This window comes from Poecile atricapillus, chromosome 1, assembly GCF_030490865.1.
Source record: "Poecile atricapillus isolate bPoeAtr1 chromosome 1, bPoeAtr1.hap1, whole genome shotgun sequence".
Classification (NCBI taxonomy): Eukaryota; Metazoa; Chordata; class Aves; order Passeriformes; family Paridae; genus Poecile; species Poecile atricapillus.
In genome coordinates, this window is record NC_081249.1 from 8,454,580 (window position 1) to 8,592,101 (window position 137,522).

The 137,522-nt window shown below is 44.2% G+C and overlaps 1 protein-coding gene across 1 annotated transcript; it reads right to left on the minus strand.

Annotated features, from left to right (window-relative positions):
* Window positions 1-11,307: 11,307 nt before the first annotated feature.
* Window positions 11,308-92,977, minus strand: TSPAN7 (tetraspanin 7). Its single transcript, XM_058856463.1, has 8 exons — window positions 92,839-92,977; window positions 28,751-28,939; window positions 26,515-26,589; window positions 24,968-25,063; window positions 23,063-23,218; window positions 18,910-18,993; window positions 12,788-12,860; window positions 11,308-12,444 (listed from the first exon to the last, which is right to left on the minus strand). The coding sequence occupies exons 1-7, from the start codon at window positions 92,917-92,919 to the stop codon at window positions 12,792-12,794; spliced, it is 750 nt and encodes a 249-aa protein (XP_058712446.1). The 5' UTR covers window positions 92,920-92,977; the 3' UTR covers window positions 11,308-12,444; window positions 12,788-12,791.
* Window positions 92,978-137,522: the final 44,545 nt, after the last annotated feature.

Genomic DNA, 137,522 nt, shown 5'->3' on the forward strand with positions numbered 1-137,522 from the left:
TGTGCCAAGGTGGGGAATTGTATTATTAAGTTCTAATATTCAGTGTTCTGATCCCATGCACAAAGACAATCTATTAACTGATCAGACAGTCTTCTCCCAAGCACCTGGGCTGTATGAAAGTTCAGGCTCTGCCACAAGAGCCCTGAACAAGCCCTGGCTACATGGTGTGAGGGGCAGAGCCCTGCCTGGGAGAGGCTGGAACTGTTCTGGGCTTCAGGTGCTGGTGAACAAACTTGTTTAACAGAAGAATATCTCAATCCTCAGTTTTGCACCTGTGATCCTATATATAAAGACAAATCCTTTTTAACCTTGTGGGTTTGATGCAGAAATCTTCATATCAATTTCTCCTGATGATCAGTGTGTCTAATTGTGCATTTCAGCAGTACCTCGTTTACACCTGGACTCATTAGTAAGAGCTGGTTTACAGGAACAGCCACTGCTGGAGAGACAGGGGTCCTCTCTTCCTTCATTTATCCCCCTGGGCCCTGACTAAAAGCACTCCTGAGATGAAGGGAGTGGACCCACAAATAACTGATATCCAGCATGACTTGTTTTGCCCCAGTGCAGCTGCCAGATCAATCAGCAGAAACCAAACTGGGACCAGTTTCAGGTGACTGCCCTTTGTTTGCCATGGATTTTTCCGAGCTGTCTCCGTGAGAGGCTGATGAGGGCTGCTGGCTCCGGGGGCTGCCGGGGGTGCCACCGCGCACCCTAACCGTGGGTTGAGCTGCCGCCGTCCCACAAAGACACCAGAACTACTTTGATTCAGGTGAAACGGCAAGTACAACTGTGAGGCTTGAAAGGGAAGCGCCAGAAAGCAGAACACAAGCTCCTGCTTGTCATTTAGCAGAGACAAACACGAGCGCCACCAAAACAACAGCATTATCAGATTAGCGAGCGGCTGCAACGCGACAGGAGCGGATCTGCAAAGGCAGGGAATCTGTCAGCTGTCATTGCAACACCACCACGAGTGCCACAAGACATTAAGAGGGAATGAAGAGAGGTGGTGTAACAGGTGTCATTGCAATAGTGCTGAAAGGGACGCTGTCACAGCTTGCAGACCTGAAATGTGACCTCTCGATCTCCTGCGTGGGTGTGCGGGAGGTGCAATATTATATTGCACTGAGGGCTCCTCTGCCTTATGGCTCCACGGTGACGTCCAAGGATGCAACAACCCAGAGCTTGTGAAACCCAGCACTGGCCTGGTTTACAGTCCAGAATAAGCAGAGGACTGTTTAGAGTGGGAATACCTCAAACAAAGTGTCTGGTACAGACCGCTGCAGTAAGGTACCAAATCTCTGCTGCCTTAGAGAGCTGTGTCCCAGAGATCAGCTTTAAAAGCACTCAGACACTTTTAACTTGTCCTTCCCTTGCCACATTCTCTTCCTTCCCATAAGGCAAAATATGTATTCAATTTCAATCAGAGTATAAGTTATACAGGTATATTATACAAGGATGATGATGATAATGATGATGATGATAAATGGCATAATAGCTGTCTTTTTTACACTTACACAGATGTGAGTACCACCACATGCTTACATTATAGAAAATACTCAGTATATGAACTATCACCTAAGCACAGTTTATCTGATCATATTTTTACTCTGAAGGGTAATTGGTAAAAATAGTGAACATTGGTAAATGGGAAAGTTTTTATAGGGTTTTTCATGGGATTTTCTGCTCAATAACCTGCATAAACCAGAGAAGGTATGGTTCAGATGAAAGGCTGGTTCATCATGCCCACCTTCCACTTTCAAGATGGTACAGGCCAGTTCATTAGGCTGCCACTAGTACATTCAGTTTATTATTTAAATCCATCAGCCATGGGTTGTTGAGCTGTCTTGAGACTGCCTTAGCTGCAGAGATGTGCACCCTCACTGGTACCTTCCCCAGGTGGCACAGACACACACCTTCCTCAAGAAATCAAAACGTTGCAAACGTTAATTGGTGGAGAAATTACAAAAAGCTTGGTCCTGGAACACAGTACTGAAAATTGCACTGTCAGTACCAACATGGGACTGGACTTACAGATCTGGGAAATGCAGTTCTTGTAGACCTTGGCAGCTCTGGGCTGTGTCCTCCACAGCATGGCTTGGGTTCAGTCAGGTGCACTGGACTGACTGCAGCATGGCAGCAAGGCCAGGCCAGTCCCTATCTGCACCCATGGTATTTTGGGGGATGAGTTCTCCATGTCTTTTGTGTGCTGGGACCCCATAACACCACCTGGTGAAACTGTGCTCTCCACCAGCCAGGGGAGGGATCCAAACTCCTGTGAGAGGGGTGATATGAGCCCTCCCTGGGCAGTTTTCAGCTGTTTCCTGGTGTGCTGGTGCCAGGGTGAGCACCGCAGGCGGAGCGAATTGTGGGAATTGCACCTGCACTTGCACAGTCACCCTTTGGAGGGATGCAGCCCCACCATGAGATAAATGAGGCTCTAGGGATGGAAAGGCCTCCTGTCTCACCTCCTAAATATGCCCTTCTTAGGCAGCAGGAATCATGGAATTATAGAACCACAGAGTCACAGAAAGTTCAGGGTTGGAGGGGACCATAAAGATCATCTAGTTCAACCCCCCTGCAATGTGCATCTCCAAATAGATGAGGTTGCTCAGAGCCCCACTCCATGTAATGCCTTGTTGTAATCCATGTCTTAAAAGCAGCTTATTTTTTTTTTCCCCAGAGAGATGACAGAGTTTGCTGTGACTTTTTGGGCACCTGTGCACACAGCATGGCTTGTTTGACCACAAGCAGAGGACTAGCATGGCCTCGAAAAACGTATCCTACTTATTAAAAAAGAAAGTCCAATTATTCTCAAATACAAGACACTGGTTGGCAAGAGAGAATTAGGAAGGCTGAGGAACAGTCACAGCCATAGATTTTCCAGTTTGGAAATAAGTCAGTGACAAGCACAACAGCTCATTTGTCCCCCAGGTAGAATTTGCCTCCTGACTGTTGTAACTGTGCAGGGTGTCCAGCATTTGAAACCCTCCTGGGATAGTGTAATGGGTTTACCCAGCTGGCAACTGAGTACCAAACAACCACTCACTCACTCCCTCACTCCCCACCCAGCCCAGGGGGATGGAGAGGAGAATCGGGAAAGAAAAGTAAAACTCAACTGTGGGTCTAGATGGATTTTAAATATAAAGTAATTTTATGAAATACTAAAAAAGTAAGTAAAATATTAAAAAAAATAAAAATGATACTACTATTAATAATAATTGTGATTAGAAGGAAAGGCAGAGAGAGAGAAAACCCAAGAAAAACAAGGCATAAGCAATACAAAGTCCTTGACTTAGTATAAGTACTACTTAGCAAAAACTAAAAACACCAGTCTGTTTATCCATGTTATTCTCATCCTAAATCCAGAACACAGACTTGTGCCAGCTACTGTAGAGAAAATTATTTCAGCTGAAGCCAGGACAGACAGGCAGCTAAGTGCAACCCCCAATGCAGAATAAAATGCAAATAAAAGAGAAAATCTATCCACGTCCTCCTTCTGTCAGCCTTTGCTCTTGACCCACTGCTGTGCACAGCTGTCCTTCCAAAGCCCAGCAAAGCCATCCAGACAGGGAACCAGGGGGAAAAGAAGGTGCTGGGTGTGTGAGCCCAGGATGGTGGCAGTGTCCTGGGCAGGACAAGGATTCCCCTGCAGGCTGGAGGGGCTGAGAGCCCTGGCCCAGGGGCTGGTGCAGCACAGCCTGCAGGTAACAGCCACCCAGGCTTCACATTTGCTGTGGGGTGGGATCCTTAGTGCTGCATTAGTGGGAGTTTTGTGGGGCAGGACATCTCTAGGGAGGGCTGGTGAGCACCTCTCACTTCAGCCAGTGCAAATGTGAAGCGGGTCACAGCACACAAAACACACTCAGCCTGTAACTCCCCCTGCTTCTGAGCTTGTAGCTGCCTTTATGTCCCAGAGTCTGACCTGTCCTGGCTGCAGATACAAGCAGCTGGTATTTCCTGGCACTGTTGCTGTGATGGCATTAAAGGATAATTCCCTTTTTCAAGCTTCAACTATTTCTGAAAAAACTTCCCTTCCTGGTATTGCAGGAAAATGGTAGAGGGAAAATACAGACTCCAGTGCTGTACGAATCCACAGGAGACCTAGCCCTGGTCTTCCTTGGTTCTCTAGTAAGATCAAGTCAAGTCTTCATCTCTTTTGTTTGTTGAAAAAAATGAAAAAAGCAACCCAAAAAAGGGACAAATCTCTAAAAAGTGAAAACTGCAAATACAGTCGCATTAATTTAAAATATCATTATATTACCAAAACACGTAATCCTTGGCCCCAGAAACTTGAAATGTAGCAGTTAAGTGATTCCTAGTTCATGTTTCAAAGCTAATTACAGCTTGGTGAAGTTCTGGAAGCTTCTGCATTGGAAAAAATCAAGTTTTTCCCCCTTGCAAAACTTTCCCTAGAGGTCTGCCAACCCTTCCAGCAATAACAGAGAATAAAACTCCAGTGAGTATTAAACTGAGGGACCTTTTATTTCTCCTCTTTATGTTAAAATCATGACACAGCATGGGAATCAGCCTTCCCAGGGAGCCCCATGCTCTGTGGGAGCATTCCCTTAATCCCCACAACTCCACAGCCCAGGCAGCTTTTCCTTTGGGCCAGCAGCTGAACAGTCCCACTTCCCATCCCATAAAGAGCTGGTGAGACAGGCACTGAAGGGCTGATGTAGGGATTGCTGCCCTGCTAAGGGTACCTCAGAGGATGGTTATGGTTCCACACGAAAAAAATATTTTCCCTCGTGTACTTTATTTTTGAAGTGAAGTAATTACATCAAAACAAATGTGTGCTCAAAGAAGCTTACAGCTGTGAAATTAGGCACCCATAATCTATGAAATGCCAAAATTGAGATTGCCTAAAGCAAGTCTAATGCAGCTCTGTGCTCATTGCACTGATCCCAACAGCCTCCACACTGCTTAATAATCTTCTCTTTTTTCTTTTTTTTTTTTTTCCTCATGGAATATTCCAAGCTGGAAGGGATGTACAAGGATCGTCGAGTTCTCTGCCCTTGTTTGTTCTTACCCTGACACCCCCAGCCTTGGCTCCTTGGCATGGCTGAATTCCCTTGACATATCCAGGGAGACGGCGCTGCAGGCAGCCCCACACTGCAAGATCCCAATTCCTGCTCCCTGAGGGGCTCTTCTCTCTGCATGGAGCAGCAGCTGAGATGTGCCCACTATGGAGGTGATTGGCAGAACTGCCTGTTCCAGCCTGGGCTGGCTCCAGAGCCAGCTGCCACCTCTGACCCCAGTGTCATACATTGTCCCAGGGGCTGTGGCACCGTCTCTGAGCTGTCCTCATACCCACCGTGGGACGGATTGCATTGCTTCCCATCAGAGCACGGGGATAGCTGGACAGGAGGAGAGGCTGGAGGCATCTGTTTGCTCTGGAGTGAGAATGGGCTACCTAGAAAATAAGTGTGAAACAGCACAGGGAGGTGTGGGCAAGGAGGATTTTTCCAGCAGCATGCAAATGTGCTGTTGGCCTCCTTAATTAGAGCTCCCATTACTGACTGTCTTCCCATAGGGAAAAGCCCTGGGGGCAAGCTCCCCAGCGTCATCCTGGACCACTTCTTCCTGATTTGACAGCCCAGCTTGGAGGGGAGCTGTTCACCTGAATCCTCAGGTTTGTAAATGTAACAGGGATGGTTTTATAGCCTGGCAGTCAGCAGTGGCAGCTGGGGCTCCCACCAGATCGGGGCTGAGCAAGGGCTGCAGAGGGGAGCAGCCCAAGGAAGTTCCCAGAGCAGGGGAGCTGTTGGTTCATCTCTTTAGTCTGTGAGGGCTTTCTTCTGACAGACAGCCCTGCCCGTGCTGTGCTCACCATCCTGAGCAGAACCAGGTGTCTGTGATGGGCTGCCAGAGCAGGAGAGCCACTGAACGGAGAAGTCAATGTGATATTTGCATCTGCACTAACACATACCTGACCAGACAATGGCAGCAATCAAACAGGAGCATGGGGGAAGGGGTGCTGCCACCAGCTGCTCATTCTCTGTAGCACCAAAGGCTGCAGGGACACATCACCCTCTGCCCTTTGGCTGCCAAACACCTCCAGACCATAAAATCAGCACCTCCAGACACCCACACAGACGAGTCCTGCTCCACCCTGCCAGGCTCTACAGGCACCATCAACATAAGGCTGTGGCCAGCACTGCTGCATCTCCTTTGGCTTCCTCAGCTTTGACCCGGGGAAATGAGACCCTGCTTTTTGCTCCACCACCTTTATGAGTAAGAAGCCGAGTCTACAGCACCAATCCAAGCAAATTATTAATGACCTTTCATTTTTATGCAGCCAGCTCCAGTGCTCACTAGAGCAGGCTTGCCTCCTGTTTGTGACTGTCCTGCTGCCTCTGTTGTCAAACAACGTTGTTTTATAACAACATTCGTGTTGAAGTGGATTATTATCGGGTTGACTACCCCTTGGGGTGTAATGAAAAGCATTCATTAATGCTCAGGGCAGGAGGGCTAATTACTTCTTTATAAAAAATCCGTGCTAATTGCCAATAACTATTTTATTGAATGGGTCTCATAGAGATAATTTTGATTGTGTTTTGATTTCCCTCTCATACTGTAATGTTTATTGCACAGTCCAAAGAAGCTGGGAACAGCCAGGTTATCCAGATGAGCATGGGGGGGGAACCCCACCTTTTCAAAGACCAGTGGACCATGCTATGCTCAGTTCAGTGCTCGAGCCTGCTGTGGTGCTGGCCAGGCTTTTCTGGGTCTTGTACCTTCCTGCTTCCACCAAGCAGGTGGAGACGTGTTTTCTGTACACCCCCAAGGCACAGCACTGATTCTGGCAGAGCAGAGGGAATGCACAAGGCTCAGGCAGGTTCCCTACAGAGCTGAATTCCACCTGGCCTGCAGGAACAAGGCAATCCCTGGCCCTGCAGGCACCAGGACTGCACAAAGGAAAAAGGAGCAGCACACAGCCATAACCCAAGGGGTCAATGCACCCCTTCCTGTACTTGGGAAGACTCATTCACCTGATCTTTGGATCACACTGCACTGTAAGATGAAGAAAATTCCAGATAACCATTTGTTTGCTTTTATTTACAAATAACAGCAGGGCTGAAGGTACCAAAAAATCGACACAAGCACAGACCAAGTCCTTTGAGTTGTATTGAGGAAGCAATAACTTACAAACACCACATTAAAAGCAAATCCCACAGAAATCCAGTCAGCCTGTGGGAGGCAGAGTAGGAAACTACCAGGGTCCAAACACTCCTGCAAAGCCTCAGGAGGTGCCTGGGTTGATGCTGGCTGTGAATTTCAGTGGATGTGTGCTGCAGTAGTTTCTAGCTGTCTGACACCTACAGACTCCCACAAAAGGCTGCTCTCACCACCCAGGGGATGCAAGAGGTGTCCTGGCAGGCAACAGTCCCCTCCAGACCTGGCCTCAGACCCCATGGCTGCAGACCTGAGCTGCTGAGCCTACTTACCTTGGAGCTACTCTCCAATGCACCATCAGATTGAACTACTGCCCATTTCCAACCCTGGAGACATTTCCTTTTCCTCTTTTATCTTCTCCTGTCCCAACCCCAGCAGTTCTACAGGGCATCAGTCTTCTCTCACATCATACTTTCTGGTTCTTTGCTCAAGAAGATAAAGCACACAAACCATGCCCTTCAAACACAAGCCAGAAAGCTGTCCTTCCCCCTGGAAATCACAGCTTTAAAAATAAAACAAGTTTTTTAACTTGATTGAACGATCTCCATTTTAAGAACAGACAGGGCTTTCAGAAATGACTTTTCTCAGTGCCCTGAGAGGTTTTGAGAGGGCTGGATTAACAAAAGTTGGCCACTTGGCACTTTCTGAAAGCATTCTGGAAATACCTCCAGGGGTTGCCTGGAATCTACTGCTTCTGCAAGTCTTGGCCAAGTATGGTGAATAAAAAATAGCATTCAGGTGATTTAGTAGTTGCTTTGGGAATGTTTGGAGTTGCACTGTTGTGTCGTGTACCAAGGACAGAATCACAGAACTACAGAATGGTTTGGGTTGGAAATAACCTTAAAGACCATCTTGTTCCATGCCCCCCTTGGAGGAGGCTGCACAAGGCTCCATCCAACCCAGCCTGGATATTCTGTCTGTAAATTACACTCCCCAGTTCCTGATCACACTGGAGGACCACAACCTACATTAAGGCCTTGGTGTCACCTACAGACAGCTCCAAAAAAACCCCACACTGCATCTACCAGGGAGCAGAACAGACTCCTGAGCTTGAGCACTTGCTGCCTCAGCACAGCTTGCTTTTAATGAGCTTGCACATACCAAATATCTCCAGCCATGCTGGACAAAACTGAAATGACTTTTGAATAAAATGTTTCCTGGTTGCAACAGGAACAGGTGCAATGACAAGAAAAAGGCAAAACCAACAGCTTTTTACTTCAAAATTGCTCCAAGCTGGTAGAAACAGCTTGCAGAAAGCTGACCATACTTTACACATTTGGAGGGCAAAACATTTTTACTTACAAAATAGGGGAAGTGTCACTTCTATGTCAAATCATGAGGATTTTTATTTTTGTGATACAGGCTCATAGTCAAGCAGGCCTCACTCAGCCCTGGTAGAAGTCTGACATCCTGATCAACCCCTCCCCTCCAGTGGAATGCCAGGTGTTTTATGCAGGGGGCTTGGCTGGCAGCAAATTAATTTTCTAGTTTCAAAATTATCTTCAACAGTAATGAGCCATTAAATGAAGGGAAGAAACACAGAAGACAAAATCATCTTGGGGGCTGCACTGGGTCCTCCAAGGAGCAGCAGCCTGAAATCCTGTAAGCAAAGCCAGTCTCTTCTGCAGCGATGCTTGCCCCAGGATGGCAGCAGCAGCAGGGCCTCCAAGAGCTGCCACAGTTTGCTGACACTGTGAAACATCAGCAACATACTGTCCCCTCAGCAGGGCTCAGGGCTGTCCCCCGCAGCAGAAACCAGCTCCAGCAGGCAGCTCAGGACAGCACACACATCAGCTGAGGCTGCTGGTCCACCTTATAGCCAAACCAAGCTGGCAGCTCATTGGGACCAAAGCAAGGTGGTGCCCCTTCTTTCTTCCTGCCAGAGTTCCACTTCATCTGATCATGATCATTCATCACGATTTTGTGGTGGATTTGGCAGTGCTGGGGTTGCACTGATCTTAGAGGTGTTTTCCATCCTATGTGATTCTATGATGCCCCACTCTCCTCGACCCCCAGCCATGCCCCATTCCTCCCACCCCTCCTGGGGCTGCCCCATCATCTGCTTTCACTGCCCACCCTTCTCTGGCCCATTTGGTTCAGTAATTGCACAGAACAGTTTGCTCAGATGAGGCAGCCAGAGCCAGCCCAGCGCTGCAGGAGCCCGATTCCTCTGCTGCTCATTCAGTTCATACCGGAGGGAGCAGAGGGACCGCAGCCCCGGGGCAAAGATCTCTGGATCCTGCGGCAGCTTCACCTCTGGATGGAAAATCCTGGACATTTGCTGACACTGACCCCGTTCTCTGCAGCTCCAGCTTTGTTCCCTCCATCACCTACCCCACCTCTCCCTCCGGGAGGGAGCTCGGGGATGGATGCTCCACGCAGGGCAGGGATGGATGCCGCGGTGCCAGGCAGCGCAGCCCGGGTGGTCCCAGCCCGAGCCACGGGGATTTCACCAGGGAAGCCCCTGGCAGTCCCTCCACCAGCCAGATCCTCTTCAGGGAAGCTGCCAGGAGCCCAATTAACACACCTACCCCATAAAAGCAGGAGCGGTGCTGAGCTGAGGGAAACAATCGACCACGCACTGAAGGGCTTTGCTGAATGGACTTAATTCAGCGCTTACGCCTTACAGCTGAGCCCAGCTCGGCTTTCCTGAATGGGGACAGGCACGTTTGGGGGCCTGCTGACCTGTCACCCAACATCAGCGTCTTCAAAAGGAACAGCTCTTGGCACAAACAGCTCTTTCTTTCGGGAAAATGAAAAGAAGGAAAAAAAAAAAAAAGAAAAAGAAAAAAGAAGTAAAGAAAACCAAGGAGAGGCTGGTGCTTTTGTACTCCGGAAGGTCACTGGTGGCTCCTCAGTGGAGGCGGTGGCAGCCTCACCCACCTCCCTCCCCTCCTGGGGCAAGGGGAGACCTGCCTGGGAGTGAATAGGGAGGGAAACTGGGGCAGCTGGTGGGCCAGTTCTTTCTGGTACGGAAAAGCATCGCTCTGTGAACATCCTGTGCCTACAGGAGAAGGGCATCGCTCCAGCACCGCGTAGCCCCAGCAACCGAGCGAGTGGCTGTGACTGTTCTTAAGCTCTCAGAAGAGACTCAGAAGGGCTTTAGCTGCAAATGTGAGTGCTGTGACCTGCCGAGAGGCTTTGTCCCCAGTACTGTCCTGCTTGGCTGCCCAGCACAGACACAGGAGCTGTACAGGCATCTCCACCTTTAAGGATGCCTCGCTCCCTCATGGCAGATGTTCTATTGAGGGCAGATTTAAATTTAGGGACCAGATTCCTCTTCTATTTGCAAAGGTCTTTTTCTCTTTAGTGCTCTGGAAGTGCTCTCTGAATAAAGCTAAAGAGGATGCTACTGGGATTTTTAAGATAGGCTGGCAGGTTTCTGCCCGTGTGGCTGTGAAGCCTTTTAGAGTGCACTGACCACGCCAGCAGCACCCAAAGTTTCACCAGGATCTGATGCTGGAGGCACCAGGCAGGGCAGCCCCCCAGGCAGGGGCTCACAGGGGCACCGATGGACAGACAGACAGACAGACAGAGGAAGGACTGGGACTCCAACAGCAGCACAGCTCCCACAGCCAGAAGGCTCCAGGACTCCTCAAGTCTCCCTCTCTGTCCACACTGGCAAGCTTGGCCCAAAATTCCCAGGTTTAACCTTCCATGGGTTTTCTGTCAGATCTGTGATGTTGCAGTTACTCAAGTGAGGAAGAGATAACTGCCTGCCTTTCCATGAGCCACCCCCTCAACCCCAAAGCTCTCTTCTCTCCTTTCTCACCAAAATCAAGAAAGAAATGCTTAATGCCAAAATCACTCACAGCACTAAGGGGGGTACAATGAAACACTGCAGATTTTTAATAATTAGAAGAAGAAAAATTGCAAAGCAGAGGATATGCATTTGTCATGTGGTGAAACCAGCTGTAGAAGGAGATTGAAAACAATTCCAGTTCTTTCTCCTTTTTTTTTTTTTTTTTCCTTTTCCAGGGTAGTAACTTTTTTCTTTTACAAGCAAGTTAGTTGTTAAAAAAAGCATAAAGACATGTCGTGCCAAGCTGTGCCCAGGTGTTTCACATTCACTTCCTCCCCTCCCAAAAAAACTTTTCCTATACTAAAGAATGAGAAGGAAACAGCTAGAAATCTGTAATGGTTCCATTTATTAATACGTATATCACAAATACTCACAATATCAATGCATTCTCGTTGGCATGCTAGACAGAGGCATTATTAAAAAAGTCCTATTTTTTTTAAAAAGGTTTTAAACTTTTGCTTTCCCCCAAAAATATTTCATATGCCTGGTATTTTTTTATGATTTTTTTTTTTTGTGTGTCTGTGTGTGTGTGTGTGTTTTTATTTAGGTTTGATTCAACAATGTATTTGGTGGCTGCAACCTCAATGCAAAAAGAAAGAGAAAAAAAAAAAAGAAAGAACAGGAAAAAAGTATGAAGGCCGCAGTACAGCACAGTTCAATTAGTTCATAGCTAGGTAATAAAAATAAAGGGAGCAAAAATTTCTGCCTTCACAGTAAGCAACAACACAGCTTAATAACAGTATTACACAGGATCAGGTTCCGAGGCAAAATGCACTAGACAAAGCCTACCGGGATACGCACTAGGCATACAACACTGAGTAAGAATCAAAGATGTAGAAGAACATCAGGAATAACAGTTCCCTTCAAGCACAACATTTTAACATCATTTTCAAGTATCTTTATGTTATGTTACCGATTCCTTTGTTTTTGGGGAAAGGGGGACAGGCGCAGGGCAAGGGGGGAAAGGATGGAAACCTTAGTAAAGCAATAAACAAAACAAGAAATTAAGATAAAACCAAAAGAATATATATTTCATATACCGGTTTATATGAACGTGTGCAACACTTATTAACCATGGTGAAAGGCTAATTATGCCCTCCAGTCACTACATGCACAGCCCGATCAATGCTGTTAATGAGTTACCTTTGTTAACTTACGATGCAACTACTGCGTGACCAAGAACATACAGACGGTGCCGTCCTGCGCCGAGCCGCGGCGATGGGCGCTGGCTCCGGAGGCCGAGGGGACCCGGCCACTCTCGGTGGCACCGTGGAACTTCACAGGATGGGACACTACGCATGGGACAGTTCGGGAGGTGGGGTGCAGTGTGCGCGCACACGGGCTTGCTCGTGGGGGTGTGCGTGCGTGCGAGAGACAGTGTGTGCTAGAACATTCATGTCAGTCTTTCTCCGATTCTGCAGCTCCTGGTCTTCACACAGGCTCTGGACTTCACACTTCTTGAAAGACTGGAGAGCAGGGAGGATAGGAAACAAAAACAAACAACAAACCAACGAGTGGGTTGCTCTGGTTGCTAACAGTATGAACAGCAGGTGCTCTGCTCTCTCTTTCCAAGAAAACTGAAATGACAAAATTCAACACTGCATTTCCCTCCCCTTTAATTCTTTCCCCACCACACACAAAATCGGGGTGAAAATCCCAAAGCAAAGAAGGCTTAATGGGAAGGCTTAACTCTTAATGAACAGGCCCAGAATGTAAAAGCTGCCTGCTGTCTCCAGCAGAAGCAGCACAGCCACAACACCACAGCAAGGCTTTCACAGTCTGACCACCTGGGAAAGGGGAAAAGCTCACCTTGTTACACCATCTCATACTGGTTAGCAGTAATAAACCGGGACAGACAGCATGCCAGCAGCATCCCGATCAACTGTTCCAGACAAGACAGAGACAGAATAGAATTTAAGTTAAATTTCATCAGTGCAGAGCATTGGTAAACATGTACTTCATGTTCTGGAGTTATTATGTACAACATATTTATGCCCTATTTTAAGGACTTCTCTAATTAGAAAAACAGCATCAAAATCTATCATCTTTCTTGTCAGATCTTCCTCTTGATTTTTATCATTTATTTGACAGGCAGCATGCCTTTCTGGTATTTTTCAATCCCATTGCCAATGTCTGGCCAAGCCAGATGTGGATGAATAAACTGCTGGGGGTATCAGCATGTTACAGGCTGTATTTCACTTGCTCCACCTGGATTCCTCACCACCACCCATCAGCCCTGAGAGCTGCTGCCTTTAACTTCTTTATCACTGTGCCAGGGAAAAGCTTCCTGATGTCCCAGAATAGTTGTGCTTCCTTTACAAGTGATGCTGCACTGTAGAAATGAGCGCTGTAAATCTGGAAATGACTTTTTAAGAAGTCATTCACTATTCCCTTGGCTGTCACTCAGATTATTGAAAACAGATCCCACGCTTCCACTCATCAATAAGCACTCAGTCTTTTCAGTGTTTTTTCTACTGCAGTTTCTTAGTGCTTCTTGCATGTGCCAACAGCGTTATTATGCTGTAAATAATTCAACTTTGCTTATTGGGGTTGGTCAATTAATGAACTCCTCAGCACATCCAGAGCATGCCTAGGTATGACTGGCTGGCTGCTCATCCAATCTGACTCCTCCTCTTTCACTCCTCAGGACTGCATGTGCCTCCCCCTAGACCAGGCAGTGCTCCCTGTTAACACAATCATCATCAAAATACACATCTTCTCTACCAGGCAATTGCTTAATTTGGGCTGGCACCAGCCCAGAGCAAGGCCAAGCCAGGGTAACTCAAATCTGGATAAACTGTTTCCTAAACTTCTCTAAGATGTCACAGTCCTTGTCAGACCACGCTTCTTTTGCCAGAAATTTGCTCAGTTTCCTGTTTCAGTGTCCACCAGAGCTGTTCTGGGAATTTCAAAAGGGCACAGAGTCACATTTAATAGCAGGTTGAACCTGACTGTTCCTCACGTGCACCCCCTGATTTTGGCACCCAGGATGACACTGCCTTGGTTTATTACTAGATGTGGGGCACTGGTACCACCTCCTGACCAACCTCTAACAAAAAAACAAAGCTACCAGGGTCCAGGGGCTGTGTTTTTAGTTGCCAAGACAATATGTGCCTGGTGAAAACCCTCCTTGGCTCTGAAAAATCTCACTTGATACCAAGAAGACATTTTAGCCTTTTCTGCTCATCACTGGGAGGATGACTTAATGAATTGCTGAAGGTGCTGCTGAAAACCAACTACATTCTGCAGGTTACACGACACTCCTGTAGCTGCACTCATGCACAGTTTCCTTAGCTCAGTTCAATTTTGGAGAATGAGATTTCTGTTTTGGCCAGTGCTATGTATTTCTCCATGCTCTGACAGGCTGAACAGAGTGAGTGGCTCTGAGTGGCCCTGTCCCACCTCCTTCACTGTCACTTTTTCTTTTTTTTGGTGACTTTCAGTCTTTCTTCACCTTTCTTTGCTTGACTCAAAAGTTACTTCTCTGCCTTACTGCATTTTTCAGTAAGATGAACTTTGCAGTGTATTTAGTCCAAATTCTTTCCCCTAAGCAAATTCCATCCCAAACCCAAATCAATTCCTCTCTACAATGGCCAAGAATATATGTACATTGAAGTTGTTTATTTTTCTCCATCACAAGCACCCAGATTACAGCCACTGTTCTTCTCCACCACAATCTGCTGCTTCTATCAGGTTTATAAGGAGAAAGATGCTGTAGCCTCTACAAATAGGAAATCACAGGCTTTTCTTTCCCCCTTCAACTGGAGCAGACCTCCCCAGATACCTCTAATTAGGGATTCTTCTTTTCTGTGCAGGCTGTAACTCTAATAATCAATGGGTCTAAACTTTGTAGCATCTGCAGCCATGTAATGGTGTTTTGTTTTACTCAGCTCACTCCTAAGACAAATGGCAGGTTACTCATGAATGTATCTTCATGATCTTTGGCCCACTTACTGATTCTTGGCTCTGACCTTAGGCTGGTTTAGGCATTTAAGTGGTTATAGTATCATAAGGTTTAACTCTGTATTTCAAAAATAATGGCATGCATATCAAGCCATTGCACACACCTTTTATTCAGCATTTCTAAGTATTACCAGGATATAGCAGAACTGTAATAAATATTCTAGAAATAATTTGAATGCATATAAAAACATGTTTTTCGATGTGTTGACTTCCACCTTTAACCACAAGAACACTGTTCCTCCTCTAGCCAAAAAGAGGCAATATTGTAGTGAGTTACTGATTTTTCTTCACGGTGCCCTTTCATTACAGGCATAACTACAGTCCTCTGCATTTAAGTCTAGAGGCTCCCAGACTGTGCAGCACAAATCAGCACTCTCCTCCCTGCCTTGCTGTCTGCATTTGTTCCACCACTTGCCTCCTCTGCTCTTCAGGCAGGAGGAAGCTCCTTGTCCTATTGTGCACCAGGTCCCCGCAGCTCCTTTGAAAAGCCAGCAGAATTGGTGTTAAAGGATTCCCACAAAGAAGCTGCTGCTGGGAGCTGCATTCATTTCCCCACACTCCCATTGCCTCTCAAATGCCCCGTCTCAACTTTTATCCACTTAGTCATTTATTTGATTTTTACTGTCTTGATTTTTGAGTGCTAAGATGTCAGACTTGGTTCTGCATTTGTCTTCTCTCTTACTTTTTTCCCTTTCTTCCCTTTTTACCTATGATTATCTTGGTCTTCTGAGCTATTGTATAGAAATAGAGAATTTTCCATACCCTGGTCTTGCCACAGGAAACCTGAAAATGCTGACAAATTCTTTGCTTTAGACATCTGGGAAACCCACACCCCTCAGCTGTATCATCCTTTTGTCCATAGGTCATTCCAGCAAGCAGAATCAAGTGAATTTCTCATGGTTTCTAGGGGCAATCTCAGGCACATCTTAGTTCTGACCATTGAAAACCATCCACAGCATATTTTGTAGCAGTCTTATCCCTGCTACACATAATAACTGGCTTTTTAATACACTTATTCTGTAGGAGTTACCACTGACTGGAAGCTGTTCTGCATGACATATTTATTACACCTTATTATACTGAAGAGAAAGAAACTGAACAGCAATTTGAATTTCCATTTTATTTTGGGCCTTGGTATCATCACCATTTTTCATTCTTTGGGAGAATTTCTATAAATAGAAATGCGTTGAACTAATTTGGAATTCATCAGCACACCAGGTACGCCAAAACTGGGGGGGTTTAATCCATCAGGAATCATTTTTTTAGCTCAACACCTTGGCATATTCTCAAAACGCAAATCTCCAAACGTGCAGGTTCTCTGGCTCTATTTTAAAAGAGAGAATTTTCTATGTCACATGCTGCTTGTTTGAGTCAGCCTCCTGTGCCGTGCCCCTGTCACAGGTCCTGCCTCCACACTGGATCCACCCTGGTCAATCTTTGGAATAACCCAGACTCAGAGCAGGTTTCAGGTCACACATTGGATGCTGCTGTGGATCCTGTTCCCTAAGCCCCGAGCAAGGCACGTTCAGGCAGAGCTACCCACGTTAATGCTGACAGTAAAGAGGTGGATCTTGTACCATGGCTGCCTGGGAATTTATCTTAGAATGATGAGACCTGTCCATGCCCAACAACTGGTTTGGAGCATGTGGAGAGCACCTGATTTTCAGTCCTTCAGCACAAAGGGAATAATGTGGCCTGAACCTTGCACTTTGTCTCCCCTACTCACAACCCATAAAGCCCTCCAGACAGTGTCTCTTGCATTCCTTAAGCCAATGCCTGCACTGTAGTTTTATCTGGGCACAGTTCTCCATCATCTATGCAGTTTGCATAATTTTTTTCTCTGTTGGGCACAACACAGCAATCATTTTTCTGCTCTGAAGAGCACCTGCTAAACAGAAATTATTCCAGCTGGAAGTCAACACTGGCATCCAAGTCCAAAAACAATCAAATTTTATTTTATTGCTATTATTTCAAACCTGAGGAGCAGAGCAGACAAGGTCAGCAACACAGTGTTTTTTATAAAAAATCTCTGGTGGAGAGGTCTGTGCCAGGCCTGTAAGATTTGCAATGCCATTACATCAACTTTCGCTATTTCTGGGCACCAGCACATTCCCCATGCTAGTCAACACCTAACAAATCACGTGAAGGAAAGACCCTTGAGCATGCTTTACTGCAGAAGAGCAACATGATTTAATTTGTCTTTTATTTAGATTAAACCTATTCTCAATAGGAGCACTGAAAGCTCGCCTACAGCTGGAGCCCTGCCCAGCATTAGTGCCAGCCACATTAACCTGAAATCAATTTGTAAACACTGTCCCTGATTGGGCCCAGCAAAACAGATCAGGCAGTAAATTACAAGTGGCCACCTTCTATCCCTCACAGCCTGGGAGAGCTGCATTTTTCTCCTCTGCAGCCTCTCTCTTCCCTTTTTCACGTGTCTGCTAATGCCCCGAGCAGCTGGGTATGTCCTCGCAGTGCCAGAGCCCAGGGACTGTGCTGGGGAGTGACATTCCCAGCTGGCAGCAGGGCTCACCGTGCCACCAGCAGTGTGAGATGCCAGCACCACATCAGAACACACCTCGTTTTTCCCCTCAGTCACAGAGGCCAAGTGTCCTGCAGCCTGCCATGAAACACCCCTTAAAGGCTTTCAGGCACTATTGGTCCTGACTTCTCCCCCCAGCAGCATATTTTACAATTCTACTTGTCTCATTTTTCTTTTGGATAGCTTTACATGAGGCACTTAAAAAGATGCTTTACAGCCTTCTGGCTCTCTAGAACCCAAACTGAAACCTGAGCTTGGAGTCCTATAGCAGTAATCAAGCCATAATCGAGGCTGCAGAAGAGTATCCATGCTGTCACCATTCAGCAAGAATTAGAATAGCCTATTAAAGAACAACTGACCTCCCCTCAGCCATGCCCAAACAACTCCAGATTGTTCACCTTTTCTGGATCCCAAAAACCTGACATGCAGCACATGCTCTGGGCAGCTGCTGCTGTGATGAACCAACGTTTCCACCCACACCGAACCACGGGCTCCTCACATCCAACACCTTGGCTGCAGGGCATCAGGCTTCCAGATGTGCCCAAGGCAGGGCATTCAGCCAGCCTGAGCCCAGACAGCTTCAGGGCTCCCTTAGGCTGTGTGTATGCTGATGGAGAGGATGTGGGGGCCAGTTTCCACATGGCTTGGGCACAGTTTTGAATTGTGCATGCTTCCCTCTCTCTCATTTTTGCAAGTTTCCAGTAGAGTCCTTGCTGTCACACATGATGTGATTGGTATAAAGGAGCATCTTGTTGAAAGATGCAGGTGTTTTCCTGCCCCTTCTTGATCAGAACAACCTGGCCAGACCTACACTTTCCCCAGCTCCTGTCTATATAAATGCAGTTTGAATATCATGGAGCAGAAAACCCCTTCTCAGGTCTCCTCACTCTTGTGCCACACTCCTTTTGGTGCAGACAAGGAGTTGGTTTAACAATCTGATTTTGGTGGACTTAACATTTCTCAAAGTTCAGTGTTAAAGGGAAAATAAATAAAATTGGTCACAAAGTGTCCCCTCCAGGCCGCAGGTCCAGGAAGGGGAGGCATGAGGGTGCACTCATTTGAATTCTTGAGTCCCTTAAGAACAAATAAGAGTACTTAGAAGATAGAAGCCTACCCAAACAATGGATAATCTATTTGTCTTAGCTGTTTATGCTCCATTTAAGCCAATGTTTTATTGGGTTGACCTCTATTTGACCCAGTGGAGGGACAATTTGTTTTCCTTGAGCTAGTCATTAGCTCAACCGTAACTGATATTCCCAAGGAGAAACTTCATTTAAGCTGAAAAAAAGAAAATCAATGAACAGATGACCTCAGGACTAATGAGCATGCTGAGTTCAGTCCCTTTCCATAATCCTTCCCTCCTTGAAGTCCAGGTAAAGAAAGAGGCGAAAAGAAAAGGGGGGAAGGAGAGTGTTTGTGCACTTACCTGTGAGAATGCAATCCCAAAAGCCACTCCAGCTATGATTCCCATATTTGTCTCCATAAAACTGGTCACCAAGTCATAACAGCCCTGGAAAACAAACATCATCATTCCTTGTACTGACCTTCCCTGCCATGAATGCATACACACAAATTTCTCATTTAGAATGAACTCTGGCTAGACAACATTTCTGCTGTAATTTCCAACAGTGTCACCTGTTTTTTAAAATAGCAATTCTGAGTGAATGATGTGGAGTTGTGGCAAAACCATTTCCTTTTAGAAACAAATGCATTTCACTGCTTTTAAAATCTAAATGTGATGTTGCATTCATTTTTATGGGTCTTTTTAAAGAAAGTCAGTTAAAAAACAATATAGCTTTGACCTGGAACCAAACTGGTAACAATACACCAATGTTATAATACAATACAGATGTCAAAAATGAATAAATGATGCTGATTTCCTAATAGTCTAGATATTTAATAAAGTGTCCCTTAAGGCATTCTGCTTGCCTTTACCCATCAAAGGACACCAGGCAAGGCACTGAACAGCATGTAACTTTAAACCATGTAACAAAGTTATCAAGGGCTTTGCATGAATTTTCTTAGTTTGCCCTTGGATATAAAATTCTCTGTCCTGCTCCCCAAAGCAAATTTCCTCTTTGCTGTCTTGCTTTCTCAGGCCTCAATTCACAGCTCAGACTGGGGCCAGAGAATTCATGTGCAATATCTGACCTTCTCTTGGATAGACTTTTTTGAGAGGTTCCCCCTCAGTACAGTGTTTGAAATTATCTCTCAGTTTGCGGTGCCTGAATTAATCTAAACAAGTGACTTGATACGTGAAGAAAAGAAGAAAGATGGCATCTCCTTTTTCTTTCATTATTAACCCATTTGTCCCCACAATCCAAAGTCACTGCTCAGCCCCTTTTGCCACCTTCCTCAAATGACCAACACCCCGGCTTAAGGCCAGTCCTGAGGAGTTTTATGCATTTTAACTTTATCCAACTTATCCAATAACTTTACCCAATTTATCAGAAACTGGAAAACTCAGAAATAACAGTGAGTTGCCTTTCCCAGTTTGGACTCCTGTCCCAGAAGAAAGAAGTACATCACCTATATCCACACTCCCCTCACTCTGCAAGCACTGTAGGAAACCCTTTATGACTTCAGAGCATCAGGTGCTTGTAAAAAATAAAAGTGAGGACAATGTTCTGTATTACAGAAAGGCCATTTATTAAATAAATTGTACCATTTCTATAACTGCTTTTATAACATCACAAGACATTTAATCCTGAGAATAATGAAAACCTAATAGCACAGCTGGTCCTGATTAATTTCTGAAATGTTTATGTGTACATACTAACTATCTTTTACCACAGTGGACACTAAGTCTGATTCAGGCTTGCTTATTTAACCCATCAAGCAATTATAGGTTGCATATTTTACATGTTATGCAATGAGATTAGATTTCTCAGCAGTATTTTCATTCTGCCTGACATGGCTTAATGCTCTCCCAGCTTTTCTGAAATCTGTTCTGCTGAAGAACCTTCAAGAGATGCAACACCAAAGCACAGTGGTAATTTGAGGGGGACAGAAGATCCTGTCAACAAAACATGCAATGGCAGAGTTTTGATCACCCTCCTCACCTGAAGACTCTGTTTTCCCAAGCCACAATAATCTGTTTACTGAAGTACATTGTTTACTTATGGCTAAATAGCTCAGTCCTTGCTGTGCTGGACTGGCAGCACAAGCAGCACCCACGAGCTGCACTACAGGACAGAAGTGTGTGAAGCACTCTGAGCACCTCTGGGTGCTAATCCTGAGATCCAGAGCTCAGAAGGGACAGTTAACAAAGGATCTGATCTTTCCTGACTCCATGCATCTGTTCCTTTCTTAAGATTTTAGAGAGAATCAGTTCTTGAAGTTTCTTGGTAAAGAACTGTGATTAAAAGCACTAGATGAACATTAATTAGCTAATCCTAATGACAGCTCTTAAAGTTAGGTATTAGTGTGGTCAGAGATGAAGAAACAGAGAGCCTAAATAATTAACCTAAGGTCACTAAGCAAGTTAGGGTCAGAATTGGCAAAGAAAATCCAGGAATGCTGTCTTTTAGTCCTGTAATTATATAATTAGTTTAATCCTCTTTGGTTAATTCACTATTAGTCCTCAGAAACTGCTAGTAATTTGATTAACTCATAGAGAACTTGTCTTACTGATAGCTTTGCAAGATCCACCAAAAGATGTAATCCAAATATACTTGTCCACAGGCATGGTGAGAAGATTCTTCCACAATACATGGCAATAAATATTTTTCTTTTTCTCCAACACACAGAGAGCAAAGGGCCTGTTTCCAAGACCAGCAGGGGCCTTGGGTCAGAGGCAATGATGTTTGCTGCCTATCTGAAGTGAAAGGATAGGGCCAAACAAGATTGTCTCCTTGCTTTTTATTCTCATGTGCCCATCAGAAGCATCTCACTTTGCTCAAAGGTCCGGGACAACTCCAAGATTGCTGAACAGAAATCTGTAACTTTTGGTTTTCAATGGCTACATCAGAAAATAACACAAAACCACATGAACTTCCAAAAATCAAAATTTCCTCTAGGTAATTAAATCAAGTAATTATCTTCAACTATTTCCTGAGGAATCAGCAGTCCTTTTCTGTCAGGTGATTTGTGCATTTGACAGGAGAGCAAGAGGCAAGAATGGCTGGAAAGGTGTTACTAGCCCTGGACTAGCACACACTGACCCCTCAGCTGCTTCCTACAATTCAGCAGGCATCCTGTGCCACGAGGAACTCAGAAGTGGACAGGGAGTGTGTCCTGGCACCTGGGGCAAACAGCAGATCAGTGCTGGCACTGCAAATGGTACCTAAATGGTTATGCAGCAAGGAAAGGTTCAGAGTGCATGGCTGTCCTGAACTGCAAAGCTGGGACCTGCTGGTGGAACACCAGTCACACCAGAGCTTTCCTGCTGAAGAGGAGCAGAAGCAGGGGCTCAGGGAGGGCTGCCCAGGAGGCACCATGCCTGCTGTGGGTGCTGGCTGTACTGCACGTGCCCTACATCCACCCTGTCCTGCCTCTCACCTTCCTTCCACTTCTCCAAAAACACCAAATTAGTGCAAACTCACAAAGAGCAACTGAACAGAGTGGCTCATCCTCTATACTCATGCAAGATTGCTCTGCTGGTGGTGACTGAGTTACTCAACCAATGGACACCACCAACACTCCACACATCTGCAACAAGTGGCTCTCATTAAACCATTGCAAAAAAGAGAATGGCTTAGTGGAAAATAATCCTCTAGTATCCCTTTTACAATACATGTCAGAAAACATTGTCTACTTGAATGGTTTTCAAAGATGTTTCAGGCTGTAATCAGCCACCAGTCCAACCTTCTGAGTCACAGGTGACTGAGGTGAAAAAGAGAAGAGACAGAGGTATTTCTGTATTTTCCCTGTCATCTACTCAGGACTTCTACCTATTTTTTTAAACAGATCTCTGAAAATAACAACAGAAAAGAAAATAATCCTTAAGTCTGACTAAGCTGTGCTGCAGCTTAGAATGGTGATTTAGCCACAATATCATTCCTCTTACCAGCAAACTGTTCCCTCTCTTGCAAATACCAACTGAGAAAGAATTGATAACACACTAGCACTTGAAGCAATAACTTGAGTTGTCCTTCTTCAGCACAGTGTCTAATGCATAGATGCTGCAATATTTTCTCTTCATTCTTCCCTTTCTTAAGGTTTTCTGTATTTTTATTCTCTAGTTATTAATTTTCTTCCTGTTCTCCCAACTTGCCTTCTCGACCCTCTTTCTGCCTTCCCAACCTGCTCCTTCGGGTGACCCTGGGGAAGGCTCACTGGCTGTGCTCACAGCCCTACATGTTCAAAGATTTTAACAATAAATGTACCCACCAACCACAACATTTGCTGTCAATCACCTGTGTTTCCTCAGAACTGCTGCACCTGGGATTGGATTTGAGAAAGGCCAGCTCAAAGAATATGAAGCAAATACAGGACCAAACTCATCCTCACCAACTCTCCAGCCTTATTTGCACATTATCAACCACCGATTTGAAATGAAGTGCAACTGCAAGCAGCCACACACTCCACTGGGGTGCTGGGTGGTGTCACAGCTGCCTCTGGCACAACGCTACTGGTACCTTCTGGTTTACTTTAGTGGCAGCCACGGTCATGTTGCGCAGATCCTGAGTGTTACAGTCACTGGAGTTCATGCAACAGCTCGTGGGGATGCCGTGCTTGAAGAAGTAAGGGCTGGTGCTCCAGTTGGTGTAGCTCTGAATGCCACAGCAGCTCAGCTAGGAGGGATAAGAGGCAGGTTTTAAAGCACACAAACAAAACAGAATTAAAACTAGAACAGAATCATCTCGGCCCACCTCATAAGCTCATAATCAAAATAAAGACAGGGCACCTCAGGTTTTGAAAAGCAGATACCAACCCTGCCCCATGAATTACAAAAGTACCAGGGGTGTAATTTACAGAACATGGGAGCAGATGACCTACTGAAAAGAAGGTATTTTATGAGCAGAACTATTATTTGTAACATTTCACAGAGGTCCAGCCATAAACCCATCTTTTTTACTTGATGGTCTGTTGGACTTTTTGTTTGTTTGTTTTCTTTACCTTTTTATTTGATTAAAGATGACTCTGTAAATCTAAGACCTCAAAGCATTACACAGAATTACATGTAACACATACAGGCTCAAACCAGTACAAATCAGTAAGGTGAAGCCTCTCTAACTCACCAAAATAATTTCTAGGACAATTCACTGAGCTGTGAATAGAAAGAGACCATATGTTCACAGGGTGTATCTAGGAAGCCAGCTAGAAAACCCTAAATTGGGAGGGATGTTCTGATTTAGATCCTAAGCTAGAAGACAGAGACTCAAATGTATGGAGTCTGTGCTGCATTTTTTTGCATGGGAAGGGCTTATAAATGCAGTTCCTGTAAAAAGAGAGCTATGAATGAAATGAACATTTTACTACAACAGAAACACTGAAAAAGTACTCAAAACTATTTCGTTTAGTCAACTCCAAGGACTCAAAAATTTAAAATACAGGTTAACATTATGCAAGCTGACAATCTGACAGCAGAATATACTCAGTTTGGAGCACTGCAGCAATCTGCTAACCAGGTTAGCCAGGTTAGAATACAGTTTCAATTGTGCTGAAGGGCCCAAGGTACCAGCTGTAATTTCTACAGGTGTACAGATCATTGATACAATGACACTGACACTTCAGCCATTCATCAAGTTACAATCATATGGAAAGGAAATTGGCTCACAGAATGTATTGTAAACTGGAGAAACAGCTTCTTGCTGTGGTAGAGCTTCCAGTGGGAATGTAAATGTGAATTTTATCACTCTGTGTTGTACTTGGTGGACTTGGTCTCTTGTGGGTGGCATCCCCAACTGCTTTGGCTGTGCTGTGGAATTTGCTCCTGCCCTGTGCCCTGCTGGAAGGCAAGGCAACCCCCACTGCCCTGCTACCACCCCTGAGGGGCAGAAAGGCTCTGCTCCACCAAGCTCCTACTCCATCCCTCCAGGACAGCTTTCACTGCCAACATCAGCAGTTTTCCCCTCCATTTTCCTCTGGAGAAATATTCCCAGTTTTTCTCCTTAGCTTACTGGGTCTCCTTTGTCAGCCTCTCATTGTACTCATCAAGAGAACTGCTGCAGTTTATCAGTGATGCAGGACACAAGATTATAAAACCCTGTCTCATCCAGCTCAAATTTAAAACATTTTATAATCTTACTGGCAAATTCCCTTAGGAATATGCTCTTTAGGAACAGAACTTCCCCCTAAACCTAATTCAAGATCCAGAACCAACAAAGAGCCAATGGGACAGGCTTTGCCTTTATCAGACAGCTTTTTCACTAACATTTAGGCATCCTGAGCAAGCACTTCAGCTGAAATACTTTTCCTTTAGACCACTTTTGCCAGCCTCTAATTTTACTTGAAAATTACAGCTTGCATATTGAGCCATCAAAACTTCACGTTCTGGGATCAAATGCTTCTCCATTTTTGGTATCCAGCTTTAGACTTACACTTTCCTGTACGTTATCCACTGCATGGCTCCGCTCATCGTTCTTGTTGTAATTCTGGATTGCTTCAGTGTATGTCCTAAGGAAAGTATCCTTGATCTGTGAGGATGAGGGGAAAAAAACCCAGCCCACGTGAGCAACAAGAAGCACAAGATCTGAAACAGTTTCTGCAGGAAGCAAATGCATTTCCAAACTTCCTAACAAAATACTCAAACCAGCCGTTCTCAGTTGTTTCTAAGGGTGTTTTTAGAGCTGGCAGAGCTCCCCCTTAACTGTCAGGAATCATTTGTGCCATTTTTCCAGTGGGATATCAGACACAGGAACAAGACTGCCCCAGCAAACTGATATGTTCTGATAAAATACTGTAAAATGACTTAACCTATCAAAAAGGTACCATTTTATGCTTTTTCTCCCCAAACTCTTTGTTCCAGCACCAAGTCTGAAGGAAACTGCATGCTTTCTGCTCATGGATGCCAGATGAGAGCCAAAGCTTGTGCAAACACCCTGGAGACACAAGCCACAGGCACCAAACCTCCTGACCAGACATCCCCAGCACCAAAGGGATTTGGGTAAGGAACAAGAGGTCCCTCAGCTGGGAAAGCTCAGGCACATCATCAGGAATGGCACTTTGGGTGGGAAAGGGGCTGGGAAGCAGGTGATGTGAGCAACCCACACAGCTGTGGCCTTAACAAGAGACTGCCTCTCCCAGAAGGGAGCAGCCTGACACTGGGGCTGCTGCAGGTTAGGTGGGATGAAATGGGAATCCTCAGCAGGTGGACAGGCACCTCAGGACCGCATTAAGAACAATCCACCGCTTGCAAGGGTGAGCAGCAGAAAGCTCTATAGCAATGGAAATGGCATGTCAAAAGAGGAGACTCCAAAACCAGCTAATGGAAAGAGGAGAGACAAGGAGGGTCTCTGGGGTTGTTCTGGTTCAGCACCAGTGGCATGTAGGTCCATGGACTTAGAGCCAGAGATAGACCTGATTACAGTGGATAAAGCAGAAGTGTTACTACAAATCTAGACCATCACGCATTTTAAAGCTTCTTCCTGTCCCAGTTTCCTACCTCACTCTACTTCTAATCTCTCCTTATTCTCAAGATAGAAATGAAATCCCATCCCACTCTCTCCCCCACCCCCACCCAAAAAAAAAGATTTACAAAACAGCAAGTCTGGTGTGATGCAGAAGCTGTCTCTGCCTTACATAAACCAGAATTTGCCTGGCTGAATGAGCTGTGTTTAAGAAAAGCATTTAATCTATTTTGCAGCCCTCAGCATATGTAAAAGAGCAAAGAAGATCTTTCATGGTGGACACACAAAACCTCATAGCTCCAGAGTAAATCATCAGGCAGCTGAGGGCAAGAGCTTTGCCTAAATCCCTTCCTTTGGAATCACATCACTTTTTAAGAGCTGTGCAAGTTATTGCTGCACATCAGCCCCATCTCTGGAGATGTGCTGCAGCCCCGAGCTCAGCACCCCACACATTCTCCACACTCTAGGGAATTCTCAGCACCTCCTGCCCAGGGCAAACTCAGCACATTTCCACCTACCTCGTGGCGAAAGACAAACCCTGAAATGCCAGCCACTAGCTCAGCCAGGAACACCAGGGACAAGAACATGGCATACTGAAAAGGCAGGAGGCAAGAGAAGTCAGAGCATGATAGGCTTTTGTCTCAGCACAGATATTATCACATAAAATGCAACTTTCCCCTCTAGGCATCCTTCAAAGATGTTAAGAAACCAAAAGTCTTTTGGAAGAGATACACAGGTTATGACCTGAATGTAACACATGGGTTTATACAACTCATAACTGATATATATTGCTTAATTGCTGGCTTTTGTGACATTTCTGTTCCCACGTTTATTCTTATATAAATTAAAACACACTCACATGCCAGAGGTGAATCCGAGTCACTCAGGTTTTGATCTTGCAATAAGGAATACAAACAGACCCTTCCTGTTTGCACGGTGCTCTGCTAAGGTCAGTAGGCTTCCCCAGGTGTTTTGGTTTGTGTTTATCTATCTCACTGCCAGATTGGGATTTGCTGCCTGATTCCTGAAATTTCTCCAATGAATGAACTGAAACACTGCCTTCACTGGAAATATTCTCACAGTAACACCAGACATATGCTCCAAACACTTTGCTGAGCCAAGGTCCATATTTGGCTTCAGGTGCAGCATTTGGATCAGGAGCTAAATAAACCTTGAAAACAGTGCTTTCAGTGTAGGCACTCACCAAGTACTAAAAATACATTTAAGCAGAAATAAAGAAGGTAAAGAAAAAATGCAAAGTGGGATAGTAAAATTTGAAGTTGGAGCTTAATCTTCTGGAGGAAAAATTACCTTTTTACTCCACCTTCTAAGTAAAAGTTGATTAAGAAAGGAAACAGTTTAAATTAAATTCAGTCCTAGCAGGATTTAGTGGAAAAAGGGAAACTTAGCTTTAATGAAAGGTTATTGGGGAAAGGAGCACAACGGTGAAGGCAGAACTAGAAAAAAAAAATGTGTCCAATTAATGCAGCTGTCAAATCACTTGTCTGTTCAGGAGAGAAAAGAAGTTTAGAAATATTTCTTATAGGTACAATGAAAATAAACCCACGTGCTTGGGACAGCACATGCTACTATTAGTGGCATAACTTTAAGAAAGTTACATGAGTTATGGAGCAGCTAGCAGAGCCTGATTTCCTATGCATTTGTGTCACCATTCACCTTTATCTCTTTCCCATCTGGACTGCAGTGACTCCAGCAAGCCTCTGCACATGCCCTGACAGCACAGCACCAGCAAGAGACAGCAGTGAGGTACTCGCCAGCTGGCCACCAGCTGATGGAATTGCAGCCCCTACCTCTCCCCTTCCCCTCCCTGCCATCATTTGAGGAAATTAACTCCCTTTTAACATGTCCTTTCTCTTTCAAAATGCAGTTTAAACTGCAGAAAAATTATCCCATCTCCTTGGAAAACCAGTCCCAAAACAACTGTAGCTGGAGATGCACTGTACTGTCAAGTCCTTCCTCATTAGTTCAGTGCTTCACAAGCGCTGTTTCCACCCTTCAAATCATTGCACATGCAGGATTTCGCTCCTAAATATGCCTAGAAACACAGTTTGTCATGTAAGTTTTGTTTAACCTGTAGTTATTTTAAATTTTAAGGTAGGCTGGAAAATTCAGAACAGAGAAACTCATACAGAGAGGTTAAAGTGGACTGAGGGACAACAGCTTCCTCTTTCCTCAGTGCACCTCGAGCCCCTGCTGCTTTTGAGATGAGGCCAAACATACCATACAGTGCTCTTCTTTTTGGGTTGAATTGTTCTATCCTAGTGAATGTTAGGAGAAAAAGAAGGGCTGGTGTGCTTTTATGAGGTACCAAGTATTTGTTCCATAATTTCACAGCAGGGTATTAAACTGACCCCTTAAAATACAGTTCGAAAGAATTTCACATTTATGGTGCTTTGGGGATCTTTAAGATTGTAAATATATTTATCTATCTGGCTCACAGAAAACCAGAATGATTGTGGAATCACTCAAGGGAATTCAGCAGCATTCCACCCTGCTCCACGCTTGGGCCTATGTGCGATGTGTAGCAAAATTCAGTCTTAGTCAAACAAAAACTGGTTTTGGAGAAGGGTTTTTATCCCCCCTTTGTCCAAAAGGCACATATGTTGAACATAAAGATTAATAGAATCTAGCTTATGTGCCTAAAAAGCTTCATCAACATCTACCAGGGGGTGGGGGGAATCCCAATTGATCAAAAAACCCTCCTCCCCTCCTAAGGCACTTGGGTTTGCTCACCAGCTTCAGCATCCATGGGCTGCCACGACAAGTGGCAAAGCAGCCGAAGAGCCCGAAGACGATGATGGTGGTGCCCGTCCCGATGAGCACGTAGGGGGCATTGGTGGAGTTCTCTGCAATCAGAGAGATGTAGGTGCCGAGGGTGAGCTTGCCCCAGACGCCGACTGCCAGAAGGATAACGCCGGTGATCTGCAAAGCAAGGGGAGAAACGTGTCAGGCAGCCAAAGTCAGCACCCAGACATCCTGAAGGGATGCTGCTGGCACAAGGAAGCCACAAGACTTCGAGGAACTCCAGAGGGACAGACAGACAAAATTAAACTCCAGCATCTGCTACATTAAGGCTGCCACTGAAGGACAAACATCTAAGACTAATCACTGCCAAGGGAGGCTGATGCAGTGCAGCAGGAACAGCTCTCTGCTCCTGCAGCGCACTGAGAGACACGGCCAACTCCACACGTCCCCGTGTCCCCTGCTCCCCTTGATCAGCCTCAGCAGGCACTGGCATTTCTGCTCCCACTGTGGGACAGGGTTAGCAGAGATTTCTGCTCTCCTGCTCACAGTGCAATAAGAATAAACCCAGCTCTTGTCCATCTTTCAGTGCAACTGTGTGAAAAGTGCTGATTCCTTGCTACTGCACCCAACAGCTGAATGTCAGAAAAAATCACTGAGGAGCTACCAACCCACAGACACCAAATGCCCTTGCAAATCTGGTCCCATCCCTGCACAGCACCGTCTTCACCTCTCCTTGTCCCAAACAAAAGCGGATTAATCAGCAAAATCTGAAAGCAAGCTGCAGGGGATTGGGAAATCTGCAGAACAACTTCTGGTTTCTCGCCTCCAGTTCCACAAAGGGCTGGTTTCTGTGCCTAAGCTGCTGAAAGTTTTACCACTGTCCCCAGGGAGGCATAAAAGCAGCCTTCACTGCCAAAATGAACAAACAGCTTCACATATGAAAGAGAGCTCAAGCCTGGTAATAAAAAGCATTTTTAGTTGGCTGTTTGAAACAATTACTAACCCTTTAGTATACCTTTTAAGAGGTTGGTTTCCCCAAGTCTCGGGTGGGGGGCTATTCAGTTTATGGCACACACAGACTTTGGAAAAAAACGAGGAAAGCCTCTTGGTGGTTTATTCCCCTTCTGCTTCTTAATAGAGCTGTGATTTACAGGGATTTAAGGAAATCCCTGAGTTTGTTGGGAGGTCTAAGCCCCTGGCAAGCTTGGCACAGTGCAGACGGGTTGGGATGTTTCCACAAAGACACACTGAAGATGCACCTCAGGTTGCAGCAGTGCTGGCTGGAATTTTGCTTATGAAGACAAAAAAAACCTTAAGACTTCCCTACAAACCTTTCCATGACCTTTATTTAGCCAAGCACAAGAAGTCGTATGACTAATGCCTACCTCCACCCCAAGGCAAGCCTCCCTCATTTCCTTATTTCCAAGACACACTTTTTATCACTGTCTCTCTGTGCCTAGATCACACAGTCTGGGGAACAATGAATGTACTGGTTTCTGGTTTGGTTTTCAGATTTTTCTTTAAAAGCAGGAGAGACATGGGCAGACAGAAGACCAGGACAGTACAGGCCTGAGAACAAGGCAGCAAGAATAGACACTGCTCCTGCCACTCACCATCAGCACACACATCTTCCCTTTATCTCCTTCCTTTGATCTAAAATCTCTCCACAAGCCTAATTCTGAGTCAGGCTCAATAATTGCAAAAGCATGGGTGCTGTGTGTCCATTTACACCTGGAAGGTCTAAAAGGAACTCAGAGCCACTTCTCCAATGCACAATCCCACCCCAGTCTTCCCTACTCCCTCTCCTCTGTCAAGTTTCAACTCAGATAATGATCATACAGGAGATGTACAAAATATTTCAGGTATCTTGGCAGTCAGAGGAGAGTGATTACCAGCCATTTGACCTTTAGAGCCCCTCTGAGCATTTAGCATCCAAAGGAACTTTATTTACAAACATCTGGAAGAGCCAGCACAAATGGAGCACGAGAGCAGCAGTAAAATTCCACCAGTGGACTTCTACAGCAAAACCTGGTCTTCATATGGCCCAGCAAGAATTTTAAGATTTGTCCTGGAAATGCTATGACAGCTACAGCTTGTGAGGAAAGAGTGTCACAAGCCCACTCCAGATCCTCAGCAGACACAGAAGAAATGAAGTGGCAGCTGCACAGTGCACAATGCCCCAAATGAGATATCTGGAGTGTACAGAAAAACAAACATTTACAAAGGAGACGAAACAAAAAAAAATAAAAAAAAAAAAAATAAAAAAAAAAGGAAAAAATTTACTTTGAAAAAGCAACTAACTGCCAGTGACATCCTATTTAAATGTAAAGATGTTGGTGTTTTTAAGGGAAAGCAAAAGAGAAAAACTACCCCAAATACCAGGTTTCAAGGCCTATCACAAACATATTGAATGTTTTTGATTCAGAAAAAAAATCTGCAGTTTTCCTTTATACAAGCCTTGGTTTAAGCAGTAATAGCCCACCCTGGATAACACAGGCAAAGCTCAACCCCCAACCAGACAGCATCACTGGAGAGATTCCTGCCAGCAGCCAGGGCTGGCCCGATTTATCCAAGCTTGGGACCAGTTCCTATGATCAGAACAAGCCCCACAAACTCAGGTTTTGTGTCCACAAATGGGCTTGCAAGTGGTTTGTGCTGGTTTTGGTTGTCTCTTCTTCATGCTTGCACCCTGTCCCCATCTTCTCCCACTGTTTTGATGGATTTTTCCTGCACTTTCTGTTTCTTTTCTGTGTTCTTCCTCTAGTTTGCAACATTATTAGAAAGCTATTTCATCATGGATTTCATCAAAGGTAGATGTTATCTTCCTTACAAAAGTTCATGGCAGTGGAAGCCCCTGGACTCATGTTTCCTCAGCCAGGAAACTGGAGATGTAGCATTCCATAAAACATTATTACTCCTGCCCTTCATTTAGGTCAAATTTTAAAGGTTAAAAGAAAAAAAAAAAAAAACCAACACAGGAGATATCCAAGTAGGGCAAGGATTGTAAAGGCTACACACAAGTAGAAACCACATTGTTTAGCCCTAGCAGGTCTCACATTTCAGTGCTCTGAGCTCAGGCTCAGCAAACACACCCCAGAAGCCCTTGACTGATGAGATGGCAGGAAATGAAGCAGGTGGGCCACCTGGACTTTTTCTAAGAAAAAACTCCACTGAAATCAAGATGTTCCCACAGAATGTTTTAATCTAGATGAATTGGATTGTTCTGGCTTAAAAAATAAAATAAAAAAAACAAAACTTTGAACCGATCCCCCCCCAACTCTACCTCTTGCCTCCCCTCAAGCATGGTATCACAGGCACATCCCACCAATCCCTGATTTCAGTCAAAGGCAGGTTTTCTAATCCTCTTACCTTCCTCCAGCATCAATACAGATGTTTCCAGTGGTACCTGCAGTACTGTTCCCAGTTCTGGATGTGGTGGAAAAGTTACCATGCAACAGGCAGGCAGAAATAAGCAGAAGTGACTGCCAGCTCTAACTTCACCTGCCCAATAAACCAGCTGCCTTTTAGGGACACACAAAGATATGGCCAACAGCACTGACACAAGGGTATGTGCCACAGCTTTACAGGACACAGGGAGAGTGATGTCCTGATTACACTGGGCATTGCTGAAATCAGAACTAACACTAAACACATGCAGTTTCTCAATAAAAGGCAACAGAAAAATGTCTGGGAATTACTTCTTTTAGTAGTGCTAAAACACAGATAAACTATCAACCCCCTTCTTCCTGGTAACAGCAGCAAAGTATGCAGAGAGGAGTATTCAGAAAACAACTTCTGAAAGTGCACTGTCTTTAATTCTGTCAGAATTAGGCAGGAAAACACTGTGTACTCCTTTCAACTGGATGCACACCACTCCTAAAAGAGTCTGCTGCCTTCATAGCCCAAAACACACAGAGCACTGGTGGCATGATATGAAGGCTGCTGCTGACACAGGAGGCATGAAAGGTTCTACACCTCACATCCACAGAGTTTCAAGACCCTAATTCAAGCCCTTATTTATACTCAGGACTGCCATATGGAATATTTAGTTTGTCAATTACAGAGGTGAAGATAAATGTGCAGCAGTAATTGCTGGTTTATTGGCCCACATAATTCATGTCCTCCTGTTTATTATCGATGTGAGCTATTTTGATTCCTAAGGTCTGTAAAAATAAGCCAATCCTGATTGCTGCAGAGCACACAGCAATCCCTACTACTCTCAAAAGCAACAGGAAGAACTCAGCATTTCTCTGGACCAGCTCTTTATCTACAGAACTGAGATGCAGAAGGGCAACTTCATTAATGAGGATCTCACCGTAGGTATAATTCTATTTTATTTCATATTTTCAACCTTGCTAAATGAATGTAAAATGTGGGCAACTTAAAAAGAAATTCAAAGCAGCAGCAGAGAATCAGATACAAGGAAAATAACCATGTTGTTGGCATTTTCAGTTTCTCAATTCCCAATACTTCCTTTTCCAAACACCAGCCTCCCTGCATTTTGGTAGAGGTGTGCTGTCTCTGCACAGCCCTCCAGCAACCCTCTCCTCAAACAGGCTAGAGAAAGGCTGTGCATAAAATGGATGAAGCCAGGGGAAGGCAGACAAGAGCTATCTCAATCCATCCTGGCTGAAGCTGTAAGGTCTAGCAATAGGTTTAGCAGGCTGTGAGGAAATGAAGAGGACCAAGGCACACAGCTAATTAGCTCTCCCAGACATTTCCCCAAAGGAGGGAAACTTTTTCATGAGGAAAACGTCCGACCTTGACAACATCCAGAACAAATCCTGCGTTAAAAGCATGTCCAGAGAGACTTAAAAATAACTGGCCTACCTCTGAAAATTTTATAACTTTCCCAAAATAGGCAGTGGATCACATTCAAAATGTTCTTTCTTTGCAGCTTGTCAAGCACTGGGAGTGGCTGGTTTTCAGTCTTCTCCTGCCTCAGCCCCTGGGCTCTCACCAGGCAGACAGGTGAATAAAACTAATATAAATCTTCCTTTGAGCTTCAGCATCAGCTCTTCACAGGCAGGGGCAAAGCATTAAGCCAAGATACAACAAAACATGGAAATGCCTGTAAGCCAGCAACACACCTGCCTTCTCTGTCCTCACATCTGCTGATGTTGACTACACCTGCAAACCCAACTTGGGTCACCTTTGCACGGGACTGATCTCTGCTGGAGTGAACAGGAGATGAAGATGCTGCCACCTGTACCTTTGGAAGAAGGCAACAAGTCGCAAGGCAATTAATAACCATTTCTGGCCCTTTGCAAACTGAGAGACAGCCCATAAAGGTCACTGTGTTAGGAGAAAACACCTGCAGTGGCCATTCTTGTATGTAACTGTTCTAGTGTTTTCTAGTTCCTGACTTCACCATTCCTTAATGCATTCCCCCAGTACTGAACAAGATTATTTTGTCCCTCTGCTCTTGTAACTCAGGCCTGTCCCTCTTCCTCTTTGTTCCTTACACTTCTCCATGTAAATAATTCCTTCCTAAAAAGACACAGCCAAAAGGATTTAAAGGAAAAATGCCCTAAAATGAATTACATTCCTCTCTGTGATCCCTTGCCTGTCTCACCTGGGCAGGCTGCCACACTTTGGGTTCAGGGTTTTCTCTCCCTGTTGCATGTGTGGAATGTCCAGCACAACGAATCTTGCTTCCTCCCTTCACCTCAGGAATCTGTTTGAGTTATGATCCCTGCTGTTCAGCATCAATCTAGAGCTAGCTGCTGTCACAAAATTGCTTATCCACCACAGCCCTTGCTGCTTCTGTGCAAAACTGAGATTCCTGTGTATTAAAACTACTGGTCCACGTCCTCCCTGTGGAAACCATCATCAGGGATAGCATCACATGCAAACCACAGCAGAGGGGATGCTGCCTCTGCTCTCCTGTCAACACCAGTCAGAGCTGAGTAGCCAGAGCACTCGAGTCAGGGGACAGCCACTGAATCTGCCCTGAAATACAGTGGAGGAGATTTATTACACACACTGAAATCAAGCTTAACAACCTGTTCTCACACAGCTCCTTTCTCTAAGTGGACTACTATCCTATTCCCTTTTCAAAAATATTTTTAATTTTCAATGTTTGTCCTAGCTGGGACACCATTACAAGTACATGAATAGTTGTCCCAAGTGAGATGACATCAGATTAAGGTCCTCAGAGGCCAAATTGTAGTGCTGGTAAAAAAAAGGAAAGAAAAAAGAAAAAAAAAAAATCAAGTACTATCAAGTACAGAGTTAAATGACCTCTGAAAGGAAGTGAACATTTTATAAACAAGTTTCCCAGCACCCTCACCCATCCATACACCAACCACACACCAAGGTCTAATAGTGCTTTGCTTGCAGGCTGGGGCAGAAATGACAACCAGGACTGTATCACTTACTCTGTATGGAAAACAGATGAAAAATCACATAGAGGTGAGTGCAACCTTCTCTTTGCAACCAGAAGAGGCCAATGATCATTTAGTGAACAGCAGGGAAGAAAACATCACAGCAATTTTGTTTGCTGCAGGACAGAAAATTGGACATGGCCCAAGAAGTCCTAGGAGCACTAACAAGGACTGCAGTGGGGAGACAAGAACTTGAAAACAACCTCACAGCAATGCTCAAGGATTTCTTGCTAATACAGTGCAAATACAAATTCTTAGAGAATTTTTCTATAAGGAAACAATTGATTACATGCCACTTGCAGGAAGATTCAGGAAGAATAAGGACATTTGGGATGTGAACTCTATACTAATATCATGCCTGTGATGAATAATAAACAGCCATATTCATATGCTGAAGATGTAGCTTTATTACACCTTGCACTTTCAGAAAAGAAGTTGGAAATCTCAGTAAAATTAAGTCCTTTATCATGAGAATTATACTTATTTTTATGTAAGACACTTCATTAAATGAGAGAAGGTATTCTGCTTTACAGTTTAATCACCAGTGGCTCTATTAATTGATGTATCTTTTAAGCCAGCTTGCAGACAAAAATGTGGTCATCTCTGGATAAAAATAAAACACAAAAATACATTTCTTCTGGGAATTTTCAGACCTAATTTCTTGAAATGTAGCTTTAAATATGCATGATTGAACATCTCAGGGAAAAGAACTTAGAGAGTGGAGACTTCAAAAGCAGCATCCCACTCTGCAAGGCTAAGGCACACTCCTAGCCATAGGAATTGTGGTTGTTTTGCAGGTCTAGTAGTACACAGAACAGAAGGAACTAACTGATCATCAGCAAAGTGATACAGGCAGAGAATATTTACCTGTGGGGCCTGAAAGTTTTTGGAAGATTAAATGCAGCCGCTGTCCCTCATACCCACACTTTCAAATCCCTTCAGTAGCAATACACAGAGGTGACAGAAACGTTGTTTACACAGCATGACATAGCTTGGCCTCAAATTTTAAAACAGTTCCCTCCTTTTACTGATATATAAGACTTCACATGATAAAAAATACAAAACAATAAAATGTTTTGAAACAGGACTATCCTCTACTTAAATACTTTGCTCCTTAAATGCCCTTGTTGTTTGTTTGCCTCCTAATAAATCAAAGTAAAATCTAAACTTCTATAATCCCTGTGTGAACAAGATAAAGGAATAAAACTAAACACTCTGAAAAATAGCCTCTAGTGCTATCCATGCCCATGAGACTAGCACTGTGTCCAAAGCCCAGGCCAAGTCAGACTTCACTGGAAAGACCCCCTTGTTCTGCAGGACTGAGCAGGGCAGAGAAGACTTTGAGAGAGACCCCAGTCAAGGAGTTTTGGTAATATCAGTGATCAATCAGCACATAAATTCCTCCCTGCACATGTAACAGCCTTACAAAGTTTGGATTTAGCAGTAAGAAAACTTGAAAATAATTAAAAAGAGATGAACAAGCTCATTAGTCACTGCACACAGCAGCAGTGGCATGAAACTCTTTCAGAACCATTTTTTATTCAAGCAACTACAGTCCTAATAACCTCCAGAAAAAGCAGAATATGGCATTGAGGTGTGAGATGATAAATTCGCTAGTACCAAATGCAAGGTCATGGTGCTGGGACCAATTCCAGCACCTTCAAGCCCCTAAATTTGCAAATAATAGTGGTGGAAAAGGATTTCTGACTGCCAGCTGACCACGGTGTTTATGAGGAGCCACTCGTGGCACACACACACACACAGAAGAAGGCACACACAGCCCAGTGGTGCATTTCCAAAGGTGAGGAATTTCCAGAGGAGGCTGTTTCAGGAAAGCTGAGGTGATGCTGCAGCAGGACCATGGCAGGACTGCCGGGATGAGGAGGCTCTGGAGAGCCCCTCGAGCAGGAGCAGAGACACGTGGCTGCCAAAGCCTGGCGTGAAGAGGGATGAGGAGGGGTGAGGGGATGTAAACCGGCCTGTAAGGGGATTACACTCCAAGGACAAGAGAGAGCTGTGACAGGACAGCCCAGCTGGGAACAAAGCGAGCACACGCTGGCCATGGATGCGCTGAGGGTGCAAATGAGGGTGATGAGGGTGGGAGCAGTCTCCTCCTCCTCCTCTGCAGCAGGGAAGGGGGTGAAGCCAGCAACACAACCAGAGCCTGCAGAGGGTGACAGCTGGGCAGCTTTCATCCCTTCACCCTGGGATGGGGGCTGCACAAATGGAGAGCTTGGGGGGTCCCACTGAATGCCTAAAAGGCTGGAGCCTGTGAAGATTAAGAGGGAACAGCGGGGTCTCGGTCTCTGTCCTTGCAGAGTCAGGCTGGCTCTGGCAAGGTCATCAGCTGCAGCATTAATTTCAGTTCAGTCCATCCAAAAATCGGCTTGGGGACACATGTAATGATAAGGTTTTGTTTAAAGTTTAAAAAGGATTTTATTATTGCAACCAAGCCCCTCAAGTCCTGATCCCATTTTATGGAAAATCACAGGTTATTTACATCCTCCTAATTGCACTCAAAATGAGCTGAGAACTGCCATTCCTACTGTGGGGCTGTTTTATTTTTTTCCCAGAAAGGACACATTTCTTTCATCATTAAAACTTCTGGTTGTTTCCCTTTCTCCTTTCACGTGAGCTGTGTTTTCCTCTTGTGTTCTTCAAGCACCATGCTCCAGTGTTTCCTGGTGGTTTGCTTTTGGAGGCAGTGCACATAGGATGTGTTGTACACTGTTGTACAGCTCACATGAGAAATAAAATGTTCTCAGTTCAGCCAGTCCTTCAAAACCAGCCATGTTCTCCACAATCATCTGCACTTGCTCTCACCCACACCTTGGCTACTACTTGTTTTCCTCCCAAACACAAGCAGCAACACAGTCAAGAAGTGGAAAAGGTCACTAGACAAGGCTAAGGACAGCAAAAGTAAGGTTTGTTTTACTCTAAAACAACCCAGATTTCCCCAGCCAAGATCCAGCACTCTGGTTCTGCATCTATACAATAGTTTTCATACAGCTCTGTTCATTTGTGAACAGCTCCAGTTTTTATGTGCTGCTCCTGCTACAGGAGCCAAAGTCAAAGTAAGAAGTTGCTTTTAATACTTCAGTGCTTTTTTAGAGAGAGGAAGGAAGTATCTGCCCCAAATCCCAACAGGATTGCAAAATCAAAATTCCACACCCTAGTTTATAAATGGGATTTCAAAACAGTTTAAGACCTGTAACCATTCACCAAAACTCTCTGGATGAAATTAAAAGAAATGACTGAATTGTGTTTTCTATTCCTATATATACACATAGACTGCTTAAATGCTTGAGATGCTAGAGTTCCTGTTTGTGGGTATTCACCCGAGTATGTGTCTAAAAATGAAGGTATATTCCTCATATATTAGTTGGGTTTAGCTTGCACTCAAACTGCTAAATTCCAACTGAAAAAAAAAAACAAAACCCAAACAAACAAAACCAAAAAATGTCAGCCAGAGCAGAAATAAAACTTAAAAAAATTCAACCCAGATGTCTGATTATAAAAAAATCCAAAACAACACTATGAGAAAAAAACCCCAAAAAATCCAAGCAAAAGCAAACTAAAGCAAAAAAGCCAAAGCAACACAAATGAACCCGAGCAACAAAAATGACAACAACAAAACCCCAAAACCCAGCACCACCACAACAGCAAAACCAGTAAAAAATACCAGATAATTACAGTACCAAGGTGATACTATCATATTGCTGATAACACACATGTAACTATACTGCTGGTACTTTAAATGCCCTTTTGAGACACAAGTAACCTGCAGCTCCCCATCAGGACAGTGATGGCACCAGGAAAGCCTTTGAACCATAGATTTCCCACTACTTAAACTCATTTTTGGCATGGGTGCAGAAGCTGTGGGATTCCATCATGCAGGATTCCCTCACCCCACCCTGAAGCTTTGCCACAGCTCCTGTGGGAGCACAGGGACAAATGTCTGTGTCATTTGTGGCTGAGCTGCTGCCAGTCCCCTTCAGAAGAGCCTTGAGAGGCAACAATGGCTTCTGTTTCCATCTGCAGACCCCTCATCCCTGCCGTGGACCTCCACCTGGCCTGTAAAATGTTCTTTGTCAAGACCACCAAAATGCCCCAAAACTGAGCAGGAATGCTCCTGCTATTTGAGATGAGGTGTAAGATTTGCAGAAGGGATGGATTACTCTAGGGTTTTAAATCAAACTCTTAGATTTCCACATATAGTACTTGGGGCTCACTTGCTGCTTAATCCTTCAAGTTTTCCTTTCCTGAAGCAGCTGAAATTATGTCCTAAATGACAGATGGACCAAACTGGATGGTATTTTGCATATCTTATTGCTATGAAAGATGATTCATTTTTAAATACTTTCAAGTCTTTTTTATTCCTGTTCATCTCATCAGCTTTAATCAGGTTTTGATATACAGTTAACACACTTGCTAACCAAATCTGCAATCAGTGCAAATAAATTAATTAAGTGGGCTGTTTAAAGGAAAGGAAGAGGAGGACTTTTTCTGATCCTTGGCTCTGGTGCACACAGTTCCAGAGTGCAACTTGCAAAGCCTTTCTGAGCCTCTCGGAGCAGGCACTGGAAAAGCAGAGAGGAGCAGCCATCCCACTGGATTTTGGTGCTGCTCTTCAGTGCCCCAGGCATGAGATAAACTCCACAGAGTGAGAGAAGGAGATGAGGTTGGTTCTGCCTGGCAACTCTTCTGAGTTTCTTTTAAAGTGCCTGTAACTACGACAACTGGCAAAATCCTCTCTCTGTGCTCAGCCTTAGTGCACTTCCATCTTCCCTGGAAACTGGGCTAATAAACCCCCTATGTTTACATAAAGCAAAGAAGAAATATGTTGAGGAAGCAATTTCATTTTCAAGCTTGAATGGAAGTACTGCAATTAACGGAAAGAAAAAAGACAAATATAAAAAGTAGGCATTAAAAACCTGTTATGTGTTTCAGAACAGCAATTAAAGGAAATGATTCACTGTAGAGCCCCTGTTGAAAAGATTAAAGAAAACCACTGCATCTTTCTCAAGAAGAATTACAGTTGGAAGGGGGGTTTCATGCTGGTATAATGCTAGTTTATTTACAGATATTCCAATATTTATCTTACTAGCATTCATATGAGCAGTAAGGCAAGCTAATGCTACCATCATTATACATATCATTCTGTTTTATTTCATTTGACTGGTTATTGTAAAATTCATGTTTGCACTGTTGCCAGTTGATCTTATTCAAGCCTCATCTATGCTCTTTATAGGTTCCAATTTGGGGAACCACCTACTAACGACAGAAAATAGAAAACTTTAAAAGGCTGAGCATGAGCCATAAAAATTCCTAGTTGATTCCTCTACCAAGCTTTCCTCTTTCACTCCACCAGCTCTTACTACACCCTGCCAGCAGCTGTCACTAGGACTGTACTGTGAGTGGTTCCAGGCAGGGATGTAGCTCCCAAATTTGCCATCCTAGCTGGCTGTAGGTGATGCACACTGTTAATCCAGGATGATACACCAGCACCACGGTGGTTTACCAAACAGGCTGCTCTAAGCCTAGGATATCAGAGCCTGGGAGGAATGACAGAGCAGCAAGGAAGGAAACAAAAATAAAATTGTTACACTCATCCATATATAGCAATAATAATTAAAGAAAAAATGGAAAACCTTGGCACTGAACAGCATGGGAAAAGACCAGAAACACCTTCTCCACCTCATGTTGCCAAGCACGCTGTTAACGCACAGTAAGTAGAGGATTCTCTTCCAAACTCCAGGCATTTACAAAAGGACCACATCCTCCTACTTAATTAACATACAAAACTATATAAAGACCTTCATCTCGATATGGATTCTATTATAAGGGGGACCCTATAGCTTCCAAGCATGCCAGGCTGTTAGGGAGCTCTCCTGTCTGAATGTTGCAGAGGTCAAAGTTTGGGAATCATGCACTTTCCTAGGATTCACAGGGAGAAAACACGGGCTGCTTCCAGCTGTGACAGCCCTGTCAAACAGTCCCAGCAAGTTCTGCTTCCTCAAAAATGAAACATGCTATTCCTGTCTAAGTGCTACTGACAGGGAATGCTCCAAAATCAGTGTCTGGAGAAGACACAATCCAACAAGTAACAGGAACTTCTCTGAGAGAGTCTAATATCATTCTTCACTTTCTTGCTGTTTGGTTCCTTGATTGAACTTCACACAAAGGATCATCTATACCAAAAAATGCTGTTCCTTTAGCCCTTATTCTGCTGTTTCTTATAGCAGTTTCACACATGGGCATTTCCACTCACATTTCACATCCACTGATCTTGGTACTTCAGTTACAAGTTTCTACATTGCAAGGTCTTGATGCATTTTGCAATGCATTTTGTCACACTGCAGCTGCAGAAACTGAGAATAAAGATCAGCAGAAAGCATCCCAAAACATGCCACATCAAGAAATGTGAAGATTTAAAATTAACAAAAATGAATCTTCTTCTGTTTGTGCCAATAGGGGCATATTTTCAAAAGATATTCCAGATACACTGTGAATTAAGCACAGAAGGGATGGAACTCACTGACCTGTAAGTCACTCAAACACCACAAATGAAACAGCAGATGAATGCCTTGTCAATGAAAGGAAAAGTACCACTCTGTAATATAGCAAGAAAGACAAACAACCTGACTTACAAAGTTCTTTGCAAAATGCAAATTGCTTAGAACTAACCCCTTCTACCATTACACCATTTCAAGAAATCAGGCAAAAACCTTTGTCTCTCCGGCCACCAAGTTCTTACTATCCACCTTCCAGGTTCCCACTTTGTATCTTCCTAGAGAAATTATAGGTGAAACATCCAACCAACCACATCAATGTCCTAGACACAGAAAAGGGACTTGATGCATCTCTTCCAAGAGCAGTGTGGTGTTGCCAGAGACAGGAGAGGGATGACTGGGAGGTCTGGATGGTCTCTCTGGCTCAGGGAGTGGGGCTGAACACTTTGGTTAGCAGAGCAACCTGGACATGAAGATTTATATTCATGTCATTCATAGAGGCAAAAGCTGTGGCTGGATGCTAAGGCACAAATGCCCCCAAACTGGGTGTCCAGATAAGAACACATCCCAGGAATACTCCACATGGGATAAATGGTGCCTCTGTCAGATCAGGCTGCCTTATAAAACACAGCTTAGGCAAGTGCACCCCAAGACATGCCTCAAAGCAAAGAAATGCTTAAACTATAATGAAAAAATATTCTTTCTACATACTTTGCCCTCTTCCCCAACAGAATTGCTCGAACAGAGCCAAATGCTTTATGCCAATGTGACAAAGTAAGCTGAATTTACTTTAGTCAAATTTGCTGATCAATACAGAAATGTAAGGGCTTCAAAAGCACATTTACACTTCTGTTGAGGAAAATATTTTCTCATTCAAATGGATATTTTAATGTCAGCACAAGTAAATACACCCCTGATGCATCATTACAGCAACTGCACTGTTTAAGAATGCAAATACAAAAAGAAAGTAAAAAAAAATTATATCAGAAATATTAGAAAAAAGTTAAGTAAATGTAGATACAGTTTTCATTGTACAAGCTTATAAAGTGTCAATATAAATGGGAAAGTAGGGCCCAGCTATTGAAAATAAATTAATATTCTTGCAACATGTACCATCAGGTGTGGTCATACCACGGGGTATGAGCCACAGCCTCCACTTCTTGGAATGGGTGGCACCTGGAAGCAAGCCATCAGCAAGGTATTATCTTCACTGTTATTTCCTAAACTCTCAATGTCTCATCAAAATGCAACAATATCAAAAAACATTCCTTTCAAAACTTATAACCGGCATTAATTTTCATATCCAGATGATCAGTGTCATCTTTAACAGCATTGCTTGCACTACTGCAGCTAAATGGAGCAAAAAAAAAAAGTTTTATTAATTTAAACAGATGTCCTATTTTGACCACCAAAAAAAAAAAATTAACATAAAAATATTTTTTCTAGCTTGTCTTACTTGCTTTATTATTTTTATCCCACTTTCTACCTACCTCTGTGCCTTCATTTAATAAAGCTCACTAAAGCTTGGTTATTGCAAATTAACCCAAATAACTCTTTCTGAAAAGCTGACTCACTTTTTATACAACAGAAATACCACTGGAACCATCTGAGTTCTCTGCAGGGAACCTGCTGACAGAGCACCACGTGGAAAACACGGAAAAGCTGTACTGAAACAGCCTGATGACAAAGGAGCTGCCAACACAGGGGAAGCTGCAATCACCTGTACCAGCAGGAGTTGTTAGAGAAATTCTGCAAGCCTTGGAGCTGGCTTGCTTTTATGAGTGCCACAAAAAATGAGGGACATCCTAAGGAAAGTTCCTTGAGGATGAAAATGGCCAGCACGGTCACACAGAGGACACTGGAGGAAATGGAGGCATTTCACACCAAAAGAGAAGGAACTTGAATAACTGTGTAATGTCCTGAGCATATGTATACAGACCTCTGGCACAGCCTGGGCTCGGTGCTCGGGAATTACAGATGGAAGACCTGCATCAGCTGCTCAGAAGGTGAATATTATCTACTAGGGCAAAGCAGGTATGAAAAATGCTTGTGCAAACGATATATTTCCAGCACATATGGGTACTACAGAACAAAGCCCCGATGAACTCTCCTCTGGAGCAGAGTATGATTTGAGCTGTGCACATTCAGATTATTACATGATGAGTATGGAAAACACCATGAATGCTGCAGAAACCACAGTTTTCTAGGCTGCTCAGAGGGTTCCTTGTCTTCCTTCAGCAGCAGCACCTGTCATGCTCACAACAATGCAAGCACAAGGTCTAAGGGCAGTTTTATTGGCAGTTTTCAGTCATGCTCTTAACTCTTTTCTTTTTGTAAGCTGGCATGGCCTACGTGACTCTGTGAATCACGTGTAAAATTGGTTACGAAGCCAGTTTAAATTAGAGCTGGCTGGGAAAAGAAGATTAAAGGTAGATCTCAGCTCATTTACTGCTTTTATGTTCCAACTTGACAATTCCTGTTACACTTGACAATTTTTGCTACACTTTCAATCCCCATCTCTGAAGCATCAAGCACATGGCTCTCTCTAAATCCTCCCAGCATTACTTGAATAGAGCTCTCAGGTGTCAATTTTACTTTTTTGACACCTTAGAGTGTTTAGCTCCCCCACGGACAAAGAGCACCCACACCCACAAACTACTGCCTGAACTGACAGCAGAAACAGTGAAATAAAGGCTTATAATTCTCCATCCACAAAAACACTTTGTAGACTACAGGCCACTCATTTTAACAGATTTTAGGTATATAAACCCTAAACCACAGTTGTGAACTCCCAGGTCCTCTATTTCTTTCTTCCATCTCTTGTCCAAAAGCTCAGTGTTAACTTTGATTGTCAACACTACTAAAGCATGAAGCACCCAAGAATGGGCAACACAGGGCAGAGGATAAAATACAGAGGCCACAGCTTCCATACCTACTGAAACCAGATTGCCAGAGATGCAAAAAGTCTAGCATGTAAATAAGGACATTTCAAAAGCACCAAGATACCCAGTAGAGATAATACAGTAGAAAACAGGCACCCAATTTTCTAAAGGCTGTCTTTCATTGCACAGAGGTCCAGCAGCCTGACCATCTGAAAACCCCAGGACCTATCAGCACTTTTAGGTAACTAAATGGAAATGTGACTCTACATAAACATCACCTTTTCTGATCACTCTCATGCCAGCATTATTCTATCCCTTCTCTTACATCCCTTGACTTGTGTTCATTTTTTCCATTTAAACCATCTTACAACAGCAAATCAAAGTATTCAATACTTCAGCTCCCTACCCTCAGCCTGTTAATATAGACACAACATATTTGCAGTGGATTTCTAATATAGACACGTAACTGGAACACCAGCAGAGATGGTTGCTGTAAGGAAAAGATCACATTAAATATACTCTGCAAAGAACATAAAATCAGTGACATTTTGACCATCAGGCCTTGGGGAATGATCTGTACTCCCCGTTCACAGCGTGCAGGCTGGTGCTGGGCTGATGCTGAGCAGATGGCTGCAGAGCAGCTTTTGCTGGCTCTGAGCCATCATATTGTTTTTTCCTTCCTCGGGAAGGTTGGGTTATTTATTTATTACGTGGCCTGACACAGCTGTGATCAGGGCATGATGGAAATGCAAACACACGAACAATAAGATGCTGTTTGCAGTTGTGAGGGGCTGTTCATGATCAAACTTTGATTTTCTGCAGCCAATTTTCCATTTACCACCTCTGGCCTAATAAAGCCTTCCCTCCAGCTTATTGTCGCTGCAGCTTACAACCGCTAATGAAATGCTCGGGTGTTTCCATGGGGGCTGATATTGATGTGTTTTTCCTGGAGTTTCCTTTCTTTACAAACAGCACTGAGGATGTCAGCAGAGCTCCTGCAACCATTTCTGTTAAACACAAAGGTTAGGATCCCAGACTAATTGGCATAAAGATAGAAGAGTCTTTAATTAAAGATCTGTGGCAGTGAAAGGGATTAAACACAGATGCAGGATTATTAGATGCTAACTTTCACACAATTGTTCAGAAAGTACACTTTTAGTAACTAATAAGATGCTCATTTTTCCTTTATAAATCAATTCCTCTCAAAATGGTAACTTTTATTTTAAACTCCATCCCTATCACTAAGTTTCTCACAGATGCTCGTTTTGACATTGCATTTGAGAAAAAAGCTAAACAAGAACTGAGTATGTGTGAACTAAAGTAGAAATAAACTCCATTTGACTCCAAAATAAGATCCACACAAATTATGCTGCACAGAATCAATAACCATTCTGCCTTTTGCATGCATATTTAAACAGGCCTAATCCCACACATAAAGGCAGAAGGTTTAACAATTACAAGACAATCATCAGACAGACTTCAGATCAGCCAGATGTCCAGAAATATATTGTTAATCTCAACTATAGTTTTTACCTCCAAAATTACTCTGTATCCTATCTTCTGCCCCCCATGCCTCATTTTAAAATCCTTCCATTATTCACTCCATAGCTTTTTATTATCCTCCTCTTAACTCAGTGTGATCAGTTAAGTTCCAGCAGATGAACACATTCTCCATATGAATCAGAAATCCAGCATAGCCACAGTGCTGCCTGGTATTTACATGTAAAGTGGTAAATCTTATAAGAAGAAAATTAAAATGACATCAATTTATACTTTGCATTAAGTGGATCAGACATCTCCTCTCTCCCTTCCCCCACTGCCTCCCATCCCCCAAAGCTGAAATGACGACAGCAGTACTTAATCTTTTTTGCTGAAGGATGTTAACAGCACTGGGCTATGTATTCTGCTCCCCTAAGTTTGTTGTTTATTAAATACTTTTTCTGCTTGGTTGCTTTCAGGCTTAGAGTCAAGTTAAAAATAAATGAATACAATGCAATTATTAATACTTGGTTCTGAACCAACTTTAAGAATTTAAGAGGTAATAAAACAGCACAGAAATTACACTCCAATAAATTTTATTTCCTTTATTTCAATTTAGAGGCGAAAGGAAACAAACATGCAACATTTCAAATGACTGACAGGGAAATGAAAGCTCAGGAATGCTCTGTGTAATTGACCTGCTTCTAAAAATATTTTGATCAAAACTAAACATGAAGCCACTCCCTTCACCACATACACACTCACAAATAAACCTGATGCACTTTGCTCAAATAGCTTTCTCCTACAAAACCCCACATCAGTATATTCAAGGCTTGAAGTCCTGCCTTGGTTCTGGACCTCAGTTTGAAAAACAAGAGGGTGTTTCCCATTTCCCAGCCCAGGGCTGCCCAGGCAGCAGAGATGAGACCCAGGTGAGAGCCACAGTCACGTATCCAATACCAAGCAATTCTCCACCTCACACCAACCACTGGTACCTGCTGAGTCCCTGGAAGAGAAAGCAATAAAATTTGCACTCTGCTGAATAAATGACTAATTTCCTTTTCCAGCTATCTCAAGTGACAGTCATTCCTCTTATCATAGCAATGTGCATTAGTAGAATGAACACTACCCAAGGCAACTGGGTTAATTTTTATTTTTTTTTGAGAAGGAGGAGCTCACATCAGAGCAGCCAGCATGAGGGACACTGGCAAGAAGGTATAAAGCAGATCCAGGGATGGCCAACAGGAAACTGGTGACTAAGAGAATGCCCTCAAAAAGGCTTTGGGTTGTTCTGTGGAATGTAGTCCATGGCAGGAAGAAAGCAGAGGGAACAGGGCCTTAAATGAAGAAGGCAGGTCAGTACATGTTGCAGTGACACATACATTGACAGCTGTGCTGATAATCAATTATCCCTCTTACAGGTAGTGCTTTATATTAAATGCCATCTTTATTCCTTTAAGTTGTGGCAAAGCACATGGAGAAAGATGGAAACAACAGCAATCCATACATCACAACACACTGATATCACTCCAAAATGAGGCATGGGCTGAGTCTGTCAGCTCCAAGCTCTGATTTCCCAGCAGCGCCCAGGTTTCACACCATAGTTCCCATGGACACCAAAACTTCCCGTTAGCAGGAATGTGCGATGCAGCATAACTTGACAAAATAAAGGTGGGTGAAATCCAGTTGTTACTGGATCAAAATGCATCTTTTCAGACAATGCAGTGAGCATGTTCACGGCCATAATGACATTTGCATTTTGTCACAGAAACATGGTGACACAATGTGGTTCTCCTGGATGGATTTTTGTAGCTATGATCAAGTTTTGTTTTCCTTCTTCAGTCGAGTGATTCAAGCTTTCTCCACAAGCTCCTCTTTCATGCCTGAACTGGATTTTCTGAAAGCTACACCTATGCAGCATCTCTTCTGCTTAGGAAACTTAAGAAAAGCATCCTTAAGAAAAGTGTCCATTCCATACTCCTCTTCCTTGCAAGGAAAATTCCCAACCACTGCTCCAGCAGGTCACCACAGGCTGACCAGAGACAACCCTGCCCATGCAGCACTGTCATCCCAAATTTGTTTCCTGGCAAATTATTAGTAACTCAAATGTTTTTCTGGAGGCTTTTCCTACTCTGTTTTCTTTTATCCTCAGTTTCTTCCCAGTGGCATCCAAGTGTCCTGAATACATCACTGGAAAAGAATCCACTGTCATGATGGCAGCAAAGTAAATCCTGTGTTTCCATCCCTTGCTGTGGACTGCATTTTCTGCATTTCTCAGCCAGCCTGGCTGAGCTGGTGAGGACACTACTGCATGAGCATCACCATGTGATGTGAACCATCCACTTCCACTCCAAATAACTCCGCCAGCAAGGAGCAAAGTAAATAGGGACTGACAAGACAGAAAAAGGAAGAGTGATGGAGTAAGACAGCAAATGAATAGATGGAAGGAAATGACACAGCAAACACAGCTACAATGTTCCTATTGTTCTTTTACAGCTGATGAGTGGAGCCCTACATGCTTTACTAGTGCATCTCTATTGTAGAAGGAGATGCTAGGAAAAATTGATCTCTGGTATGCAAATACTTCATGCTGTAATTACAACTGGGTAATATCCTTGTTACATCTTTAACTTGCCCCAGTTTTACTGTGAACCAGTAAAACAAAGAAAATTCTAGGAGGTGAGATCACAAGTGTATCAAAGAGCCCTCTGCCAAAAAAATACACAAAACCTGTGGACCTAAATGCCTAACAGATTACACATGCAATTGATAATCCACATTTACGATGGCTAAGTGACCATTTGGTCGTTAGATACTTGCATGATGCTTATACTGTCATCCAGTGGTGGTCTGACATCTAAGCAGAAGTCAAATCCACTCATGGGCTTCAAACACCAACAGATAAGATAGCCACTTGGCTCTTAAATTTATGTCCAAATTTCTAGCAGTCAGTGCTAGATGCACAGCAACCTGTAACCTGCAAGCCAGTCTTGCTGTAGACTCCTCACCAGCTGCTCCAACCACAGGGCACAGAAAACAGGAATCTGCACAAGCCTCTGCCCAAGCTAGAGGTCTGTCACACCTGGTCTCCTCTCCATCTGGGCTGCCTGGGAGATGGCAGGCAGAGCTCAGAAATCAGCACCGGGGGTGGCCCAGGGGCCTCACTCTGCCCATCCATTCGTCCCTCAGCCTCTGCTGTCACAGGAGGCTGCGCAGAGCCACGAGGCAATTAAAATAACAGCGTTTCGTTTGGGCATGTTCAAAGCACTGTGCAAATAGAGGGATTAATTAATCCCCACAACAGCAGAGCAAGGTAAGCACTGCTCTCCAGATGGAGAAAAAAATGACAGAGGCAGCGTGGAAAAGCCAAGAATAAAATGCAGGTCTGTGTGCCTTGTCAGACTTGATTTCAGTCCCTTGGGCCACAAAGCAAAACATTTGCCTTTAAAGGGGAGTGATTTACGATGATCTGGATCTCAACCTTGACCTACTTTAACAATTATAACCAGACAGGAAAAAAAACTCTCTCAAATGCTAAATGAAGGTTTTAAATCAAAATCATCTATTCCAGTGCAGAGGCATTTGCTGTACAGAAGGAAGCAGCAAACCCCTCCTGGCTCGGTGGTGGCAAGGTCCGGAGCTCATTTACCCCAGAGCGATGCTGAAAGGCAGCAGTGTTGGGATGCTTTCACAAACGAGCTGAGCTACTGGCTCCCAAGTCATACCTCGTGTGTGACAGCAAGCACAGAGCTGTGCTGCTGCTATTTAGAACCAATTGCTAAATTGCAGCAAATGCAACTAAAATACACAAAATTAGTGCTTTCATGCAGAAGTGCCTGGTGTAACTAACCCAGGGGTGCTACACAATAGTGAAGTGCCATGAAACAACCCCTCTGCTGAGGCGTGGGCTGCACCGCAGGATTTGGAGCCACTGCACTGCATGAAACCTTCAGCATAATGAGTTTATTTCACCTTTGCACAAAAGCCAGCTGTCAGGAAGGAGAAGAGAAACTACTCTTTGCCACACAGAGGAGAGTAGTTGATAAGGAGACACCATTCTCCAAGGCAGGAGGTAGAGTCCCCTGGGTTCACTGCAAACCCAAGATCTTTGCACTCACTCCTTCTCCACAAAAGGATTGAGCAGACTTTCATGTGATCACTTATTTTCTGGTGAGCAGGAAACTATTGCTATGTAGGTTAAGATTCAGTCATCTTGAACACAAAAGATTGCAGAGTGCAGTTTTATTGCTTGGGAGATGATGTGGCAGTTCACAGGCTGATGTTGTCTCTTAATGCTGCCTCTGCCACCAACCAAGAGCCTGCCCTTGATTCCTCATTCAAAATATCTGATCATTTAAGCATCTAATCAAGTCTAGCTGGCATTCCCAGTGGGAAAACACCTATGGTAAATATTTTACTCCATAAGCTACAATGGACTTGGGAATAACTCAGACTAGAAACATCCTTGTAAAATGCAGGTTTTAATTTTCAGGGGGTTTGTTTTCTACATGCGATGTCACACTGACACCATGAACGAGGATGAAATTACTCTGTAACAGTCCAACTAGAAAAAGGTTCTGATATTATCACCAAAGTCCCTGTGGAAAATAATTCCAAAATAATGGACTAAACTCATAGTCTGACCAGTAACAGGACAAAGGGGGAAGGAAATGTTAATTTGGGCACCTTCCTATGTCACGATTTCTGTTAAAACTTTACAAAGCAAAGGATGGGGATAAATAAACTCAAGGTATCCTCATGTTGCTCTCTTTTTTTGCCCTGACACCTTTCTGTGGAGCTCTCACTCCTTTCAGTCACAGCCTGGCTCCATCTGCCAGACCCCTCCAAGGGCTGCTCTTCAAGATAAGATGCTTGGTTCAGAGGCACTGGATCTCCTACTGTGCTGGAACAGTCCTGCTCTCTCCAAAACATCCTCTGTGATGCTGAAGGACTGGGACTGGTGTTTCAGTGGGACATAGACACACACTGGGTCTCTGGTGAAATTCAGGCTGCCACAGAACTGCCCCACATGCTGAACAAAGCCAGTGTTTTCTGAAGTCTCTTCTGTGCAGAATTCAGCCCTGCAATGCTGACATAAGGACATAAATAAACCCGGGCGCTTGGCTCGGGTGTTCTTTTGGGGGAGCAGCAGCTGCTGCTCCTGTTCTGCCTTCCCTTCAAACACCAAAAGCTGGCATGTGTGGCCATCTACTCATGGAGATAAACAAATAGTAACTGTACCTGACAGGTAAAGGTGGGAAACCTCTTAGACAAAATCCAGGATGGAGAAGCTTTGGAACAAGAAAAGAACAAACCCCAAAAAACAAGGAAGAGAATAAAAAGAAGACACTTGTAGCTGTTACCTCATTAAATTGCCAGAGAAAGATGGAACAAGCTGCTGATAATTCCATGGCATTCATATAAAAGAACTGCCATGACAAAACCAGGAGAGATGGTGGAAAAGCCCCTTTTGGAATACAGCACTATGCAGTGCAAATGTAAGAAGCTGTGGGGATTGCACTTCTCAGTATTATTTAGCTGGTTTCTTACCTTGGGACTGGAGATTGGAGAGGAAAAGAAACATGGATTTTCAGGCAATCTACCTAAAATTGGAACAGGAGTCCAATCTGCAGTGTGCCACACAAAATTAATCACTATCAGTTTACAGTCCCACCAAGGTCTCACTGCTCCTACCCAGAGAGGAGGCAAAAACAGGTACAAGGGGAATGTGTGAATAGAAAACAAACCATTACAGAGCAAGCCACCCTTCCTATTAGCAATGCTTTATCCATCCATTCCTGCTACTGGTCTTCACAGAGAAGTTATTCTTGTTATTTCTAAGTGACACAAAAACTTGAGTACCAGGGGGAGGTTCACTGACACCTTCGTAGCAGCCACACACAAACCCAAAGCCCCTGAGCTGGAATTGCAGTGAGCTCATATATTCAAATCACAGAAATCACAGAATAGTCTGAGTTGGAAGGGACCCAGAAGGATCATCGACTCTCACTCTTAAGCTTTGTTACACCTGCCACACCAACATATGCATTTACTGCCCATTCTGCTTGTTTTATCCTCATTTCTGTCTTTACTCAGCACTTAAGAAAGGGAGGAAGGGAAAGAAACAGAAAAGACTCAGATATTTCTAGCAAAAGCACGTTTCTTTCTAACTCAGAATGCAGCATAATTTTGTTCCCAGACTTGGCCATTTTCTCAAAGCTAACCAGCAAACTCTAACTCTTTTGGGGAATTAAGTGTTAGAGCAAGAAAATATCAAAGAGCCAGCCAACGGCATTTAGCTCTTCTGTAGCATTTGCTATCATCAACCTCTTCCTCTCCAAGCATCAAAGCAGTTCTTAGTGAAATTGCACTGGCAACATTTTATAACAGAATGCACCATGTTAGTGCAAGCTTTTAATTTAATGTCTAATGTTAGATATAGATATAGACGATATAGATATAAATATAGATATGGATATAGACATAGAAATAGATATAGATATAGATATAGATATATAGATAAACACCCACAATTTATTGGAAGATCTGGCCTGTTCAAAATCCTTCCTTAGAGAAGTGTCCTTCCCCAGCAGGGGGAAAAATCACTCCAAAACACAATACCAACAGCTAAGTTAGTTTCTTTTCCAGCAAAGCTACTGAAGCTTCAAAATCTCATGTCGGAGCTACTCTCTTGGCAAAATTTTAAGCAATTAAACTGCATTACCTGGTGCTGCCACGAGATGTCAGGGAGCAATAGAGAAAAATTAGTTGTGGCTGCCCTAAATCATGGAGCTGGCATTGTAAAGGGGGAGTAACAATCACCCGGCCATGGCAGCTCTGACAGGGATGTCCACATGATTCCACCCCTATTTACTGCAGTGTCTTATCACACCATAATATCTTACATGCAGGGAGTCTTCTTTCAAATAAACACCCCCAGGTTTTGAGAGCATCGTCAGGGGATGGAAGGAAAAAAGGAAAATCAAGCTTGGTTTTCTGAAGCTGGAAATTCAAAAGAAAAACCCTAAGGTAATGTAACAGCATTATGTAGGTCTTAAAGGCACACGGCTCAGAAATACCCAGCTTCCAACACTAAGATCAGCCCTGCTTTGTGCACATGTAACAATATTTTTACATGTACTGCTTTCTTCTCCCTTTAATTATCATCCTGCTGGCAGCAAAATTTTACACACTTTATTCAGAATCCCCACCCTCTCCAAATCCTGTTTCAGTGATGAAGAAAATGCAGAAGGATGCATCAGAGGCTCTATAGCAGCCACACTGCTCCTGCCAAAACTGAGGAGTCCCTTCAAATCACTCTCTAGCAGAGTCTGAGAGCAGGAATTGGAATATATGATGGGGAGGAAGGGTATAAAAGGTGACTGCAGCAAGAGCTTGAAACCATGGATTGTTCACAGGTGGTGAAGCCACAATTGGGCTTGGGTAGCAAGATAGAAATGTTAAAAAAGAGCTACCCTGTATATATCATCCATATGTCACCTTTCCAGAAATGCATCAGATGGCTTGTCAAATCCAAGCACAGCTATTTTTTTGTATCCCTTCAATATGATGGATACAAGGCTTGGAGCATGCTGAAGTCTGTTACATGATGTAGAACACTTACACTTTCCTGTAAAGAGAGTAAGAATTTTAAAAATTGGTATATTGGGTCCTTTCCAAAGTAAGATGGAAGTGCTACAAGTCCCAAGGGAACAGGAAAATTCCTACTTCTCTTGCAGTGCACATCTTGTTGAGGAGTGGTCCAAGAACACGCTCAAAGCTACGGGTGTTTAAATTACACCTTTGACTCGCTTCAGGCAGAGAAACTTGGAGGTCCAGAGGAGAAAAATGTTTCTGTGGCAGATTGAGTGACTGAAAAACACATCTAAGGCTTTAAGACACTCAAGGCTGAAACAGGGCTGAAAGTGATCAGGTGAAGAGAGGGAAGCCTGGCAAAGCAGCCAATAGCACATGGAAAATTAATTATTCTTTGTACGAGTTCTGCATGTATCATTTTATACATTGCATTCAATGAATATCCATACATATCGACATCCAAGTACAGAAAATCTCAGGAGCTGTGTTTCGAAGGGGTAATGTGCCAGCTCTTAGGGCTTGGCTTAGTGCACAACTCCTCAGGAAGCTTGTCCCAGGACCTGGGTGGTACGTGAAGAGGACCAGCAGCTGGGAGCACAGCTGATGCCCTGGAAACCTGCGAGCAGATGGGAACTGGAACGATGGATGTCAGCAGGGGAGCGGCGTGGGTAGCACTTTGTTCCGGATGCTTCGTGCTGAACACAGGAGATTATCGGTTATGTGAGCAGCAGATACACGGGCAACAGCTCCAGCTCCAGTAGATGCTCTGCTTCCCATCATAATCTCTCTCCCAGGTGATGAGAACAGCAGACCCAATGCTTTCCCTTCCTCTTTGGAACACGGCACAGTATGGAGTGCAAGGTAAACAGAGCATCAACAAATTGGTTTGTGCCAGCCTCGGCATAAAACACTCGGTACACACAGCACACGACACAGCCTAATGAAAATTGCTTTGGAGGGCTTGAGTTCCAAATGTCTCAGTAAGGAGATGTCCCCATCCTTCTGAACACTGGGGAAATCCCAATGACACTGAAGAGCAGCTCTGCTTGCTGTCGTGGATCTGGCTGTTGCATGCTATAAATACAGCCACTAAGGCTGTGCATTAGTTCCACAGTACATCAGGCATCAGACACTTCTAGTATCACACACTACAAGCAGTACTGCCTCCTAAAAATTCCTTCAGGTTATATAGGTGTGAAGCAGGTCCTTAGACTGCAGTCTTGTTATCTGATGCCAAATAGCTTTTTAGAGCTATCTTTTGTACCAAACAAATTTATTCTATAAACAACATTTGAAAAATCTCCCAAAATGTATTTGCATCCTTATTTATTTATAAATCAGTGAGTAACTCATGAAAGGGGGCAGACAAAGGGAAGAGATGGGTACAAACAAGGTGCCCAGGATTCTAACATATGTATGGATTTGAATAAAAAACTTTTGACTTTGAAAGATAAGACTGCACAGTTGTCTTAAAGCCTTATGATGTCATTTTGCTCTTCCAAATGCACATCAGCAACCACAGGAGAGATTAGTGGTTCAGAGCCTCACCACAGAGATCCAGGCACAGACCTGCTGAGTTTGCTGTGGGCTTTTTCACATAAATGGCTTTATCCTTGCATAGGAGAGCAGGAGGCTGTGTGAAGGCGTTACAGGAGACTCCATGCAAACCAGTAATTTGAATTAAAGGGCAAAGCCTAGACAGATGTGCTCCAAGGGCTGATCATAGCTGCAAAGGAGGGTTGTCAGGGCACACCCCAAATCCTTCAATAAGCAAACTTGAACTTACTTGATAGATTGAGGGAAAAAAACACCTTTAAAAGAGAAGCCCCCAAGTTTGTTCATGCCCAGTTTACTTCCAAACACTGTTTGTCAGCTCTCTGGCCAAATGCAGGGCAGATCATACCCTGCAACTGCAGGCACCAAAAGGAGTTCATGTTTCCAGCTCCTACTGCCAGCATTTGAGTTTGATAGAATCAGGTCAAAATCAGTCTTGCTCATTCTGACGTAATACAGACTTCTGGGTCCTACCCCGCTCACCGAGATGTGAGACCTCATTCTCCCTGCCCACAGTCAAGCTCTTAAAAACAGCCAGAGAAGTGCTTATGCTGCAGATTGACATACCAGCAAAAAACCCCAAACCTCAGGTACAGAGATCATTTTCAGAGAGGGGAAGCACATTTCCTACCACCACAGAACAAAATAATGGAAATGGATAGTGTGCCACAGCAGGCAGGTCCCTTAACTGAGAACAATGGAAGTTAAGTGCACTCCCCAAATCTATTAAAAGCCAGCACAAATCTTGATGTACTGGCTTATCATGTTGTAAATAAAAATAGAGTGAACAGAATGTGGTCTTGTCCTTTCCTAGCTCTGGCTCCCACAGAAACATTTGGTGGTGTGCAGTGTCACAATCTCTTCTCCATCCTCTTTCCCTGGTAGATTATGCAAGTCAGAAGGTCAGGGGGATACATAATTTTGCCAACTGATCAGTGCTGAGAGCAATCTTAGCTTAAAAAGACCCAGGATCTTCTGACATAAAGAAATGCCTTCAAGAAAACAGAACTTCAAACCCCACAAGGGTTCCTTCCCAAGTGATACAAGCAGAACGAGGTAAGGAATGTACTGAGGCCATCTCCAGAAATCGATTTGCACATATTCCAATCAGCGAGGTCTTTTAATTGATGAAAGCTTCCTGTAAATTGAAAGGGCGGCACAGAAATGTCAGTAAGGCCTATAATGCTCCAGCATATCTCCTGGAATTTACTTGGGGAAAGCAAAGACCAATCCACTCCCGAATTACAAAAATAAAGCCGCAAATCGGTCCAAAATCCAGGTTGAAAAGTCAGCTGGCTTTGGCAGCGGGAAAATACAGTCATTAAAGCACACGCGCCGCAGCTCCGCGCATTTGCCGCTCCAGTCAGCCTGAGTCCCTGTGACAGCAGCAAGCGGCTGCTGATTGCCACCAGCTAATTATAGCGCTGGGCTCAGGGCAGGGCGGCCTGCTGGCTGCCGGGGCGGTGTGAAGGCAGCAGCTCCGTCACACATTCACCAGCAGCTCTCCAGAGCCGCCCGCCTCCGCCTCACAGCGGCCCAGCAGCCATGGCCAGCTCCGGAGCGCAGGCCCACGGCAGCTCCTCCAGGCTCCGTCCTCGTGTGCTGTGCCCACAGGGAGCACAGGGCCCTTCCTGATGTAAGAAAGCTCAGGGCAAGACCTTATGGCACGGGGAAGGGGATTTATATTCCAGGTCGCTCCAGGTCTGGGGAATCTTTGGGAGGAAGAGGAACCAGAGCTGTCAGGGCACCTGCTGCCCGCAGCGGTTTCCGCAGGAAGGCAGGTGACCGGAGAGCAGCACAGCTACCAGGCTGCACCCACTTCCCTGGGGCACTGGCCACGAAATAATAGTAACTGCTGCACGTTTATTCTCCAACTCACACTGTTTCCCAAGAATGAGAAGAAAAATAAAACGGGGAGGCTATTCCTCAAATGTTTTCCTTGACCTGGAGAAAGCAACAGCTTGCTACAGACTTCCTGCTGGCCTGCCCTCGGTCACAGCAACCGAACGGGCTCTGCACGTATTTCCATCTCAGAGTTGTTTACAGAGTTTTGTCCTTCCCTCGGGCACTTTCCTTCCCAGTATTAGCAGCGATGTGTGAAGATACTTTGGTATCAGTACCCTTTTCCTGGCAGTGTTCCAGCCCCAGTGACTGCTGTGAAGGGCAGCAGTAGTCCCAGCCTCTGCATTTCTCACCCTGTACAGGTCTCCCAGGTTCCTCTCCTTACACAGCCAGGCAACGAGGCAAAAAAAGCATTTGCAATTTCACTCTGCCAGCGTATCTCTGTAACACTCATATTTAACAAGACTGTTTTCCCTTTACTGTGATAACCAGGCAACCAAAATGATGCCACACAACCTTAAACATTAAAGACTGTAGAATAAGACAATTCTAAAGAGATACTTAACATAAAATCAGTGCTAAGTAGATGGGGAAACAGGGATGAGGAAGGAATGAAAAATAAAGCCGGCAAGATAGCACATCTTACTTTCTTTTCTATCCACGCAAGCTGCCTCTCTTGGAATCAATTCTAGCTGCACCTAAACTAAATCTGATCAAAGTTGCTGTAATAATTTGTATACTTAAAGTATCAACTCATCAGTAAGAATGAAACACAGTCAGCTCATCAAATGTTTCTCATTATTACAGTTTTTCACAGCAGGAGCCTGCATCTCCCATCCCTGCAGACATCTGCTGCACTCATCAGAAACCCAAAGAGAAAGTGGCAAGAAGACTCTCTTCTCAGGATTATTTCAGTTTGAGCACTTGTCGGTGCCACACACCCCATCTCCATTCTCCCCAGCTGTCACACATGAAGAAGTGCAAAAGTACTATGAAAAGAACCTACTGCAAAACCCACACACTGGCAAGGGATCTGGGGACCTACATAGCACTTGAACTTACATTTGCCTTCAGTCTGTGAAATAATTTAGCTTTCAAGTCTATGAGGCCTTTTAACATGGGAGCTTTCAGTGCCAATCTTCCTGAATGCCAACACCTAGTTACCTGGTTTTGAACATTCAAAGCCTGGAGTATGGCCGTTCCAATGTCTGCTACTTCCCAGTTTCCAAAATCCTTATCTTTATGACTGATTTACACTTCTCTGAATGATTTTTATCTCATATGAAGATTTTCATGTGAGGAACCTGCACTTATGCCCCCACTGTTTTGGACAATCACTCACTGTTGCAACTTGACTATAACCAAACTGAAGAGGAAGAGCATATATTAATAACCCATGAGTTTTCACATCTGCAGGAAAGCTCTAGACACCTCTGTTCAAAAATATTTGTATAGTTTTTACTTCTTGTATAGCCACACTTCCTCGGATGCTGCATTCACAGATGTTCCAATAAGCAACCAAGGAAGCACAGTCCTGATGAAACCAGCAACAAATGGAGGACCCACCTGGGTGTCATTAACAGGACACTGTAAAAGCAAAAAGAGATGTCAAGGAGGTTTCCTCCTTTTTTCTTCTTGCTCTTAGTTCTATTTCCCACTAACATTACTGAAGGAGAGGAGGAAGTAGAGGACATACTTATTAAAATTTGCAGCACACAAGTCTGGAGGGAACGCAATTACACTAGAGGACAAGATTATATGAGATTATTTCATCATTTGAAGACATGCTTTGAAATTCAACACGGCCAGAAGTATAGTTACTACAGGCACTCAGGAGCAACCAACTATACAAAGAGAGGTTGGGGAAAACTGTTCAGACTGTTAAGACTGTTCAGACATCAGCTCTTCAGAGGAAGATTTGGAGTGTAGCAGACTATAAGGGGAACATGCCTTGGTGAAGTCATACTGTTATGAAAGCTGAACAAGCTGGGACTAATAAATACAGGAGCCCACATCACCTACAATATAAGTAATTCTTCTGCTCTGCTCAGCTCTCTAAATCCTTGGATGAAGTATTATCTCCCACACCAAGTAGTTCAAGCAAATAAAAGAGGACCAAAGGAAGAGAGTACAAAAAACAGGAAAGACATATAGAAAATAGGACTTGTCAGGAGGCGTTACAGAAAATGGCATTTTTTTTTATCTAGTGAGGAGAATGCTATGAGCGGGGTGATAATGGACTGCTATGTACATAGAAACATGCTGCAAAAGTCAATAGAACGATCTGTTCTCCATAACCACAGCAGATAAGGAGTAATGGGCTGAAATTGAAGCAAGAATGACTCAGATCAAACATTATAAAACGACATATAATGATAACAAAGCACAGAAATAGATTTTATTCAGAGTTCTCCAAACACAGGGTAAATTAACAGCAGTGGTGCATCACTGAAGCACTGCTGATCATACCCAGGAGCAGGATGAGGGCCTTGGCATTCTCGTGACATTCTTCCCCCATCCCATTTTTTCCCAGTTTTCCATGAATCTCAGGCTGTACAACTGGAAGCACTAGGAGCTACAACAATATTATAACCATAAGAGCTACCACAAACCCCAGTGAAGTTTATATGCATTGAGTACCTCATTAATACCAGCCATTAAATCACGAATGGTCTGTGCTGCCTGGTCAATGTGATTGCAGGGAAGTGCCTTTTACCAAGGGCATGATTCAGCTGACACAGGATTAGCAGAAGAAGAGAAATTTCGGCCACATAACCCTCTCAGCCCCCAGCAGAGTCAACAGAGAGGAATACCCATGGTCAACACCTGCTTTGGGACAAAGGCTGTGTCAGGGGTGTGTGCAGGCACCCTCAGGGCTAGCTCAGGGCTTGGCTGGAATTGTGAGATGTCTTGTACAGGTAATACAGGATGACTTGTCTGTGTTCACTGAAACAGCCTGTGTACCCAGCCCCTCAGTCAGAAACCTATACTGACACTTCCAGAAACTTCCTGATCAGTGCAGCCAGAGAAGATGCTGCACAACACTGGCACATGAGAGCTCAGACAGATTTTATATTTCTAAAAAGATTTTGGCTACAACCTTTACTACACAAGGGAGCAGAGCAACCCAACATGCTTCAGGGTTCTCATTGATGTTATTCCATATGGGATGTCAGCATATTTTTAGAGAAACTCTTCTTTGAAAGATGTACCATTAGCCCTGGATCCAAAGCCTTTTATATTTTTTTCAAGACACAGCTTGGGAAGCTACCAGACAGGAACAGCTCATGTAATATCCCCACAGGAAGATCAGGCTTAGCTTCCTTCAAGTAAGAAAAGCAGAACCCTTCAGATTACATTTCAGGTTTGGGGTCTGCCCATTTGCACTGGGCTTTCTCCTGGTGGGGCATGGCCTCTCTGGAAAACATTACAAAGCCAGGGCAGTGCTGTCCCACAGCTCATGGGCCTTTTGCAGAGTACAGGAGTTGCTTTCTTACACCCCAGCATTCATTCCAGCCCCCTTGGGGCTGGGAGGGCGAGGAAGGCATACACAATTCCCCTACTGTGGAGCACAGAGATAATTTCTTCTAATTAGAGAACTCTAAATATTTGGAAGTCAGCATCCATTATTATTCTGGAAACTTCACACAGCAATACAAGATGGGTTGATTCTGGCAAAATCTCTTCATAGCAAAAGAGCATTATCAGGCAAGAACAGAGACATTTTTCTGGTTTGCAGTGCAGTAATGCCAACAGATACATTACAGCCAGTCAGACAACTCAGCTATCTCTAAGGGGGAAGAAGGGCAAATTTCTAAATATGAAAATTCCAAATGAATTGCATTCAGATATCCCCCTTCCTCTCATAGATGAGCCTGTGAAGAAGATTTCTGATAAAAATGGCACAGAACATCAACTGAAAAATAACCATGAATTCATATACAGCTGTGTTTTTCTGATGTCAATACAACTTATGTGACTTCTCTTCCCTGAAATGGCTTTGGGGGGGGAAGGAACAGAGAAAGGAGAAAAAAGGGAAAAGGGGAAAAAAAATTGTCCTGGAATTGACTTTGGGAACAAATGCTATGTCAGCTGGAAGAAAGCCAAACTTGAGTTGAAATAGCACTTTGCTATATTCAACTCTACAGATTTTTCTGACTGGAGATGGTTCCACTCAAGGACATTGCCATAATAATTGGGAACATGCTGACATCTGCATCAGAGGCTCAGTCTAGTCAGAAGTCGAAGTATGAGAAAGAGGCAGTGAGATCACACTTAAGGATCTAGAAAGCTTGCAGTCAGGACAGCATTTTGTGGAAGGTTGCCTGTTTAATTCCAGAATGTCTTCCTAAGCTTGCTGAAAATATTGGGAAACAGAAAGCTGATCCTTTATTCAAACACTTGTCTCAGAGCAAACCCAAACTACCAGCTTCACTTGATTAAAATGTAGTTAATTCACAGGCTTTGCTCAGGCAGTACCACAGACTACATTTGTTGGCCTGTTGCTGGGACAGGATGATTCCTTTACCTGTTTATCAATTTTGCACAGGTCTAGTTATGGTTGAAAGATCAACTTTCAAATAGCAAAATTCCTATATGAGAGAAAACCAGAAGGCTTAACAAATAACAATTTGAGTCATGCTCTGTTCTTGCCATCAATTTGCAGTGTTGGGAGCAGCAGAAAGGGAAGATGCAAAACAGAGATGATGCACAGATTTGTGAGAAATTACTCATCAATCCAAACCCCAATATGCAGCAGGGCCAAGAGGAATTTAATTTCAAATGAAAAATTTCCAGTCACCAGCACATAAAATTGCTTCACAAGAAGTGACATTTCCAGTTGCAGACTGTGTTCTGCTTAGACACATAAAATCCATTGTATCCCTCTTCCCCTTGGCATGCAGTGCACACATGAATGGGAATTGCTGCTGCAGAAGCTCATTTGCTCTCAGGGTTGAAGGTGATCACATTCCTCCTAATTATGTAAGAAAATTCCACTGACATGGTGATTGTTGCGACAAGAACAAATGTGTAATGCATGGGAACAACAGTGCTTTGGGACTTCAGCAGATCACCCCACTCTGTTCAGAGGATGCTGGGACCTCTCTTTCTGACACTCAGTTCCAAATACATTAGGCACCAAACAGGCCCAGCTGCTCTTTCTGCCTTGCTTCACTCACTGCGATGTGGCTTCCTTTCAGTTTGATTCCCTGCATCCATCAGTGATGAAGGAAAAGAGGTAACAGTATTTACTGCATGGTTGTTCTAGCTCTGTGTACAGGATCCACATGCCCACCAGATTTTAATAAATAACTGGTTTTCTGTTACTTTTCTCTTTGTTTTGAAATTAGGAGTCACTTTTATTCATTCATAGGCCAGGAAGATAAGGGCTTGCTCTGCCATCACATGTGTTGGTTTGCATGGCTTCAGGATAGAGTATTTGCTGAATTTGTTTCAACTTTCTTCTGGTTACCAGGCCTTCATCCCAAATGTTCTTCAAGTAGAAGAATTTTATCTTTTCCTATTCTGGCAGCAACATAGCCACTCTCCTGCAGTGCCCACCAAACCAAAAGCTGTTGAAACTCAAGAAGAAAGCAAGACTTTGATTCCAGCACATACCAAAAAAACAGGAAAGCGGGATGGAGAAAACAGTTTTCTTTAGGAATCTACCCAGGAGTTTGCAACTGACCTCACCTGTGACTGCCGAAATCTAGAATTAGATCTTTGTCTTCCAGGACAAGCAGGCAGACAATGGGAGGATCAGAGGAAAATAATAGTACAGTACAAGGAATGGGCATCTTCATTCATGTCATGGCTCTCCCTGGGATACCAAGGTAGGAGCTGCTTTGTTCTTTTCCTGACTTGGCTCACACAAATGTTCAGGCACTTGCCCTGGCCAGTGTCCAGCAATCTCCTCCTGATCTTCATTTTCCTCATTTGAAAGAGTCTGGCACCACGAGTTTAAGTGCAGAGAGGGTTTGTAGGCAGCCATGCAGATGACCCTGAAGCAATCAAAACCAGTCACGAACCTTTCCTCAGCAAAACTACATTTGCTCTTGCAATGTTACATTTTCTTTGCTGTCTCCATCAGGGGCTGATTTGACCTGACATATGACCTGCAATCCTCACCAAAACTGCCTTTTCTCTGTACTGTGTTTTCTTTTCAGGGTGACTGTTTGATCTCACCTTTACACAGGATTCTCCAAGGGCAGAGGGCAAAAGGGAGCTGCAGGAAGGATGGAGGAGAGAAAAGTCACACCAACATGTGGACAGCAACACAGACTGCAGCCCACAGCAGAACAGTCAGACCTTTCTCTTGCTGATGGGCACAACTCACATGGCAGAAGACGAAAGTTGGTGTTGTTGAACTGTACATTAATTAGTGGCTAACAGGGGAGGAGCTGGAGTAGCCTGGCTCTGTCAGTGTGGAGCGCAAGGAATTGCTCAAGGGTGCTGGTTTCTCCTGCCATGGGGATGTGCTGCATCAGAAGCCCCAGAAACAGGACCATGGCACAACAGACTTGGAAACTGCTGCAGTTAAAGCAAGGAAGGATGTAAAATGACACGATGTAAAACCAGCACTCTTCTCTTCCCAGAAAACCACAGAGCAAACTCAGAAGATGTTGAACAGGAAGGCACTCCTGAATTCAGTACCAAAATTACCTCATATTGTTAAAACACCCTTCCTTCTCCCCGAAGGCTGCCGCTGTCTCACCAGCCGAGCAGGCGAGGACACTGCACTCTCTGCACATCCTCTCAGCACTGAGGATGCAGCGCTGCAGCACGTTAGGAGAAACACACTGCATTGCATGCCAGGTTTCATATGGGCAGCCTTTTAGATTTAGGGCAAACCCAGCATTTTTGGTTTAAAACAACAGCACTTTGGGAGCTTCTCATTCATGGGTTTCCAAGAGCATGTGCCATTCCCTAAAAAGCTGAGCTGGCTATTGCTACAGAGGCAGCTCTGCACAGGCCATACTCCCACAATGTACTTCACATTTCTCTGCCCACACAAAACCCCCCTCTCACTCAGCCTGGAAGAGGGCAGGCACCAGATGCTCTCAATGCAGCTCTCTGTTTCCTAATGCAACTTTTCACAGCCAAAAATAAACCAGCACCAAACAACTCACTGGTTTGTAGGTACTGCACATCCTATCTGTTTCATCATCTAAAGCCAAGCTCCGTGCTGCAGAAATAGTTACACCTTGAAAGAAAAAGGTTCACTGGGGTAAAGAAGTGCAAAGGAAAATTAAAGAGGGCAGGGCCTCTGGTAAGGAAAGCACTCTGGCACGTCTCCTCCTCGGTGGCTTGGCCCCCTGAACAGAATACAAATGAAGAGCATCACTGACAGCCCAGTCTAACATCTCAGTCCCCTTCACAAGCCATCCATTCGGCTCAGGGCACAGAGACAGTGCAGGCATTGTCACAAATACACTGGGCACAAACAGTCTGAGAGGGAGGCCCACAGACAAACATCACCCTATTGAGACTGAACACAGCCTTAAAAATATACTAACAGATACGGCTATTAACATGCCTGCACAGAACGGAATATGGGCAGAGCACTCAAAGTGCTTGTTCATTCCTCATCCTCCATTTCAAGCTAGAACGTCACCCTGTAATTAGCTGAAATAACCTCTATTCTGTTCAGCTTCACCACTGATGAGAAGCTCACAAGAAGCATGAATCGTCAGGAAAGGTTTAAAAATACACTCATATTTAACAGCAATGACAAGAGACATAAAGAATTTGCCTTTTTTTTTTTTTTGTCTTTTTTTTTTTCTAATCTTGCAAGGGCTGATTACCAAGGATGTCACCAGTTTGGTTTTGCAAGCTAGTTCCTAAGAATTAAGTGGGAATAGACTCATCAGAAGTGGGAAGAGACTTTTCCAAAGCTTCAGTTCTAAGAGAAAACAACCATGCCATTGCTAGGAAATATATGGGCATTACATTCTTAAACAAAAGTACATTGTAGAATCCAGCAATACTTAGCTTTAAAATAGATTAAGGACAAAAGACCTAACATCAAGGCGAAAGAATTAGCATAGCAGAATTTCCATAAGAAATAAAAAGTTGAGGATGTCATATATTTTTACTGACTGATCATCCTCGCAAAAAAACATGGGTGGGAACTAACTGGGGGCAAATAAGGGAGCCTACATTTAAACAGCAGATTATTCATGAAGTTTCTTTTCCCCACCTCTATTACTCTGTGAACATCTGATTCACTGGGCCTTTTGTGTTTTTTCTTTAATTAAACATTTCAAGCCATTCACCACATCTGACTAATGAACCCTGCGTATTTCATTCTTGTTTTATGTGCAGATGGGTTGTACACACAACTGTGAGCACTGTGGCTTATGATGCATAAAAAACAAATGTAGATTGAAAAAGTAAGGAAAAAAAAAATCAAATCTGATGCAGTCTCAGAAGCTTGTGAGAAAAACACAGTCTGAGTGCTGGGGAAGCTCAGGCTGTCAGAACGCCAGGAAAACCTCCAAGAGTCATGTATGAAGATGCAAAAGATAAATACATTGGGATAACAAAATTATTATAGGCAAGAATTGTTCTTATAAAGAAAATGATGAACTGCACAGGAACAGCAAACTGTTCTCAAGCCCAGTTCACGTTCTCTAGGTGCCACATTTACATAAACTGTAATGAGAAATGCAGGCTTAATTAAGCTTTTTATTTAAAGAAATAGCTGATAAAACATGGAAAAGAGAACCCCACATCTCCGGTATGCATTGCCCCTTCTTTTAGCTTTGCTTGCTTAAAAATCAAACGTAGAGAAGATTAATTTATTGGTTGGAACATAAAACCAATTAAATAAATAAACAGCTTGTCACTCTGGCTTCAGAGTGAATCTAGTGGAAAATTTTTTTCCCAGGAAACCTATTTTGGGAAAGCAATAAACCGCAGGGAAGGGCAAAGGCTAGAGAAAAGGCTAGAGGCATAAAAAACCCCACCTGGAGATGCTGTGCTATTTCTGATGTTATTGAGGACTTTTTTGGGAAGGAGCCTGCGGGAGCTGTACGCTCCAGCCCTCCTACAAGAGCAGCCCACAGTTCTCAGGTGCCTGGGCATCCCACTGCACCTCCAGCCAAGCAACCACACTGCTGTTCCCATCCAGATATCCATGGTCTGTGCTGTTTATCTTCAAATACAACCTTTTTTTTTCCTCTATTACTTCGCTCCTGGTCTATATTACTAGAGAAAGGCAGTGGATTCCTCTGCAAAGATACAGACCAATGAAGCTGTGCTTAGGCTTGACAGAATGAAATCATTGGTGAAGGGTTCAGTTCAAGGTGAACCATTACCACCACCCCTGTGAGGAGGTGAGGAGCAACTTGCTTTTGCTGCCAGCCCAGACTCCAAAGTAGAGAAAATTACTATACACAGCCCAGAAAATGTTTCCTTTGGCAGCAGTTATGAAAATGCCATTCATCCTGTACACGGCCTGTATGCTCCAGCATAATAAAGAGAGTGATTGAATGGTCTTTTAAGGAGTTTACTGGGTCACATTTCTCCTGGACGAAGGCCAACACTCCCATTATTCCCTAGTGATGGGTGCACATTGCACAAATCCTTTACTGGTCTCAACCCTTGTTTCTTACTGATGCTGACAGTGCCTGAGAACAGAAATATGAACCCTGACATTACTTCTAATGTAAAACATGCTTCCACAGGTTGTCCAGGGTAAATTAATAAGCCTGCCATCCTTGCTTCTTACGTGTCCAGAGAAGTGGAGCCTGTGCACTTATATCTGTGCCATCCAGCACACACCACTCTTCACAGGCTTGCAGGAGAATGAAAAGCAAACTAGAATACAGTGTGGGGTAGGATAATGTAAGAGCTTGATTATGCAAGCCATTAAAGTTAATGGCACTAGTCATTTAAGGACAAATTATACCAGGGACTATGGTTTTGCAGAGAAGTGTACTGACAGTAAATTGTATTTTCCAGCTAGACATTTGTGCAGCTTCCTAAGGCAGTCAGTCCTCCTTTCACCACAATCAAGGAGCTACGTTTTCCAAAAAACACTTAATGCTGAGGGCAAGAGCCTGTGCAGGGCACTGCTGTGTCCTCTCCACAGATGAGCTCAATGCCTTGAGACAATCACCTGCTGCATTCAAGGGTTCTCCTGAAAACCAGCAAAACACAGAGACATCAGCAGTTGCACAATCACTGTCTGAGGCTCGCTAGGTCAACAGAAATTGCTAGTAAGCAATTCAACTTTTGCAAAATGAAGCAATTTCTTACAAAAGAAGGCAAACCAGAATAACCGATTTTTACCTTCTCCTTAGCGGTACTATTGGATTTCCTTCCTGTTTAATCTATAGGTCTTGTAGAGAAATTCTTTTCTACTTTCATTTTAATGATTCAAATATTATTTTAAGAATAATTTTATATTTTATTGCTTTGGCTAGTTTTTGAGCAAATCTCATAAGATCCACATTTCAACAGGCATTTCCATAAACTGAGGGAAATAAAGCTCTAGAGCATGGCCTTTGCACACTGGGAATCAGCAGCAGTCATGCATCCAGAGAAGGGTGGGAGCAAAGAAATGACCATAAAGCCCAGCCTCTGATCCATCCACAGAAAACCAGCCCTCCCCTGCACAGCATCCCAGCTGCCTCACTCTGGGCATCGTGGGCAGAGAAGAAATTGCAACACAGCTCCTTCAGGAGCTCTTTGCTGCACACTTGGTTTGGTGACTGTGCAAGGCAGAGTGGCTTCACCAGTCCAGGTCTGAACACACAAGACCCCAGCTGGGCCAGAGAGCTGTCCTTGCATGAGCAGAAAACACCCATGGAAAATAAAAACTCTACAGGACACAAAAGAAATAGGTACAGAGGAATATTCGCAAAGCCTGGCAAAGAGTTTCACTCCTCACTCCCATTACACTAATGGGCACAAGAACAAGGAGGTATTCTTTATGCTGCCCAGATCTGGATAATTCTGCCCAGAAGGTCCATCTGTGGCAATTTAAAATCATTTCAGATGTAAAAGCAAAGATGGGAAAGCAAGGCGGGGGAAATAGCAGAAAAAGAAAAAAGGGAAAGAGCCTTTGAATCTCTCCTATTAATAATGTTAAAAAGTCCAAATAGCTTCATTTCAGACTCAAGACCTAATTTACAGAGTAATAATAGCACTGTCACTGTACTTATCACAAAGAGCCATTTTGTCCCAGTGAAATGTGCCCTTGGAGGCATTACTGAAAAGCCTGCAGGACAGGAGGCTCACTTTCTTGTCTGGAAGAAACTTTCAGCCTGTGAGCCTGTGACTGACGTAGCTATGCACAAACTTAGCAAAATTATGTGCCCTCTTTTGCTGGTGCTCTTGCAGGGGCTGTAAATCAGCAGTGCACATTAACACCTCACCGAATGCCAGAGAGGCAAACAAGCAGGATTTTGCTTTTGCAAGATGCCATGAGCTGCTGAGAGCAGCAAAGCAAGAGCATTCTGACAGTGGTGATGGCATCTTTGGAGGGCAGCAAGGTGCCCTGCTTCCACTGTGATGTTCAGTGGAAGAGGAGGCTCTCCTCAGCATCCTTCTGCAAAAGCCTCTTGGCTTGGGCAGCTTCAGAAGCAAAAATCCTCCTTTCTGGTCTCCTGCACGAGCAAGGAGCAACTTTGAGCCAGAGATCCCTCCCGAAAGCACTCCAGAATTGGGAGAGCTCAGCTCCAAACAGACATCCTCCCAAAGAGATTTAAAACCAGACATTTGTCCAGGCAAGAGGCAATATGACAGATGCTTCATAGATTTTCTCATTGCTCCAAGTTACATTTTTGAGCCTCCCATAAGCTTTCCCTGCTGGGATCTCCACTGAAAACTTGGCTGTGAAGAGGCTGCAGCTGCATGGGACTGCACTGATGCCTGGCAAAACCCCCAACTCCAGGGCAAGGATGCAGAAACCAGAAGGAAATGTAGACACTGCACTACAGGCACTTGTGATGTGCCATTTCTCTGCTTCACACTGCAGCAGTTGGGCTTTCTGGTGCTCCCAAAGACCCACCAAACCCTGCCAATACTCTCCTTTTCTGCTTGTCCTTGGTACAACCCAACAGTATTTCTGCAGTGCCATCAGGAGTTGTTCCCAGAAGAAAATCCAAGCCAATTCTGACATGTTTCCCACAAAAGAGGTACTTTTAACCACACTGGGTACGCTACAGACAACATTTATATTTGCACAGGTTTAAACGAGCAGAGTGCAGTTTCCAGTACATGCAGATCAAGCTGTGGTAAAAATCTAAGCTTGTGACACTTGTAGGAAGGAAGGCTGGACTGATAAGTGGTGACTCAGACAAGCTGGCACTGAGGACCAAGATGACAGAACATTTAATTAACAAGTTAACTTTCTACTCTCTTAAATAATCATTACAGTCTTGCAAACATCCAAGAATACAGCATTCAATTTCTGCCTACAAGGCTGCCCCTGACATTTTTCCAAGCCTTACTTCCCTGTTTCCATTAAAAACAAGTTTACCTACTGCATCATCAGACGTTCTGCTGACAACAACATTCTGCTCTGAGCACTTCTTTGTAGCTGCAGGACGTATTAGCCAATTCCTCTGAGTCACTTCTAGCGGAGTCTCACTCTATCAGCAGCACCGATTTGTGTGAGTGTCTGTTTGCTTGGCTGCCCTCCAACCACACCAGCTTTTCTGACTAAATCTCCTGGTCCCTCTCTGAGCAAACAGGAGTCAGGAGGCTTGCAGAAAGTCTTCCTATTGGGAGGGGGACTCAGCAAAAAGGTTTCCTGAGACCTTTTTCTGAACTGACTTGGAAGAAGGAAAGGAAAATGGACAGGAAAAAGATAGAAACATGTATGTCACCATAAGGGTCTTAAAACCTTCGTCCCTTTATGAAAATCTCAACCTTCCAAATCTGGGTGGTATGTGGACTGACTGTTGTAGCATATTTCCAGAAAACACACAAGTAAAAGAAGTGGCTAAAGCTACAAAAAGGCATTTTTATGTGCTGACCTGATCCCCTAAGACACTGGATCAAAAATCTGCCCAGACAATTTGGACTCCTGTTCTGCTTTTTGGTCACCGTCTTTTCCCCACTCCTGCACAAAGCCCTTGGTTCCCATGCTGAAAAGAGATTCACCATTAGCAAATGTTAAGGACTTTTGGAAGAGATCTGGCTCCTGTTCCCCAAGATAATCCATTTGCAAGGTCAGGCAGGCCCAAGCACCCATTTTTCTCTTTGAGCATCTGCTCTCACATCAGCCACTCCTCAAACACAACGGTCCAAATTTCTCCAGCAGACACCATTTGGGTAAAATAATGAGTGTCAGTGTTTAACAACCAGATGGGAGCCTCAGATCCATTCAGACATTCAGACAGGTCCCTTGGGCTGGGACCCTTCTGCAACCCTTGCAAGAGCAAGTCACCTATTAGTTACTCAGGGACTGGTAACAGGCATTTAATTGTAATGAACAGTTTGCTGAAGGAAAGGCAGCGGTAGCAGGGCCAGGACACAAAGGAAAGAGATGCTTTCCCTCCTTCCTGGACCAGGGAACAAGAAGCTGAGATTTCCAGTGATTTAAAAGAGCAAACAGCGGCCGGTCGAAACACCTCGGGGAGCCCTGTTGTGATGGGGAAAAGGTGTCTCGGCCAGGAAAAGCAACCTTAGAAGGAGTAACTTCCCAGCAGCCAGTGCTAATTCCAAGAGCCCTGATGTGCACACAGTAGGGAGAATAGGAAGCAGTCCCGTCTCTCCTCCGTTTTCCCCAGGGCACTCTTTCCATCCTCTGCGTCTCAGCGCCCTGCGAACTCTTCCTCCCCGGAGCTTCGGGCTTGCTCACCGCATTACCATCAGCAGGGAAATCTGGGTTGTTTATTGTCCCTCCCAGGGAGGGCGATCCCGTATTAGGAGGATTAAGGTCAGCCTGCGAGCGCGTGACGGGATAATGCAGAGCACAGATCCTGCCCGCTGGGAGATGCCAGGACAGACCCCAGCATCTCTCCTGCCAGCAGCACACCCGTGCCCATCTCCCCCCGGAGCCCTGTGCTGGGATCCTCGGCCACACAGCACATGCCCACGGGGTCTGAGTGACCTCCACGGGCTGCTGGGCTTTGCTGCTCGTACCCCCTGTCCTCAGTCCTTTATGACCATCACTCAGTATTTCGGTCAAAATATACCAGCCCTGCTTTGGCATCCCCTCCATCTCCCCGGCACCCTGCAATATGCTCCCCTGTACCTTCTGAACAGCTTGTAAGCCCAGATATTGTGTAAAATGTTAAACAAATTACACTGGAAAAGTTATGAATTATTCCAGTGAAGTGGGGGGGGGGGGGGGGGGGGCGATATTATATTTATTTTCTGAGAACAGCAGCTGTTATTTGTGTCCTAAAGGAACAAGCAACCCTTCTGCACATTTTGGGAAAGCAGAATCGTGACTTTTAGATCCAATCATTCACCTCATGAAACTAAAGGAAATTTAATTTCATGCTGAATAAGGTAGCTAAACATAGACTATATTTTAAAGCACAGCAGCACCCACAGAAAAAACCCCAAACACAAAACCCCCCAAACCAAAGACTTATTTCTTGTCCAGAATATCACTTTACTGCTGACTCAGGGCAGAAACATCAAGCTATTCTTAACCAGCCTGGTCACAGTCATTTTCTTCAACAGCAAAGCAGAATTTAAGTTTCTGGATGCTCAGAAACTGCAGCTCACAGCATTTCTAGTATTTTGCAAGCAAAGCCACAGGATCCCCCTTGCACAGTGTCCTGACAAGAGGCCTGACAGTGCAAGAGCTGCCTGACATGCAAACCATGCAGGCTGTAGGCAGCCAACACAGTGTCCAGGTATCCACAGTGTGAATCTCCTCTATGCTTGTGGTTGCTTTATTTCTTTGATAACTGATGGTCCCCACCCTACTTAGATTAACCTCTCCATCATCCCTTCCTCCACTGCCTCCACCTCTCCATCATCCCTTCCTCCACTGCCTCCACTCACAGGGAGACCCCAGCCCGCAGCTCTCGTGCACTCAGGGGATGCAGTGCTGCTTTTTAGCAACCATTCTCTCTCTCCCACTCTTGTTTCACGGATGAGCAGCAGCTTTGAATGCTTGTCTTCCCTTCAGACACTTAATTACTTGATGTATTGAGAAACTACCTCTTAAAATTATTATGCAGCTCTGTATCACTGGATCTCCATCTCCCAGCATCAAAACCCGTCATGCACAATCAAGCCAAAGGAATCTTTATTTGTGGCATCACAAGGAAAGAAGAACCCTATAAATTGAGAAAACTGCTCATATTGCAGCAAGTTCAGAATGGTTGATACCATTTGTCTCAGCTTTTCTTCATTAGAGCTAAACCCACTTTTTCCAGACCTGTCTGATACTGATTTTCCACCATACCTCAATTGAGGAAATCACTCAATCTGCTCTTTCTCAAAATCCCAGCTTTATCACAGGTTCTGTACCTAGCAGCAAGAAAATAACCCTCAGTGTGGTTTTGAAATCAGTGCAAATACAGTTAATATTTAAGCAAGAAAACTTCATTAAGTAAATCTTTAGGTCTAGAAATCCAACCTGTTGTGATTCTCCTTTTCCAATCCCCCTCCCTACCTCCCCTCTAAGCTAGCAAAGCCAGCCAGAATGATCAGAATGATGGTGCACAACAGCTGGTGTTTGGTGCACAAAATAGCCCCTCCACTCCCAAACCACTCCCATTCCTGAGGGCTGTGGTAAGATTCTGGGTATGTCAGGTATCTGCTTAGCACCAATCTCAAGGTCAAAGTTTCTTTTAAGATCCACTTCCTGCAGAAAATGAGGAGTTCACTCTACCAAAGGTAACTCGAAATCCAATCATCTTCACTACACAGAGAAATACAGGGGTGTCAAGTGAGAAAAAGGAATGGAGCCCCCTTGGAGAGAATCACAGCGACCGCTGAAATATTAATGAAGCTCTTTATTTGAGAGAGTCTAAAAAGGACTTTGAATAATGCATTGCAAGCAACAGTACATCAGCACTGGCTTTTTTATCCGAGAGGCAGCTGGCATTTTAAAAATAGACAAGTTTCAACTTGATGGGGGTAGCTCACCAGCAGAGGAAATTATCCAGAAATGCACCATCATTTAAGAGAACAAAGCAGACAAACAAGCAGAACACAAAGAAAGTTCATTAGTACAAATGCTCTGAAGCAGTCCTCTTCTCTAAGCACAGACTGCCCACCATAAACTCAACTTCACTATTGTTGGGTGTCTCAACATATTCTGTCCCTTAATGTCACCACAAAAGTCTCTTTAAAGCTGCTCCGCAATAGGCATGGTCTGTCAAAGATCTAATGATTTGCACTTGTAAACAAAAGAGATGCTCTGTCCCACCCAGGCAGCTCATGAATTTCTGAAACTTGTATTTAAAAATAGGATTATTAGTGATACTGGCTTTTTAATTCAATAGAAGAAATAGAAGTGTGAGAAAATAGAATTTTGATGGGAATGGAAAGTAAGACCCTTGAAGCTTTCTCTCCTGCACATCTGACTGGGCATGAAGGCCCCAGTCCCACTGCACAAACACCTTCAGCACATGGAACAGACACATGGGGTGCAGCCAGTGAAGTGCTTGGCTGGCTGGGGGGGGTTCAGTGCTCACACTCATTAACAGCAACGTGACTGATGGACAAACAGGTTGCTGTAGCTGGCTTTGTGACAAGTCCCTCAGAAGGTGACGTAAGTTCTTCCAGCCAGAGATGTTTCCTAAGTATCCTTGATATGTACTCCCTTTTCCTGCACAAAAAGCTTTAAAGTCACAGCTTTACAGTCATACAGGCATATCCAAATGTGTGGGGCTGGATTCAAGGCACAGGTGCCCTTGTAGTGATCATGTTCATGGCCAATGGCATTGGCACCATTGATTTGTAGGTGAAAACAACTCTGAGTCTTGATGCTACCAAGAGGAACAACATGACAAAGCTGTTTGGGAAAGGGACGGATAGAAGTTTTGTATCCACACAACTGGGAATTTCCCTCCCTGCCCTCAGTGCCACGCTGCCTCCCTCCCACCAGCTCCTCTGGTTCTGCTGCAGAGACTAACCCACAGATAAAGGGGGTTTTATGCCACGATAGCAAAATGTTGAAAAGAAGCACAGGGATGTCTTCCTCTACCCATTTCCTGGGGTTCTTCTATTCCAACACAACTCTGAGATGCACAGTTCTCACAAACACCATTTCTGCTCCTACACCACTTCTCCCTTTGCCTTGCCCCATCAATGAGTGGGGTCAGTGGGGCAGCAGCTCCTCACCCTGAGGCACAGGGAACCAAAGGGGGAGCAGAGAGGGGCATGAATAGGCCCCACAGTGAAGCACCAAACCCAGTGACGCAGAAGTGAAATGCCCTAGAAAGCAAGTGAACAGGGCCATAAAACAGAGTGCCCTGCCAGCCTTATCTCCTCTTTCACTTTCCTGATTTATTCTGCCTAGCCACTTATTTTACTGGCCAAAAATTGACTGGTTGGTTGCCTCAATTACCTGTTTCCCTTTCCCTTCTCCATTAACTTCTGCCTTCCTTCTCCATACATCCCCGTTTTTCCTGCCTGTTAGCCCACCCTTTCCGCTTTGGCATCTTTGCCCACGCTCCCAGCAGGTGCAGCCACCTGTAGGAAGAAAAGCCCAAAGGAAAGACTGGAGGAATTCCTACCCCAAAGGCACTACATGTTACTATGGCCTTAGAGAAACTCTGAAAATGGCAAAAATCCCCAATGTAGCCTTGCTCCCACCCTGCACTGGGGGAAAGCAAAGGGCTGCTGCCCCACCAGAGCCACTGGCACCCTGAAACCAGCAGCATTCCCTGTCTGCTGCTGGAGGATAACACAGGAGCACATGAGGCAGCCTGGGCTCGACTTGCTTGTTTGCAAAACGAGCTTTGCCTTGCCTGGGCACGGGGAGAGACGCTTGGACACCACTAACACCACAATGTAAGCTACCCCACAGGCAGCCTGCCCACACCACCGCCTCTGGGGAATACCTGGGTGGTGCTGCCAATAATCACACGGCGAGTGAGAGCTCATCTATGCACAGAGGCACTGTGCTGTCCAGGGGGGTTTGTTGTGAACCCAGGAGAGGCACCAGCATTCACAGAGATGTCAGGAGTGCAGCCCAGTTTGCTGTCCTGACATCTCTGTGCCTGCAGGTGCCTCATCTGATTCCATTCCCCTTCATCAGCACACAATGCACCAAGGTGCATGCTTTTGCACCTCACTTCACACTTTTATTTTCCATTTTTTCACCTCCCTTCACTCCTTCCCCTCCCCTTTTTAAATGCAATGCAGCTTTTTCTTTTTTTTTTTTCCCCTTCTTTTCCATGCACACTCCTGAATGTATGAAAAAATCAAACCACCTGAAGGGCAGAGCAGGAGGCTGTGCAGGTTGTGCAGGGTGTGCAGTGCTGCCCAGGGCACAGGTGCTGATGAGGACAGGGCACTCAGCCACACAGAGCACACACAGTAAATAACTGCAGCCTCCTTGGGAGAGCATTATAAATCCCAGCTACGGCTGGCACAGGATGGATTTAGTGTGGTTGTGCTACTCAGCACTGGTATAAACCCTACATGCCCCAGAGCTGGATCTCCTGGCACTGCAGTAAAGCTGCCCCCTCTCCTGTTTTAGCAGCTCCCAAGAGGCAGATGCCCCCCAAAACATAACTCTCCCAAAATGATAAGCAAGGACAAAAGCACAAGGAAAACAGCCTGTAAATGAGGGCTTGGATCCCCAGACTGTACCACAGCCGAAAAGTCCCAGAATCTGGACTTCTGACAAGCTGGTAGAGTTTCAAATAGAGGGAGCCCTCAAAGGGGAAAGCAAGTTCTTCTAAACCAATCCAAAAACATGTGGTAAACCTTTAAACTGGGGGGTGGATGGGGGGAATAACAAAAAGAGAGAGAGGTTATTTAATCAGTTTTTAAAAGACAGGAAAAGGGGAAGTGCAGGAGCGCACAGTGTTTAGGATGAGGCATTCCCTGGGAGCAGGTCATAAAGTCAGAGGGAACCCACTGCTTCACCAAAGAAGTATTAAAAATGGGATAACTGTTTCTGCTAGAAGGATCAGAGGCAGAGTGAACTCTGAACTTTGGGATTACATCCAGGATGTTCAGTATTAGTCCTGTTGTTAGTATTTGGTTTAGATATAGACACAAATACCATTTTATCATTAAGTGTTTCAAGACAAACTCTTCACCATTTGTTTTCTACTCCTACAGCTGTGAGCCTCAACAGTGCAATCCAGGAGTACCGGTATGTCAGGAGCAAAGACATAAAAAACTCCAGTAGTGGGATATTTGTGAGCAACTATGTCCCTTCATGAAGAGAGCTCCAAAACAAACAGAGTTTTCCTTTGTTCAAATACCTACATCATCAGATTGTTACCTAAATTCTTCCAGTTTTTCCATATGAATCATCTTTCATGTATTGTTTTCTGTAACAGAAGGCATAGTAAAATATTCTGTCTCTACAGGCCTCTTCACCTTCTCTGACCAGTTTGAAATATGTAATGTGAAAATCCACATCTTCCTACAACAGGAACCAAGTAAAAACACATTTTACAGTCATTCTGTGGCTTTCTTGCCAGTTTCAAAGTCAGGTAAAAAAATCACGGTTCATTGTAACAGTGAGGTAGTGAATTGCTTTTTCCTTCAGCAGTGCCTGCCAAACCCATACCAAAGGAACCTGCCAATTTCTATCTGTCTGCAGCACTGATTTATGAGGTCAAAGTATTATGATAAAGATCTTTTTTTCTGTTGACTTGTGATATACACACAGATCTTTGAAAAAGAGAGAAAGGTCCCACCTTCTGGTGGCACCAAATTCTGGTGTGAAGTTTTGGGAGGAGGGTGGCAGTTAACTTTAGAATCTGTGTAAGTTCTACAGACCTTACATCATTTCTTAGGTAACCTGGCATGTCCATCAAGAAGAAATTTTATATATAGCAGCCTGTGGATGAGTAGCAGCCAAACTGCTGTGCAATAGGTATAGTCTTGTCTATGGAATAACAGCAGAAGAAACTTCCTCCCCATCTAGCTCCTGATCTCCCCACTGGAACAAGGGGAGAAAGAGCAGGTTCCTGCTGCTATAGAGACACCTGGCCTGGACCAAAGCCATTTGTTAGTGGTTTTCCACCCCCTCCTTTCTCATCAAGCCACTAACAAATTAATGAGCTATTTCTCAAGAGCAGAGCTTAAGGAGGGAAGTGCAAGGGAGAGTTACCATTAAATACTTTGATCCCTTCAGCAGCTTAGGTACAAAAGCAGGTGCTCCCTCCTTTGCTGTTCTCCAGAAGGAATGCCATGGGACTCCACTCCAGAGCTAACAGGAACAGGAGAACCAGAGAATACCCAGCTACCATCTCCATCGAGGGTAAATGCATTTGACTGTTCTGCACAGCTATGTATTCCATATCTCCTGGAGAAAGTGGGGATAAACTTGTTTTTCCTTCCCTTGAATGACCAGCAATGTGTTTCTAGTCCTGTCTCCACACACAAGGTTGCTGGTGAAAAAGCTTTCAAGTGAATACAGAATCTGGCTTTACCCTAGATCCAAGCAAGTTTGTGTTCATGGGCCAGGGGGAGAGGAGGAATTTTCAGAGCTTTACTTGGTTTCCTCTTCTCTCCCAGGGCATTTTAGAAGCATTCCTCACGGATTTTTTCCTGACACATTGCCAACATTTTCTGCTTATGCTCAAAGGACACCCATCGAGACAGCAGGAGCCACAGTGATGTAGCACTAGGAAAGTGCAAAATTCATAAGGCAAGTTGTGAGATAAATCCTTCCAGGCCAGGCTTGGCTTGCTCAGCTGCCCAAGGATAAGGGCATATCCTGACAGGATTGCCTTAGGTTATCTTCCACATCATTCTCTGGGCAGCTGTAATGTGTTTGATCTACTACAGGTTATTATCCTGCTGGTGAGAATAGAAGTCAGAGGGTGGTGAGGCACTGGAAGAATTTGCACAGAGAAACTGTGGCTGCCCCAGTCCTGGAAGAGTTCAAGGCCAGGCTGGGTGGAGTTTTGAGCAACCTGATCTAGCAGGTGGCATCCCTGCCCTTGGTGGAGGATTGGAATCAGAGGATCTTTCATGTTCCTTCCAACCCAAACCATCCTGTGATTCTATGACTGCATCATCCCAGGACTGACACAAGCTCTAGCTGCTTATACAAAGCAAGGACTGCTTAGCCTCTGTCTATGCAGGGGAAGGAAAAGGATTTAAATGTCAGAACCAAATGAAACTGAAAGCTTCTAACAACAACAAAAACAAAACACAAAACAAAACAAAAAAAAAGCAAAAATAAACCCCAAAAAACCCCACCCTACAAAGTAATGAATTATCAGATATGACTGTCTGATAGTGAATTTTTCAGTAAGAAGTTTCTTACATTTTTATTCATGATGTGTCTTACTGTCAAGAGAAGACAGGTACCAATATACAAGAGTCCTCTGACTGGCCTCATGTGCCAAATTTTAATAATGTGACCATGTCTAGGATCTCTTGGCATTTTCTTTATGGCACGTGGATAAACAGCCGATATAATACAGTACACAAAGCAAAGGTGGCTGTGGCTATGCCTTGGCCACCTTAGCAGAATCAAGGTTTGGCCTCCACAGACTGTGTTTAAGGTCACAGCTTTCTTCATTAATGCTTTTCCCCTGCCCCCTTGGAGATGTGAGCACTGCTACAGATGAAAACCAGGTGGAAGCACAAGGGATGCTGCCAGCCCAGTGTTAGGAAGAAACTTTCCCAGAACACGAGCTCTGCAAGGCAGCCACTTTCTGACACATCCCCTTCTTCTCTTTGGCCTTTTGCCTATCAAGGTACCCAAGTGTTTTAGTGCCGGAGCAAGCTAGAGGAGGAAATACTGATCAAACTATTGATGATTAATTCTGGTTTTCTTCCTTCAGTTTTGCATTAGTTACTCCATTTTCAGGCCATCCTGTGGCAGAGCACACATGGAAGGAAGACTACATCATGGACCTGGCTGCTCTCTTCTGTGTATTTTCTCACACAGTACTTTTGATTACGGGATAAGCAAAAAAAAACCAAAAACAACCCAAAAACCCTAGCAAGCACAGTGATTTTATCCAAGAAGAGGTATAATTTCAATATTATTGATCTAGCCCAACATGAACTTGATTTTCACATATGCCAAGACTTGGAATAGAGAATACCAAAAATCAGATCTCCACAATTCCAGTGCCAGCTGTGCTTCCTCCTGGGAAGCATTCATGATGCAATCCAAAACACATATGTAGATAACACTGGCTCCTACCCCTGTGATCCTTCCTGTCCTCGCTAGCTTGGGCCATCTGTTACTGCTTAGCAGGCAGCCCCACTAGACACTTGATTGGTACGACTTGCATGAAAAGTATGAAATAAACTGCCAGGAAAAATGGCATTAAGAAGTCTTTCCTAAGCAATTTACCATTTGAAAAGTGTAATTTAAACTGCACCACATAAGGTGATAAAAGAAAACAAAGCATGAACTAAACCACAGAGCAATCTCTGTCCCTACATGATACCCACTCATGGGGAAGGAGAAGTGGGAAACAGAAATCATGCTGTGGCTAACCTGAAAATTCTCTCTGCCTAAAAGCAGCATGGTCCAGGAATGCCGGAGAAATTAATTACCTTCTGCTGAGTCCCTGCTGAGCCCTTTGCCCTCTTGTTCACCAAGCCATAGGAGAGGATAAGAACAAAACAGTGACTGCTCTAAGCTGTTCTGCCGTGCTCTCAGCCTGACCAGCTGGGCAATAGCCATTACAGGGGATTTTAGATAGAGCTGCACACGGCCATCGGAAGAAAACCAGCCTGTCATTCACCCACTCAGAGTCAAGATGCACGCTAGGATGAATGATCAGATCTTTCCATGAGCTGTCACCGCCTACACCCACCAAACACCAAAATACACCTTAATCCAGGCTAGTGAAAAGCCTTAATTTAACTCTGACACAAAACCAAGAGCATTGGCATTAATTTCTTCCAGAAGGGTCTCGCTGGGGTGTGGGAGAAAGCACAAGTTACAGAATAGGCTCTCAGCATGAACAAACTCCCTTCTACTTGAAGAAATCCCCAAATTAAAAGTTTCCTCCGAGCAGTAAGTTACCTGATATCCTTTTCCTTATAACATGTTCTAGCCTTAAATGACAGCTTGGGAAGCCCCCACTGTCCTTCCCAGCACAGCCTCTGCCCCAGTAGGTGCTAGTGCTCTCTTCCTGTGCTAAAGCAGAGTCCTGAGAGCTGCATCCCCACACAAAGCGTTCTTTTTAGCTGCCTGATTACAATTTTTCAAACAAAACTGCTAATAATTCTTTGCAGCTGTCATAATATCTACTGCATGAGTGAACTAGAGAGAAACCCTTCTGGAGTAAGGAGTCAGTCCAGTTCCTAGAAGCACTTGACAATTCCGCTCACAAAACCTGGCAGAATACACAAATGACAAAATTCTGCATACTGGTCTTTAACCAGAACTCCTCATTAGCAAAATCTTCCTCTGTATCTTCATGTCTGCAGCAGGGTAAAAGTAAGCAAACCACCTGGAGGTCACCACTTAAACCTGATCCTGCTTGCCACACTTGGAACATACCCTGGAGATAACAGATCGCTGGCACTCAGCACAAAGAGGGCGAGGACATTCTTAATCAGGTACACCAAGTCTCCTCTCCACGGGGAAGTGTGTCAACATGCCTGTGCCCCAGTCAGATGATCTTCCAAAATAAAGGTGGATATCCATCTACAGAAAAGTGAAGCTCTTTTCCTGAAGAAATACTATCCTCCCCTATGCCCTGCATGACAGGAATTTTTTCCCCCCAAAAAAGGGCTTGCCTGATCTGTGAAGTCAGGGAAGTTGTGTGGATCATTCCCAGCTGTGGAAGCCCACTCACCTTGGGGCTTGCTCTCATGCACCAGCAGCTCTGCTCCCTCTCCCAAGGTATCTGAAAGGATTTTTCAGAGCATTGTCTGTGCAGCTTCAGAATAAAGAAGCATCGTGGTGTATCAATTTCATAGCTCAGGTACAGCCAGCTGCTCCATCATAATCTGTCTTCACAAGCAGTATTCATTGGACTTCTCAGAAGCATTCCCATACTCTACAAGCAATATAAAAGTAACCTGAATTTTTATTTCAGCTTGCTACTCCTGCAATTGAAGTAAGATTTCAAAGTGAATGCTGCAACATAATAATTATTACAGTTAGGGACTTAAAATAACTAACTCACAGCTGTACCACATCTTAGACATACTGCCTGACTTGCATCAGTGGCTGTGTCTTATCAAATGGACATGCCAACTATTATTTTTTAAGGACTACCGCTGGTAAATAAATCCAAAGGTTTAGTGTTATCATAAGTAATTACACAGTGCTTCTTAAGAACAGAGAAAATGTAACATACAGCTATCGATGTTGTAAAAAAATCCCATCTTATCAATATACTGCGTGCAGCCAGGGTCCATTTTCTTCTGAATTTAATCCAAACAACATGCACTCTGCATGTCAGCCATAATACTCAGCATTTATTCATCCACCAGCTGACTCAGTGATCTCGCACTACACCATCTCATCAACACAGAGACAAGTCTTTTGCTCTTGTGTTCTTTTAGTTAAGGGTTTGTTTTCATAGAAACTGCAAAATTTTAAACACGATTTTACCTCTTTTAGGCTCCATCTAAGCTTCAGTGGGACCACCACACCAGAGGATCACATATCTTCTTGTAAAATGATGTTATGCTGCAAAATCACGGGGTAACCAAAGCAAGTCTAGAGACCAGAGGCAGAATTTAACTTGACAGAGAAAGGGGAAGAAAGTTTATTCTGTTGAGATATCCAGCACACAAATGAATGATAAACCCTCCCAACCACATGTCTATGGGAATTCTGTGGAATCCAAGCCAGAGTAAGTGTCTGTTTCACAGAACATGAATATTAAGCACAGGTGAGTTTCAAAAACCATTGCCTGACTGCATAAGACATTTTGGTCATGTTTGTTTCCCACTGAATTTAAGCAGAGCAAGATGATGTTGTAAGACATTTTACACCTTTCATGTGGACCAAGCTGAGTCCAACCACATGTGCCCATCAACCAGAGCTGGTGTGATTCTTCTTGACATGTTGTTTTATTTCATATTATTTTGCTTACCAGTATTGTACTAACATATGATGGAGAGCAAATATGTTTTCAAAAGGGAAATTTTAGTGAGCCCAGACTTGGGCTTGGGGCACAGCTGATAAGCTGGTTAATGGCACTAGAAGAAAAACTGGGTAATTGTCTGCTCCTCACTGATGAGATTGCTCTTACTCTTATATCATTAATAACTTGATTGATCGCTCAAGAGCTAAGACTTAGCATGAAATTCTTCTCTACATCCTTCAGATTTAGAGGTCTGCAATCTTAAATATTTTTCATATTCAATAGTGCTGGAAAAAATAGGAATTAATTTTGGTCTAACACCTGATATGACACTGGAAATTAAGTGAAATTAAGAGAAGAAATCAACTAAATTGTTGTGGTTCAGTTATATTCTTTATCATTTGGGGATTGCATTGCTCTAGGGAACAACCAAGCTCCTTGCTTTAATACTGGATATTCTTCATGGCACAGGGATTAATCCTGTCTGGTCCCTCAGCAATCTGAGGTCAGTGAGCAGAAGGGAAGGGAACACATTAAATCTGATACTTCTGTTAAAAAATAGCTATGGTGCAGCACACTCAGGTTTCTGTACAACAGGGACCAGGTTTGTTTTGTATTAAAGAGTATTACATGCATATCATGCCAGCTCAGAATGCCTCACAGAAACTGAGGCAACTTTTCCATATCATTCTGATCAATTCCATGGGCTGAAAATTCTCTCTGACACAGACATACCTATTTTGAGTACAACCATTTTGTCACAAAGCAGCTAGCTGTTGCTGTTGCTTACAAAACACAAATGTCCTGGGAGTGGGAGGTTTTATTTTTGTTGCTGGTTTCGGTTGAAAATTACACAAGAGCTGCATGAAATACTGTTTATTACCACACAGGCTGGTCCAGCACATCTCCTGCAGTTTGTAATTTCACCGGCTGGGGAGCACAGAGGGAGAGCTCACCCCACAGCTGCCTGGCAGTGCTCTCGTGCTGGCCAGGAGGCTGCTGGCTGTCCCCTGGCTGTGGCAGGGACCACCTTGCATGGGACAAGGAGCAGCAGCCCTGCCTTGCACGTCTCTCTGGTGAGGATGCCAGTAAACACAGCTGATAGTGGGTGAAGTCAGTGCTGAGCAGGGCACAGAGGGCACTGAGCTGCCCTTTCCATGCTGGGAGGATGCCCAGTGAAAACATCCCTTTGAAGTTGGAGACCAATAGGGAAAGGTTTAAAAAGGAGTGTTTATTTCCATAAGGCCACGGGCAAAACCAGCAGTTGCCCCATCCTGTCAGTGAGAGTTTTGCAGGAGTTCTCTGAAAGCTGCACAGACATCCTGCACACACTCAGTGAATGCAGCAAGGTCACGCTGCCTCCTGGAAAGGCTGTTTTGTGTCCCCAGTCCTACCTGCCATGACTGAAATAAACCTGTAAGGTCTTGTCTGTGAACTACATTTTTTTTCTTTTTAAATGATGTGACCTTCTGTTGGAAAATCTTGATTCTATCCCTTTGCATCAGCTTCTGTTTTGTGAGAACAGGAAGCAAGGAATATACTGATATGCTCCAGGAAATAACAGGGAAGCATTCCTGAAAGTCAGCTCTCCAACACTGTGAGGTCCTGTTTCTTTCTTCAGGAGGTTTTAGATCACACTTGCATAGAAAAAAACCAAAACCCTGAAGACTGCAGATGATGCACAGATGGCCTATAGGTTATTCTGGGACAAGAGAGATCAATTTAAGCCTCTAGATTATTTGACCCACACAATTTAACTCAGAGGTTTTTCTGAAGTATACTGGAAAGAGGAACTCAGTTCCAGGTAACACTCAAGCCAACCTAAACATTTATAAGCAACTGCACACTGGATCAGCTTTAACTGACTCAAAGATTCAGCTACACAAAAAAGGAGCTCTAGCACAGCATCAATGACATGAAAACAGAGGAAATTTGAAAAAAAATAAATTCAAAAACATGCAATAATATCAGCTGCTGTTTTCCTCTACGACATTATTTTGCAGGTAAATTGAATCATGCTCTGTCTGCAATCAGTGCACGCCACAGAGCAATAAATGCTACATCCAGCACAGGGCAGCTGCACCAGTGAAAATGAACCCAGCCATAGGAGAGCATCGAGGTACTGAGGGTAACCTCTGTATTTATTTCCTTTCTTTGTTTTCAAAGGGAAACAGACATGCACTTAATTATGTTTCCATTCCAAGCCTAATTAGAGCCAGTTAGATGTTAAGTACTATTGAAGTGAAACAGGAGGATTGAGTTTCTATCTGTTGTTCTGTTAATGCATCCCTGGAAAGTGTCTTCTATCTTAACCTGTGCACCCAAGAATGAAAGGCACAACACGTGTGGCACATTTCTGGTGTGCTGTCTTTTGATGCAGTGGTGGCCACAGCAAGTTGTACTAAAAACGCTTTGGGCAGGAGATTATTAAGGAAGACAACAAAAATCATGGTTCTTCATTGCAGGAAATTTGCAGCAATCCTCTATCTCAAATACCTTTTGGAATTGACTGGGACATGTTTCCATAATCTGTTTACAGTGTCCTCCACCTTTTCTTTGGTTGAGGTCACAGCAGAGTATCTGGACAAGCCAAGCAAGCTGCACACTGCCATGCACCTTTGTATTATCTTCAAGCATGGACAAAAATCCCAGTCCAGGGATGTATATCCTGTCCAGGATAAAAGTCCCAGTCCAGGTGTATATCCTTGCAGGCTACATGGGCCTGCAGACCCCAGGTCCCCATCTCTGCCAGACTTTCACCTGTGGCTGGGCTCCAAGCCCCAGACACAACCTCGAAGCCTTGGTACTGCCCAGCTGGACTGATGCATGCCATGACACAACCATAAACTACGATGCCACAAACTAGCCTCAGTTTCAAGTCCAGATACAAAAAAAACAGAATTTCATTGCTACTTGGCATATTCAGGAAATTCTCATTTCTTTGAAAACTTCATTTATTTTAGAATTTCCCAAATCACTAAGTTTCTATCATTAAGAGGACTACCTCCATGAAAAATGTCAGGTTTTGATATAGCTCCAATTTACTTTCAGAAACATACAAAATGAACAATTCTTCATATTCTTTTGCCAAAAAGTGCTAAAAGGAGTTCTCCAAACACTTTGAAGTTGCTTCCACATAGAGGCCAACCCATGAGAAACTCCATTCAAATAATAAATGTTTTTAAAACTTAACAAATCAGCATGGCCAAACTGAATCTTCAGTTGCAGAAGATGTCCTCAGGTCCTTACAGTAAGAGTTTCTCGTGTGCTGAGTTGCAGACATGCTTTGCTGGTGGCATTCAGTGCAATTTGCTGTTCCTGTGTACTGCATTCTCAGAAGCAGTGCCCCTAATAGGGTCAGGAAGAAGATCCTGAGGAACTTGTCAGCTTCACTGGTGGATTCAGTCCTGTGGCAGCAGCAGGTCTGAGCCCATCATTTCTGTTCAGAGGCATTAAGGCACTGAGTGGTTATGTGGGTCAGGGGCTTCCGTCTCTTCCCAGTTTTAGGGAAATGCGAGTTTACTCTTACTATGATATTTACAGGGTTTCACTCTCTTTCCTCCTCTCCACTTCTCTGCAGCTCCTTATAATCATACCAACCTTTTCCTTAGGTCAGCTCCCTAAATCCAGAGGCTTCTGCAGATTAAGTCCATCACGTCATTATTCACCCCATCACATTCTCCTAGCAATTAAACTCTTAAAAAAGACCCTTTTTGAATATAATCACAAAAAAATAACATTTCAGTTTGATCCATCCAAATCCACATTCAGCCCAAACCAAACCCAACCTTTCCTCAAAGCTCTCAGCAAACATCTCCTAATAATAAATGATGGCAAGACAAAATTTCAACCTTCTGCTCAGCCCAGGCTGTTGGTGAATGTGGTGAGTCCTGCCTGGCTTCTGGGAGAGGGTCACTGCCAGTATCACACAGTGCCCAGCCACCAACTGAACTCAGCACAGAAATTCAGGGACATGAGAAGAGCAAGAAACAGAGAGGGAAGTGGGGCTGCCTGCTTCTTTTAAAGATTTTAGCACTGTCCCCAGAAACACAGAGATGATAAAAGCACATGTAGAAAACATCTTGCTAAACACTACGTGGAAATTCCAGCAAAATTAATATTGACAGCATTAACTTCCACTCTTCTATTACAGCTCTTAAAAATCCTGTGTCTTCCTCCCAGAGCTCAAAGAACCAGCTCAGCTATGAAGCAACAATAATCCAGTAAGACACAAGTGTGCCATGCTTCAGAGTCCCTTCAGTGCAAGGGAAATTAAAATGCTTCCCTCTCCTAACCCAGAACTGTTATAGAGACAGAACATTTCAACCATCTGCCCACCACTGTGAGAGCTGAGATGGAAAGAAGCCTGCCCATGTGAAGGATCTCTTCTCTGAGAGGTGATTAAATGCTAATTAATAGAAATGAGCCTAAAAAAGTAACATTATGCAAATAAAAATGGCCATACAATATCTGTCATCTGCTCCCCACAGTCGCTTCTGCAGTCCTGCATTTTATTCTAAAGATTCAGTTGCCAAGGTTTGCAAGGCACTGAGATCAACAGGGCTGAAAAGTGCAAATTTGGTGGCTGCAGGACAGCACTACAGCAAAGCCAGCATCTCTGTAACAAGCATCACCGGGCTTAAACAGCATGTGAAAGATTGAAGGAGATGTTTCTGCAAGCTCACATGCACAAAGAGCCTTTCTAGATATTCATCTATTAACTCAGTGGCACGTAAATTTGTAGGACAGTTGCAACAACAGAAGAAATAATGATAAAAATCCAGAGATGGAGACAACTAACGGTAGCAGGTAACCTAATTTCCCTCCCTGACAGCACGGGGAATTGATAAATAGACACACAATCAGAGATAAAATCAAATTATTGGATCCATTTTGAATTCCCTTGGTTTACCTACGATAATTGCCTCCATTTCCTTGACAAGCAAGGCTGAAATGAACCAGCATCCAAGGACTCTACCGCTGTTTTCATGGAAAAGTGCTAACAAGGCCTTCCCAGTACCTTTCTCTAGAATTTATATTTACCCTGTTTACACAACAGGTTGCTCAGAGCACGAAGGAATGCTGAACAGCCAAATGTTTACTACACATACAGTGGTACTCCCCCACAGCCTCACCCCCTTCCCTGTGAAAAACAAGGGCTCCTGCCACTGCTTGGTTGTGAATGCATCCGATGCCTTCCCAAACAGAACTGAAACAACTTCCAAATCACTCTCTATCCCCCTTCATCAGTCCAAACTGACCCATTAATGTGAAAATGTCACCATCCTCAAACTACAGAACTGCCCTGATGCAAACTCCAAGGTCAAGGGGTTGAGATGCAAGCATAGCTCCACAAACAGAAAAGAAGGAGCATTTAGCCTAGAGCAAAGTCAATTATTCCATTAAATGAGGTGTAAAATGCTAATTTGTACCAAACCCAGACGATTTTCAGAACATGAAAAATCCCAGTCAAAACCCCACTAACTGAGCCAATCTGGGTACACATCCCAAGAAGGAACTTAGAAAGCTGACTCTGGAATTACGGTTTCAAACACCATCTAGCCTTTTTATTATTTTTTATTGTTTTATAAAATCCAGTTATTTATTTAGCCAACAGAATTCACCTTGGGCTATGCTCACTAGAAACACTATTATCTTTAATCTTTCATGTATATCATTGTGAGAACAGAACAGGAAACAACTGACTTAAGGAGGCAACTTCATGAGGTTTGTGCCTGAATAATGGAGCGCTTCAAATCTGTCATGACTGGGGGATACCGTGCATTTCTGAGAGCTTGGGGTTTTTTTTGGGATTTCAGGTAACTGCATATGAGTAATAACACTTCTTTCTAAAAGTATAGCAATGTTGACTTTACAATCAAATGGAACCACTAAGAGATTGAGCAATCTAAGCCACATGGGAAAGCTAAAAATTTCCCAAAATATTTCCTTTAAAACCATCTGCCAACATATATTTTAAAAGAATTAAAATAAAAGCAATACAGGCATAGTAAGAGGTATTAAAAAGACCAGAAACATGCAGGAACCAATGCAGAAGCACTGGAAAGAAGATTTGGGGAGAAAACCAGTTATTTCAGCAGCCCAGCTGGACACTTACAGGGGAGATGAGTAATGCCGCTAGTAACTCAAAGGGACATGCAAATCTAATCCCACATTATAATGCACAGCTCAGATGGCTGCATTTGAGGATGGGTCAGGAGTTGAGCCATAAATCTGTGTTTGCTCAGAGCAGGCTGCCACACTCACTCTGTGTATTGGTCATTTCTTGGAAAACAGCTTTGTGAGCCCCTGGAATGGCAGGGGAATGCCCCATCCACCCTCCTGCCACAGCAGGAGCTGCCTGTCCCAACAGCAGAGCCACTCGCAGCACCCAAAAGTGACCTCCTTTTGGGGGAATTCTGAGAAGATGGAAATGGGAGGGGCACTTCATAGCAGACACCAAGACTTCCCACACCTCCCATGTCAGAGGGGCACTGAGCCCATCATCCTTCACGGGGCCATCTGCAGGCCCCCTGACCTCCACACCAGTGACACCACATTCCCAGAGGAACTGGCTAAAAGAAGAGGAACCATGTGAAAACATGCTATTTCAACCTTTTTTAAGATCACAGCCCTGGTGTGGCCTCACAGCCAATCAACCCTCACCTGCCCCACTCCTCTCCTGCCACCTGCTGCCTTCCAAGGGGCCACACCAGGATGCACAGGTCTATTTTCGAAGCAATAACAACTCAGAAAACAAAACTACCACTAACTGTGTGTAGCTCCCTTAGCTCTGATTTTGTCACATTGCCAAAGACACACCAAGTTCTAAGAACCTAATGTAGACCCCAAAAACTTCTGAAGATGCCCTCCAGATCAGTGACCCACCTAGGACCGCTATCTAAACGGGAACTCTGCTTACACGCTTTCATTACATTAACTGACAGCAAGAAAAGCCAGTTCCAGCAGGACAGCACACACAGAGTGTGTCTCACTTATTTGAGCACTGAGTGTCTCACAGGGCTTAGGATCAGAAAGTAATCACTTTGCTACAGTGCCTGTTTGGGGCAACAACAAGCTTTGCATGGAAGACCCATTTTCCTCAGCTGTGTAACTTTAAGGACAAGTGCATGCAACCTTAAAGCTCCTTCCCAAAACACACTGAGGCAGACAGTTCATTTGCTAGCAAAATATATTTAGAAGGCTACAATGAAATATTAATTATACACGTGTTTTAAGACCAAAGGTTATTTAAGTACTAGAAAATACAAGGTACTGAGGGGTGCTTCAAGGTTTCTCTCTCCTATAAAAAATTCACTTAGAATTCTAATCCAAAATTCATCTTCTCTTAAAAACAAGCCAAGCTGTATCTCGGATTTCTATGCAAGCAATTTATGATACCCAAAAGGAAAAAATAAAAATAGCTAACAACCAAGCAGAGCTTTTATCGCCTTTTTTTAATCTACTAGTTCCAAACCAGATGCATTCAGTACAGAATTCTGATTAGGAAAAAAATGGCTGTTGAATTTTTATTACTATGTCCCTTAAGGACCTAAAGTGGTAACCTTAGGCATTTAATGTGTTCTATGAATAACAATACCTATGAGCACACAAAAAGCTTGTTATCTCTGTTTATGGAATTTTTTTACAATGTTGATATATTTACGGAAAGAAGTTGGGAAGTATGGTGAGGGGGAGGAGAAGAAGCTATCAAAATAACAAATTACATTAAACAAAACCTATTTGGAAAGGAACAAGCTACAGAGTGTGAAATTTGAATGAACTGTGTCTCCTCATTATGGTCCTACAGCTCCCATGAAATCTGCAGCCTCATTTAATGCTTATACTAAAATCTTCACCTATACACATCTGTCCCACAGATACAAATGCAATTCATATTTAACCCTGACAAAAGTATCACTTGCCAGGGGATCATGCTGCATACACAGACTTTCTTATTTTATAAACAACATGAAACACACAGAAGTCCTTCATGATGGTTCAGAACAGCTCACTGGATGCAAAGAAGCATCTTCTCCCACTCCCTCACATCTGTAACCACCTGACCCAACAGGCAAAGGGTTGCCACCACACACCACCCTGTCACAGGACGAGTTTCTGCCTGGTGTTGTGTCTCAACTCCATTCCCACAGCTAGGAAAAAACCCCATACAAACTGCAGCTAAGCAACGCAGAGCTTTCTCCTTCAGAAATCAGCTTACAACCTCTCCAAAAAATGTGGGAAAGCCGTCAGAATAAAAATTTACAAACCAGCCATTTGTGGCGCTGGCACTGTTTCCTTCTGGTGTTTAGATAAGTCCAAGAAATAAATTTTTAAAATAGTTCCTCCAGTAGAATCTTTCCCGTATTTTCAGCCCTAAGAATTCACAAGGACTCAAGTTGTGTTACACTGACTCTGGAGCCAGCAGCTTCTAACAGTACAAAAATCACCTCAGAAAATAATGGAGGTGAGGGGTTGAGGGAAGTCCATTCATCCCTCAGCTCTCCAACTTGCCTGAAAAAAAAGAAAATGAGCATACAGCCAGAGCACACCATGTTTTTGCTCTCCTCATGGCAATAGCTGCATCCTGCTCCAATTTATCCTAAACAGATCCAGAGCCCAGAAAGGGGACAAAAATGTGAATTAGTTTTTGTTCTTCCTTTTAGCACAGAAGAACTGATAAAGACTTAGCATCTGCTGTCAAATGCTCTGGACCTTTACCAAATCCTTTTCTGCCTTCTCCCACTGAGACCTGCCTAGGTGTCCCTAGGCTGGTGCCTTGAGAAACCAGATGCAACAAGCATGTTCTTCATTCTTCTTTGATCATAGCTGCAGGATTCTTCCTCCAACCATTGATTTCCTCCTTCTTTTCCAGGCTCAGGGAAAAGGACAAGCAGAAACTCCGGCAGCCGTCGAATGTTAGGTAACTGGAAGAGTGGGCCATGCCCTTGGAGAAGATCAGGACACACAGGAGCCTGACCCACACTTCAGAGGAAAAGAATTTGCAGCAGAGCATCCCACCAGCAGAGCTGCGCTGCTGGAGCCCAGACTGGAGCTCAGCTGTGTTATTTACCCTACGAGGTCCCAGCTGTCAACCTGGCCTGGCATCACGACAGCCTACGGCACAAACGGCCTCAGCCAGCTGCTTGGCTCAGTGTACAATTCTCTCTTTTTAAATGAGATTAGCGTTGGTGAAATGTGCTAGCTCAACGGGCATGCTGATCCAAGTCCTCTGTTTATTCGGGCTACAGCAGATATAACAATCACTTTAAAAAAAAAGATGCAATTTTAAAAGATGCCATGAATTCGCCTGAGCTCCTGCAGTTGCTCCCTCATCACAGGATGAAGAGAGGTTTCTTACAGATCCACAGAGAACTGAGGACTGGAAATGATGAACCTTGAAACTGTGGTAAGTATATAAACTTATCCACCTACCCTCTTGAGACTAATGCGAAGGACCTACTTGCCAACAAAAAATCCAACAAATGATTCTGGTTTCCTATCCATTTCGGTCATCAGACACATCTGCTGCCACCAAAATTATTAAAAACAAAGGCGGGGGGTGGAGATGTTAAATATTGGTGGGGGGTGCGAGGGGGCCAGTAAAGTACTGCCATAAGTGTGGATAAGCAAAATGCGTTTTGGTTATGCTTTGAAAGAAATAAACGAAAGCCTCTGGAGTTAAAGTCGAAACAGCTAAAATCCTATGTTCACTGTAAGGATGTGAAACGTTATTGCCATGAATAAGCAATTCTTTGTTTAGAATGCCTTTTTAAGCAGAAAGATGAAGATTTGAGTCCCCGTGTTTCACTTTCCACAGCACAAAGCTACCGAAGCGGCAGAGCACAAACAGCTCCCCTGGCTGGGAAGTGACAAACGCGCCTCAGTGCTCTGTGCCCATGATGTGCGGAGCAGCTCTCTAACTGCACGCAGCGGGGCCATTATCGTGTGTTGTCACCGTGTGCCATTAAGAGGTCTTTAACCTGCCGATCGCCGCCGCGATCCGCGGCTCCTGCCGGGGATCTGCTGAGTAACAGGCCGGGGCGCTGCGAAAACCTCCAGCCCCCGGGGTCGCCTGCAAAACGCGGCCGGGCTGCCCGTCAGGCAATCGCGGCAACTCAATTAATGCATCTGGGTCAGGAAAATGGTTTGCGGGAGCCGGAGCCCGGTTACGAAACGCGGGCATCGCGGCGGTGCCGCGGCCAGGCTCGGGCAGCCCCGCTGCGCGCAGGTACCGGCGCCGCTCGGGGCGGCATCGCCCGCGCCCCGCCGGCGAACGCGGCTGCGGCGGGCACCGGGGACACGCTCCGGCCGTGCCGACACGGTCCCGCAGTGCCGATACGCTCCGGCCGGCCAGGGGGGCGGCGGGGAGCGGCCAGGCTATGGAGGCTCTCGGGGAGACCCCCGCAACTTTCCCCCGCGGGGGCTCGGGGGGGATGTGCTCGCCGCGAGAGGAGGCAGAACCCATCGTTTTTTATAGGCAGATATGTGTGCACATACATGTGTGAGCTCATGTATGCATGTGTGCGTGCACGCAGGTCTGTGTTCGGGCGGACGTGCCCCGTCCCCGCTCGGCCGGCGGTGCCGGCTGCGGAGCCCCCCGAGCCCCCCGGGCCGGGCAGGTGGGGCCGGGGGGAGCCGGGCCGTGCCCAGCGCTGCCCGTGTGCCCGCGCCGCGCCGCGCCGCACTCACCCAGAACACGAAGGAGTAGATGATGAGGAGGGTTTTCAGACACGTTATCACGGGTTTGGTCTCCATTCTCCTCGATGCCATAATACTGAGATCCCGGCTGCAGGCTGGGCGCGGGAGGAGGCGGAGGAGGAGGGAGGGAAGGGGGAGGGAGAAGGGAGCGGGGGGGCGGAGGGAGGTGAGCTCAGCTCCCGGCTGCCGCGGCCGGGCTCACCGCGCCTCCTGCTGCTGCTGCTGCTGCTGCTGCTGCCCGGGGACCCCCGCCCCAGGGCAGCGCACAGGGGGCTCGAACATCATCTGCGGGGGGGCGGCCGCGGGGGTGACATCTGCTGGAATATCTCGGGGACCGGGGGGGTTGAGGTGTTGAAAGATGAGGTTAAAGGCACCCCCCGGCCGCCCCCTTTTCTCGGGAAGGTGCTCGCAGGCGTTGCTTGGGCTGCCCAGGGGCTCGGGGATGGAGGCGCTGCATGGTCGGAGCTGCAGAGGGAATTGTCCGTACGGGAGAAAATATCTTTCAGTGTCACGATTAAAATGTGTGTTCCTGCGCAAGCTTCAAAGGTCTGGAGACCGCAGCAAGGGCAAGTAGCACAGGTTTGACGGTGCTCCGATTACAGCCAGGCTGTACCTAAGAGCTCTGCACCGAAGCCATTGGAGGGAGCGGGGCTCCTGCAGCTCTCCGCCTGTGCCTCTTGTGCAGCTCCAGTGCAGGTGACTGTGTGGGGGCTGTCGGAGCTGTGACCTATGAATGGTGCCTTACACGGGCAGGTCATGAAGCTGGGGTGCCGCTGGAGCCTGGCCCCTAACCTTGACTTCATGTCAGCCTCGAATCTGAACTCCATGCTAAAACTGCTCTGAGCATTGAACCCCAGCTAAACTGATCAGAAACCTCATTCGTGTATGTGTTTGAGACCCCCAGCTTCGGCTGGAGCAGCCCTGGCTCAGCTGTGCCTGCAGTGACAGCACACAGCTCCGGAGACAGCCCTGCCTCTCCTCATTGTCCCCGCAGCCACCAGCCCACCGGGAAACCCAGCAGCGACAAAGCCGGGCTGCTGTGGTGTGCTGATCCTGCACTAAAGCAGTGCTGTGGGTCTCACCAGCCTCCTCTGGCTGGGAATAAAAGAAGGCTTGTGGGCTGGCTGCCTCCAGGAAAAGCATGGCTAGAATGAGGGCACACATGTGCCTCGGCAGCCCAAGCTGCTGCACCGAGACCGTGGGCAGGCAGAGAGGGGATGCCTTCAGGTTTATTCCGTAGTTCCCATTTTGGAGGAAATGGTTCCTTAGCAAGTGCTTTTGTAACATGCAGAAGTTTTGCTATGAAGATTGCTGCAGGATTTTGCTGGGTTTAACTTACGACTTTTAGAGCTGTTAGCCTACTGTTTCCCAAAACAATGAAGGCATCTAAAAGATGCTTGGAGAGGGAGTATTCTGCAGGAGATGCTGGGATTTTTTTAAGCAATCACCACTTCTGTGGAAAATTCAGATGACAGGTGCATAAATCTTTATTGGCTTGGCCATTAAAATGTAAATAAGTGCACTAACTGCAAAAAATTGTATTGACACTAACAACAGTTATAAATATTCGCTGTACAAAAATTACACTGAGATTTTTGACAGAAAATAGCTACAGGCTGGAGAATTCTCTTCCTTCTCCTCACACATGGGCTGTAGAAAAGATAAATGCTGCTGTCACAGCCCAGGGGACAGCAGCCATTTATTTCAGTAGCTATTGTTATACTTCCCCTCCCCTTCAGGTGTTTTTAAGAAAGCATGAATCAAGCTATAATATCAATCAGAATGGTTATTTCAGTAGATGCTGATTTTGACAAAGTCTCACATTTTCTGCCAATAGCATGTGATTTTAGGTCACTCTGTCCCATTGTGCCTAATTTGAGATCCATCCCCTGAGTTTTCTCAGAAGAATGTGTTGGGGATCTAAACTGCATGAGTGCCTACAAAGCCTCTCTTGATAGTGCTGTTAAAACTCATAGGATTTTGCAGTAGGGAACAAGAGAGAAAGCAGAGGTGCAGGAAGAAAAGTCCACATCAGGAAATACAGCTCCTTTCTTCACAAATGTCAGGCCCTGGAGGGGATGATGTCCTGGGAACTGAGAAACAGAGGCTCCGTGATATCCCCACCTGAACCTACAGTCTTCTTATGAGGCTGTCTTTGGAGGAATTCTGAGTTGCTTTTAGGCATACAGTTAAGGAGCATATACTTTATTGGATGTAGATGCAAATTTTGGATTAAAAATGAGAATGTCTGAACAGAGCCGAGCAAAAATCTGCCTGATTATAGCAAATATCATTAAAATATGACAAGAGCACTGAGCCATCAAACATTTTAGATTTAAATGGAGTTACCAAACAATTCCTAGCCTTTTTGTGTGGCTTGGAAATACATCTACCATTTAAAATCATTTTTATCATAGTTTTGCAGATTTGGGAGGGCAGATTCTCAAGTATTACTTGAACAAAATCAAAGCGAGCATTTCTGAAGCAAAATACATTTTCAGTTCTGTAATTCATGTTTGTAAAGTTGGGAACATAATTGCTCTTCACATCTCCCCACAGAGAGAACATTCTTGTAGTTATTCAAAACAGGACATTTTTGCCTAACTGTGTAATTTGAAAAATGTTTCTCTAAAACACTGGCAGTTTGCAGGGGATTCCTCTTTAATCTGTAAGCTCCTATTTCTTCATAATGCACAGGGAATATCTTCCCTTTGATAAGTCTGTTTGCAAAACACTGGTCTAGAAGGGTCTCCTTCATCCCATGGCAGAGCACTGTACCATAGAAAGTGAGAATGAGGATTTCCATCCTTACCTGAAGCTGACCTTGGCTATTTGATGGTTAAATAGCAACCTTCTGGGAAAAGTGGTGGGAAAATGTAAAGGTCTCACACCCTTCTGCAATTACAGCAGGTGAGAAATATGGTGCTTTGTTCTCTTCATGCCCATTCTGGCCTTTCCCAGATTTGCTGTGGTGCTGTTGAATGTAAAGGTGGAAACCTCTGCTATCCTTTATTGGGCATTCAGGCTTATAATCCACTCACTTCACCCTCCCTGGAGAGCAGAGGTTTTGTCCTTTTCTCATTCCCCCATGTCTCCATGTGGCCTGCCAGCAGCTGTCCTGAGGCAGCAGAGCCCACAGCCTGTGTCACTCCACTGCACAGTAACCACCAGCTTTGTGGCAAAATGCAGGAATCAGGAGGAAAAGGAAGTGTCTGATCATTTTGCTTCACTCATGGGCCACAGGTGAGTTCAGGCAATTCCTGTACAGGTCCCACTGACACCTCTGCATGATAATTCACCTCTAAAAAAGCAGAGCTCTCGCACAGCAGCCAGTTTGTCACATGGCTGGTGGCCACATGCTTTTGGCAGATGCATCAGTGGGACCAAGCTGACAGCTCCAGGCCCCAAAATGTGTCTTCTAAAGGTGTCTCAGGCGTTATAGGTCCCCAAGGAAGAGATGTGGGGTTACAAAACCACTGCCAGAGAATGATTTGCCAGGAAAGACCCTGTAAGAAGATGAATGTAGTGTTGACAAAGTCAACCAAGGTATTTCCATTCATCACAACTTGGAAATAAAGACCCATTCTCCTGCAGCATAAGGCATAAGGGAGCAAATACAGACATCAGCTTCAGCAGTTTGACAACAGGTGTGAGTTAGGGTGAAATTCATATTCAGCACCGATTCAACATTAAGGGCTCCTGGGATGGCTCTGCAGTATTGAGATCACAGAGCTTACCCTGATGGGCAGCAGCTCGTGTTTGTGGAGGAGGAAATTTCCTAATCCTAGGAAACTTCCCTAAACCTTTTAAGAAGGTCTCTAGAATGCTTTATAGGAAGTACCTCATGCTTTATGAGTTATGCTCAGTTTATTCTCTTATGTCAGGCCAAAAAAAGAGAAGTCCTTTATCCCGTTTTGCTTCAGAGTGGGCATGTAATACCTGGCTTTTATCAGTAACTTTGATACAAATAAGCTTTTCATAACTCTTTATATTTCTCAGAAAATACCTTGATTTAAAAGGGAAGTTTATAGCTATTTTGTAGGCAGATACTTCTCATGGCCTGTGATGACTTTCCTGATTACTCCAAAGCTTTGTGAAATGTCCTCTTGAAGGGAATGGGACAGAAATACATTTGTGACTAAGCATAATTACCACGACAGGGTAAATTAAGATCACCAGCATTTACAGAGGGAGGAGGACTTCAAAAAGATAAGAGGTCAGAAAGCAGAAAAATACACAAAGGTCACATAAATACATAAAGGGCAGGTCTATATTATTTCAGAAGAAGCATTATTACATCTCCAAATGATGGGAGCTTTGACACACAGCAAGAAGAATGGAGTCATATGATTTTATTATCTTCATCTTTAGCAATAAAGTGACAATTAACCCTGCACATTTGCCAAGTTACTCAAATTGCTTTGTCACACTATATTTTCTCTGTTTTCTTTCTTTTCTTTGTAGTTATGAATAACAACACCAGATACTCTCTTGTGTGTCCCTGGAATACTTGGACATTTTCTTAAGGTCAGCAGATAATTTACAGTAATCTTGGGAGGAATTAAATAATTTCTTCTTCTGGAAAGATCAATGTGAGGGACCAAGAAGCATCTATGAGGTCCCCCTCCTCCATGGTTTTCTGTTATTTAGCTTCTGTCCAGAAGTGTGGTTGGGCTGCACGTTAAACTGTGAACACAAAAGCATTTAGTACTGTTTGCATTTTCCTCCTTTTCCTTTCTTGACTGTGCCATCATTTGTTTCCACTAGATTTCTCTTTTGTGTGCCCTGAAGCAAATGCAGGCAGAACTGGGGATCTCAGCCTGTTCTCCAGTGCTGGCAGAAGTTCCCCATTGTCATGGCTGGTCTGCCAGTGTGTGCATGGGAAACTGAGGCAGGAGAGCAAATCCCAGCTTTTCTGTTCTGCAGCAATCCCCCAGGGTGGCAGACACAGGCTCCTGGCTGGCGTGGGAATGTCTGTCTGCATATGGTGTGGTATCTTCTGGGCTGGGTAAGACACCGCTCAGCCTGGCAACCTGCAAGGACCTGCCAGGCCCTGGACCTGGGCAGCAGTCACAGGTGGTGCATGGGGAGGACCCTGACCTCTTGCCTGGGCTGCTCCTACTCTTGTTGCCCCTGGATTTTTTGTGTCAGCCATAAGAGCCCTGCAGCAGGAGTGTTCACATCCTTTCAGCAGAGACCACTCCAGCTACAGTTTGGAAAGAGGTTTGAGAAAACTTCATTTTCCCCTGAGGCTTGTTTTCCCTTGTACACATCTCAGGCCTGGTTCCAGAGGAAAGGAAACCATAACATAAGTCTTGTGCAGCTATTTGAGCAGACAGGGAATTCTCCACGTCCTCAGCTTATGGGCAGCAGGCTGGGGAAAGCTCAGGTGTGAGACAGCTGATGGACCATGGACAACAGGGATGCTGCTGAGGGAGATCAAGGTGTGGAATGTGACATTCCAAGGGACACTGTGAAGAGCACCACAGAGGCTATGGGAACACCATGGGCTCTTTAGTAAATAGCTCAAAGTAAATTTAGACCGTGTGCACAATGAAAGGAATTTGAGGTACATTGCATGGATTTTGATCCAATGTGTTTTCTCTCTATATGGTGTCTAGTTTTCCTTCTCTTCTTGTCTTCAAAAGGCAAGGTGATTGATTATTAAAGCTGCCCTGTACCTTACAACAATATGCTAATGATGAAAAGAGAAAAAATGAGAACAAAATATTAGTATGTTTTAGAAAATAGAATTATGCTGTGTAAAGCAATATTTCATTACAGGTATTCATTACAGGTAAAGTGTATGACAACAAATCTTAAAACAACCAAAGAAACAAGACTGATACTCAGAGCACATCCTGTGCCCACATCAGTGTCAGTGTAGGCAAAGTTCTTGTTTTTCGAGGACAGCCTGTTGCATGTTGCATACAGGTATCTCTTACATGAGCACACAAAGCTCTGGCTCCAGCTTAGAGGCCCAGCTGCTCATTGTGGAGCAGACTCATTCCCTGTGATGCTGGGGAATGGGGCAGGCATGAACTGCCCACTCAGACCCTGCTTGCTTCTTGGATGAGCTGGGAGGTGGACAAGAGCAGCTCTTCTCCCCTTATGGAGGCTTTTCTTGCTTTGTGCCCACATCCCTTCCTTCTGGAGGAGCAGTCTGTTCCCTGGAGACACCCACTGCTCATCCCTGTCAGGCTTCCCCAGTGAGCAGCCTCATCTCCACAGCTTTAGCAATTCCCTAAGCCATTGGGTGAGGAGCTCTGCAGCTCCCAGTGGAGGAGCAGCAAGCAGTTGTGTCTCAGTTTGTGTCAGTCTTGACTGCTTGGGCTCAGGCCAGCTTAGCTGAGGGGTGCTGGTGTCACATCCCAAACAAGCGTTTGGGAAAATGCTGTGAGAAGCCTTGGTGGAGCTGGAAGGGCTGCCCTTCTCTCTGGAGGTGCTTTTAGGCTGGGGACTCTCCTCATAATGCTGCAGCCACATTGCAGCCGTGCCGGTGGCCATGCCATGCTCCAGGCTGGCCACCCAGCCGGGATGGACTCAGGTCAAGGAGTGCAAGAAGCACACACAGCGTGTTCACAGAGCCTCCCTGGCACTGGAAACAAAGCACCATATGCTCGAGCAGCCGGAGCAAGAGGACGAGCCCAAGGCAAAGGAAGCCGAGAGCAGAAGGACAAGGGAGGTGCACAGGGAAAGCATCAGGACATCTTGCTTCATGCTCTCCCCCTCCTCCTTATGGACACTGGTGGCTAGGAACTGAGATAAATAGTTTATTGACTCATTTGAAATAATTTTAATGATGGCACTTGTAATCAATACTCCATTTCATATAGCAAAAGAAAACGTAAAAACAAGGCTGCACAAACCTCACCACAACAACACGTGGTGGAAACAATCTCTGCAGAGCCCCCTGCATTGTCCAGCTCTTCCTGGAGCTTCAGACCCACAGGTCAGTACCAGAACAGCCCATATCTCTTGCTGTCATGCTGGCCTCATGGATGAGGGATACAAAGCTTGCCCTCAGTCCCTGGGGGTCACTGCAGATGTCCCAGTGACTCTTGGGTGGAACGTCCCCTGTGGGGAAGAAGAACTCAGCAAGTCTCTTACTCATCTCTTTGGTGCCTGAGAACCTACAGGCTTTAGAAAATTAAGTCTCTCTGACTCTCCTCTTTTTCCATTTCAGTGTTTTCCTCCCACCTTGCATTTTAGAGTCCTCCCCAAGCCCCAGCCCAGCCTGCAGAGCTGCATGGGATCTTTTGTCCTGCAGCCCACCTTTAGGGAGGTTGTCCTGTGGCAGCTGCATGATGTACATGAGTAAAGGAGCCATGAGGACTGCACAAGTCACACAAAACCAAACTGGATTGTGGACTGCCCTTTACTGGGTTCTGGTGACCTCACAAGCACAGCAGGGGGCCTCTATAATCCTTATGAATTACTGACAGAGTAATGTTATTAGTTATACAGTGTTATTTCTGTGCAGGAGCAGGACAATAAAAACATGGGGTGGGTGCACCATGGAAGTGGGCCCATAAGGAGAGGCTTCACCATTTTCATGCAGGAATAAAAGAATCAGGCACAACTTTCTGGGATGTGCTTTGATGCAGGATTTGGTATTTAGTGCCTGGCTAATATTACTGACCTTCAGAGCTTTGCTGTAGTTGGTAAAGTAGTATTAAATAAAATAAAAAGTTCTACATTTGCTTTCTCCTGAAGATTTTTCTGTCAAATTGGGTCAACTTCTAAGTAAAGCAGAAGATCATTTTAGTCTGTCAGCACTGCAAAACTAGCCTGGTACTTGAAAATTACTTGTATGCTTGAAAATGATGTGGATTCTGGATTTGGCAGGCAGTATTGTTTAAGATCTAATGGTATATAATTCAAAATCTGAACCTTGCTGCTTTGCTGAGCTTACCATTATTTTAGAAAATGGTTGTTTTGGTGGGGTCCTGTAGGTAATATGAACAAATGAATGCTCCATAATGATATTTTTTCCAAGGCCGAAGAAGGTTGAAAATAAAAAATAAGCCAACATCCCCACAGTTTTTTAAGCAGTAGCATTTGCCACCTTTATAAAAATTCTGTTATAGACATAGAAACAGATCATAAAACTGCTCTGCCCAGATCTGCAGGGGAATCAAACAGATGGCAGATCCCACTGCAGTTTGGATGAGGATTTCATAGCTAGATAGGCAAGAGAAGAGTCAAAGTCAGTGATGAGGTGAAAACCATACCTAGATTTTCTTCAGCTAGGAGCATGTACAGCCTTCTCACACATTTAGAAGAAATGCACCAAACCCAGAAATTTTTTCACAAGGAGCAAATGCTCTTAGTGTAAGAAAATATTGCAACAGGGGAACAATGTGCTTGCTTAGCTGCCATTTTTAAAATTAGAATTAAAATTAAAACTATTTTTTTACAAATTTATGTGTGTATGTGTGTGTATTTTTAAAATTTAGTTAAATCTGCAGGTGGTCATACATCAGATTGTAAATAATATTATTTTTGAATTTTGGCAACCAAAATGATTCTCAAATAAAGGTTATTGTTATTCAATTAGTTCTGGGACCAACATGCATGTAGAGCTCTTGGCAGCTGATTTTTTTCCTCCGTGCTTCTGTCTTTTATGCCTTCCCAAATGTCTGAATTGAGAAGTTATGGCTTTAAATGGAAACTTTCCTTCCTGATTTGTTGTGTTCTTTTAAAAACAAAAACCCCAAGCAATCTAGTTTGTGATATACATCAGGCTCAGCTACACAGATCTGGAGGCTGTATTTCTCTCTTGTTTATGTCGTTAGTCTGGTTTTAGTTAATTTTCATTTCCAGATGTCTCTTGTGCATGTTGGGTTGTTTTTTTTCTTGTGGTTAACAGGATATAAATTACCTTGATAGAACAGAGTTGTTTGCTCTGTTTTACTTGTTTAATTTCTGGATACATTTTACTGTGCCTGATCCCTCATCATCACAAAATAGATTTTACTGGTTTAGAACATAGATTTTACTACCGTTATTTACTGGCATGAAATATGCACAACTCAGTGAAGAATCTGCAGTCTGAGTGCTTGTTTTTTCTGTCATGAAAAGGGCACAAAGACCTTCTCTGGCAAGGGCTGGGTTCAGCTCTCAGAGCACTGAGGAGCCCAAGGACTCCAGTTAGCCTGGCTGAAAGAACAAAGCTGTGGGCTACTGCTATGAAGGCTGACTCCTACTTGCTGGGTTGGGAAATTACCTAAGAGCAAACAGTGCTAGGTGTCTTCATTTATGGTGTCTACATTCTGTGGGAGGAAAGGTTTTGGTTGTACTCATTTCCAGTGAAAGAGGTGCTGTAGAGCAGCAGCTTTAGACCTGCAATGGGGCCTCTGCCAAGCAAATCACTCCTGCACTGCATCGTCTTCTGCTGAATCACTTCTTGTCCTGAGGTTTCCCTCTGAGGGAGGAAAGGACAGTGCCAGTGTCCAGGCAGCTCCTCCAGTTTTTTCTCTGCTGGAGTGTCTGAAGAGGGGTGTTTGGGGTGCAGTGGTGTCTCTTGTGCCTTAGTGGACTTGAGCAGGTCCCCACAACCTTTCTTCAGTTGCAGGGGGATCAGGTGCCTTTGTGTGTGGGTATTGCTGGGTTATGTAAGGCACTGCAGCAATCAAATACTTCCTACTGCTTTCCCAAAGAGCTGCTGCAGGGGCACTCACACCTTGCACACAGGGCACCTTGTGCTTTCTGCTGGGGGCTTTGAGAACTTAAACAGGTGAGATCCAGAAATCTCAGAAGAAGCCTGAGAACTGGTTCTCCAAGAAGAAAATCTGAGTGGCAGGGAGATCCCCAGGCTTGTTCTGTGCTGCCATTTCCCTATTGGTAGCACAGGGGTAACTAACATTCGACTCCAGGCCATCAAAAGGAGTAGAAATGCTTCTAAAATTTCCCAAAGCTTAAAAAAATACGGAATAATTACTACCACTTCTCTAACTGAAAAAAAGGGCCCTGATTTAGGGGCCTGCTCTTTGTAGTTACCATCTCCAGACAGTCCTTGGTGGGACAAATCAACTTACTGCAACATTTGCTTAATTTAGGGACCAGATGCAAGTGCTTTTAGGGCACCTTCCTCCTGCTGACCAGCTCACATGAACACAGGTGGAGAAAAGCAGTCACAGAGCACATACCAACAACCAGCAGCACAGATGCACACACCAACTGTTGTCACTGAGGTTACATATTAATGGTTATTCAGACTTGCACTGACAAACACACTATTTTTGGCTTTGTGCTAGTCAGCCGAGGTCCTGAGCTCCTGCTGATCAAGGATCATGAAGGAGACGATGCAGCAAATGAGATTTGTATGCTGAAAGTCACTCGTGCTTTGAGAGCCTGCCAAAAATAATGTTTCAGAGGGCATGTATAACACTGCCAAAATCAAGCTGATGAATGGCTGTATCATTGAATTTGGATGCAGAATGAGGGTCAAGTTCGGAACAGTCTAGCAATAGGCCATTCATGCAATCTAAGCAGGATGGGATCAGGGCATTTTGTAATCAACACTAATTAAAGCCCTGTTTTATTCCAAAGTGCAGTAGAAAGAGGGCAGAGAGAAATTAAGTCTGGAAGGTAGATGACAAGGGAAGCTTAGGGATGTATGGTGCCAGACTTCTCTGATTTCCTTGGGAGTTTCCTCTAGTTAGGTACAATAAAACAAGAAAAGCAAATTCTGATAGTCCCTTCAGAAACCTGCACACATTCAGGAGTGTATTCTGCAGCACTGGTGTTCAGTCTTTTCTTGCAGTAGAATTGTTCATGGTTAATATTAATTCAAAACACAGGAATAAGAGGTCTGTAGATGCTGCATGCTATTTTGCCTGAAGATGTCAGGAGTTTGAATTTTAAAAATGAGGCTTAGTTCTGAAAGTGTACAGCCTTGCATTTCATTTTTTTATTGAGGAATTTTATCTCCCTGGGCAACATGCAGATGGTACAGAAAGAAGTGCATCACTTTTTCCTACCTAGAGAGAGGTGGTGAAGAAAAGCACAGATCAGGCACAGAGAGTGTCAGGTCTTGACTGAATACCTTCCCCTCTTAGCTTTTGCTTTTCAATTCCATTTACATTTTTCTCTTTAACCAGTAGGTGCTTTCCCATTGATTTTGCTTGAAAGAGCTTTTTTTATGACAAGTTACTTTGGACTGAAGCCAGTTTTAACCAGTTTTACAGTCAAGGACCTTGTGACCAAAAAGAATCTCATGTTCAGGTCCACCATGACAACCGAAGGCTAACATCAGAGACAATGCTGCCTAAAATAACCACCAACCACAGGTCTGCTAATTGCTATTAGCTTATGAAAAGTGCAATATCATTTCTAGCACACAAAAACAACAGCGCATGGAGGTGTGTTAGGAATGCCATGGACAAGTCAGTTAAAATAACTGGAAGTGTGGTAATTGTTGCTGTAACCTCCTGTGGGTTTTGTGACCTCAGGGGTACCTTTTACCTCAGTCATGAGCTCCCAGGGTGATGACAAACCACTTCCAATCCACAGAAGAAGGCCCAGTCCATGGTGTGGAATTATATCCAGATGGGAACATAACAGGCAGATGACTAAGAAAACCTCTTAATGTAAATTAGTTGTTTGTGCCCAGAAATCTCATGTGAGAGACGTTTTGATGCACATGGCTCGATGGAAGACAGATAACACTAAGAGAATAACAAACATGTAATTAAATTGAGTTTACAGCTGAGGCTATCTATCCAGAATCTTCTGCTCAGTGTTGCCACAATACCTAGCTATGGATAAACCCACCCCCTTGTATCTGGACATACTGGTTTAAGAGATATTTGTCAGTTCTACATCTATGCCTAGGTTACTAAATGACTCATACGAGGCAAATTAAATCTCATGGCAGAATATTATATTAGAAACATTAGCTAAGCCTTATAGACCTGAATAATTGCAGAGCTATTCCAAGTCACGATTGATGATTTATACCTATCTTTTTATTAATTTATTGCCTGCCCCTAAATTGGAGAGTTGCTCTTCAGGAAAAATGTCTCAGTTAAAATAAGAACCGAACTCCAGAAGACAGAGGACTTTGATTCAAGAGAGGAAAGAGGGTAATAAGGATTGAAGAATTGGAAGTGATGTATTAGTTTGCAGTTTGAATTCAACTCCAGCAGAAATCTTGCCAAGATACCCAATTCTCTTTCCACACTTATCTTTGGACAGCAGAGATACTCTGGTATCTGTCCATTTCATCAAAACAGGAGTCAGGTTTTGAACCATGTACTAAATAGTTATCAGTGTCTTCCTCTCCCAACTAAACGAGTGCATCTCAGTGATCTTTCAGGTCAAAGGTAGAGTGGGGCAGTGCACATAAAGAGTTTTACTTAGCTGCACCCTGCTGCACAGCTCCTGCTCACATCTCATCCTGTGCTCTTGCTCAGGACCACAAGCACCTTGATTCTGGTCAAGGACTTCACCACTTCCCGAGGATTCCTTCTCTTTCTCACCACTGCCAGGCATCTGGCACATGGGTCTGGACTCAAAGTGTTGCTTGTTTTGTTCCCTATCTCTCTGTGCTTCCTCACACTCTCCCAAACAGCCCCTGCCCACACAGTGAGGTTAAACCATGTTGGTCTCAATCCTGCAGCATGGATTTGTCCCTGTACAAGCACTGGTGAACAGCCCCTCTCCACATTTCCCTGTGAACAAACAGTGGCCATTCAAATGTTTACTTAAACACAAATGGATTTAAGCCTGGCTGAGTAGGATCTGTCTTCTTAGGACAATACAAATATTTGATGGGATCTTTCTCCATCATTTTCCCAGCTAATTTCCAGCCTTACACTTAGCTGATTATCTAATTGATGACTCATTGTCAGTGTCCATGATCAAGAAACACTGATAGTCTCTAGAGGGAAGTTTATTTCATTCTCCCAGGCCACACTGAGGGTGATGCTATTGCAAAGCCCTGAGGGTGAAGGTCAGCCCTTGCAGGAGGGAGGAAGAATAAGTGGCTATTCTTTCATTAGACAAAGAGGTCACATTTTTAAAGGTCAGATATCTCATTTTCAATTTCCTAGCTACAATCCAACCAGTGCTTTGAAATGCATTGCTGCTCTAGCTGTAAATAACAAAACCTAAATTTAGGCCGGTTTATGAAGCAGCACTCAACTCTATGGCTTTCATGGTACCTCCTCTTTTGAGACCCGTAAAAAGTAAATTATCCCAAGAGGTGCTGCCTTACAACGGGTGTCAAATTCTCTTAGAATCTGAGATTGGAAGTGAGCACCTTGGCAATGGTGAAAAGTGCTTTGTGTTTGGAGAGCAGTATGTTAAATGCCTAGCCTGCATCCATTTTTCCTGCTTCAGCTGAGCAGCAGTGCTGAAAACAGCCCAAAACACCAACAGCTTGCCTGCTTTTATGAATTCAGGTTGCCCTAATTTATAGGGCTGTATGTGGATATAAATGAGCAGCTACTCTGGGTGAATGGGGAGAAGAACTCCCCCTAGAAAAACTGGAGCGTGTTTTTGGGCTGGTACTGGCTTAGAGGGACATTGGCAAAGCTTGGTTAATGCAGCTGCAAAAAATGTGGCTCACACATCAGAAAATAGGAGTGTGATGCATTTGGAGGAGCCAGCTGTGCTTTATGAATAGGGGAGTGGGTAGTGCTGCTGGACAGAGTAAAGCTCTATATGCTGTATGTGGATAATGTGGAAGAAGGATAGATGGATAGATTTGCCTTTGCCATGTTGGGCAGGCTTGTCTTTGGAATGGTCTAACTTAACCAGCGCAGTGGCCTTTTTTATAGAATTTATCAAACTGAAAAATAGAGCAAACATAAATTGAAAGCAAGCATGCTACTTAGTTTATTTACAAAGCTAATAAAAATGCAAAAAATACAGTAATCAAATTATGTTCTCAAGTAAAAATGAATCAATAGATTAATAGCTTCAAAGTGCTTCCGTACCAAATTAACACAATAAGCAATCAAATCAAATGATGAGGCTGTCACTTTCACTCTCAATCCTTGTCACTAATGAAGTTATGCTAAGAGAATCAGAAGAAGAGTTGTTTTCAGACCACAAATATCTGGCATCTAATCCAAAACACTCCTTTCATTTGTCTGGAGAGCAGCACAGGTCACAGCACCTGTTTGGTCTGGACTTCAACCCTTACCAAGCAAGAATGAGAGAGGTGAGCAATATTCCTCTTTCAATATGAGCAGTGCTCAGCTATCCAGGTGTAAACAGCGATTTTTTTAAAGGCCTGTGGCTGTTTCAGGAAGATGGGTGTCATTACCAGTTCCCCTGTCCATGCACAGTTTGTGGGATAGTAGGTCCACCCTCTAGCACAGGTGGGATTGCTAAATACTGCATGATGGCAGCTTTAGAACAGCTTTTGTCCTCGGCAGAACTTGCTGACTAACTCAGCAGCAGGCTGACATAATTTATTTTTATGAAGCTATGGAAGGTGTTTCTCCTTGAGCTGTACACAAACATTCATTTGTAACTGGAGGAGGAGGGTGGCAGGTGGAAGAGAGAAAGTACATGGACTCAAGTCAACCTGAAGTGGAGCAATTCAGTGAGGAGCCTGCAGCTGTGTCCAGGAGCTGAGCAAGTGCTCAGTGCTCTGCTGGACACACAAGCCTGTGCTGGACCATCCCCACGAGCCAGGATAGTGCCCACTGGCCCGGGCTGGATCAGGCTGAATCCCTGGAGTAGAGCTGCTCAGATGTCGCTGGATTCACTGCTGCTGAGACACAAATTAACAGGAAGCAATACAGAAAACCAGAGAGAACTGGAGAAGGTATTGCTCAACAATCCCCAGGTGACCGTGCACTGGGAGAGGATGTGTTTTCTGGTGACCATGGTATTCCCTTCCTGAAACAAAACTGGAACCCAGTGAGTGCTGGGAACAAGAAGGACTGGATTTATCCTCTATAGGGTGTTGCTGAGGAAAACGTTTCTGGATGCTTCTGTCACTGAAATATCTCACTAGGAGAGTACAAAGGCAGATACTAGTGAGTTTATCAAAAGAAAGAGCTTTCAACCCATCAGGGAGCAACAATGTGCTGTCCAAGGAATATGAAGATAAGCTACTCTAATTTCATGCTGTGTTATTTTATTCCATAAGACAAACTATTACTTGCTTTCATAAATTTATAACGATGACCATACAAATTATGGTTTGATGTCACAGTCAGTCTCTTGGCTCAGCTAGCAGGGGAGAGGAAAAGGTAATTGCAAAATGTACAATGACAATAAAACAAAAGCTAGGTGGTTATGTTAGCCATTATTTCTGGTGTGTGAATGTTTCCACTACAGCTAATTTTCAAGAGGAAATTGGAAATTTCTTTTAAAGAAAAATCTTTCCTGGAATCCTAATAAGGGCCAGAGGAAATGGATGGTAAAGCCTCTTGGCAAGCTGGGCGAGCAGCATGAATGATGGTAGCAGGGAAGTTCGCTGGGATGTCACCTGTGGCTTCCTCACAGCTTCCAGGAGAGGATGTCAGTCAAGGATTGACTGTGATGGGAGCAGGCATCAGCCTGGTGGTCCTTGCTGGGGGAGTAGTTGGAGTGTTGCATCTTCAGATATGCAGTAAACGAACAATGCAGGAAGTCAGTTCAACAGCTCCTCTGAGCACATCCACACCAGCAACAAGAAGAAATTTCCAGCAGATAGTGAGAGGAAAGCCCCCACATCAAATCTGTGTGGGTGGTTAGCAGGAGTGCAGTGACCTGCTTCTTTTGGGTATTGTTCTAAAATGTTGGGAAGTCACTGAGGGCAACCTCTCTGGGACAATGGCATTGACTTTAGTAACTCTTTAAATGAAGATGAGCCAACAGAAGGTGGGCTGTGGTACAAAATTAAATGTTCTAGGGCATTCTGACTATTGAAGTAGGTGCTTGTTTAACATGGCTGGGAATACTGTTATTAAAATAAATATTTGTTGCTAAGATACCCTGTTAGTTCAATAGCCTTGAAACCTAGTTTGTGTCATTAGACTGGAGGTGCAGATATTTTATAGATATGTCATTGCAGGGATTGCAGGCAGACCTAGGAGGCAGGGAGGGAACTCCTCAAATACTAATAAGAAATAAAACAGCTGCTAGCAGCAGCTCTGACCTTCAGGGCAAAGCTATCCTTGGAAAGCAAGCAGCTTGCTGAGTGGGAGGCAGAGCAAGAAGGAAAACAGTGGTAAGGGAGACGGGAGAAAAGGAGCAGGATGAGCCACGAGGGAAGGGAGCAAGCTGCCTGATAAATGCCACCTCATTCAGGGTTTGTTCACATCAGCCAGTGAGGAGGAGTAGCAGAGGCAGAACCTGGAATAAGAGGGGTGGTCTTCTGGCAGCCAGAATTCCTCACCTTTGCTACAGGACACTGAGTCTGCCCCTGGACTTGTCCCATGAGCTGAGGCCCAGTCAGAGGCTGGAGCACCACAGTGTGTGAGTGGTGTGGAATTCATGGACTCCTACACCATGTCTTCCAGAATGGGCATTGTCCAAACACAATCAAGCACCCAGGTATTTAGGTTCTTCATCCAGAGGGTGGTTGGGCACTGGCACAGGCTCCCCAGGGTAGTGGCCAAAGCTCCAAACCTGACAGAGCTTGAGGAGTGTTTGTTCAGCACTGTCATGTACACAGTGGGATTCTTGGAGCTGTCCTGTGTGGGGGCAGGAGTTGGATTTTGATGATCCTTGTGGGTCCCTTTCAACTCAGAATATTCCATGATTCTGTGGTCTAATTTAGGTCAGCACCAGCCTGCTTCTCAGATCTCTAGCCCATGTTATAGAAACATTTATTCCAGCTTTCCCAAAGAAAATTCTCTCTACCATTTAGAGAGGGAAGAAGGCATCCCTAGAAGCTTCCAGATAATAGTTCAGCATCTTTGATTGAGCATCTCTCTTTCTCTCCATTGATAATTTAAGAAATGAGTAGGAAATGCTGGATGACTCATTCCACCAGAGGTACTGCTTTTCTGAGGAGGATCAGCAGCTTTTTAAAGAACAGGCAGTGGCATTAGCTCATCTTTTTCTTCATCTTCCATCTCACCATATAATAAGACTAGGGGGTGGAAAATGTGCCTTGAATGAAAACAGCTTTGGCTCTGTGCTTTCCTCAGCCCCAGAAGATCTGGTTTTGTCTGATATGAGAGCATGCCAACCTCAGCATGGAGGGGAGCCAGGCAGGGAGCGTGAGGAATCCTCTGTCCCTCCTGCTGGCAGGGCATCCCTCTGCAATCCTTAAAGGGGTTTAGCTCCCAAAGCTCACGGGGCCCAGCAGGAAAGTTAGCAAGAGGGAGTCTGAGTCTCATCTGGGAAGCAGCAGGAGGCTGTGTTCCCTTCAAATTGTCAGTAATAACAAAAGTAGTCACTGAGCAGGACTCAGGGTGTTTTGGGACAAGGCACTGACTGCCCTTAACTGGAGCAATTTTGCTCTTGCCCCTTCTGCTTCTGGCTCCATCAATCTCACCTTCCAACCAGGGACTGGTCAGGGTAATCAGAGATATTCTTTGTGTGTTCAGGTCTATTAGAACAGGTCCCAGGGCTGTACTGCTCCTGCTCACACAGGTGAGCACCAAAACAACCCCAGTCTGCAGATCTCCTTAACAGCAAGCACAGGAAAGCTTGAAAAAGCATCACCTCTCCCTTGCTAGAGACTGACTGAAAAGGGAAGGCACAATGGAGAAAGCACCAGGGTTAAGTGCTAGTTTCAGCCACAGAAGTCCTGGTTCAGTGCTGGCCCACAGAGGAAATTTACCACATATTATCCCTATTTTTTGGTGCTTTAGCAGATGATATTAACATCTGTATTTCTCAAGTCAACATATACAATTTCAATACAAAGGGTTTTGTCAGATGGTAACCCTTGCTGTAGCAGTTTAAGATATTTTTGCCTCCAGCTGTCTGCTCTGTCCCTCTGTTCAAAGTCACAACCTTCGAAGAGTCAGCAGAAGGAGACGTGCACCCACCTACATCTGCTCCCATTCCCAATCCTGCACATTGAGGCCTTCAAATGATGCTGTGGGTCAAGATTTGGGGCCACCGAAGAAGAGGTGACATTTCCTTCACCTCACATTGATAAGTGGGTGATATCCTTTGCAACTGGGAGTGAGTGACAGCTGGATCTGGTCACACATTAAAGAAGTTGCTCAAGTTTCTCAGAGCTTGTGGCAGTCAGAAGTTGTGCTGGTCCTAGAGGGGCTTTTCTTGCCCAGTAATGCAGGGACAGTGACTTGAACAACACACTTTGTCCTTGGGTGTGTAGCTGTATCACCTTTTCTGCTCTTTGTGCTCCTAAAGAAAGCAAAGCTGTATTTTATGAGCAGGCCAAACTATCCCAGAAAATAAACTGTCACCAGTATAGCTGGATCTGCACCAGAGGCTTCTGCTGACACAGTTAAGACAGTCAAGGGTTATTCTGATTTTCTCTCCTATCAACCCACCAAGCTGGAAAATATCTGTTACAGAGAGCAGAATGAAAGCAATCACTATAGTTTGTTTTTTCTGTGGTGCTCCAGTTTCAACAGGATCACATGGGCAACATCCGTGGGTGCAGCTTCACTGCAGAGATCGATTTCAGCGTCTTGAAGAACTTGACCAGTGGTAATGTAGTGTGGCTTTAAAATTAGAAAGCCCAATTGCAGCCAGGCTCTGTCTGCACAGCTTCTGCTTTGCTGGTTGGGGACACCAGGCTGTTCATGAGAGGGAAGAAACCCGCCACAGATGCCCCATGTTTTTGAAAACAAAATATTGGGTGTGCACATGAGGAGAAGCGCACAGTTACGTATAGCTGCTGTGCTGTCTGCTTGTATAACCATTTTTTTACTCAGAGAGAAGTGATTCTGGCAGAGTATAAATACTGCCATAGCAGTTCTGAGAGCAGTGCTGAAGGAGAAATACGTGGTTTAGCAGGGATGGCTAGTGAAGCACTTATGTCACTTCCTTGCAGGGTGATGGAAATATGATATTTTTACTAACCTATCGGAGGAAATGGACGCCCTCCATCATTTTTCTTGTCCCTGTGATTTAATAACAAGAGTGGTGAACCATATGGTGTCCTCTACAGGCTAAGAATCTGTGGACAAATTACTAAATTCATTAAAGCAGATAAAATCTTGATCCTATTGACTTCAGTGGGGCCTGGATTTTACTTTATGCTCACAAACTTGCCCATGTGTATAATGTCCTTTTGTACTATGTTCTGTTCTTGTGTAATAGTTAACTTATTTCCCAGTATTAATGTTTAACATAGATTTTTTTTTCCTAAAAAAAATTAGTTTTTAATGTAGAGCTAAGTGGTTCCAGCTCTGCCCTGAGTTTCTGGTAACTGAACCATGGTTCCTTTGGAGAGGGGTTTGCATAGGGATGTTATTATCTGACCCTGGGACTGGGGGGCAAAGAACCCCCTGTGTCATTGCCCACCATTCCTGCAGCTGTTTAAAGCAGCCAGCAGTAGTGGAATGTTCTCCCATTCCCCAGCCTGTGCTCACCTTCCAGTGGAGTGAAGAACAGCCCATTTTGCTGACCAGTGGAGATGATGTTCAAAGATAGCCACTTTCTCATCTTGCTTCTCCTATAATTCCTCAGTAGCCTTGGGCATTTCACTTATTGTCCCTCCCCTTTTTCTCATATTTATAAAGTAGAGATAATATTTATACGGTCTTTCAGCTGTTGTGATGGCTATTAATTACTGTTCAGGCACTGCTCTGAAATTAATGTATGGTGCAAGTACTAAGTGTAATTTAATTATTGAATTTCAGAATTATTTGACTCTGTGGGTTATTTTTAACTCTCATTTCTTAGTCTATGTAGAAAACATACCTATTTCTTTTAGTCTGCAAAAGTCTGTTTTAATGGCAAAAGGTATCTATGACTTGAAGCTGGATGTTACAGAAATAGGAGACTTTCTGGATGCATAAAAACCACAGTATTTGCACCATCTTCTATATCCACTACTGCACCTTCTTTCTTCCTGTGTCCTCCCTTCCTTTCTTTGCACTGAATGGTGTGGGTTTCCCACCAGTTGCTACTTTAAACCTACCTGGAGATTCTGCCTATCTGGAAACAGCTTGGTTTTAAGATTAACCTGTTCCCAATCTTACCTTCAGAACTCATTCAATTTCTGTCTTCTAAACTCATGATTATTTCTTCATTTCATTTCAAGCTAAGGAAACTTAATTCTGGTTTTTTTTTTGATGACTTATGACTCAAAATCATGGAGTATTTGGCTGAACTCTATGTAGAGAACTCAAATAGATGGTTTGTGTATTGTCAGATATGTCTGCTGCTTGGTCTCTGTCTGTCTTCACCGACCCATGACATGGATTTTGTGTGTGTGTGCTCATGGAAAGAGGCAGAGGGCTGCATTTCTCCCAGTTTTGACCTGCTCCTTCAGGAATTTTGAGAGAAAGCAGTGCCTGTGCTGCAGAGACCATGGGGACCACCACTGAGGGAACTGTGTTTGCTGGATTCCCCATGTATTTGCTGTATTCCCCATTGTCATTATCATACATCCTCTGCCTGATGTGTGCTGGGTTGTTTCCATGGGTTAGGGAAGAGCAGCTCTTACTCTGTGAAGAATTCAGAGGGACCTCATTCCCCATGTCTCCAGCAGACTGGGACAACAGGGTCCTGATATTTGTAGCAAGTTAAAAGGGAAAAAAAACAACCCACATACTCCAAAAGTTGTAGGGAGGATTTAGGGATTTAGGGGAATGGATGACAGTTGCATGCTCAGCTACTTGTCTTTAAAACTTGATAGGATCAATGTTCAGACAGTAAAAGGTTGTAATAAATTTCTCTACTGGGTATTTCTCTTCTACAGTTTGGGTGAGTCTACAGAGGCTAACTCAAGAAATGCCCATAATTTCTCAAATTCTCAAATCTCTGCACTGCCAATAACTCTCTTCTGGGAGTACTGGGTAATATCTGAAAGGCTCAGTGAGCACCCTCTGCCAGACAAATAGCACAGCTGCTGCACATGAATCTGAGCAAAAGGAGACCAGTGTGTTTATACCAGAGTGGAGGAAGGACCAGGAGTCTCCTCAGGCTCTCTCCTAACCCAGCTGTTGTCCCTGAGATCCCCCTGCTTCAGGGGAGGCACAATTCAGGATGCTATAAAGCCATGGCCTCAGGCAGTATCTTTATCTAGAGGGGCTGTAGGAAGAAAATATAAATATAGAGTTAGGGAACAACACAGGGCCATCAACCAGTTCCTCTGGCCTAGTCCCTGAGGAAGAGGCCAGAGAGGCAGACCCAGACAAATGACCATTGCTCCACCCTTGTCTTGATTTATGCACAAAGCCAGAAGTCAGTTATTTTTCTGTTAAGAAAACCTAAATAACATCTGTACAATATTTTTTTTTTCCCCAGAAAAGCCAAAATACTCGGAAAAGGGTTTCTTCTCTCCACTAGAGGGGTGGTTCTGAGCAGGCTGAGAATGGCAAGACTGGGGAGAGGAAAAGCCTTCAAGTATATCGGAGCAAAAATGAAGAGAACTGATGGCAGCCAGCATGGCTCTAAGCTTGTTAGGAGAAATGCATGGAAAAGACAAGAACAAAATAGGAGACAGAAATACCTGTATACTGTACCCAGTAGCTACAGAAAAAAAAAAATACTTTGAAACAGTAAAGCTTCTGTCTTGCTGGTAAGATAAAACCAAACTGGCTTTTCCACTAAAAAAATGAAGGAATAACCTGTAGAGAAGAGGGTGTCTCGCATGGCTTCATATTTTTTTCTTGATATGACAGTTCCTGTGTTGAGTCTTGAGGTATGAATCACACTGCAGTAGGACAAATAGTTAAATGGGTCTGTATAATTAAGCACATCTGAACAGAAAGGAAGGAGTGTTGAAGGCTGAAAAATGGGAAATTGTCATTCCACAGAGAAAAGGGTTTGAGTAACAGTGAGAGCAGCTCTTTATACATTCCCAGCATGTCCATGCAGCAGCTACAGCAGTAATGTAGTAATCAGTTAGAGTCAGGGTGCATTTAAGCTGTTACAAAATACATGGTTTGATTTGGTTCCATACCACAGCTCTTCTTCTATTGCTGTTACGGTTTTCCATCAGTATATAATGTTCTGCCTAACTGTATTTTAATAGCACACTATGGGCAGCTCTGTGCTCTGCTGAAAACAAAATATTTAAACAAAGAACTGTGAATTTTTAAGACATTCATATTTTATGGCTAAGTTTACTGAATTTTTTTATAGCACTCCAATAGTTTTCTGCAGAGGTCACAGTGGCCTTTTGCTAATAGGCAGTATAATAAGTCGGTCCATTATAATATGGTCCCATTTTCCAAAGTCTGAAGCATGGCAGCTGTGAAGTGGAAAGGTAGACAACACCAGGGACTTTCCCAGAGGCTTTTTGAGGCATCAGACATTAATTATTTGTAAAACAGGCAGAAATGTGCAGTGGCTGTTGCTTCAGCTTCATACTGGTGCCTGAGCAGACTCATTCACAGTTTGGCCCCAGCCCCAGGTGAGTTCAGCATCACACAGAAATGGATTCTATGGGTCATTCCAGCTGGAGCACACTGTCCAGCCCACTTCCCAGACACCTCTGAACTGCTTTCTAGCCCTGAGCATGTAGAGGTTACACCTGAAGAAAAATAAAGCCATTCCCAGCTGGCATGCTGAGGAAGCTTGGAAGACAAGCCCTCTGGCTCTGGCTGCGCTGCCACTGCCATGGCAGAGCCACCAGCCTGCTGCAGCTCCTGCACAGCTGCTGCTGCAAATGCCCAGCAACAAGGGCACCAAAAGCTATCATTAGCAGCACTTAAACACAGCACTTGGGAAGCAACATAGGGAAACACAAAACCTCTGATTGCAGGAAGCTGGGATTAAGTCCTGGCACCCTGGGAGAAAGCAAAACCTGTGTTCTAATATCCCCTTTCAGAACAAGTCGGGCTTTCAGCTGCTGTGGTGACATGTGGCTGAGGATGCCATTAATAGGGAGGGTGTGACACCTCACTGGAGATCTCCAGGCTGAACATAACTAGGTGAGCATGTCATCTGCACTTAAACAGGATACCAGCAAACTGTGTGCCGGAATAGGTTCCTGGATGGCACAGGCACAGCAGTGACCACCTGTCAGCTGTGCACATTTTGGGAATGTGGCAGCAGGTCTTTGTCAGCCAAGAGGACACGTGACAGAACATCAGACAGTGATGCTTGTAGACATGGCTGTAGCATGACTAAGAAGGGATGTCCAGAGACAAACTTGACACATTCTAATTCAGTACAAGGCCAGATTTGTATCAAATCATGTGATGTCCCATTTAAAATAATTTTTAACCAACTTTTTAGTTCTTGATTAACCCAAACTTCTGGTTTATGTGGGTCTAGCTGTATTTTTGCAAGACAGAAATTGTCCCTTCTATCTTCTTTGGGCTTTTCATTCTGTACTGACAAATGCAAAGCAAAATCTCATTAGTGTCTGAAAACAGTTCACAGAGTTGTGGTTTCCATCAGAGCAGCTGATTTTGCATTCCAGGCTTAGTGAGCATCACACAAACCAGCACAGGGACTTGGCACAGCAGTACTCACCATTTCCAAGATGATTTGCCTGTCAGGCACCCATGTAAATGGCATCGTGTCCGTGATAAGCAACTCTATCCTCATTATCCTCTCTTAAAAGCCTAAACCACTTTCTGATTAATTCAGGAGGAACGGATAAGGGCCCTGTCATCTTAAATTGCTTGATGCTTTCCATTACAAAAGACCATGGTGACGTTTCACCAAAAAATTTCATACAGTCAGTGTTCTGCCGTGGGGTGAGGGGAGCTGGATTTTCAGCAGCAGCAAAGCCTTTTGGCTGAAAGAGTGAAATTCTTGTTAGGTTTTTGTGAAGAAGTATATTGTCCCCAAAATATCACCCTTCATTTTAATCTTTGGGAAAGACTGGCTTCCTTGCCAGCCATCAGCTTTCTGAGGATAGGCTGTGGCTGTAGCAAAACCACTCATCTTACTCCTCTTGGGAGGCCTCAGCTGAAGCAATCAGTCATGAGAACAGGCCAGGGGCCTTCCCTCTCCCTGTTCAATCATATTCTGAACCCTGTACACAGCAGCAGAATACCTTCTTTTCTGGGGCACCATGTTGAACAGCAGTGTTTCTTCTCTTCCCTCCAGCTCCTCACTCCTCACCCTGCAGGGACCTCCTGTCTCCAGAAGGTGAGCAAGGAATGAGCTGAGCAGTCCTGGTGTATCCAATCCCAGCCTGGAGGGGACTCTGGGGACTCAGTTCTGTTGTCCAAAGACAACTTGTGCTATTTCAGACACCCTCTTCTCCCCTGCAGATTCCTCTGGGGCTGAAGGAAAAGCAGGAGACCCACAATCTTGTGGAGAGGTGGCTGGAGAGTAAATGGGGTTCCCTAGAGTGTCTAATACAGCACCAGAAGTCCATGGTTAGGGAGCAGATTCAGATGCTCCTCTTCTTCTCCACTTTCAGACACTTAAACACACCTATCCCCACTACAGGTATCTGCAGGTGGAGTGAATGTCTCAGCTCCTGTTATTGTCACTGGAGAACCATTTATTAGAACCTGGAGAGCTGTGAATTCACCAGACATCCCATTTTAGGGAAGTCCTGTAGACCCCAATGACTACACTGGCAGGATAGGTAAGTGTTTCACGTGTGTAGACAGCGATTCCAGCAACACCCAAATTTTGGGGTCTGTTTGGAGTCAAGTGCCATCCTCTGTGTCTGTGTCTGGAGCTCAGGTCCTTCTCACAATGACAGCAGGTTGCTACAGTTGCATATAACATAATAATATATACAATATAATTTGTTTGTCATCATTTTCCACTCCAAGGGAAAAAATGGAGAATTACATTTAAAAACAGAAGCATGAAAAAATCTTAGGTTAAGAAACAAGTTGCAAAGTCAGACACTTGAAAATTAAAAGTTCTGTATTAGAAGTCATTCTGCAAAACCTAACTCAGTTACCTTGTGAATATATTACAATTTTCTATGTTTTACAGCATTGTAATTTTTCATATCCACCTCTCTCTTCATTTTGCCTTTCAAATTACTTTCCTCCAATGCTTAATGATACATTATTAATATAAATATAGCAATACAAATGTATTACAAATATCTCTCCACAAAAATTGTATTTATTTAGGCTGCATAGTCAAGCACTTGAAAGCCAGGAAATGCCAGATGTACACACTGCAAGCACAGCGAGATACATTCTCTATCCCAGAAATCTTATGAATCAAGTTAACACAAGGTGAACCATCTGCCATGGGGATAGCATGGGAAGACAAAAATAATAGTGACCAGGACATGTTATATAACCTAGGTATGAGCACTGAGAGAAAATGAGTGATTGCCTTTGTTTTCTTCTAAGTGGTTTCAGGAGACCTCTTGGACTTGATGCTGTTGACATTCCTGGAATAACATTCTGCATATTGCACATATCCCTGGATCTTCTGAAATGGCATCATCAGAAGCAGTGTGCCTGTGGGGGCTCAGAGATGCCTTCCTCCAATACTTGTGAACAGACACATTCCTGGTACTAGGAATTTGCAGTACTAAGTGGGAGTTCATCTAGCAAAAGTGCTGCAAGTAAAAAAAAAAGAGATATTTCATGTTATAGAACATGACTCTGGGCTCCAGGGTAAGGGTAGCCCACCCTGAGCCCTCTGTCCTGAAAAGCCAGAGCCTTGCAGTGCAGATCCTGCCCTGAGCAGCCTCACATCACTGCGAGCTGTCACTTACCTGGATTAACATTCTTCTTCATGTTCAGTGATATTTTCAGGGGTGGATATCTGGGCATGGGTGTGTGCAATGATACTGAATGTTGTGTGCAGAGCTGTGATCCCATTCTTTGGGTCTTTGTGTCTGAGTACCTCCTGCTGGCTCTAGTGACAGAGAATGACACTGACACTGTCCCCATTTGGGATACTGTAGACAGCGAGGGCAGAAAAACAAGGACATAAAATAGAATTAGGTTCTCAATTTAATCTCTTTGCCAGTTGTTCCACCAGATCATTACCTCCGATACAATTCCTGGTCTCTGTGTGATGCCTCTGTTTTTATGCTCATGCAAAAATATCTCAGCAGTGGGAATGTAGAGAGACACTAATGTGATTCCATGTCCCTTTTGTTAGACTGGCTGCAGATCACCCCTTTTCCCCAAATGCAGCTTTCACCAGCAGGCTCTGTAGGGCATCCCAAGCTGCTCTGTGCACAGGCTGCTGATGAAGGTACGGGTGGAAAAGTAGGCTCCTGAAGAACACTGGCTTTTCAAAAACTGTCTGGAGTACTGGTTCTCCAATCTGTCTGCTAATTTCAGATTCAGATTTGTGCCTTTTCTGTGGGATCCAGGGGTATTTCCCAGCTTCTGGGTCTGTGTGTGTGCCTTCTTCCCACTTCCAGACCTGAGGCTGAATCACGACTTGGATATTTGTCAGCCCCGTCTCCACATCCCAAAAGCCTGCATGAGCTGTCCAGAGAAGGAGCAGTGACACGCTTTCCCTGCACTTCTCTCTGAAAGAGGAGAGCAGGTCTGCAGGGCTCAGCACAGCACCAGCATGGCCTGTGCTACCTGAGCAGCACCCTGTCATGAGCACTTCAAACTCTGCACAATCTGTTCTCAGTTTCTGGTGTGTCAGATGATTCATAACACAGAGGAGAAGAATAACTAAATATAAATGGCAACTCTCACCATCCTATGATGCTATTAATCATCTCAGAGTATTGTTGTGCCACCACACTCCTCCCACTGGCTGATACCCCTCCAGACTGTCCGTGTCTCATAGGCTTGTGCAGCCAAGGGGGGCTAAGCACGGGTGAACAGCACATTTGTAGTTCTCCTAATAACCAGTGCTCTCCCTTGTTACTCCTGGAATCTCTGCAATCCACTCCCCACCCACGTGTCTGCCATCTGCTTCAGCCTTTTTGGTGCTGCTGCTGTCCATGTGAGAGCAACTGCACACAGCTCACCCTCAGAGATGTGTCAAATGCTGCTTTCTTTCCAGTCTAGAGGGAGGAACTGTGGGAAGGGTGTGGAGATCTTCCTTCTACTGGTTTCTGAGACTTTTGAAAAAATATCTTTTCTGTAATGATCACAACAAAATGCTCTTTTTCTTCTCATTTATACACACATCAAAGCACGTCCCTTGCCCTGATCTTTCTTTGGAGCACGAAGTTTGTTCCTAGTACTCTTTGCTGTTAGTATTAGTTAGTTTTGATGATTATAGTGTTAGTATTGATGACTATAGTGTTTCCCAAGTTTCCTTGGTCCAGTAGGTGGAAAAAACCCACCACTTCTCTGACCTTTAGAAATGCTTTTCTTAGCTTTCAGCATAACTCAATGTGCAAGACATAAAAAGGGGTAGAAGAAGGTACATCTGTGCTGGTTTGTAAAAGTGGGGTCAAGTGGGTGGGAGAAAGAAATTATATTAATAGAGAGGTGTGAATTTATCTTCTTTATGCTGCTTCTTGTATGCATTCCACCCTGTCTCTTGGCCTGCAGAGGAACAGATGGGTCCACACGCTACGTGGTGCCATTAGCACTAGAAAGTTCTCTGAAAACTTTAATTATGCTAATGATTTCAACCTGAGCTACCAAACGGAGAGCTCTGTAACTGGGGGGGGGGGTTTGCCTAGCTTAATTGGCACTCCTTTTAAAACCACCCCTTAGGCACCCCAAAATGTCATTAGTTAAAAATGGGATTTTTTTTCTGTGTTTGGCATAAAAATGGAGGAAGGCATGTTCTCACTGCAGGTGTGTTGGGGCTCCCCTGTGGTACCTTCCATTACATCACTCACCAGGAAACTGCACATTTCCACACAGCAAAAGGTTACATCAATGTCAGTGCTGAAGCAGAATGGGAGGGGAAGGAAAAAACAGCTTTCTTTTTAAACATGTGTATAGCTCAACTGGCTAAAATGGCTTTAGAGAAAAATGCAGACAAATTCCCTTCCTTGTGAGGCTGAGTCAGAGGAATTGCTAAGAGAATTAGTCTGAAAGTTCAGAATTGAAATTACAAATTGAACAGAATATGTCCTGGAGACTTCAAGATGGAAATATTTTCCTATAAGTGCTAATAATATATTTACCATTACTTTCTACCCAGGCCAAAGAAAAGTGAAGGGAATAAAAAGAGGGAGTGAGAATAGAAGGCTAAATGTTTCTTTGTGATGCAATGTTGTGATGTCTCTTTTAGCTGCCAACAAAAGCAACACTTTGAGTTTTGGCTGATAATCCAACTGGGAGAATTTCAAAGCAGTTTACTGATTAGCAGAAGAACAACTGTAACATAAATAGTAACACAGACTAAGCAGAACAATAGAGGGAGAAACACAAGATCTCCATAAGAAAACGCTGTGCATCTCACTGGCAGCCAATTAAGTGTCTGGAGTACAACAGTCTGCCCTTACCTTTGCAGCCACCACACCCAAGAAACACAAACTTCAGGAAAATGAGACAAGATGAGAACTGGGCAGGTCCTTCACATCCCATCTTTAACTGGGGTTGCTTGGAAATGGACTGTTCTCTGCCTCCTGAACTGATGTTGCAAAGCAGCAAAGAATGTTATTATCCTTTTGTGATGCCCCCTCATTATACACTTGTGATACCTCACATGTATTTCGAGATATGCTTTCTGTATTTATTAATTTGTACCTGTATTTTTTTTGCTTACATCATCCTCATCCTTGATCATTGCTACCTACAAACATGTTTTATCCCCATGTCTCCCTGGCTGCCTGGCTAAAAGTCTTCAGGTGCAATTGTTTTTGAGAAATGCTTTTGTGGAGAAAACCCATCCTGCATGGGAGGGGAGGAGGGAAGAAGGACAGTGTAATATATTTCCTCTATTGTTGGTTTTGCAACCCATTGATCATTGTTAAGATAAGTGATTAGTTTTCCTTTATATGAGTTGACAGTGTCCAGAACAGAAGATGTGTTTATCATAAACTTGGAGTTGCTGGAGACATGAGGGACTTAGTAGTCTCTAAGACTGTCTCTTGAGACAGTATTCCTAAAAATCCATTGTTCTTTCCAGGTATTTGTAACAGCTAGTGAGCCATCTGCTCTACCTTAAAAAAAAAAGTTATGTGATATTTTCTTTACTTCCCTTCCTAGAGGTAGAAGTGGCAATAGGAGACACAGGCTGCTTTCAGCTCATGCCTAATACAGGGAAAATCAGACAGCTCCAGAGGTTCCACCAGAGCAGTTTTCTCTCAGCTCTAATCAGTAAGAATGAGAAAAGAAGATATTTGCTGTTGCCTGCTGGGTCCATCATTTTTCTTTGTTAGTGGACTACAATATCTGTGTTCATAGCACAAGAATGCAGCCAACAGATCCTAGACATACCATATATTTCTGGGGTTTAACAACCCATAAAAGTGGAGCGTAGCATCTGATTTATCTCAGCAAATGGCTCCAACTGTTCTCAGGAACATATTTTTTTCATCAAAGGAGGTGTTTTCTAGTTTAAGTCTTGATTTGAATCTCCTTGCCCAGGGATATATTTACAGAACTACTTATAAAATATTATCCACTTCATAAATGCATTTTGAATGCTATGTTCATGCAGTGACTCTCCTGAAATCATTGTTTCTTCTCAAAGGAAACTTGCAACATTATAAGTAATTGCTGGGTTATCAAACAATGCACAACCTCATTTTCTGGTCTAAGCAAGTTTTTGGAGTTTCATAAATGCTCAGTCACGTGCATTATTCAACTACTCTGACCTGAAGAGACCACCAAGGAGAAGATGAATGACCCTTAGAGGGACAGGAAAATATTTGCATTCCTGAATGATCTGGGACTTTGCTGGCTTGCTGCCTGTGGTGTTGCTTCTTTCACGTGTGAATGCAAGGGATGCCTGGCCCCTGTGTCCCACAACATATTGATAAGAGCATGATGGCAGGCAGTGATGTTATAAATACCTGACATTTATCTTGGCTTGGTTTTAAATAGTGGAGTAACCTTTACTCATCTGCAACCATCCAGCGCAGCTCTTTTATGGTCCTTCCCTTCTTCCTCTTCCACCAACTTTTTCTTTTTTGCCTCTGGAGCCTAAACCTTGGTATGGTGCAGAAATAAAAAATCTTCAGGCTGGTCTCCATTGGAAAAACCTCCACTGGTCTTCATAGGTCTCCATAAATCACTGGATAGCCTTCTTCCTTCCAGAAAGGAAATCAAAAGAAGAGCATGATAGACACATATTTTTGATCGTTTAGCACTTAGTTTTAACCAATAGGTGAATGTACTGGAAAGACAAAGCAGAGATGTATTAGAGGGATTCTTTTTCTTCAGGTGGGAAATGCTGGTTTGACAAAACCGAATTTTTTTACTAGTACATAGGGCTTTTATCAAAATATTGCAAAATATGTTAAAATATTCCATTCTTACCTTTTTGCTACAGTTTTTATGTTACATTTTACAGAAATGCAAAATTAAGTCTAATTTAATGAGCCCAAAGGAAACAATTTGAGTTCAGTGCTTGAATGTCTGCCCCCATGAAAAAAAATTAGATCGGTGCAAGTCACTTTTATTTATGAGTCAGAATGAAACCAAGTTTTGAAGCCCTGCAGCTTTCCTGAGGATGAGATTTCTGATTTCTGACTGCCCTGAGTTCTGGTGCTGCTGTGAGACAGACAGAAGTGCTGAACATGGCACAGAAATGGGGCTGAAGCTACATGACATGGCCTGAGATCTCTGCTCTGTGCCACAGCATCCAAGTGCCACAGAAGCTTCATTCAGCAGCATCCCTGGAAAGATTCTTTTTAACTCACTTTAGTTGCTTTTTCTTCTCTTATTTACTGTTGGTAAGGTTTCTTTCCTTTTATGTTTTCCTTTTTCTCTTCCAGGGCCTTTTTTTATAGTCTTGTCTTGCTTTTTCTTTTTTCTCTCTTCAATGGCTGGTGAGTGTGGTGCTCTCTGTAGGCAGTCCAGAGGTGGGTTAAAGAATGAGGAGTGATGCTTTGCCCTTGCCTAGGAGTGGGTAAACTGCCTAAAATTTCTTCCTGGGAGACATATTCGAATCCCTGCAGGAAGGTGGAAACATGGATGATTTATGACTAAACTATTTCATGGCTTATGACTTTTATCAGCAAGAAAATGAAAGACAGTGAGTGGCTCCTTCAAACGTTCACAGTGAAAGTGTTCATTTGGACACATTATCAAAAAATAAGCAATGAGAAAGAGATGGGAGCACGGCAGAGAGAGGCAGAGACTGGGATGTGACCAGTGTAGGAATGAGTCATCTGAAGCTTCACTGGGGGATGTGCTGCAGGCTTACTTTGTGACCAAGGAAAGCAATTTACACGTTTTCAAAGCAGCTGTTAACTTCAGGAGACCAAATTGAAACAGTGTGAGAGGAATTTCTCTCGCTGGAGATGTCCATATGTGGGCTGGTCACAGATCCCCAACTTACAGCCAGGAGAAAGCAGTAGCTGGGCTTCAGGTATTTACCTCTTGAACTGCTTTGGATGTTCACACCAGGACAAAATTCATCTCTCAGAAGCATGGCTCACCCGTGCCCAGCTATCAGCAGGGGTCTGGAGATAGGTGAGAAGCTGCTTGTTGGATCTTGTTGGATGCAGCTGCTGAGTGGTTGCAAAGCCCCTAACTTCAGGTGACGCCTGTACAATGGGTGCTTTGGAAACAAAGCCATTTTCTTGTACATTTTCTTGTGATCTAGTACATGGATCCTGTAAAAAAAAAAATAAATAAAATTAAATCTAACAGCCTGGATTTTTTTTTTTTTTCCTAAGGGAAAATATCCTCTCAGGATTGTGCTGCTTCTGCTTCAAGATTCTTGAGTGTCAGAGCCACATTTAAAAAAAAAGAAGAGAGAAATGTGCTATTAGGAAATCGCAGATACTATGTAGGGCCTCAACCCTTTTGCTGTTCCTTTCAAAACATAATTTCTTAATCAAAAATTGTCTTGTTTTTAGAATTACAGCAAAGGACAGGTAAGATCAGCATCTAATGGAGGTGTTCAGTCTGGCAGTTTCTGTGTCTTCCAAGTTATTATTTCTTGTATTCATGCATAGCCAGAAAACTCTTACAGGTCTTAAAGAAGAAACAAGAATCCCTAAAACATTAGATGGTGTCAGAACAGAGAAATAGAGGATAGAGAAAATTCAGACAACACTCCCTATCCATTCTACCTATCTTTCCTGGAGTATAAGAATCTTGAAAAGATTTCAAATAGCAACCCATTGTCCTAATGTGCATCCCAAGCCAAATTCAGCTCTCATGTAAGTGATTGGAGCAGTCATGAAGTCAGGAAATTCATGGAGTCAGGCTTATGCCTGAATTTGGCTTCCTATGTTATATGGGGGAGCTCATATGGGTTTTTTTCCCCTAGGAGTGAAAATACAGTTTACAACCAGGATGTGATACATCCCTTCACAAATAATAAAGAATTTCCTTTTGACAGAAGCTGAGCCTCACCAAACTGAGATCTGTGCAGCACTCAAAAGAAAAGGAATGAAAAACTGCTACAGCCCTAACACAAGCTGGGATGAACACGATGCGTACCTGACTTCTGGTTTGAATTCAGCAGGCTCCTCTCTTCTAACAGAACAAACAGATCTCGCTTCCCCAAGCATATGGTAGCAACACATGCAATTTACATCCCATATGGGATCTTTTTCAGGCAACTGTCCGACTATAAAATGTCACAAGAAGTCACTTTAGATTCCCCGTTATTGAGTGCAGACACTTAGCATTCCCTTTTGTAGCACTGTCCACAGCTCCAGGAGAGGTGCTTTTATTATCATTTTTATTTGTGCTGCATTACTACCTTCAAGTTAGAGAGCACTGCAACGCCTCTGCCATCCTGCTGTCAAAAATGGAGGATTTGTTCAGATGCCCACGGGCTAATTTAGCCACAGATGAAACCAGCTGGAGTGACACATAACGAGAAAGAATGGGACAGGAAATACAACAGTGCATGGTTATTGCATAGCATATTTTATCACTCAGTCTCAAAGCACTTGGAAAGCAGGGTAAGCAAAATTATCCGTGTTTCAAAGGTGTGGAAGCAGAGGCATGAGCAGGTGACTCGTCAGAGCATGCCAAAGCAGTGACAGAGCTGGCATCAAAACCCCAGTCCCAGGCCAGCCCTTCACACACTTTCACACTGCCTCCTCCTCCTCCCTTACTCGGGTCCCATTTAAAGAGATCATGTAGTGCCTCTGAATAGCTCAGCCACACACATGTAAATGTGGGGGCAAAACACCACACAGAAAAGGCCTTTTCATCTCCTTGGCCGCCTGGACCATCATGCTTAATTGGCACTGCTGTGTAGGCAGCACAATGAAAATGCCTGCAAAATGCAGATTTTATAGAGTGGTATCAGAAGGGCCCCCCTTCCACAAGGAGGAAAGCATGTGTGCACTCAGAGGGAAACTGGATATCCAGGAAAATGGGACTGGGATTTCTGGCATTGCAGAGGGTGGAAATCAACAGGGCATCAAAGTAAATAAATGGACAGAAGTCTGGAACGGGGAAAGAGAATATTTGTGCTTGATATATTTATAAGGAAGATAGAAGCAGAAAGGGATAAAGCAGGGAAGGAAATTGCTTTATCAGTGCACATGCATTAGATTTAATTGTTTTCATACTAGGAAGGCTGAGAGGGGAAGGATTCATAAATTCCCCTCACAGTGGACTATTGCAGATACCATATTGGGCACTGCAAGTAACCTAGGCCGTGGAAATTCATCTTACCTGAAAGACAGGGAGAGTGGTCAATGAGAGACCTCTGAGGTCAAGAAGAACGGTGATGACTAAGGGAAGGGAAGTAAGATGCAAAGGATGTTGATGTTTTAGCCTAGAAAGATTACTTCCAGGTTAATGAATGGCTCTTACAAGCTCATAAGAGTATGTGGCTTGAATGCAGAGAGGATGAGTAATTCACTGTGAGATTCTTGTTTCAAAGGAAGCAAGGAAAAGAACAGAGGAAGCCATTGATGAGAAGCATTAAAGGAATGAACAGAGAAGTAAAAAGAGATCTTGAGAGGGACAGGACTGCCAAAGCCACAGAAAGAAAATATTTTAGCAAGGGGATAAAACTGATGTCACCAAAGCCAGTAAGGAGGCTTAGGACCTAAATATAAGGACTAGCTGGGAAAGAAGGGATGACACAATGGTGTATGTGCCACCCACCAAAAAATGCACATGGCCACTGTTCATCCCATTTCACTTAGCCTTGACCAAGAGCACCTGAGGGAATTTTAATTCTGTGGCAAAAACCTTGTCTTGAAGGATCTTACCTCTTCTCACTGACCAGCCTTACATTATGTCCTTCATCCATCCTGACACTGACACCACTGTTAACGCCACTGGCTTGACATGGCAGTGCCATGAAACCCAGATAATTGTACCATGAAAACCCAAGTGTTTCACAGCACATCACATAGCCAGTCTCCAAACAGTAATTTGCCTGCAATATTGTCCCCTTAGCCAGAATTTGCAAAATCCAGAGAACTTGGTCTGGACAAGAAAATGCTCAGTGCAGCCCTTGAATTTACTGCAGTCATTAATCTGATGTTTCTCTCTTACCTCTTCTAGTTATCCTCGTCCTTTTTAAGGAGGCTGCCTATTAAGTCACTCTATGCTTTACCTTTAAGTTTGCATGCAGCAATAATTTGATGAATGTTTTTAATAAAATTTCTTTCAACTTCCCCATTGCCAAACACCTACGCCCAGCCTGCTGTCTTTCCATTTAGTCCAGTGAGCCAGGTCAAGCCCCAGTCAAAGCCTCATTCCTGGGAGGCTCACACTGGGCTATAAAACTGATTATGACACGAGGACAGAAGCCCAGTGCTCAGACACAGTAATTGCTCAACAGTCTATAAGAGAAATAATCACAGTATATAGATAGCAGCCAGCACAGGGAGACCAAGGAGTCCAGAAAAACAAACATATTGTTCTCCAAAGAAGACCTCTAGTTAACTTCTCTCTGCCTTTGTCTAGACTGGAATTAACCTTATGAATTCAGGTAATTATTCTCTGCCCTGACTCTTGTGCGAGTGGCTTCAGAGCCATCTCCCTGCTGTCTCCAGACACAGCAGTCCACAAGGACATTTCAGATATTAATTGGAAGGGAAATGTTTGCCAGAGGTCAGTTCAAGCGGAAGAAAAGCCCCTTTCATTGTGGCTGGGGGGAGAGCAGAAAAAATAAGAATCTCAAGGGAGGCACAGCCAGTCTTTGTGATTTATTTGGTAGAAGGCAGGTGAGAATCAGTGAATCATTCCCCTCATATTTATTTTTACCCAGCCTTTACCAACTTAACACATTTTTAGCCGGGACATAGATCACCTCAGCACAGATCTCAAGACTGTCCATTTTTTTTCCCTACACTTATACACACACATGATAAATCACTCTGCTTATGACTTTGTGTGGATTAGTGCACAGGGATGTTTAAATCAATGCTTGGAGTGGCTCATCTCACTTGCTGATGGCCAGCACCCAGTTTAATGCAAAATGGCACTCAGAGACCAGAAGAGCATTCGCCTTGTATTTCACACGAGATCACAATGCCATTGGGATGCAGAGACTGAAGTTTAAGGAGAAAAAGGATGGGAAATTACAAAGGACATATTGAAGGCCTCCTGACAGTTCAAGGCAGATGCAGGAAATACATCATAAATTATTTCAGCAAGGTCTTCTGCCACCCTGGACATCTACCTCTTTGCTGTGCAGGCGTTTCTTTGTAGATCCAGACATCTCTGGCAGCTCTCATTCTGTTCCAGATTTTTTCCTCTCAGACAAATATAGGATTGCTTTACTCTTATTTTTGTGGTTACAGACAATATATGACATAAATGGAGCATCACATTGAATTCATTATTTAAGAGTGGGGGTGTTTTCTTGTAAAAAAATTCTCATTTACTTTATTTTGTTCCTCACTATCTTACGTTCCTGGGTCCTGATCAGCTGGGAGATGCACTGGGGATTCTAGGACTGAGAGAAGGGAATGGGCAGATGAATTTGATAATTCTGATTGTGCTGAAAGTCTCTGAAAAACAGAATGAAGATCATGGCTACAGGACAGTCACCTTCCAAGCACCTCAGTGCCAAACAGTGGAGGTGGCTCCAGGACATTCAGACCATGAGCCCAAGTTTTCAGGGCACGGACTCAGAGGCTGGGATAGGAGGATCCCCAAAGCTGGTAGGCACTTGGGTCTCTGTCCCCTCACTGGGTAAACACCTGGGTTCAAGGTCACATATTCTGTTCAGTATCCTGCTGAAAAAACTCAAGGAGAAGTAAAATTTCCTGAAAAAAACTGAGCTCTACTGTGGAAAAACTGGCTTGATTTTGATACTGTCACAACTGCAGCTAGAAAATCTGCCCCCAGTTTTTGCAGAAGTTTTGCTGCAAAGAGTGTTCTCCTGCTCAAGCATTTGTCTAAGTGTGTCCTGTGTTTCTGCAAACAGCCTCTGTAATACAAGGTCTCTATCTTCATCCTAGTATCAGACAACCAGGCAATCTGTGAGCAGTGGCTCTCCAACAACTGGTTGAAAAAGAGGGCTGCTGCAAGGAAAAGCACTCGCTACCTCTTTTGGAGACAGTCCAGACATTTAGTATGTAGAGGCTAATCCAGTTAAGCCATGTAAGGCAAATACTTTGCAGATTACCTTTTTAGCTGCCTGGCTAACAACCTACAAGAACCTCCTTTATTTTTTGTGTAATAGCCTTTGACACCTGTTTCTCACAGGCAGCAGTAATCTTGAGACACAGTATGAGCTTGCTTTCAGAGATACTGAGTGCTTAAATCCATGCAATTTCTGTGAATTTATTCCTCCCAAAGCCTGGATCCCGTGTCTATAAATTAACCTCACAAGTCAGCAGGACCCTGATTACTGTTACTTGCAATACACAGTGTTCAGAATAATCATGTTTGTGTTCTTTCTTCTGTCCACCTCAGCAATGAGGAAGAGTAGGAAAATGCAGTTGGCCCTGAGCATCTGCAGCCAGCACTGGGAAATAGCTTTGTCCCTTTGCAGAATGGGGCTAGCCCTAAAAGTTACAGGTAAAACAGCTGCCCTGCCTAATTATGACAATCTCAGGGGAGCTCTGTGGGAGGGATGTTCCCATAGTCATCCACAGCAAAACACTGGAGTTCTGTTGAGCTGCAGGGGCAAGAACAAAGAACTGATGACTTTTTCCTACAGTCAGAGCTAAACCCCTCCAAGTGTCAATAACTAACTGCCCCCACAATTCAGAATCCATCCTGCCTTTAGAAACTGCTAATACAGGTGGGACATACTGCCCTCTCAGAACATCAGAAAAGCTTCCCCTTGGCACACCCAGTTATTCCTGTTATATGGACACCTAGAAGCAATTTGCGCATAGTTACTACAATAGTCTTTCAGAGGAATTTATTTAACATGCTTTCCTGAGTCCTTAATTGCAGCCTTGTGAATCCTAGTTACTACCCTGAGCAAATCAACTGTATGGCTGGGAGAATAACTGTAATCTCTTGGTTTCCTTTTCCCAGGAAGAAAATTAGTAAAATAGATAGTTCTGCTGTACTGCAACTTCCTATAGCTGTTTTTGATTGCATTGTCCTCCCTAGCATTACAATAAGAATTAAACTTCTCTCTCAGTGCAGTTTTCAGATTCTCTCCTGCTGGGAAGATGCTCTGTAATGCCCAGTGATTCACAGCTCTAATATTTCATGTCTAATGGAATTATTTCTGGATGGAATTGTTACCTTTCCTGAGAGAGAGACATTCATAAAACTCGTAGGAGGCAAATTATATACATCTTCCCCTATCTCCTCCACAGTGTTTCTCAAAATCAAGTTATTTGGCTACGCTTTTAAAAGTTCCTCCCATTGCAAGAATGTGTGAGAAATTTAAAGAAAAACATGGGGCGTTGAAATTACACAAAACACAGGAAACTCAGGGTTACTAATGGACTTAAGAAAGACCCAGCTGTGTCACAGCACAGAGGATTAAGACAGGGGATCTGAAAGCTCTCTCTTCTTTCTCTGCAGACCATATTATCAATAGCTCTCCATTATAGGATTGTATGCCTATAAGGCATTTGTATAGATCACCCCACGAGGTGTGTTCTGTAATTGTTGGATTGGGATTGAGACATTTTACTGCTTGAAGTCAGTCTGAATTTAAAGTATTTCAGACATCCTGCCTCTGCTCCCTTCAGAGGTGGCTGTGTCATCTCATAGGGGGCAGTGCCCCAGAGGAGCCCACAGGGCTGCTCTGCCACAAGGGAAATGCCCTGGACAGGTGCTTGTGCCATTCCCTCTCTAGCACCCTGTCCTCAGGAATCCCCCCAAACTGCTCTGGGTCTGAAGTCAGAAATCTGAGCTGTGGTGTGGGTCTCATAAGCCTGCTGGTGAATCATGCAGGGATCCTGTGGTGCTGGCAGACATTTCTTTTCAATTAGTTGAATTCCCAAAGTATAAGCAGATATATTTCAAGTGATATAAATTACAAACATTTCAGTTTGCCCCAGGACAAGTGCAGTGCACCATTTGTGGGGCTCCATTCTCGGGGTTTGCAGAACACGGACAAACCTACTCACTGAGGCTGCCCTGGGGGGGTGCTTCAGCCTCTTGGCATGGGACAGGGGCTCCTGGGGCAGCCTGGTCCCACAGCAGGGCAGGAGGTCACAGGATGTGATCACCCATCAGTGGGACAATGCCTTGCAGAAAATCCAAGAGCTCTGCTGTGGCTGAAGCCCATCCATGGGGACAGCATGCCCCAGACGTCCAGGTGAGCCTCCCGGGCCACCAGAGCAGTGCAGGTCCCCTCCTTACACCTCCAGAGAGCACAGCAGGCTGCTCTGTCAGCAGGGACATGTCAGGAGAACACTCTGACACTCTCATTTCTAACCTAAGCCAAGGTTTGTGTGCAGCTGCCCGTACTTGGACTCACCAGGGCACTTTTTCTGTGTGTGCACCACAGTGTTTCTCATTTCAGGTGCTCAAGGCTTTCTTTCTTTGTTTCCCAAACAAGAATGACAGCCAGCCACGAGCAGTGTGTGTGGCACAGAGCCCAGGCTGTGGTGGCTGCCAGTCTGTCAAACACAAACCTTTGGCACAGCAACACCCAGGCCAAGTTCACCTGGCCACAGAATTGGGAACAGGATGGGAAATTTGGCCTCTATTTTAGGCCACAAAGAGAATTTGTTTTTTGTCACCCAAAACTGGTGTTTTAATACCACTGAGTTTGCCTTGCTGTGATGAGCCTTGTCCTCACCTTCTGAACCAGATGTCCTTTCCTGGGGCTTTGGAGGGGCTGTGGATCACATGGGCCAACCTGGAGCCATGGCGGGGTTCCCACCTCTCAGGGCCAGGACACAGCCACCCCACACACCCTGTGCCCACCAGGGCATGTGAATGGGCCATGTGAGCAGCAAGGGGGCCACGGAGTGCTCCTCCTCCAGGAGTCCGAGTTGGCCAGGAGTGGCACCAGGTGAGAACGTTCCCCTCACCTTCAGAGAGTGGGTGGGCACATCAGGTGAGGCTGCTGGACAGGACAGAAATCAGTCATTGATCCTGCTGACTGTGAGATGGAGAGGGACCTGTGAAGTCTCATAACTTCAGGGGTGTTGGGGCACTGGGACAGGTTGTCCAGGGAACTTGTGGGTGCCCCATCCCTGGGAGAATTCCAGGCCAGGCTGAATAGGGCCTTGAGCAGCCTGGCCTAGTGAAAGGTGTCCCTGCCTGAGGCAGGATGGTTGGAACAGGAGGATCTTTAAGGTCCCTTCCAACCCAAACAGCTCTGTGACTCTACGATTCTATAACTCATGTGGGTAGTTTAGCTTTCTCCCTTCAATTAATATTATTTTGCACTTAAATCACTAAGCGTGACCTGCATTTGCCCTGCCAACTCTTCAGCTTCACTGCTGTTCCTTACAGCTGGAATTAAGTTTTGGCTCAACTAAGTAAACTTTGATCAGTGAAGATTGCAGATCTTGGGGCTCATCCCTCTTTCTAGATATATTGTGCTTGTGTTGGAACCCACTTTGCATGAGTGCCAATCCCCTGAAAATAGGCCCATTAAAGAGCAACAGCATTCATTAATCCTCTAGCATATAATGCAGACCACAAGGAACTTTCCAAAGGATTTGGCAAGGGCAAGCAATGCTTTGACTGTGGCTGTGAAAGATCTGTTGTCTGAATGGAGGCACCTCAGATTTCCTGCCCCTAGAGAAAAATCCTCTACACACATACACATGGAAGGGATCATCAGCCTTTACAGAGGCCACAAAGGTTTGGGATTTCTTCAAAAAGCTGGTAACAAGATTGTGTAAGAATCAAATAACCTTGCAAATAGCTGTATCTCATTAGTCATGAGAGCAAATGCTGGGCTGAATTAAATGTTGATTGTGGCTTATGAAGTATCTCTGTACACATAACCTTGGGCAAGACCCAGAAATTCTGGGCTCTGCATCTGAAAGGCAGCTGGTTAAATAGCCATGGCAAAATAATCAAAAAAGGACTGTTTGTTTTCTCAATACATTAACCAAGTGATTAGCCAAGAAACGGGAGACAAAGAAGAAAGAATAAACCTTTCCTTTTTTTGTGAAAACTGTTTTTCAGACTTTTCACCAGTATTACACATTCCTGGAATACAAAACTAAGCTCAATATATCTCAGCTCAGCCATGAAATTTTTCCCCAGACTGAATGATCAGTTCAGTGCCTTGCTCAGACCTTGATGCAGCTCTTGTTCCTTCTCTCACAAGAGAAGATAATTCTGGATTACTTACAGCCCTGTCTTATGAGAGGCAAACATTAATTCAGGAGTTCTAGGGGACTTCAGGCAACCAAACCTTGGTGCTTCCTCATTATTTGGTTATTTCTGTATTTCCCTTTTAGCAGCTCAGACTTTCACAGGTGACTGCTTCCGCTAGCAGACAATGAATAAATCTGCTGTATGTGGTGTCATTCCTGATGTAAGCTGGCTCAAATAAAATATTTAATTCTGTTTTAGAATTTTTACTCTCTTCTCTCCTGGTTGTCCAGGCTCCCCACTCAGTCCTTCCTAAGTTACACTAATGATTTGCAAATTCTTTCCGCAGGCCTCTTACCTGCTGTGGTTACTGTGCTGTATTCCGTGTAGTGAACAGGAAAAAATGCTGCTCATCCTTGAGAAAATTATAAAGAAGCTTTGTGTCACTCTTTGTCTATTACATTTCTAGTTAATGCTAGATCACTTTTGGAAGATCAGGCACAGATAATCAGTGAATCCCCCTACTGCTGTTAGTGCACTGCAGAATGAGTATTTACAGAGCCTGGGAGCTGCTAACAAGCAATCCTGCACTTTTCTTTCTAGGCATAGAATAGGAGTAATCTGCTACAGGCCATGAATATAGTGAGGGAGTGGTTGCCAAAGCACTGGATTTGGGGACATTTGAGGTGCTGGAGGATGTCCTTGCACCAGTTTCTGCCCTCAGTGCCCCATCGGTCCTGTGTCATATCTGCTGGACCTGTGCAGACGTCTCCAAGACTCCCAGCTGCCTAAAATGACATTAAAGTACCTCTGGGCCCCAGTGGTCCCCCATGGCCTCAGCTAGGATCGGAGCCAGATTTAGTACTAACTTTGGACCTGCATCTGGACTTTGGGCACCAAAGTTAGCATGAATATTCCCTCTTGGGACACAGCACAACCTCCTGCCTGTGTGTGAGGACTGGGTGTGCCTGCACAAGCAGGAGCACAAAACCAGCCCTGCAGGGAAGAGGAACACGATGTGGGGGGCAGTCCACCCCTTGTGCCTCTGAGCAGGAGGTGGATTAGGCTGGCAGCTGCCCCCACCAGAGCAGGAGAGGAGCCAGAGCACAGCCATGCAGAGGTGTGGGGTGAGATACTGGACCAGGGATTATTGAATGAGTCAGATGTGGGTAAGACTTGATAGACCTGAACTGACCCAGGGCTGTTCACTGGGTCAAACAGAAGAGCAGGATTTCTGTGGAAGGAAGGTGTAGGCTATCAGGAGCCAGGCAGGAGCATCTCTGTAAAAACACAGAAAACAACACCCTCTCCTTCAAGTACACTCAGCAACAAAAACAGCACTGCTACTGATTAAAGCATAATAAATGTAATGAAAAACACTGTAAGCTGTTAGTGACTGCTACCTTTTATGCATTTGGTTTAAGCCCTTTGAATGCTGATAAACTGGTTTCCCCTGTAGAAAATCTCCCTACATTAGTGCTGCTTCCTTTATGTACCACATTTGCAGTCATCACTAGTAAATTCAAGTAATGAATTAATGAGGAGCTGGGGTGGCATCATAATGCTGTTTTGCACACTACCACAGCCACCACCCAGCAATCCCAAGATGCTTAATGTGCCCAAGGGGATTAATCCTTGCAGTGCTGTTCTGCTGTATGTCAAGTCAGTGAAAGTCCCTACAGGCACAACAGAAACCCTTCAGGGCATCACATGTCAGAGTCTGTGGGGCAGAAAGTCTATTTGGTACCAATCCAATGCCTCTAGGAAGTGCCAGATCTGCTCGGTGAGCACTGTGCAGACAGTCTACACATGTTCCATAAATCTGCCTGCTGGGATGTTTTTGGCTTCCAGCGCACATGCTGGGTACTGCACATGCAGGAGGGTGTAGGTTCGGTGATTCCACAGGCTGGAATCCAGTGCTCAAGATATGTAAAGTCCACCCAGTGTTTCTATAAAGCACCAGAACAGTTCATGGTGTGAGCAGCTTGTGCAAGACAGAGCAGGGACTGTGATCCTTTGCTGTATGTTCACAGAGGAATAGAATGAGGTGAAATTACCCTCCTGGAAATGTTGGACCCTCTTACTCACAAGCTATGCCAGCAGCTCTATGCTTGTGTTATAAAAGCATCAAGGGGATTCAGCTGTCTGGCATCCTGCTCAGACTCCTGGGTACAAAAAATGTCAGCAATAACCAGGATGCATGTTAGCTCTAATCAGAGCACTGAGAATCAAAAGAGGAGCAGGATTGTTAAACTGCTCACCACGAAACATTTAACAACACAGCTTTGGTATTATAAATGTGCATGACTTCACTGACAGTACATTGAGCAACACCATAAAACTGATATTAATGTATTTTTATGAAAGGACTAGCTAAGTGAGCTGTCTTACTCTCAGACAGTACTAAAATTAGGTCAATAAGGACACCTTCAATTCTGAGCACATGAGCAGCTCACCAGGTCCAAGAGGACCAATCATACCTCTACATATCTTGCTGAGCTGGAACCTAATTCAAAAAACAGGCCTTACTGCAATAAGAAATATACTGTATTCCATGCATTTTCCTCCACGTGCTGAACTGGGAAGTAAAGCATTGATTTCTAGTACATACCCTATTCCTACATCATTGATGCAGCTATATCTCAGCTGTAGTGTAAATGTTCACTGAATTATTGAAACCCTTGTAATGTTGTAAAGGAAAATGTTAATCTTAACAAGACACACACAAATGCCTGCAAAACCAAGAAATCAATTGTAAATAGATAGATAGAAAAAAATGTAACTTTATTTTCATTTCAGCAATATGTGGCCCTGCAGTGAACTCCAATTTAGAAAGGAACTGAATAATGCTTTGCAGCTGGTCAGAAAATGCAAAACCATTAGCAGAATTTTTTAAAATATTGCAGACATTGTCCTAGTATTACAGTGAGAAAAAAAAATGAAGCAATTTAGAAACAACAAAGAAGGTGTTTGTTAATACTCAAAGCTTTACCCAAAATATTAAATGTATATACCCAGATATCACAAAAGTTAAAAATGTCATGAATTTGTTTACTACTGAGAAGGATAAGCTGAAAGGTATGCTGTGTTACAGTGCAAGGCAAAATGCAGCAATTTCTGCAAGGAAACTGTATAAGTTTCATCATGTGGTGCCCCTCATATTTGCTTAGGGAAAAAAAGTAGAATATGCACTTCTATAGCCAAAATTCTGTTTGGGGAACGAAGGTCTAGTGGAGATAGGCACAGAATGAACCAGTTCCTTCTGGCTGTCTCTCTTTGCTGCATCCAACTCCGTGGAAACGGCTCTATTCCAATCCCACAGCAATATCCCCCTGTGCCAGCCCACAGGAATGTCACGGAGGAGGATAATGATCACAAGGTCTCTATATTTTTGGTGTCAAACTGGAGTGGGATTTGGAGGGTGGCTGGAGAACAGAAACAGGAGCCAGGGTGCCCAGGGAAGAGCAGGCAGCCAAGGCAAACTGCAGCCCTGCTTCTCCACACACACTTTCCGAGATCAGCAATTTAAGGGACGGGTTTATGTCTGTCATATTGCTGCCTGGAATCAAAAGACAAAACTTTCCAAACAATATTAAGAGTGGTAAGATAAAAAGCAATTATTTAATGAAAACTTTCAGGTGTGCAAATATGGCTCAGTGCATGCCTGATACAGGATTTCTACAATTTTTATAAAGATGATTTATTAGTACATCTAGCAGGTACATCTAATTGGAAACCAGTTGCCCCATCCTTGCGTCTGCCCCTCCGGAGGGGTTTGTTTGTCCTATATGTTGTTATGTCTTTCAAATTCTGTTGAAAAACAAGGTGTCCTTGTTAGAAATTCCTTTCTTGAGAATAAGACTAAACCTAATTTCAAGAGTGTGTTAGAAAGGATTAGCTTATTGTTCTAAAATGTGAGAGAGGGCAGGAAAAGCACTAGAAGCTATACAACTATATACTAAAAATCTACAAAGCCACAAATATGTGAAGAAGCTAAAAATA

Excerpts from the sequence above, each read along its gene's own strand:
- TSPAN7 (XM_058856463.1), bottom strand. The coding sequence starts at position 92,919 with ATGGCATCGAGGAGAATGGAGACCAAACCCGTGATAACGTGTCTGAAA. Across the intron at positions 28,940-92,838 it reads TCTACTCCTTCGTGTTCTGG|ATCACCGGCGTTATCCTTCT; the intron begins GTGAGTGCGGCG and ends CTTGCTTTGCAG. Across the intron at positions 25,064-26,514 it reads GGTTTGTCTTTCGCCACGAG|ATCAAGGATACTTTCCTTAG; the intron begins GTAGGTGGAAAT and ends TCATCCTCACAG.